The sequence below is a fragment of the Gobius niger genome, assembly GCF_951799975.1.
Source record: "Gobius niger genome assembly, chromosome: 12".
Lineage (NCBI taxonomy): Eukaryota > Metazoa > Chordata > Actinopteri > Gobiiformes > Gobiidae > Gobius > Gobius niger.
Genome location: NC_136863.1, coordinates 24,949,606 through 25,093,784, shown reverse-complemented (window position 1 = coordinate 25,093,784; position 144,179 = coordinate 24,949,606). Strand labels below are relative to the sequence as shown.

The following is a 144,179-nucleotide window of genomic DNA, read 5'->3' as shown; positions in this document are numbered from 1 at the left end:
CTGACTGTTGTTGTAACGTTTGGCTTTACAAAAACAATTCAATTAGGTATTTTTATTGAGCAGCACTTAATTTTGGATTTGCCTAATTTGCACAGTTATCTTGGGTTTCAAGCATGCCTTTGCTGTTGTTTTTGTTCACACCTCATGGTACTAGTACTCCGTATTAGAGGCTACACTGAGCCCAAGTATTGGTATCAGACTGGTAGTCCGTATCAGAAACTACACTGAGCCCAAGTATTGGTATCAGACTGGTACTCCGTATCAGAAACTACACTGAGCCCAAGTATTGGTATCAGACTGGTACTCCGTATCAGAGGCTACACTGAGCCCAAGTATTGGTATCAGACTAGTACTCCGTATCAGAGGCTACACTGAGCCCAAGTATTGGTATCAGACTGGTACTCCGTATCAGAGGCTACACTGAGCCCAAGTATTGGTATCAGACTAGTACTCCGTATCAGAGGCTACACTGAGCCCAATATTGGTATCAGAGGCTACACTGAGCCCAAGTATTGGTATCAGACTAGTACTCCGTATCAGAGGCTACACTGAGCCCAAGTATTGGTATCAGACTGGTACTCCGTATCAGAGGCTACACTGAGCCCAAGTATTGGTATCAGATTGGTACTCCGTATCAGAGGCTACACTGAGCCCAAGTACTGGTATCAGATTGGTAATCTGTATCAGAGGCTACACTGAGCCCAAGTATTTGTATCAGACCGGATTGCAAAAAACACATCAGAATAACCCTATTTAGTTGGTTGCCTTGAGAGAAGGGCTGGGGCGATTGTGCTCACTTGAAATGCAAGTCCTTGAATGTGAAGTGCGTCTCCACAATGCCAGTGGTTTTGACCCGGGTCCTCAACACGTCCTGCTGGGTGGGCACATAGGCTCCATGGGATATCCTGTCCAGGTCATTAAGGTAGCTTTGAACAGAACAAAAGTCAGTCAGACAAAAGGCATTCAGATCTGCTGCCAACACAAATACAAGTAACTGTTTCCTCTCGTGCCAACACTTTTCAGACACTCTTTTATGGTTTGTATACAATGTGAGATAAGGTGAAGGCCTCGAGGCATTTGACCGAACACATAGGAGATTTGGAGGGAAATGGAATTTTTCTAGACAGTTAGGCTAGAAACAGCAGATTTTAGAATCTTCTTAACACATTTGACAATGTGCTAGATTAAGATGACCCAAGTTTGGCTTCTCCTCGCAAACAGTCCTGTCACCTGTGTGTGTCCTACTCACTATGCAGCAGAGTCGTTGAGCTGATACTCCCGGGAGCGGCTGAAGCAGGCCTGGACGCCTCCATCTTTCCACAGTCTCTGGATGACCCCGGCCAGTTCCCCCGTCATGAAACCTTCCTCAGCGGAGCCCGCCAGTACGAACAGCTGCCGAGCGTCGTCCTGCACAAAACACGTTCAACTTCCATCAAACATTCGGGAATGGAACAACACAAAGAAGTTGAAGCTGCATATGACACCAAGATGACTTTGAGCTTATGACCATTCTTTCATGTTCTCCTACGTAATCTAAAGAACAGAGCAAGACATTTGGTTCATAAGTTACAAAGATTTCTTCAGAGGATTAAAACTGTCCATGAGACTTTGCCTTTAAGAGTCCGTATGAGCAAAACCCAAAATTCACGTACGGAGAAAAAAATGGGATTTATAAAACCCTCCGTACCAGCAGCACCACGTAATCTCCTCTTCACTGATTCCACCTGGAGCAGAAATGTGCACACATGACCCCTCCTCAGGCCACGCCAGTGCCGTTCACCAAGCTCAAACTTCCTGAAACTACAGAATAAGCTTGGCGCGCTCTTAACTACTCAGACAGCCTATTGTTCTTTTTAGCTCGCTGTACGTGCAAAACGTGGGTTTTAGGATGAGGCAGCGGTTCGCTTGGAGGGCATGAGTGAGGGGGTATCAGTGTCCGGGAGGTGTGAGTGAGGGAGGTCATGGAGCTGCGTAACTGCGCAGCGTCTCTGAATGGACTGTACCTTGGACCAGCCCTCAGTGCAGCTTCTGGTTAAAAACACAGAGCGGTTCTCCTTAATTGTGACGCCTCCACTGTGCTGTAGGTGTGTGGGGGCTTCTTGGTGGCTCTTCAGTATTTCAGAAGAAGACATCTGTAGGTCTCAAATGTCTTAATAGGCTGCTGTTTGGTTACTTTTAACACATTGCCGCGTTGTTTTGGGGATTTCGCTCTAGAGTGCCAACAATCCAGACCATTTTTCATGATATATTTGTAGCACCAAAGCATATTCTATGTTATAGCTATGGACACATGCTATGGCTCGTTTGAAAGGTGAGACTCTAAGCTCTCAGTAGGTGAAAACCTTTTAATTCTACGCGCCTCGGTACCTAAGCTAAACAGAGGCTAACAGTTTTTTTTCTACACTGCGTTCCAAATTATTATGCAAATAGTATTTTTGTGTCAAAAAGGTAAAAAAAAAAAAAAATGAAACTCATGGATGGTATCGTGCCTCAGGGCTCTATGAATCACTGGCATTAATCTCAGAGACCTGGGGTGATTAGTTTTCAGGTTAAGCCCAGTTAAGGGAAAAACTACTGAAAAAGGGTGTTCCACTTTATTATGCAGATCATCATTTTCAAGCAATATGGTAATGAAAAAGGGTCTCTCTGCTAATGAAAAGCATAAAATAGTTGAATGCCTTGGTCTAGGTATGAAAACCTTTGATATTTCATGAAAGATTAAGCGTAATCATCATACTGAAAAGAGATTTGTGGATGATTCAGACACACTCGGGTTTGTGCAGATAACGGCACAATATGGACGGTTTCTGCCAGATAAACACATCAGATTAAGAGAACAGCTGCTACAAAGCAGCATACAGGTATTTGAAGCTGCTGGTGCCTCTGGAGTCTCCCAAACATCAAGGTGTAGGACCCTCCAGAGGCTGCAGTTGTGCATAAACCTTCTAACCGGGCCTCCCCTAAACGGTTAATTGAATGCTGATGAACAGAAACGGCTGCAGTGGCTCAGGAATACATGAGGACTCATTTTCAAACAGTCTTGTTCACTCATGAGTGCCGTGTAATCCTGGATGGTCAAATCAATGGAGTAGTGGATGGTTGGTGAATGGCCACAATGTCCCAACAAGGCTGTGATGTCAGTAAGGAGAGGGCGGAGTCATGTTTTGGGCCAGAATCATGAGGAGAGAGCTGGTCGGCCCCTTTAGGTCCTTTTAGGATCCCTGAAGGTGTGAAAATTACCTTTGAAAAATATGTGGAGTTTCTGACTGACCACTGTCTTCTATGCTACAAAAAGAAGAGCCGTGCTTTCCCTAACAAAATCCTCTTCATGCATGACAACGTACCATGTCCTGCTGTAAAGAATACCTCTGCGTCAACCTGACCTCAACCCTATTGAGAACATTTGGAGCCTCAACAAAAAAAAACATCTATGAGGGTAGGAGGCAGTTTTCATCCAAACAGCAGCTCTGGGAGGCTATTCTGACATCATGCAAAGAAATCCAAGCAGAAACTGTCCAAAAAGTCACAGGTTTAATGGATTTAAGAATTTTGAAGCTGCCTATGGTAAAATGTAACTTGACCGGTTAATATTTTTTTGATTGAAATAGCTTTTGATTTCAGTAAGTATGACCTCCTAATGCTACAAATTCAACAAATGACCATTTTCAGTTAATTACAAGCTTTAAAATGTATTGAAACGATGAGTTGCATAATAATTTGGAACAGTAGATTTTGAAGTTTTTACTATTTTTATTTTTGAAAAAAATACTGTTGTCACTGGGAGATTTTTTCAACCACATTTAAATGATCCTCTACCAGTGAAAGACTTTAGACTTTAGAAAATCAGCATAATAATTTGGAACGCAGTGTAGAAACAGAAATATCGCACCATTTGAGCCTTTAAATTCGGATAAAGACAAACTGGAGAAAATGTGGTGGGTTCAGGTGGGGGTTAGTATGAACCAAACAGAAAAATAAATCAGATACATCAAAACTGTTTCCATTTTACAGCAATAGAGTAGTTGTTTCATCAGTTAAACAGATCTGTGTGTATCTTCTGTCTCCGCTCAGCGAGGAAAAGTGGGCGGAGCAGACATGCAGGCACAGCGGACAGGTGCTGTAGTTCAGCACTCAGAGACTCCTAAAAGTCCATGTGGAAAAAAAAGCACCAACGCGCACCAATCAACACAACGCACAGAATCAGAATCACGCACAGAATCAACACCGGCCACAATATGTGGCCGGTGTTGATTCTGTGACAAATGAGTGTAAATGCCAGATAAATGGTGGTTTATTTTATAAATGGTGTTTGTCCTGAGCCGCTCCGCCACTGTGGGCCAACCTACTGGAATAACCTAATCATTCAGGAAGTTCAGGTCATCAGCTGATCTCAGTCTTTGGGCAGTTCAGAACAGTAAAATGCAGGGGGGTTAGGCAGTATAATGAAATCTTATTGGAGAATTGTTACAAAATCTGTAAAACAATCTAATTTTGTCTTGTTGGCACAGTGGTGCAGCAGTTGGTGCCTCGTGCTGTGAACGTAGTGCTTCACACTAACTGCTTCAAGGGCTGTTTTCGATATACTGAAATATTGTCATATAGAACCAGCAAATGTTTTTTTATTTATTCCATTAAAAACTATTAATTTTGCTTCATCTATTTGAGGTGAAACAACAAAGTATCTTCCTTTAACGCTGTCCCTGGACCCAACAGGCATCAAAACTTTGATACCAGCAGTACCAATTACCTAACACTTTTTTCCGTTACCAGCCCTACCAACTCTCCCTAACTTGGACAGAAGAAATAATAAAGACAAGACCCTTCAGCAACATTTGGCCAAGGAGTAAAACCAATGTGATTTTTGAATTCAGCACATCAAAACTGTCCTAAAATCAGCTCACAAAACTGAAACACCAAATTTGTTGTAAACCAGTGTAATATTCCACAATGTTCATTAAATGACCAGTCATTCTCCTTAAAGGCCATTACTCTCCAACTGTTTACTGTCGTTATATTCTTTTTTATTCCTTGCCTTGCATATACAGGAACGTTGGCCATGGTGGCAATGTTTTCTTGTACCGTCTCTGCCAAATAAGCTAATGAATCAAAAGAATAACAGTGGGCCAAAGTGAGCAGCAAAAAAAGCTACTGAAGATGCACACTGCTGAAGGGCGGCACGGTAACACAGCGGTTAGCGCTTGTGCTTCACAGCTAGAAGGTCTGGGTTCGATTCCCACCAGGGACGGCCTTTTCTGTGTGGAGTTTGCATGTTCTCCCCGTAGGTTTCCTCCGGATACTCCGGTTTCCCCTACCACTAAAAACATGCACAATAGGTGAATCCTCCAGCCAGGTGTTCCTGACCACCAGCCTGGCTGCTCATCATGGAGATGGGTCCCCGAGCGCCGGCCCACGCTGGCAGCTCACTGCTCCTACAAGTCGCCCCAGCGGCATTGAGGATGGGTCAAATGCAGAGAATGAATTTCCCTATGGGGATTAATAAAGTATACCTTAACCTTAGGAGAGTAGCTTATAGTAGTGAAAATAAAAAATCATTGTAACGCAAAAAGAAAACCAGTTTAGTATTTGGTACAATATATTTTCAACTTACCGCCCTGGCAGGATCAGCAAAGTCGATCTTGAGACGCCCCATGGCTCGGATGATGGCAATAATAGACTGGATGGTGTTGCTATAGACCACAGCCTTGTACTGCTTGCACTCCTCCTCTGAGTATCCGGCCTCGTGAATAATCCTAGCTCACAGATACATTCAGAGTCAGAATATCCTATTCATCCACATGGAAAATTCATCAGCTGCTGCTGCTCCAATAAATACAAAAAACATTAAAACGCAGAACAAAACAACCATCACTAATAAATAATAAAGAGCGACTGGCTACCACAAAATTAGAATTAAAATGTATAATTCTGAGTCAATGTGTGAATAGCTCAGGGTTGGACAGTCTAATAGCTGTTGGGAGGAAAGTGCAGGAGCAGTCTGTCAGTGAAGGTGGTGCTCAGACCGTCCAGTGCCAAAACTGTGGAAAAGTCTGGGATGGTGAAGCATCATACTGTATTAAACAACATAGGACTCTAAAAGGTTATATTGAGTATTGTACAATTTCATTTCTTGCAAATAATTTTGCTATGTTTCCAGCAGAGTAAATGTATAAAAATATGAAAATACTTGGCAAGGGAAAGGTCAAACATCAAGCCAAAACATAATGGTCAACATGTTGAAACAATAAGGCATGAGCTAAAACGTGTTGCAAAATGTGTGCGTTTGACACTTACTTCATCTGTTTCACAATTGTACTTTTTCCAGACTCTCCGGCACCTAACAGAGAGACAACAGATGATCAAACAGAATATCACACATTAACACAATGGCTCAAGTCGTTAGTCTGAAGTCAAACCGTCCAACACAAAGTACAGCAAGTGCTTGTAATTTTCCCTTGGAGTATCCGAGTGCCACCATGTCAGAGTCAGTAGATACACGCCACGTTTACTAAATAGTAAACAGTGAACTTGCCAGCACTGGGTCACAGCGCCATTGGATAATCTGGTAAAGCCTCCTCTCATCAGTGAGATTATACGCATCATACACCTGTACATCCCCGGGTTACAAACTCATGGCTTATCATCAGATAGGCTTATGTCAAATCTGAACGTGTCAAACATTTATTAGTTTTCATTTATTAGAGACTAGGTAGTCCGTTTGCAAATTTCTTATCCAGTTTTGTCTAAGACGCAAAGCAGTACGAGTTCACAACATTTTAATTAGCCCACCTCTGCAGGGACTTCTCTTCTCCCCGGTGTAAACTCATCATGACAAACCGACACACAACACACAAGCTCAGGGTACAACAAACACAAGTCCATTCACTTCCACATGACGGATCAGGAGCAGAAAGAGCATCCATCTTACTCAGCCTATATCACACCCTGAATTACTCTTCTGCTAAAGTCAAAATCACAGTGGCTCACAAACCGGACTGATGCAAAAGCTCATCTGAGGCATTAGTCAATGAACACTGCATTAATTAGGCCTGTCCTTCATGTTATTTAACCATATCGACTTATTGTTTAAGAAATGTAAAACTGTAGATTGTAGGACTCAATATTTTTCATCTGTGCATTTATTTGCATGTTCTCCTATTGTTATACTTTTTATATTTCACCAAAGTAAATTGTGCTTCACCTTCACCCACCTCCCTGTGTCGGGAGCAAAAATCCCATTGAAAATCTCTATGGACTTCAAATATGAACAGTTTAAAAGCACGAGGATAACCAGCCATGTACAAACTACTGACCACAAAGTAGGGATGGGACGATAATGAAATTTGGGGTCTCGATTATCTTGGCCAAAATAAATGCGATTAACGATATTCTCACAATATTTGCCTGAAAACTGAAACTGCAGAAATGATGGGGATTGGGCAATTATGCAATATTCCTCTTCATTGTCTGCTGTAAATGTCATCTTGAGTGGGACATAAAGTAAGTATTTAAAGGAACAGGCCACCGTTTTTACATACTGAAATATGTTCTTACCTGAGCTTAGACGAGTTGATACGTACCTGTCTGGTTTTTGTGCACGCCCTCAGTCACGCAAAACGACCAAAGATGTAGTTAGCACTTGGCCTCTCCCAATGTATTCCTATAGCTCCAAACGGGGGTGAAGTTGGAAGCTACCACGCGCACATACAAAGACCAGACAGGTACGTATCAACTCATCTAACATCAGGTAAGAACATATCACAGTATGGAAGAACTGTGTGCCCTCAGTCACGCAAAACGACCAAAGATGTAGTTAGCATCTAGCCTCTCCCAATGTATTCCTATAGCTCCAAACGGGGGTGAAGTTGGAAGCGACCAAGCTCTTCCACGGGCACGCCCAAAGACCAGACAGGTACGTATCAACTCGTCTAAGCTCAGGCAAGAACATATCTCAATATGGAAAAATGGTGGCCTATTACTTTAAAGGCACACTGTGTAACATTTTGGACTATACTGTTACAAATATGCAGTTAATGAGCCGCTCGACACAGAAAATGCTATTTCTGCAGTGGATAAACAAAGAATGGATTTGGATGAGGAACTACTGACTTTAGTCACATCTCCATGGAGACGTACCTGGTAAAGTGACCGGCACTGGTTGTCTGATGGATTTAGCCATTATCTTCTGGAACAATAATCGCAATAATAAAAAAAAATGTGGCGATCGATTCATCGCGATTAACGATATTATTGTTTATCGTCCCAGCCATCCCTACCTCAAAATTGATATACTGAACGAAAGAAATTCGCAAAATGCTATTAGACTGTTTTAGATTAATCGTTGATTCAAAATTGTGCATTTTATGTCCATGAGCTAACGCAGACTGATTAGCTGCTATCCTTCTGTTTAATGTGAATTTTTTACCCCCGAAAAGTTGACTTCCAGCACCATCAGGCGGGACTGTTGATGAGCTCCAGAGCAGCTAGTGTGATATTTTAAGATATGATTATGTACTTTTAGAACGTAGGCACATTGTCATTTTTATAATTTATGTTTAATCATTCACCCATCACAGGAGCAATGCGTGGTAAGACTAAGGGGCTTGTTTTGTTTATAAATGCCCTGCAGGTGCTTGTGGGAAATCCTGGCAGGAAAGAAAACACACAACTTGTAAATTCAAATGAGCCACCTCTACTCTATTTTCATATTACAGTCAAATACAAAAATTGTATTTCAGGGGCGGTGAGCCCATCATATCAACAGGGAGTTGTGTCTTTCCACAGATGTTTAGAAGTCATCTACTACAGTGGCCACTGGAGGGAAAGGTGAGGAGAGTCTGGTCTAACCAGGCTTTGGAGTTAATTGCATGTTTTCGTCATTTCTAAAGTCAAAGTCTATGGCTTATAACAACATGTGCTCTTCCTTATTGTGTAGCCTGTCATGCCTATAAACATCAACCTGCCATTGTGGCCAAACTCTGGCATATTCACATGTGGACAACAGGACAGTGCACACTATACTATTCCATTCACACAAGCATATTCTGCGTTAATGCAAATTAGTTGCATATAATTAATACATAATGAACATGTGAGTAGTGTTTTTGATCAAATGCGATTGGTGTTCGTTAATCTGTCCGACAATCAGGTTACCATAAATCCCACTCGGTATTTATCTTTGTGGGATTAGTCGACTAATCCCGGCTAGCTTTAGGGAGCTAGCTAAACTGCTAATTGCTAAATTAGCTTACTGGGGCGTCTCTGGCCGCTTTGAGTGACAACATTATTCTCAGACCAATATATGTATAAGGTTCAACTAACTGAACCGAGAAATAACATGTTTTAAAGACCTCAGATGAACTTTACAGCACCAACACGCAATTCGTATCACGCCCTAAAGTGAAGTGTGTAGCGCAGCACCACATTTGTTTCAACAACAATCAATTTGTGTCATCAAAGTTAGGACCGCTGGAAAATAATCGAATATATTACGCTGCAACACTATATAAAGAAATAGTTCAACTCAAAGTTTGTAGAGGGGCCGATCCATCTCCCGCACCCCCCCAGTCCGTCCGTGTGTCTCTCACCCAGAAGCAGCAGCTTCACCTCCCGGGCTGCCTTCTCCCCGTCGTCCCGCAGATTCCTGTCGATCATTTTGCTCCGCTCCTGCGCCGCCTTGTCGTCCGTACTCAGAGTGCACCCCATCTTCTTCAAGCTCAGACTCCGAATAAACTAAAACCCAAACTTTACCTACGAGTACAACCGCAACATGCAAAGGCTACCGAGTTAGCATTCAGCGGCAGCAGCAGCGGGAGGAGGCGTCTCACCAGATTCCAACCCGCCCTGGCCTCGCTATATCAAGCTCCCAAACTGAACAGGCGATCGGTGGAACACACACGCGGAGATGAAGGCATTCACGGTTCGCTGCTGCGCTCGCCTGCCCTCTCCTGCTGAGCTGATCGCGGCTGATGATCGTTCACAGATAGTAGGGAGCAGCAGTAGTTGGCATCATCAACTGTTCGCTTCCTGTTCTGCACGTACCTCGGCTCTGCGCATGCGCCCCAAAGCAACAAGCTTCTTTTAAAACTGAAGGCACATAATGACTGAGGAACTGGACCATTTAAGATATGGTTTAGTCCTGATTTAGTTTAGCAATTAGTTCTGGTTTGTCCTGCTGGACATTTGCACAATCGACTTTTTTGAGCTCTTAACCATGTCGCTCCCACATCAGAGACTAACCAAGAGTAGTATTTCACTAAATATGCAGTTCTGACTAACCAACGGGCAAAGCTGGTACATTTATGTGAATGTAGTGTGTGAGTGAGAGGTTGGTGCACAGACTGGTCGCCCCGCTTCCGTCAGGAGGGCAGCGGTAGTACAGCGGTACAGCTAGAAAGTGCGGATTCGATTCCCACTTGGGACGAGGCCTTCCTGTGTGGAGTTCACATGTTATCCTCGTGTCTGCGTAGGTTTCCTCCTTCCCCTACCACTAAAGACATGTACAATAGGTTAATCCTCTAGGCATGTGTTTCTGGCCATTAGCTTGGCTCCACATCATGGAGATGGGTCTCCTACAGAGAGGGGGTTGTAGCCGAAAGTGTGGTCTGGTCCGTGAATATTAAAAGACCGGTCCGGACCATTACGGACCATGACCTCTTGGGGCGCTGTGCACTGGTCCGAGTGGTCCCTGATGGTCCCTGAGATGGTCTCTAGGTCCCTCGAATGGTCTTTGGGCTGAATTAATGGTCCTGTGTATTATGTGTGGCAGGAGTGGAGTCCTAATAGGTCTATATCAATATTTCTCATTCATTTTGAGGAAAACCAACGATTTGTTTTGGGAAGATTTTTTTATTTGAAAATCATATTCTTTTTCCGGATGGTTTTCGACATCATCTGTTTCAAACATTGCTCTATATTCATTCCAACCAAATGAAATACGCACATTTGCGACATTAATGATCTTTTTTTAGTTGTACTCATTACAACTATAGACTAAATTAACTGAAATTCTGTGATTATTGTAGATATTACGTGGCCCAACGGGTTACGTGTATGACTGCGATATCAAGGGTTCGTGGTTCGAGAATGACTGAAAGTGTTATTTTTGGTTTCAAAACACAGAAGCATTTTACGGTTAATGATAATGATTCTTAGCATCATTGATAACTGTGCAGTTTTTAAAATGTTCAAATAAACTGAATTTACGGATCAGCATTAATGTTTTTCCCAGTGGGTTCCCAGTCAAAAAAAAAAAAGGTGGGGACAGGATCGATCCACCGACCTTATACGCATAAGCCCGGCGCTCTGCCTATGGAGCCCTGCAAGCAGGACTAGTTCAGATTGTTCCGCAGTCCGACAAGACATGGATTAATGTTATGAACCGGAACGGAGTGGTGGCTTTACAAGTTCTTGAATCATTTTATTATTGTTATATGTTATTAGCGCAAATTGGCCTGAGCTTCGCTGAGCAGAGCAGCACCCACGTGATCCACGTGATCAGCAGCACCATGTCAGGGACCGGTCCCTGACTGGTCCGGACCACTCGGACCAGTGATGCCTGTATGAAGCAGAATCCAGTCATAAGTAACATGTAGGCTACCATTCTACCATTGATTCAGACCAAGGACCATCTCAGGGACCGGTCCCTGACTGGTCCGGACCACTCGGACCAGTGGTCCCTTATGCTTGTATGAAGCAGAAACCAGTCATAAGTAACAGGTACCATTGACTCAGACCAAGGACCATCTCAGGGACTGGTCCCTGACTGGTCCGGACCACTTGGACCAGTGGTCCCTGATGCCTGTATGAAGCAGAGACCAGTCACAGGCCACAGGTACCATTGACTCAGACCAAGGACCATCTCAGGGACCGGTCCCTGACTGGTCCGGACCACTTGGACCAGTGGTCCCTTATGCTTGTATGAAGCAGAAACCAGTCATAAATAACAGGTACCATTGACTCAGACCAAGGACCATCTCAGGGACCGGTCCCTGACTGGTCCGAACCACTCGGACCAGTGGTCCCTGATGCCTGTATGAAGCAGAGACCAGTCAGTGGTCCCTTATGCTTGTATGAAGCAGAAACCAGTCATAAGTATGAAGCAGAAACCAGTCATAAGTAACAGGTACCATTGACTCAGACCAAGGACCATCTCAGGGACCGGTCCCTGACTGGTCTGGACCACTCGGACCAGTGGTCCCTGATTCTTGCATGGGCCCAAGGACCACTTCAAGGACCACGGTCTGTTACAAACCACTGGTGGACTAGTGAACAGCATCCCCAAAGGTGACTCCTGTAATTCTCTAGTGCAGAGTCCAGTCCCATGTCCAGAGGTAAGAGAACAGTGAATTAACCTGTTTAATATGATAACTACTGATCTATTAGTAGGGACTTATAAAATGGGAGCAAATACTATTCAGTGTATTAACTTTATATGAGTTTAGGCTCATTACCAAACAGCAAAAAATCATCCAAAGATCACATTAATTGTCACAATAAACAAATAAATTCATAGAGCTACACAGGAAATCAAACCATCGACCATCTGCACTATGTAATTCCAGAAATGTAAAGCAAGATGAAAGGGGAAGTGTATAAAAAGGGGAGTGTAACATTATTTCAATAAATTAATAATGCATTGGTTTTATACAGCGCTTTTCTGGACACTCAAAGACGCTTTACATTGCACTATTCGTTCACTCCATACTCGGTGGTGGCAAGCTACTATTGTAGCCACAGCTGCCCTGGGGTAGACTGACAGAAGCAAGGCAACCAGTTTGCCCCTCCGACCACCCACCCAAAGTTGGTTGGAATGAATATAGAGCAATGTTTGAAACAGATGATGTCGAAAACCATCCGGAAAAAGAATATGATTTTCAAATAAAAAATCTTCCCAAAACAAATCGTTGGTTTTCCTCAAAATGAATGAGAAATATTGATATAGACCTATTAGGACTCCACTCCTGCCACACATAATACACAGGACCATTAATTCAGCCCAAAGACCATTCGAGGGACCTAGAGACCATCTCAGGGACCATCAGGGACCACTCGGACCAGTGCACAGCGCCCCTAGAGGTCATGGTCCGTAATGGTCCGGACCGGTCTTTTAATATTCACGGACCAGACCACACTTTCGGCTACAACCGCTGCTGCTCCTACAGGTCGCCCCAGGGGCATTGAGGATGGGTCAAATGCAGCGAATGAATTTCCCTACCTATAATAAAGTCTAACTTACCTTTAATACAACAACAATTTTATCGGTTCGGAGTTGTTCCGCTTAGAATGTGTTTATCACGCCGTGCTGACGCTGTTAACCACGCTCAAACCTTTTCAATAAGTTATTCACACATCTGCCAACAGGAGGGAGCCCCAATCAAAACTCAGAACTCACTCCCCATCCACATCAGAAACTCAGACTCACTGACCACTTTTTAAAAAACTGCGTAAAACTCGCCTGCTGTTTCTGCTCACATACAATGTACAATATCATTCCATGTTTTTGTTTTGTCTGTTTGGTAAAACAAAAGTACTCTTTGCTTAACATATAAAGAATTCATGGTATATTGTTCTTAGGATACAGAGCCATAAATCAAAAAAATATCTTCATTCTGCCTGGAGAAGTTGTGAGATATGTTATTCTCTTTAGGTGCAAAACAGTTGTTGTTGTTGCCTTTTATCTGTTGTTATTTCAGCCGGAGATTCAGATAAAGTTGTGTTTTTTGCTGTGTTTGTCGATGGAACTCTCAACAGTTTGGACCGAGAAGTAGCTCGGTTATTGTGTGTGATGTCACGCTTAACAGACGTATAACCGTTTTTACTTTTTGAGGTTTTAATTGTGTGGAATTATTGAAATTGAAGTTGAATGTACCATCTCTGGCGATGTGTGCCAATAAAACAACATGTTTGAGGGCCACCAAAGTTTGATCTGAATGCTGCATTTGAGGCACCCTTTGGGCACACCATAACTTTGGCCCTTGTATTGTCCTCACATTCTCAGTAAAATAAACATAGGCGACACACAAAATAATGCAATCCAACCTTAAGAGCCTCCCTGTATGTACTGAAAAAACAAGTATTACTTTTCAAAGTATGAATATGTTGAAATTCATTCTGAGGCCATCACCACCGAGCAGTGAGCTGTTTACATTAAGATTTGATCAGCGAAAGGCTTTTCTGATGGATGTTATAATTCTATCTAGGTTCTATCCTAAAACCACCCAGTGCTTCGTGCGGAAAGCAGTTTAGGCAAATGTGCATTAGTCAGAATAATAGCTAGAGGGTGGTTTGTTTTTATAGTATGTGTGCAAAGACCAAAGCTCATGCAAGCTGTCAGCACAGATTTGCATTGCAGGGCCCTGTCTCTGAGTTTGCTCAGTAGCATTGCTAATACATAAACTCTCCAGTGTCTGATTTATGATTGATCTCTGATCATTGATGATTGGGATATGTTTTGTGTGTCGATTGGAACGATGTTAATGGTAACGTGAGCCCCTCTCCATCTCTCCTGAGAGGATGCAGCCAGTCCGCCTCTCAAATGAGCATCACGCCCTGTGGTCAGTCCTCTCCGATACCACTTCCACGCATTCAAATGACCGGGGAGAACGAGAGTGGCGGCCCGTGCAAAGTGGGGAAGGGGAAGGGAACCTTATTTGTATAGTGATTTTTACATGACACAGGTCATCCAAAGCGCTTCACTCAGGGAAAGGGATTTTTTCATTCACTCCATGCTCTGAGCTACATATGTAGCCACAGTTGCCGTTCGGGTAGGCTCTCTGACCCCCACACACTCCCCTTCAGGCTATGGGTGCTAACCAGGCCCTTCCCTGCTTAGCTTAGATATCTGATGAGATTGGGTAATTGGCACGACCCATTAAAGCAGCAGTTCAAATATAGAAAGTTTTGTTCCCAAATGTTTTAGTTTTGACCACCCCCAGATGCCCTAAGCTTTGTGTCATGCACTCCCTATTGGCCAGTCATTACAAACTCACCCATTCACACACCAGTGTACGCACACACAGGAGGCAAGGAGGTCAAGTGTCTTGCCCATGGACACAACTGCAGTGTGCACCTACAAGGGGCCGGGATTCGAACCCACAACCTTCCAAACACGACACGACCCGCTCTGCTCTCATCCCGTTTGAAACAGACAGCACGTAAAATGTTCAACAGTCATCTGTGACCCAAACTCATTCCTGACTTTGCCAAAGCATTGCTCAATCCTTCACAGGGATCAGTATATTTAAGCACATTTGATCCTGAAGCAACACTGTCACACACATCAACCAGTGGTTTACAGTCATTGAAAAGGAGACAAAGCAAACGGGACTTTTTTTTACTAATGTTTGCTTTTATTTCTTTAATATAGTGAAGGACACACTTGATTTGAATCCTGCAGGAGAAAACAGTTCAACCATTATGACAAATTATTGAGATCAATTTTCAAATGGTATTCAGTGTTGCCTTCTTTTTTGACTTGAAATCTATACCCTTGCTCACATACCCCTGGTTGGGAGTAGATTAGATTAGATTTTTATTTTCACAAACAGCATTTAAAATACAAGCTTACAAATCCAAATGATGACACAAGACCATCTTGTTTGATTTGGCTTTTATCTCATCTACTTCAGCCTGGGAAAACTGGAGACTTGTTTTTAGGTCCTGGATGTCTTTAGTCACACTTTGAATAAGTTTTCGACGCGAACACACATAGTCCACAATCACTTGAACACATGATTTGAAACTCTTCTCTTGTTGATCAAGAGGAGCTTTGAAAAAATGTCTTTTGTTGTTCAAGCATCAAGCATCTTCTGGGCAATGACACGGAGCCATCCTCAACTTTTCTTGGCATTTTGGTGTTTACAGAGCTTGATTTGAAAAACCAGACCAGCTGGAATAGGCCTTGTTTACAATCTTTCAAATATTGCTTTAGTCGTCAACCATCCACTCTTCTCAAATCCACAATAATGTATCTTGAAGTATGTTAGTAAAAACATAGGTATGGTTTTTCAAAAATGACGTCCAACCACAAAATAATAAAATGCAAGTTCATTGAGTCTTGCTAGGGCTCATGCTGCTGCCGCACAGCAACACAGCTCCAGCATTGAAAGTTTTGAAAGAAAATAATGCTATTTTCAAGGTTTATGGGAAGTGTCACTGGGCACTGGGAAGAGATGAGAAGAAGTCAGACTGCAGGTGGCGCTGTCAGCCTGCTACTGCAAGCAGGAAGACAGAGTCAAAAACGGTTTAAATCAGCTGAGCAGACAGTAGTAGCCAAAACTGTCAGGTATGAAGTAACACCCAGGTCTCAATACCAGGACATAGTGTCACAGTCTGGTTGCTTTCTTGTTTACTCTCTATTATTTTGGCAACTTTAAGTCTACAGGACTATATTCATTTATACTGCACATCGGCCTTGGCCTTCTATTGAATAATGTTAACAATTATGAAATGTTTGACTTTCCATCTACCACCAGACCTAGCTCAAGATTAAATCAGGACTAAACTGGGGCATCAAGGGTTTAAAATAGGCCAAAGTTGGACTGAATTGTGCCTAAAAAGGACGTAAACCTTGTCTTAAATTAACCAGGAATACTCCAAACATAAATGCAATACTACCACATCATGGAAGGTGTTTAATCAAAAGAGTAGTTTTAAGATTGCAGATGATCACTGAGTACCACCTTAAGGTGCCAGCTGTGCTTTTGTGCTAACTATGTTCTGGTGAAAACCTGAAACTTGCCATGATGTACACCCAACTTCATCATAGTCAGGGGAAGGTCTGCGGTCATCAGTCATCTGCTGGTGATTTACATGTATTTTCATTGCAGATATGCCCGGCATGCAAACCAGCCTCATATTTTACCAATGCATTAGAGAACCTGGGATATTTTCATAACACAATGTGCCCCATAATGTCCTCTTTACAAAGCCCACATGTGTTTTAGCAGACGACACAGCAGACTTAGATCTTTGTTACTCAGGGAAGTTGCATGTGTGTCCTGGTTGCCGGGACGAACAACTCCCATCACCTCCACGGAGCAGGCGGAGTTTGTGTCAGCACTGTGACACTAATTAAAGCTCCAACCATTCTGTCTCAAGGGACTGCTGTCGACTAGTGTTTGATCATGGCCGCCAAATCAAACACTTCACCATTAAGATCAAATTCAATTATTCAGTAATGTAGCATTTGAGAATGAGTTGTTTCCACCTTTCAATACAATGGGGTGCATGAAGCCAGTTAATCCTGAACTTGATTTTGTTTTGGTTAGCAGCAATGTGTGTGTGTGTGTGTGTATGTATGTGTGTGTGTGTATGTTTGTATGTATGTGTGTGTTATCTTATCAAAATATTTTGCAGAAAAGCAAAATATCTCCATCTGTCCAAGAGGTTGAAGCTCAGAGTAGGATAGGCAAACATCAAAGTGTAAAACATGATGAGCCTGTAAAACAGCAGGTATTTCCTCCATGGGATTTATTCCTCCTGCTGCATTGCTCCTTTTTTATGTCGGTGTGGCCCATATATGTAATATTGTTTCCTTCTATTCCAATAACAAGAGAAAAGAAACCACCAAAACATTGTCCCCACTAGATGGTAGCAGAGTATGAGCCTCCATGATGAGTGTCAAGTCTGCAACTCTGAGATAAAAAAATTAAAAAAACGGAGTTTTTACAGCTATTCATTCCTTCAACTTTTAATTCACACACAGATCTGAAATCAGATATGCAACGTTTGTGGAAAACTCAAGTGAACAAGGTATCGAAAAGACTCGAGGACCGCTGGGGTAGAATGACCGTGGCGAGGCTCTTCCGTCCGATCCCCATTAACCACTGGCTACAGCCATAAAGGTGGTGGCAGAAGTGTCTTGCCCAAGGACATGAGTACAGTCTGCACCTGCTGATGAACGTACTGATAACACCTGAAATGAACCTACTCCAGACCCACCATTTCACTTTAGCTTTAGCTTTCCATTGATTTTTCTATGTGTTTTATACTTATTTATATTTCCGTTTGATTCCATTCATTTGTTTATTTCCAAATTTGTTCATCTAGTACAAAATGTATTTTTGAAAATGAAATTAGAAAAATCTGAAAGAATCCAATCATTCATTCAGTCGATTTCCAAATCGAAAACAAAAACGAAATGACTTATAAACGTCTGCTGTATGAACATTTTATGTGATGAAACCAAATCACTCTAAATTTACAATCGTGTTAGCCTGTGTGCTAACGTGTGTGCTAGCTTGTGTGCTAGCTTGTGTGTTAGCCTGTGTGTTAGCCTGTGTGTTAGCCTGTGTGTTAGCGTGTGTTAGCTTGTGTGTTAGCCTGTGTGTTAGCCTGTGTGTTAGCCTGTATGTTAGCGTGTGTGCTAGCTTGTGTGTCAGCCATTTATGAAGCTGTGTTGCAGGTGTCAACTTCTTATAACTGTATTGTGAAGTAACTTCACTTATTGCTGTGATATGTCTATTTATTTCACTGCTAATAATGCATGGGCAGATCCGCTTGGAGAGAGGGGGCGGAGCTAACTGAATCAAAGCGTCTTGTCTTCCGGGTTTGCAAAATACCCACAGAAAATAATTATATTTCTCACAAAAAATAATGCTCCATAGCGGTAGAGGTACAATATATCATATATATATGCCTATACTTTACTTTGGGATGGCTAACATAGCATGATACAGATCCTTTAATCTGTAAAACAGCTTTTTCATTAATTCTGACGTATGAAATAAATACAAAAATTAATAAAAATGAAAAAAAAATAAAAATAGAAGTGCCTGACGCGTCCGTGCTGCCCCTGCGGAGCGTCTGAACAGAGGTCATGTTTGCACTGAAAGTTGAATAAGGAGCTCTTTCCAACCTACTCTGGAGTCTGGACACCTCTTCTTTTTTCTAACCTAACGATAATATAATGGAGAAAAGCGTTGGGCTGCAAGAGGTACAGGACTTTATTCAACCTTCCTAAAGGAGAGGCCACTCGCCAGAAGTCTCTCCGGGATTCACCGACTATCACCAAAACAGTGTTTGTCTGTGACTGTCTCTGATGGATGTTTGGTGAACCTTCGCCAGAATCAAAGTGGATTAACTTTTATAACCAATGTGAGTCCCACAACAAAAACACCTGATGGACCAGAGCGGTGAGTCAAAACGCATGTTAGCTTGTGTGTGTTAGCGTGTGTGTTAGACAAGTTTGATGCAAGTTTATAAAAAATGGGTCCGCTCACGTGGGGTCCTCTCACATGGTGAGTCAGACCCAGGCGGCTGTAGCTGCTGCTAGCTGGATGATACATTTTGAGTTCAGTAAAGAAGATAGATCTGCAGATGGACCAGGAGTGACGGTAACAAACATGTTTTCTGTTTAACAGCCGTGGGACTCAATGTATTTCAAAAAACATTTTAAATTTAAGACACTTAAGACCTCTGGTGCCTCAGCACGGATATTTGAAGTCTTTTCATTTAAAGTGATGTTTGTGAGGAGAACACGGTAATGACACATGGACCAGCATTGGTTGTTTTATTTATTTCATTGTTTGACAGGAACATTGCACAACAAATGTGTTGCACAGACCAGACCAGACTCATTTTCATCTGTAGTCCCTGGGCAGAGGCAAAGTGACAGCAGGTTTAAACAATTGGAGTTTGGCCTGGAGCTCCCTCTACAGGCAGCTGTGGCAATGGCAGTGAAAACAACCTTTTAGTTTCTCTTCATGACATCCAACCAAATAAATGGACAGTCTGAGTGCAGAACTGAAGGATCGGTGATGGCTTTAAAAATGTGTTCCATCCATGGCACAATATGTTTCAGCAGTTGAAGAAACAACCAAAGTGGATTGATGAATGTTAAAACATGGTTAAAGTTGCAGTCCGGAGTTACTGATTTATGTATACAACTTTAAAAATGCTTAAAATGATAGTATGGTCCTGTACTGTAAAATACTGCTGGTGTTTCATGACATACATTATGCTTTCCCCCCCGTAGCTTGTAAAACTTGTAAAACGCTACTTTGAATGATGTTTGAGCTGCAGTAATCCTCGCTTTTCTAAAAGTTTATCTATCTGTAAAAGAAAGGAGAACGAGGCAGCACTGAGCTAAGTTTGCAGATGCACATAGTTTCCGAGTTCAATGTTTTGCTGTCACGTAGCTTTGAATTAGGTGTGAAAAGGCTGTGAACAAGTCTTACTGATGTTTGAGCCATTCGCTGCACACATATTATTATTATTATGCTAATGTGGTCGTTAACATTGCAGTCAGTAATGTCCAGAAACATGCCACTGCCATATTTTATATAGTTCTTCAAATGTGGCATTTACATCGCAAAAGGACTCTAGTCAATGCCAATCGCTGTGTAATCAGTAAACCAGGCAAGTTTGTGTTTGTTTTTTAAGTAAGTAAGTAAGTGCTTTATTGTCATTCTACAAGTGTATAATGAAATAGTATTCAGGTGCTGAGCCGCCCTGCCGCTGAGCCGCCCTGCCGCTGAGCCGCCCTGCCGCTGAGCCGCCCTGCCGCTGAGCCGCCCTGCCGCTGAGCCGCCCTGCCGCTGAGCCGCCCTGCCGCTGAGCCGCGCTGCCGCTGAGCCGCGCTGCCGCTGAGCCGCGCTGCCGCTGAGCCGCGCTGCCGCTGAGCCGCGCTGCCGCTGAGCCGCGCTGCCGCTGAGCCGCGCTGCCGCTGAGCCGCGCTGCCGCTGAGCCGCGCTGCCGCTGAGCCGCGCTGCCGCTGAGCCGCGCTGCCGCTGTGTGTCACCCTGACCCACATGACCTTGGTGGTCGGGGAAACTGTAGCACTCGGGAGAAACCCAGCTGGCTGCTCTCGGTCTCCTCTGATCCTCTGAAACGGTGAAAGGCTTCCGGGTTTGTCCCTGTTTCAGAGCGTGGTGTCCTGCACTGGTCAGCTCCTGCTCCTCCTTCCTCTTCCTCCTGCAGCTCCGTCCGCTCCACGTCTTTCACCATCTCCTCGTTTGTCCCTTTTTTGTTTCCTGCTGTGATTCTTGACGCCTCCTCTGTGCTGCAGGTGTGGGGGCTCTTGGTGCCTCTTCAGTGTCTCAGAAGAAGAAATGTGTAGGTCTCAAACGGGTTTAGCTGATCAGCTAGCATTTGTTTACTTTTAAAAAGCTGCTTTCTTCAGGACCATTTTTGACTCTCAAAATAAATAAATCCACCAAACCTCCACAAAAACCAAAAAACACAAATGCAGTTAGCAGAAAAAGGAAATGATGTCACATATAATATAATCATTTTGTTTTCAGGTCACGCTATTGACCAGATGGATTGCCACTTTGGCAAGGCATTCTGGAGGAATATTACTGACCCATTGTCTCATATGTTTGATGTACAAATATCACCTTGTCCTCTGAATTTTCATATTTTGACGTATATAAAAAATAACTTTTTAAAAAAGAGCTTTTTACTATTAAAATGTTTTTCCTCATCAAAAACATAGTTGTCGTTGCTCTTGTGGAGTCAAGGTTCAGTGTTACTGGGACATTTTGAGTAGCTGTTTTAGTTTAGCGTGTTGCTATAGGGGTTTAAAATGAACATGCTGTTGGAGCTGGTTTATTTGTGTGAAATCAAATAATGTTTTTGTTTGTTTTATTTAATTTTTGTGGGGCTAACTATGCAGCTCCTCCCTCCTAATCAGTCAGCCTTATCAGCTCAGTGTGAGGAGGAGATACGACTCAATATGATATCAACTCAATATTGAGCCTGCATACTGGTGAGTTACTACCGCCTCTGGCCACCACACATGCACGTTTTAATGATTTACTTTACCCCAGACTATATGGATGGAAACTTTTTATCTCTAATCTGGTGCAGTCTATGAGCGTTATGTCTGTACTTTGTTGCTCTGATTTAAGCAACAAAGTACAGACATAAAGCTCATAGACTGCAGTGAAGTAATAGGTAACATTATGTAACCAACAAAGTCAAAGATAATGATCAATAGGTATGTGTTTCGGATTACAAACAATACCAGGACGGTATTGGAAAAAAAAATTTGGTACTACTGGTACGAAAAAAATGAAAGTATAGAGCAGATGCATATAGCACTGTATAGCATGTTACAACGACACTAGGAAGACCAAAGTGCTTCACAGAAAGATACAAAAAATTCAAAAACACAAAATAATAATAATGCATTGGTTTTATATAGCGCTTTTCTGGACACTCAAAGACGCTTCACATTGCACTATTCATTCACTCCATACTTGGTGGTGGTAAGCAACTATTGTAGCCACAGCTGCCCTGGGGTAGACTGACGGAAGCGAGGCAACCAGTCTGCGCCATCGGCCCCTCCGACCACCACCAACCACTCACTCACTCACTACATTCGCTAGGCTTCCTGGTGTTACTAAACGGTCTCCCATCCAAGTACCGACCAGGCCCTTCCCTGCTTAGCTTCCAAGGTCTGACGGGGTTGGGCATCGCAAAGGCGGTACGGCCACCGAAAAATGATAGTAACTTAGACATAAAACATTAAAACAACATTAAGTAACTCGTTTACCTCAATAAATCCTTTCCGTAGTCCCTCTGGGGGTAATGCAAGTGTTGATGGGATGATTGGGGGGTCTTTCATCTCCCCCTGGTGTCGCTGGCCAGAAAACCCCAATTGCAACTTGACTGCCACCGGACCGGAGCCACCAATACACACTAATGGAATCACAAAGAAGAAGCTAACAGGCTAACGGGCAAAAGATCTCCATTGTGTAATTGGATGTACAATATCCCTCTGTCCCTTTGTCTTTTCTGTCAGTGTAGTATTTACTCTCACGGACAATTAATGAGTAAAAAAACACAACATGCTACGACACCTGCACCAGTTCTGGGGCACCAGTTATTTAGTACTGCTTTAAAGTACTAACCCTCAGCCCTACTTAGGACGGAGACCTGTCAGGCTCTACAGTCTCAAGTGTTACATGTGCATGTCTCCTATTCAAAGAGCTGTCTTGTTGACTCCCAGTCGGTGACCTCCTTCTCCATTTGGCCTCAGGGTTTCTCAACAATAAGTAGACAGGAAAGAGCTTTTTTGTTGCCGTGTCCATCACAAGAAGTGCTAGACGGCAAACCTTACGTAACACTCTTGACACGGGAACGGGATCATATGATTTTTATATGAAAAAGGGCATTTTAAATCACAGTCTCAGCCTGATTTGATTTAGTTTTTTGTTTTATTTGTCTGGGGGCACCCGGACACTGGCTGTGTTCTGCGTAATGTTCCCATCTGTAAACAGGCTGGTTTAAACAGCAAAAAGTTCACAGAGTAATTCACTGTTTCTTCAGTCAACAATCTTCAAGTTCTGTGACTTGGTTCGATTTGTACACGGCCAAGTTTATTTACCAAGTTAAAGGAACAGGCCTTTGTTTTTCCAGACTGAGATATGTTCTTACCTGAGCTTAGACGAGTTGATGCGTAGCTGTCTGGTCTTTGTGTGTGTGCTCAGTCATGCAAAACGACCAAAGATATTGTTAGCATTTGGCCTCTCCTAATGTATTCTTATAGCGCAGACAGGTACGTATCAACTCGTCTAAACTCAAGTAAGAACTTATCACAGTATGGAAAAACGGTGACCTGTTCCTTAAACATAACAAAATCCCTAAATGCTTGTAAAAATGTGTTTACTTCTAATCTCAGAGGAATGTGTATTTTCAATCAACCACTTGTACAAACATTAAGAGAACACTGTTGATCAATGATGGAATAGCTGTGACGATGAGTTAAAACTACGGCTCTTTTCTATTAAAAAGAGAATAATAATGGAAAAATGTTGAATGAAGATATATGGAAAATATTTCACAGAAAAAAAAATTTGGGTGTGGACAATAGTCCTTGAACGTGCTGAATTTATCATGACTTTATTGTTAGTTTTGCATATGTTTTGAATGATTGGTAAATTGACCAAACCGAAATAACGGAAAGAAAAACGAAGGATTTTCTTTTTCAGATCTTTGCACTAGTAAACAGCTTATTTTAAGATATCCAGAAACCCCTCTGAAAAAGTATTTGTAACTAATATACCAACAAATTAATACATATATATCGTTGCTGAAAATATCTGCAATTTTTAAGCATAAAAATCTAAAATGTTTACAGTCCATTATTCTCATTTTATGAGATTTTTAATTTGGGCTTTTTACAAGCTGAGCCAAGATAATCAAAATGATAACAAATAAAGGCTATACATGTCTCACGTCTATATCATATATTAGTTTCACAGTTTAAGTTGAATTACAGAAATGACTGCACTTTTTAACGATATTCTATTTTTTTCTATTTCAGAGAAAGTTTCAAATTGATACTTCTAAATGTAAAAAAAAAAAAAGATTCCTTCTTCACCTGCAGCGTCTGGCCTTAACATGATACATTTAATAAAACCTGTAAAAACTAAAATGAATCGCAAGAAATATTGACTTGTAAAGGATTTGAAGAGGAACATGGTCTGTATTGTGCACTCTGATGCCCCAAAGCAGTTTGTGTTATATATTGTGTTATATATGTCCTCCTTTCACCCCGATCAACCCATTAAGGAGCCCCTTTAAAACATATGGCCATTGTAAAGCACAGAGATGACTTTAATGTGAGCGAGACCTTTTTATGTACACCTTTTATGTACACGCCATATCAGGTCTTATGTAATGTCCCCATGTAAAGCTGTAACCCGCGGCCACAAAGACAGAAGCATATACCAACATGAACGAAGCACAGGAATAAAGATGTAGGAACGCCCAAAGGAAATGTGGAAATGGCAACACAAGGCATGGTGGCAGAGTGGTTAGCTTTGCAGGAAGCAAGCTCAACATCTGGACTATAACCTCCCCTTGAAGAACCTTTACAGGTTTCAACGTGACTCAGTGGTGGAATCAAGTATTCAGAGTTTTACACGAGAAAAAAGTTGGGAAAAGTTTGGTCCTAAAATAGTCATCACATTAGGGAGAGCTAAATCTTCATTGATCCCTGAGTAGCTCATGTACAGTACACAACCATAGGTACTCTACCAAAAGAATCAAACCTGAACATTTTAAGGCAACACTTTATTTTACATTGCCCTTGATATACCAAATTTGGTCCAATATAATTATACGAAACAATGTGTAATAACTTGTTCCTATGCAGTACATACACAACATGTACAATGGAATCATGTCCATGTTGGAGGGTTTGTGACTTGGAGGGAAGATTTTCTCCGTCGCCAAAACATATGTGTCATATTATCAATAACAATGTAGCCTATACTACAAGTGCAGATGACTAACGGAAACCCTGAGTTCTGTATAGCGTGATGACTTAAGGTTAGAGCTTAAGAGTAGGGTTGGAGTTAGGGCCGTATGTCTGTACATTATGTTCCTCCAGACTACAAATCTGTCTGTCTGTCTGTCTGTCTGTCTGTCTGTCTGTCTGTCTGTCTGTCTGTCTGTCTGTCTGTCTGTCTGTCTGTCTGTCTGTCTGTCTGTCTGTCTGTCTGTCTGTCTGTCTGTCTGTCTGTCTGTCTGTCTGTCTGTCTGTGGCCCATGGTGGACAGATGATCTGACGGAGTGTGGAGAAGGTCCTGAGAGGAGGGGCAGAGTGTTCGAGACAGTGTGTAGGGTCTAAGCAGGTCACAGAGATATGATGGAGCAAGGTTATTAAGGGCTTTGAAAGTGAGCAGAAGGACTTTAAACTGGATTCTTTCCTGAACTGGCAGCCAGTGAAGTTGGTGAAGGACTGTGGTGATATGAGCTGAAGATGGGATCCGGGTTGTTGTTCTTCCAGCAGAGTTCTGGACCGTTTGTAGTTTATGTAGGAGTTTGCGAGGTAGTCGATATAGTAATGAATTATAGTAATCTACGCGTGAGGTGACCAGTGAGTGAACCAGTATAGCAGTGCTGTGTGAAGTAAGTGAGGGTCGGAGACGAGCCCTGTAACATTATTGATGTGAGCTTCAAATGCGAGGAAGCGGTGAAAAATGACACCATGGTTTCTTACTTGTTGTGACAGAGTTATTGTGGCGTTGTCAAAGGAGAGAGTAAGTGTGGGAGTCTTGGACAGGGTTGAGGGAGTACCAATGAGAATGACTTCAGTCTTTGTACTGTTAAGCTTATGAAAATTGGATGTGAGCCAGATATTAATTTGTGAAAGGCAGAGATTGAGGTGATCCGGGGGCAAAGTGGAGTTGGGCTATGCAGAGATATACAGCTGCATATCGGTGCAAAGTAGTGGAATTTAATGTTGAATTGTTTGTAGATTTAGCCGAGTGGGAGGAGATATATTAGAAATAGTAAAGGGCCAAGGACAGAGCCTTGTGGGACACCACAGCAGATAGAAGAGGGTCTGGAGCAGAAATGCCTGAGTTGGACAAATTGTGTGCGGTGTGTAAGATAGGATGTGAACCGGGTCAAGGGAATTCCAGAGATACCGATGTCAGTGAGAAGGATGTTGTGAGAGACTGTGTCAAATGTGGCACTAAGATCTAAAAGAACAAGGATGGATAGTTGTCCTTCATCAACAGCACATATGAGGTCATTAGTCACTTTAACCAAAGCAGTCTGTGCTATATTTAGGTATTTAGATCTTGCTTTCTTTTTCTTTCTTTCTTTATTCAGACATTTAAACCTTTAACAGACAAAGACATAAATAAACGTGAAGTCTGAAATGGAATAGGCAGAAGCTAAAGCTTATGTATGCTTATATCTCAAAGCTAAGCAGGGCCTGGTCAGCACCTGGACGACTGACCGCGCGGAGAACCGCAGGACACCACTGTGAGTGGCTCTCCACAGACTGTTTGAAATTTCTGTCTCAAAAATATTGCATTGTAATATCAACCTGGCTCTGGTCGGGCTGACAAGGGCCTATGTAGGAAATGTACTCTTGTAAAAGTGATTTATTCTTTTTGTTTGTATGTGAAAAATTAAATATACCAAACAGCAGCATACACACTATCTTGGAATGGCTTATTTATTTATTTATTGGAATTTGATACAGTATGACAGTTTTAGATGGTAATTGTTAGAATTAGATAAGATAAGATAAGATAAGATAAGATAAGATAAGATAAGATAAGATAAGAAACTTTATTGTCTGTCCCTGAAGGCGACAGAAATTCGTCTTTGACAGGCTCAAAACATGCACATATTTACAATCAACATAACAACAATGAACAACAGGACTATTATTTGTGACCGTTCAAAGTGGAGATTGCCTTTGGAACAAATGATGTGTATGTGAGATGTGAAAATGTCCCATCGTAACATCATGTCTTGTTCGTGACAGGAAACTGTTCAACTTCAAGTTGATTTGGATCAATTCTACAGTTTGTGTTTGAATTGGGTAAATACGTAAAGTAAATGTAGCAGAAAATCAAAATGATTACCGTGTTCCGGAAAAGCAGCATCATTTTTCTCCTGCCACACTTCATTTACTCCAGCTGTCATATTGTAACAGTTTGATTGTGGCTCTTTATTGGAACCCTCACAGCAAGAGGGTGACCCAGGAGACTCGACGGAGGTGGCCTTTATTTTGGATGAGCTGTGAATGTTCCTCCATGGGCACATGTAGCCACTACACTCCTGTGATTTATGCTTTTCCTAGTTTTAATCTGGATCAAACCTTCACTTTGTGTTGTTGAAAACATTTCAGTAGGATCTGGATGACTTTGATCCAAAAAAAAAAACAGGATTTTGCTGATCCCAACAGGGGGGAGGATTTAAAGGTGGACTTCAAAAAGAAAATGTAGCAAAACTTTAAAACTGGTCAAATAATCAATTTGTATGAATTGGTGTATATGCTTTTATTTATATTTTGTGCTTGATTTGATAAACCGTTATAGTTATGAAGTAGATAAAGTAGACTACCATTTAAGCCTTCCAGTGCAGTCAAGTAAAAATACAATAATCTTGTCCCCATGAAATAAACCCCCAAACAGATTTCAATAACAAACAGAAATGATATATTCAATATGTCATTCATCACTGAATATTCATTTCAACAAAACAATCATCAAAGACACTCCTGGCAGAGGAGCAAATGAAGCCAAACTGCAGCAAACCAGTAGCCTGGACTCAGCGCTGTACCAGTGTGTGAGTCTGGTAAGCCTGCTGCCAACAGCAGCTCCTGCCCAGACTCTCCTACTCAGATGAAGAACCCTGAACACTCTTTATTTTGTTAAGTATTTCTTGTATTTATTTATGTTGAAAGAAATCCACAATGTATTTGTTTATGTGTACTTGCTATTTGTTGTGGCTCAGATGAGTGGTCATAAAAGGATGTTTATGTTATTTTTGTATTTCACTTAAAGTGCCTCCAGTTGGCTTTTTTACCTGTTGTTCATTACATTGCTGGGAGACCACATTGTGATCTGTCCCATTTAGAACACTGGAAATCCAGATTCGGTAATCTTGAAACCAGCGATCCAATCCAATGTTGTTTTGAAAAACCGGCATAAAATTAAAGCGGATTACCTGATCCTGGATAGCGAAAAATGGGATTTCCAAACCCGGATCATTTTGATCCAGATTACAACTGGTCCATTGACTTTACTCAGATGCTACAGTCCGTTTCTGAAGCTTCATTACATGCGCCGCAGAAACACGCCTTGTCTGGAGTTTAATCAGGTTTTACTCTAAAACGACGAGAAAATAGACAGAACGCTCTTTCCAAAACGAATGTAAAATGCAGTGTATTCAGCTTGTGCCACCTCTCGGGCTCGGTTCATGTCAGGACAGTGTGAGCGGGTCTGTCGTGTGTTAACACTCTAAGCCTGTGCACTTGGACTTTCTTCATATGAGAGTAAGTCACAGTTGCCATGTTCAAAAATCACCCCCAAATGTCACAGTGTAAGTCCAGGAGCATGTTCCAAACACTGCATGTTCTAAAGCCACAAATGTCCATTCTCAAGATTTTAATTCAACTGTGAACAGTGAAACATGTTCCTGAGCTCTGCCAGGACGTCTTTTCAAATGTTACAGAGGCTGATCGTTTAGAAAATCATCTTGAAATGTTGAAATAAACCGCTATGTGAAACCAATGGCTCAAAACCAGGGGCGCAGATAGGTTTTTGAAACTGGGGGGGACAAAGCTGCTCAGGCATGACAACCTATCAAACTTAATTGCCCATCATTGCAAGACAATAATGCGTATTGGTACGGTTTCTAATCACTCACCAAGCATGCCACATGTAGTATGAAAAAGCAGTCCTGACGTAGGCTACACTGTCTGATAACCAAGTAAACCAACAGCTCGCGTTTCGCATTTTGACACACGCACAGCCCAGTCAACACAAACACATGAGCGCAATACCGTTTCTCGCCGCATATCAAAGTGAATGGTCAAGGGAGGCGCTGTTTCGCACATTGCAAAATGCTTGCAAGATATTTTTCTTCATAAAAGTGAGGGGGACGGATCCAGGTGAATGAAAATCTGGGTACGTCATGTCCCCCCCGTCCCCCCCGCTATCTGCGCCCATGCTCAAAACTGCCACATCCTCATTTCCAAATGAGCCACTCCAGGAATAAGGTGGATTCAGTTGGTAAAACATTAAAATAGATTATCACTTTAATATGATAATCCAGAACAAAGCGTTGCAAAAGTACATTCTTTTGAACAGCTGGTTTCTTTACTTCTACTTTGCTCAGTGTGATAAAACACAATGAAAAGCTTATCAGATCAAAACGCTTTAGCTGATGTATGAGCATCATATAGTGTGACTTGAGATTCTGGTGAGTGCCGAGGCCAGACCAGGAGAGATTTATTTGATGTTTAAAGGAATAGGCCACCGTTTTTACATACTGAGATATGTTCTTACCTTAGCTTTGACGAGTTCTTTAGGACCTGTCTGGTCTTCACCCGTGCCTTCAATCACGTAAACACAGCACAGACGGCGTTAGCATTTAGCCTCTCCCCCTCTCCACTATAGCTCCAAAACAGGTCAAGATAGAAGCTACCAAGCTCTTCCACGTTTTCCCTATTTAAATATAGCTTGCAGGGAAGGAAACAGAACAATACAGAAACTGTAGACACTGATCTGCTATAGAATCAGAGTGCATGCGTTCAGAGCAGTAGGGTAGCAACATGTTATTGAATATAATATTTTTGTAAATCGATTAGCATAATAATCATAGGAATTATAATTTTTATCGTGACATGTATCGGATTGTGACAAAAGTGGATCGTCCCAGCCCTATTTGCAATAAAACAAAAATAAGTCACATTTACATTTTAGATGGGTCTTTGGTGAATGGTGGTTTAAAATTACAATATTTAAAATTAAGCTTGTGAAGTGAACACAGCCTTTGCTATGCTCCAAAACAGATAGAAGATAGAAGCTACCAAGCTCTTCCACGTTTTCCCTATTTAAATATGGTTACGTGAAGTGTTACACAAAGTATAATTACACAAAATTAAACAATGTGGATTTTCAAAGCGGATAATAGGGGGAACTATATTGTAAGGCGTAATAATACGAGGAGTAGTTTGAAATCCGCGCAGTAATATCTTCACTTTACTGTGCGGATGCCAAACTCGTCAAAGCTAAGGTAAGAACATATCCCAGTATGTAAAGACTGTGGCCTATTCCTTTAAGGCTTATGCATTCAATAAAGAAACATACAATCTTCTTCTCTTATTTAGGTCCATAAATATTAGGTTTATGGTTTAGGTATATTAAAGTCAAACTATTCCAGCTTTTTAAAATAGTATATGGCCGTTTTCTATTCATTTTCCATGCATTGTATGAGGAAAATGCTCCATGTGGCAAAAATGATGTGACAAATGACTCATATAAGAAACTCATATTACTTTTGTTCCCCATTTGTGAGAAGGTTCACAAAAAACACACACTTTGCGTGGGGGTGTCTCATACTCTCCGCTGTAAACAGTATCCAAATCCTTCATGACACAGTAGCATCTCCACAACATAATCACTCTCTGTGATACACGTTCATGTGCATCTTCCCTGTGTTTACATGTCCTGACTGTTTGATGGCATGCCTGTAATTCATTTGCATTATTGTCCCCCCGGAGAGCGGCCATTATTCTCCGCGGTAATTCCATCAAAGTAAGGTCATGGTACAGCCGGGGCGGACTGCGTCAGCGTTTGGTTTAAAGGTCACTACAACAGTCTTCAAAGGTTGATGTCCTGCAGCCATCGCCAGACCCTCTCCCTTCCCTTACCCGGAACGTTTTGCGCTGATCCGTTCAAGTCACAGATTCCACATAATGTCCTACAGTAAAGGGTCTCAAGCTGCTTTGTCTTGGTGCACAGAAGTCTTAGCCATGCTTTCATTCTGTGTTAGCAGTGTTAGAGCGAGGATGGAACTGCCACACTTTGGGTGAATGCTTTGCCCCTGAGCCTCTGAGTCCAATTTAGACTTTACCTTAGGACTTGGCTCAGCCTAGACCTGCGTAAGTCCTGGTTTTGTTAACCCTGAGTTATGTAGACCTAGAGCTGGGTACCGTTAAAGGAACAGGCCACCGTTCTTCCATACTGAGATATGTTCTTTCCTGAGCTTAGACGAGTTGATACGTACCTGCCTGGTCTTTGTGCCCGTGGAAGAGCGTGGTAGCTTCTAACTTCACCCCATTTGGAGCTATAGGAATATACTGGGAGAGGCCAAATGCTAACAACATCATTAGTCGTTTTGTGTGACTGAGGTCTTGCTTTCTGTTGTGCTGTTTTATGACATCTGGAACAATACTTTTTTATGCACAGGTTATTTTAATTAAATTACAATTAAATAGGTATAAAGTACTGTTAATGTACCGGTACCAAAAAGTATCATTAAAGTAAAAAAACTAACGGTACTCAGCCCTAGACCTGCCCCTGAATCGTCCTTGAAGAGTTCGGGTGTAGCGTTGCACAGCTGTATTTGGACCAGAGCCAATTTAGCCCAGATTTAGAATGCTTGAGGCTAAGTTCTTATCTGGTCTGTAAAGTAGCCAACACACGTAAACAAGCAGCAACCTCCCTCTCTCCTGCAATAACTGCTTTTTTTTGGCCTTTTTCTGCAAACTGCATTTGTGGTTTGTGTGTTCCACATTGTTTTACTGGTTCAGTGGATTTTTTTTACTGCAGAGAGTCCATAATGATCCTGAAGTAAACTGCTCTTTAAAGTAAACAAACAACATGCTTTTGAGCTAAACACTTCTTCTGCAACACTGACGAGGCACTAAGAGCCCCCACACCGGCCGCACAGTGGAGGAGGCATCACAGGATGCGCTAAGGAAACAAGGAAGGGACAAACAAGGAGGTATCCGGGTAAGATTTACAGCTAAGCTCGGAGACATAGTCCCACCAGCGTGTCCTGGGCCTTTCACGAGGCCTCCACCCACTAGGACATGCCTGGAACACCTCCCACGGGAGGTGACCAGGAGGCATCCGGAACAGATGCCCTAGCCACCTCAGCTGGCACCTTTCGACGTGAAGAAGCAGCGACTCTACTCCGACCTCTTCCTGGGTAACTGAGCTCCTCACCCGATCTCGAAGGGTGCGCCCAGCCACTCTGCGAAGGGAACCCCTGTTTTCTTGAATTGTATTAATTTATTTGACAGGGACAATGCACAATAATCAAACATTTCTGATAATGTGCTAGTATTAGCTATTAACCAGTTACCTGTCGTTCCCTCTGATCAGGGGGCTAGGGTTAGGGTTAGTTTTTTCCTAATCAGGATATGATTAGGGCATAGACATATTGTATTAATAGACCGTCATTACTCAAAATGTGGTGGATTAATAGACTCCCCCTCCCCAGCTCTGACGAAGCATGTCCCTAAAAAGGGCATAAGGGCAGGATCTTCACTGAAGACTCGGCCCTTACGTGACGTGTAGTTCGCACAGCTCCAATGCTAACAGCCCAGCCCTCATTAGTACGAGATTTTGAAAATCTTTCTTACGAAAACCAGCCTGGTTTCTTTAACTGTAACTAACCCAGTGTTATCTCAGGAGGAATATCTAGCTGTAGAAAGTTTAAGAAAATTAGAAACCAGGCTTTTTAACATGTCTAAAGTGCAATGCTTTCCCATGGGAGACTAGCGGCGATATCGAGGTACTACAGCAATGGTGACCCCTAGTGTCGTCGTCACAAAGCAGAGCAGCCAGCGGCCATTGGATTAGGGTTTAGAACGGCAAATGTAATGTAAATTGTGTTTCCCTCACACAGATCTTACACACATTTTCAGAAACTAGAAGGTCTTGGCTTTCAAATCACACTGACACATAGGCTGTAAGTGTCGTCAATACGCTTTGAGATATGGCTATAAATAGTAGTTAACCCTAACCCTAATCCTAACCTTAACCCTAAGGGGCAGTTCACAGGTTAAGCTAGTTTCCAATCGTAGTCCCTGAGCAGGATGTAGATTGCCAACAGCAAACAATAACGACAGCAATCACTAATAGCCTTTAAAAAAATAAAATAAATTATGAACGAATATAGACCCTGTAATGTTGATTAGGTTCCATTTTTTCTCAAATGGAACCTAAGTGATGGGTTGATGATCCCTGCTCCAGTTAAATGAGTAATGAATACATGTCTGATGTACATCGATGAGGATTCAAACACACCTTTGTCCCTGTGCTGACCTAACTTTCGATGCCATCTCCTCCTCTCTCGCACATGAGAATGGCTTTAAGGGATGCAACAGAACAGAGGCTAATGGGGCCCTAGACCCCTCCCTCTGGTGAATGTCAGTCCCTTGGTCTGCTGCCACACTACACACTCTGCTTCTTGTCAGAGGAGGGGCCACATCCATGTAACTGGCTCTCTGATGTTCGGCAATATGGGCAAAACAACCACCGCGCCAATCCACCTCACCCACGCAGAGCCTCCAGCCCAGGTAAGCACTCACATTATCCATATGTGGCAGCAGGATTTTATATTAAGGGGCATTTTCAAAGTTTTTTTTTGCCCGCGGGACAGCTCACGGTTAAAGGCGGCAACCAGTTCATTATTCAGTCTTTAACAGTTGAACAAACTCGTTTCAATCTCAGCCCTTAATCATGCTAAAATACATTTCAAAAGACACTCTGTCGCGCATGTGTCAAGCTAAATGTTTAATCAGATTATAAGAATCAAACCAAAATATTATATTGAGCTTGAATGGATTTAAATGTATATTTTGGATTGCACTTGAGCTGTCATCTCATTAGGTCACTTATTAAAGGCTTTGTTTCGGAATACTCTTTTAGGTGAAAAAAAAAAAAGCTCAGAGCTTATTCTTTTCAATTTCAGCAAAAAACAAAACAAAAAAACATACTTAATGCACATAACCTTATCGTCATCAGTTTTACATAGTGACTTAAGCGTTGTGTGCTGAATGTATCATTTCAACTTCAATGAAGAATCTGCCTTAGGATTCATTTGTCTCCCTGCTCCCAAGGAATCCTTGCTCGCATCCCTTTTGCGATCCATCTGGTGTATAGAATGAATAAATACGAATTTGCCACCCATCGGACTTACGTGAGCTCTGGCCAGGGCCCCGTGCACTGTGGCACATTGACTCTTTGCGCTCTGTTGCACCCCTTTGTGAGGCGAGCGCGCACACTAATGTGAAATTTCCCACTCTCCAATCGGGCCACACTTTGCTCAGATGAAACCTAAAGGTGGCAAAGTGACTCGCAGAAACTGGCAGAGTAAGTGTTGTTTTGTTCTACAATGACCTTGAGGTGAACTTCGCAACTACATCTGACTATCGGACCTGAGTGGATATGGGACCTGAGTGGGTATAGGACCTGAGTGGATATAGGACCTGAGTGGATATAGGACCTGAGTTGATGTAGGACCTGAGTGGGTGTAGGGCCTGAGTGGATATAGGACCTGAGTGGATATAGGACCTGAGTGGATATAGGACCTGAGTTGATGTAGGACCTGAGTGGGTGTAGGGCCTGAGTGGATATAGGACCTGAGTGGATATAGGACCTGAGTGGATATAGGACCTGAGTGGGTGTAGGGCCTGAGTGGATATAGGACCTGAGTGGATATAGGACCTGAGTGGATATAGGACCTGAGTTGATGTAGGACCTGAGTGGGTGTAGGGCCTGAGTGGATATAGGACCTGAGTGGATATAGGACCTGAGTGGATATAGGACCTGAGTGGATATAGGACCTGAGTTGATGTAGGACCTGAGTGGGTGTAGGGCCTGAGTGGATATAGGACCTGAGTGGATATAGGACCTGAGTGGATATAGGACCTGAGTGAATATAGGACCTGAGTGGATATAGGACCTGAGTGGATATAGGACCTGAGTGGATATAGGACCTGAGTTGATGTAGGACCTGAGTGGGTGTAGGGCCTGAGTGGATATAGGACCTGAGTGGATATAGGACCTGAGTGGATATAGGACCTGAGTGGATATAGGACCTGAGTGGATATAGGACCTGAGTTGATGTAGGACCTGAGTGGGTGTAGGGCCTGAGTGGATATAGGACCTGAGTGGATATAGGACCTGAGTGGATATAGGACCTGAGTGGATATAGGACCTGAGTTGATGTAGGACCTGAGTGGGTGTAGGGCCTGAGTGGATATAGGACCTGAGTGGATATAGGACCTGAGTGGATATAGGACCTGAGTGGATATAGGATCTGAGTGAATATAGGACCTGAGTTGATGTAGGACCTGAGTGGGTGTAGGGCCTGAGTGGATATAGGACCTGAGTGGATATAGGACCTGAGTGGATATAGGACCTGAGTGGATATAGGACCTGAGTGGATATAGGACCTGAGTGGTTATATGACCTGAGTGGATATAGGACCTGAGTGGATATATGACCTGAGTTGATATAGGACCTGAGTGGGTGTAGGGCCTGAGTGGATATAGGACCTGAGTGGATATAGGACCTGAGTGGATATAGGACCTGAGTGGATATAGGACCTGAGTGGATATAGGACCTGAGTTGATGTAGGACCTGAGTGGGTGTAGGGCCTGAGTGGATATAGGACCTGAGTGGGTGTAGGGCCTGAGTGGATATAGGACCTGAGTGGATATAGGACCTGAGTGGATATAGGACCTGAGTGGATATGGGACCTGAGTTGATGTAGGACCTGAGTGGGTGTAGGGCCTGAGTGGATATAGGACCTGAGTTGATGTTGGACCTGAGTGGGTGTAGGGACCCACAAAATGAACATTTGTAGTATCAATATCACATCTAAAATTTGGTGTTTGAAGAATGATATTAAACACCTATCAATGTCTTCCTTTTATTTCTACATGTTGTATTTCCTTTGCCGAGGTCGGAGTTATCCTCCCTCACTGCTTTTGGACGTTTTCTATATTTTCCATAGGCTTACAGGCTCGGTTTCAGCCTTCAAATTCCCTCCTCTAACTGGCCTGGCTAACGCCATGCTGCTGTGTGCGTTCGTATCATTTGGAACTGCACAGCAGCCTGGGAACCATGGCCGAAATTTTTGCATGGATTTGGGAACCAATCACAGAACGAGGAGGGACGGCAAGACGATGACGCACTATTTGATATACGGAAGAAAAATAGTTTATTTACGGATCCAACATGACAGCAGCAGACGCGATGGTATTTTTCGATCAAGCTTTAGACCTTGTTCTAAATAGTTTAGCTCAAAAGTTTACAGCGGGTACGTCATACGTCATCTAATACGATGATACGATTGGCTGTGGCTACGTGCGGACGCATGATAGACATTCGTAGCGCCCAATAAATACTATGGACGATCGTAAACCTCACCTCTCCTACGAGAAAATGAATTGGTGGTCCCCAGACTAAATATCACTTGTGATTTTAGTCTGGTGTTAGCCAGGCTATACTCTAACACCAACAGCCTTTTTTTTTAGGTTGTCCAATTCCTCAGCTCACAGGTAGATGGAGCCCTTGTGCCCTTGTTTGTATGTCAGCAGAAGATCAGGTAATACATAAGATTAGGTTACATGCACATTAATCTGCACTGCGACACATTTATCAGGACAGGAGCTGATCGGCAAGTGCAGCTATATGTGGATATATTGCACCCTATTTACCGTTATAATATATCATAACTATATTTCAGTATAAGGTCCCCAACTATGGCATATAGCCTACAGATGAGGAAATACTGCATAACACTTTTGATTTGTTTGGTAAATGACCCCCATGGTTCTGAATCTACTTACCAAATACGGAGATATGATTTTTTTTTTAAACAACAGACAGAATAGTTAAATACAGAGCGATATGAGGGGGAAGGGGAGAGTCCAGCATCCTGACAGCCTAATGGCAGGACGGAAAAGGCTGAGATTGGTGTGGTATCTCCTGACAGGGTAATCTTACTCGGATATATGGAAGCCCGTTTCTGCCAAATAAAAAAAAAAGCCCAACAGGAAGTCGAAATACGAGATTTAAAGTCAGAATTCTTTGATTAAAACACAAAATTTCGAGTTTAAGACACGAAATTATGACTTTAAAACTCTTACTATGATTTTAAATCTCGAAATTACAACTTTTAAAACTTGAAATTGTGAGAAATATGCACGAATAATGTCAATATAACCGCCATCTACGTAAAGCAACCGTTTAACAACAAACGTCACTGTTGCCCCCCCTGTTCCGACGTCTATGATCACAGATCTTGAAAACTCATATTATGAGATTTAAACACACAATTTCAAGATGTTAATTCGTAATCCAGAGATTTAACTCATAATTTTGAGATTTAAACTGGTAACAGGAGTTTTAAAGTCGTAATATCGTGTTTTAAACTCGGAATTTTGTTCTTTAAACAAAGAATTCTGACTTAAATCTGAATGACTGTAATTTTGACTTCCTGTCACACTTTTCTGTCACACCATTGGAGTAGGGATCACATCTGCATAACCCCAGGCACTGTCCCAATACTCACACTTACGTTTGCATGCTCTTTGCTTTGCGCTTTGAGTGAGTGTGGAGCGGTGCAGTCTTCAGTGAAGTATATTCCCCACATTGCATTTCATCATGATGCAAAGAACGCAGCTCTTGTCTCTTAATAAAAAAAATAAAAAAATAATAGGCTACAACCTACAATAATATGAATAAATTAAATCTTCGTGTAAAACTGAGCAGCTTGTCTTTGCAAAGACAGCTCTGACTGTGCGTCTTGGCTGAGGCTGCAAGGTCAAGTTACCTTATTAGCTCTACTTAGCATCGCGCTAACAACAACAACAGCCATCACAAACGACAACAACGCATCTCCTCCTGTCTCCTCTTTAGGACTCAGTCAGTGTGTTTTCGTCTCCTCCTGTCTCGTGTAACTACTACTGTGATCATGTTTGTTCCTGAGAAGTCATGATTTACTGATGTATGAATATATATCATGAAATCATTCATTCATTCATGCGTAAGTTCATGAAAATTATTATTGTTATTGACCTTTATTTAACCAGGATAGTCCCACTGAGATTAAGAATCTCTTTTTCAGGGGAGTCCTGGCCCCAGAGAGGAATCTATTGTACATGTTTTTAGTGGTAGGGGAAACCGGAGTACCCGGAGGAAACCTACGCAGACACGGGGAGAACATGCAAACTTCTAGCTGTGAGGCGTGAGCGCTAACCGCTGCGCCACCGTGCCGCCCATACATGAACTCATGTACCATTATTATGAAGTGTTAACAATAGCTTGATATATTTTACAGAGGAATGGCAATAGCATACAATTTACCCCCAAAAAAGCGACACATTCCATGTAGACATAAGCCTGTATATGTTTTGAATCTAAATAAAGCTGCATGTGCCAAGCCATGTTACTGGTGCTTTTGTTTTGTTTATTTTTTATTCATCAAATGTACCCATAGATTTTATCAGGATACGCAGTTGGTATTTAATGTTTTATAGGAATGAGCCTACAACAATGAGCCTGTAACAGTACACGGTAAAGAAACAGCGAAAAATGATTCCGCCCTAATTTTTTTTGTTTTTTAATATTATATATATATATATTTTTTTAAATGCTGTTGTAGTATAATCTCCTAGTGGGGCAGTGGGCCACACCACAACATCCAAACAGAACAAAAAAACAAAAAACAACAACAACAAACAAAAAAACCCACAAAAAAACCAAAAAAAACCAAAAAAATTTAGACATCGGAATAGTAGAATAATAGCCTGGCTTTAGCCATCCATAGACTCCAGTCAATTATAATTTCCCTACATGTACGTTTGGGTCTGATCTCAATGGCCGCGTTACATCAGTTGAATTTGAACCTACCATTCAGCGAGCGGGGGAGGCGGGGCTTGTAGGTCACGTCAAACATTTGAACTTCATTTGCTGGTTGTTTTCATGGATCTATGGTTGTAGTTTGGCAATGGTAACGGATACCAAAGTAATGGAAGCTTTGTAGGGAGCCGTTCTGACTCGGCTCCCAAATATCCAGAAATTAAAAGCCTTAGGATGTGCAAGGGATGCTCCCAAGAGTTATGATAGAGTCATGATAGAGTTCTGATAGAGTTCTGATAGAGTTATGATAGAGTCATGATAGAGTTATGATAGAGTTATGACAGAGTCATGATAGAATCATGATAGAGTTATGATAGAGCAGGGGTGGCCAACCAGTCAGAGACCAAGAGCCGAAATTTTCAACCTTGATCCTGTGAAGAGCCACAAAGGCACCGACCATTAGTGAGATTACGGGGCGGTCATTTATTGTGATTAAATAGAATGTGACCGTTTTATTTAATCACAATAAACTATAACTTTATGCCTTTTTCTTTTCTTTTTTTTAATAATTGTGTTAGATTTAATGGTTTTACTCCTCAACAAGATTGAAATACATGTATATTAAATGACATTTTGTGTTTCCTGTTCTGACTGAGACAGAATTAGATTATTATTATTTTTTTTATTTTTTTTATGCTGGGGTGTGTTTGTATGTGGGGCCCTGCCCACGGAGCCCCCTTCTCTGATTCGCCCCTGGCCTGTGCGCTCTGTGCCTGCAGCTTCGTCCTGACTGGACTGTGCAGAGAACGCACTCTAGGCTGCACAAAGTTCATGAACTTTAATCAGGAGCCTCTGGAGGATCTGAGAGTCTGTTTTAAGTTGCATCTGCTACAGTTGTAGCACGTGTGAAAGAAAAGTCACGACTTTGCGTATTTCCGCGTTACGATGTCGCGCTTCGCATCATATGCTACATAAAAGCTCCGCTTTTTTCCATTTCCTCATTTTGATCTTTTTCTGTGAATATGTGGCCAAATTACATCAAATAAAGAGTAGCTGATCAGAAATCTCAAAAGCACAGAAGCTGATCCCAGTGCCACGATCTGCCTGCCTGTTGTTTAACCTAGGCCTACATCCCGCTGTGACTGAGGCTGCACGGGCACCTTTTACACGCTGCCTCGAAAAGGAGAGAGATACAGACTCTCATTCATGTAGAGATGGAAACAGCGTCTGTAGGACGATGGTTGGATTTTTGGTCAAAGACTGTTACAGTTTATGGGAAATATTTACCAATTATTTTGCAAAGAGCCGCATTGTATTAAACATATCCAATCATGCAAAGAGCCGCACTCTGATTGGCCAAGAGCCGCATGCGGCTCGAGAGCCGCGGGTTGGCCACCCCTGTGATAGAGTTATGGGGGACACAATAATACAGTGGGGAAAAAACCTATTTGGTCAGTTCCCCACAGACTTTCTATTGGATTACTGAATACTTTTTCATGTATTTCAATACAGAGCCCTCAAGACGATACGCATCCCGATGCACTTTAAGTACAAAAGCCCAAAATAAATAAATAAACAAATAAACAAATATATGTAAAATATGCCTAAAAGCGACATAAAGGCTTTTAGTTTTTAGTTATGACAGAGTCATGATAAAGTTATGACAGAGTCATGATAGAGTTATGACAGAGTCATGATAGAGTCATGATAGAGTTATGATAGAGTTGTGACAGAGTCATGATAGAGTCATAATAGAGTTATGATAGAGTCATGACAGAGTTATGATAAAGTTATGATAGAGTTATGACAGAGTAATGATAGTTAGAGTCATGATAGAGTTATGATAGAGTTATGATAGAGTTATGATAGGGTTATGATAGAGTTATGACAGAGTAATGATAGTTAGAGTCATGATAGAGTTATGATAGAGTTATGATAGAGTTATGATAGAGTTATGACAGAGTTATGATAGAGTTATGACAGAGTCATGATAGAGTTATGATAGAGTTATGATAGAGTTATGACAGAGTCATGATAGAGTTATGATAGAGTTATGATAGTTATGACAGAGTCATGATAGAGTTATGATAGTGTTATGCCAGAGTCATGATAGAGTTATGATAGAGTTATGATAGAGTAATGATAGAGTTATGACAGAGTCATGATAGAATCATGATAGAGTTATGATAGAGTTACGGGGGACACAAAAATACAGTGGGGAAAAAACGCATTTGGTCAGTTCCCCACAGACTTTCTATTGGATTACTGAATACTACTGCCTCTGAATTTGCCCTTATTTCATTCAGTCTGCTTCATTGGAAACATACATTAGTCCTGGTGTTTTTGAAGATAAAGTGGTCTGCTAAGGCACAGGGAGGAGGATCATTTTCTGCAGGCTGCTCTCAGGCTGCTACACGAGGTCGTTCTCTGAAATCAAAGGTATTATTCAATTTGCAAGTCAAATTACTTTATACTATTACTTTGCATTTATTATGATAGTAACAGTATGATAGTTGTTTATTCATTACTTTGTTTAGCTTTAATGAGTAACACATAAACCTTCACCTCTGACGTCATGGTGTTCTCTCCCTTCTGCAGGACACTTTGCATCTCTCACTCCACAGACTTTTTAATGTCTTCTGTGCTGTCAGTGCTACTACTGAAACAATACGTTTTTTTTCATCAGCCACAAGAGGAGGGAGCTGGAGCCTACAGCACATGTTCCTTTGTTTTTTTAGTAATACTGGCTACTTTGGTACCCATCCCCATGGTAACTGGGACATTTTCAACTGCAAAAGCAGTAAACTCTAGGTGCGGCTGTTACACGGCGTTTGTTTTTTGTTTTGTTTTTATAATCAGATCTACTAAACACATTTACCACCACTTGTCAGACTAAATAGAAGCATGTAACCACATCAGCAAATATCCATGGAACAAGCATTACAGACACTCTTATTCCCAGAGCATCAGACCTACAACAAGGCAAAAGTTTACTCTACAGACGGCAGTAATTTATATTTTGTCATTTAAATAGCAGACTACTAAACAGCAGATTACCTAACAGTGCATTTACCCAAAGCATAATGATATGAGAGCATAAAGTAGTCGTTTATGTCCTGCTAAATTCGCTGTTTTTTAGATGGACTCATGGATGACATGCCCCTCAGACCTCACTCCACTTTTGCCATTGAGCGTCATAAAAAGAAACTGCTTGTATCGACTGAGCGGGTCCTCTAGCGTTTATAAGGTCAGATATATTGGCAGTTATTCAAAAATAAGTGCAGACTTGTACAATGTGATAATAAAAACGTTAAAGGAACACAAACTCGATCATCCAACGGACCTGGGCAGACCAGACAGATGATACACATGAACAGAGCCAAGGGAAGGTTGTGATTCTGGAGCAGCAAATGAATAATATTTGATAATAATTGATCGATTATGTCTAGGAGCGGAGGGGAAAGAAGGACAGGGGATCCACAGCTGTAAGCCTCCCCCCTGCCAAGTGAACTGAGAACAACCAAGGGGGGATCTACAGTACCCAGTACTAAGAGGGCGGGGGCCAAGGGTAGTGGATCCACAGCTGAGGCAAAGTGGTTGCTCTTGCATCTGCTGGCTCTGTATCCCCTCCCCGAGGGCAACATGCCATACTCTGAAAATAAAACATGAGGTGGATCAACCAGGATTTTAGAAGCTTGACAACAACCTCCTCATACAACGACTGAAGAGGCCGAGAGTCTGGTTTTCCCACTAGCCTCAGCACTGTTGTTAGCATTCTGTGTGGCTTGGTCTGACTCTGAACTGTCAGGGAGCCGTACCACTCGGTGGTATTTGTAACATAAGCCATGACAACACCGTTTCCAGTATAACTTGAAAATGAATGTGCTTTAAGGCACACAGGTTCGACCCAACCTGTGTGGATCCATCCATCCATCCATCCATCCATCCATCCATTTTCATCCGCTTTGTCCGGGGCCGAGTCGCGGGGGCAGCAGTCTCAGCAGAGATGCCCAAACCTCCCGATCCACGCACACCTCCTCCAGCTGTTCTGGGGGGACCCCGAGGCAACACCAGGCCAGCTCGGAGACATAGTCCCACCAGCGTGTCCTGGGCCTACCACGAGACCTTGTCCCACTAGGACATGCCTGGAACACCTCCCGCAGGAGGCATCCGAAACAGATGCCCTAGCCACCTCAGCTGGCTCCTTTCGACGTGAAGGAGCAGCGACTCTACTCTGAGCTCCTCCCGGGTAACTGAGCTCCTCACCCGATCTCGAAGGGTGCACCCAGTCACTCTGCGAAGGAAACTCATTTCGGCCACTTGTGTTCGCGATCTTGTCCTTTCGGTCATTACCCAAATCTCGTGACAATAGGTGAGAGTGGGAACGTAGATCGATCGGTAAATCGAGAACTTTGCCTCCCGACTCAGCTCCCTCTTCACCACGACAGACCGATACAGCAACCGCATCACTGCTGACGCCGCACCAATCCGTCTATCGATCTCACGCTCCATCCGTCCCTCACTCGTGAACAAGACCCCGAGATACTTGAACTCCTCCACTTGAGGTAAGGACCCTTTTTCCGGTGGAGAACCATGGCCTCGGATTTGGAGGTGCTGATCCTCATCCTGGCCGCTACACACTCGGTTGCAAACCGCCCCAGAGCAGCTGAAGGTCCTGATTTGTTGAAACAGTATAACATTGTCCACAAACAACAGAGATGAGATCCTGAGGCTCCCAAAAAGGACACCCTCCATCCCCTGGCTGCGCCTAGAAATTCTGTCCATAAAGGTAATGAACAGAACTGGTGACAAAGGGCAGCCCTGGTGGAGAGAAAATTAAGACAGATTACAAAGCCAAAATAAAAAGAAGCAATGCAGAAGCAAGACAGCAGCATGGCGACCAGGTCCACCTTTAAGTAGATTAAAATTCACCCGTCATTCAAATAAATCCTATGTTGCCGAACTAATATTAAAGAATAAAGGAATGAATGACAGATACTATCTGGACCCACACAACGCACCCCTTGGGCTCAGCCCAGCGAGGGAGGAAGACGCCAGGGAGGAAGGCAGAGGAAGTGCCATGAAGGAGGGTGGGATATATACTAATTGGGTGCTGGTGCCATCTGACCGTTTCAATGATTAAAATACATAAGTTTAATACAATCAATAAAATACATAAAATAAACTGATAATGCCACACTTGCCCCTCCAGGAACCGCCACCTTAAAGGGATATTTCAGGATTTTTGACATAGGGCCTCATTTTCTTGTTATCCAGAGTTTTGCTGATTTCTGGAGATATTTTTTGTGTAATTCATGCAGTTCTTATGTTTGAAGAGTTTCGTGGCGCTAGGCTAGTGCAAGGCTAGCGCATTTCTACGATATCAGCTAGCCTGCATTAAAAACAGTGTTACCCGCTCCACAGAGCACCTGAGGCAAATCACTTATAACACCAGACTAACCATATAAATGTCTGTGTCGATAGAAATACCTTATATTTGAGCAGCATCAGCTTCGTGGTTTTATTAGCTACGCAGCGGCGGAGTGATCTGCTAGAAAATAGTCCCTCAAAATACGATCCTTCATGTGATGCAAGGTCAGTTATATTCCAAAAATTATTCTGGTCTGGTGTTATAAGTGATTTGCCTCAGGTGCACTGTGGAGTGCGTCAGACTGTTTTTAATGCAGTGTAGCTGATACCATAGAAATACGCTAGCCTAGCACAAGCCTAGCGCCTCAAAACTCTTCAAATATAATTACAAAAATATCTCCAGAAATCAACAACACTCTGGATAACTAGGAAATGAGGCCCTATGTCAAAAATCCTTTAACATGGTGGAGGGGTTTGAGCACCTGAAGGATCCTTGGAGCGCTGTTGTCGGGGGCTTCGCCCCTGGTAGGACCTCCCATGGCATGTCTGACCCGTGACCCCATGGCATGTCTGACCCATGACCCCATGGCATGTCTGACCCGTCACAGGTCCTAGGTAACGGGTCAGACAAAGTGGTCTCATATTATTAATGCATGTTTAATTTCGTTGGTTGTGTGAGGTTTATTGCAAGGATAATGTAAAATAGTTTTTTTCTCAACCACATTGTCGACGCAAAAGTTTATGTAGTCTGTTGTGGTTGTTGTAGCCTCCACCAGCTCTAAGCTGTGTAAGATACTCCAGTCCGTACAGAGGAAACAACCACGCAGTGTCTCCATGCTGTCCAATCCAATACTGTTTTCTGCTGAGGTTTGCTTGACTTCAGAACAGATGTGGGCATGAGATATACTGTTATGAAGAAGAAGATCTTTATTTATATAGCGCCTTTCACAGACATGGTCACAAAGCGCTTTACATGAGACTCGGTGGTGGTAAACTACATTTGTAGCTTCAGTTTCCCCTGGGGAGACTGACAGAAGTGCTGTCGTGACTCCACACGTCTGCGCCAGCGGTCCCTCTGACCACCACCACACAAACACACACATCATTCATCCTGGCCTATTGTACATGTTCTTAGTGGTAGTGGAAACCGGAGTACCCGGAGGAAACCTACGCAAACATGGGGAGAACATGCAAACTCCACACAGAAAGGTCCCGTCCAGGTGGGAATCGAACCCAGACCTTCCAGCTGTGAAGCGAGATCACTACCCCTGGGTCCCTGCCAACCGTTGTTGTGTACATAACTCATGGTTTCACTCATGAATATGAATGCAGACACACACATTTGATTAGGATGCATAAACGTATTACTAACTCATTATACAGACACGGGTATATTTACACATGCAAATGTAGTAGCTCCATAGCAGGCTAGGTCATTTCAGCACTCAAATTTTGGTTTGGTTCCAATGACATGTGGTAGATGGAGTATTTGTGATGGCTGCACGTGTTTTGTCCTGTATATAGAAATTAAGCCATGTGTAACATGTATGATCATTTAAACAACTCTACAATAATACAAACATTCAGCCATCCAAAAAGAAAAACAAGATCTTTACGCACTTGCAGCCACCAGCTTGTACTGGGCAACTAATATAAAATCAATCTAAAAGGATATTTGCAGAAGGAAGACTTTGATGATTCAAGTCTTTCTTTTGATGGTGCAGTCTGTGTAAACAGCTCTGTCTCCGGCCTCTGACTGTTCATCATATCAGGTACAGGCCAAACCAGACTTTTAAAGACCCACTGTGAGATGGGGGTATATCCAAGGAGCATATTACCGGCCCAGCTGTTGCAGACAGCGTCTGCTCCATCTAATGACTCTGTTTCTGTGCCTGTCAAAGAAATGCGGCTTAATTTTCTAATTTTGCAATAAAATGTGCAGTAACACTATTATGACCGCAGACTATTAACACATTTGTAAATACTTAATTGATCATTTCTTAAACATTTATATTTCTTACTCATTTATAAGCAGCTAAATAGTGATTATCGATGAATAAGTTTAGACTATCATAAACATGCCCGAACCATTTCCCCAAACTGAGCCAGACTCACAGATGGTGCACAGTGTCAAGTTTAGTTAAGAGGCTTATTCAACACGTTAACAATGGTGAGTAAACTACGTAGATTTAACAATGTATGCTTGATAGAGTACAGTGACCAATTTTACTACAAAATGAGAGTTCATGATTATTTATTAGATGCAGAACATTATTACGACATGCAGATTTATTGCACAAATAATTTAAGATGAAATTGTATCTTGAATAGTTAATACAAAATGCGGCTTAACATGGCAATGCCATATACTTCTAACATTTGTATATGAATATGTGTAATAGGGATGCAACAATTCTCAGTGTATATCAAATGGTTCAATTCAACACACAAATATGTTCAGTAATGGATGAAATGCTGCTAATAGTGTTTTCCAAGTAAGTGCTAAGCACTTGAATACTTTGGTACAACGGTACAACAGAGAGCTGTCGTGTCAAAGGTGTGTTACAAATGAAATACCTTCACATGGTCACTCAGTCATGCTGATTCACATTCACACATTCATACTGTGTTCTCCTGGAAGAGTTTCACCAAGAACACTGGAGGAGCTGGCAGATCTCCTTCTCCTGAACCACTAAAGAACTTACAACAGAGCGGGTCACCTTACAACCACTACACTGCACACTGCTGTTGTGTCCTTGGGCAAGGCACTTCACTTGACTGCCCTCCAGTGTCTGACACTGCTGTATGTATGAGAGTGTGTCCTTTGGTGGAAATGCGCTGCACAGGTTGAGACCAATTTCTATGAAGCTGTTCTATATAACGCCAATGCATGCTTTTATCACCAGTCGCATCGACTACTGTAATGCCCTGCTTTCTGGTCTTCCCAAAAAGAGGATCTTAGGTTTACAACTTCTACCAAATTCAGCAGCTCGTGTCCTGACGAAGACCAGGAGGCGGGACCACATTACACCGAATCGCTGCATTGGCTCCCCATGTGTTTCAGGATCGATTTTAAAGTTCTTTTAATGTTTTTTAAATGTTTTAATGGTCTTGGTCCTTCTTATCTTTCAGAACTGCTTTTACCTTAGGAACCTTCACGGCCCCTTCGCTCCTCCGGCAGGGGCCTCCTAGTTATTCGTAAAGTCAACAAAAAGACTCATGGTGAGGCGTCTTTCCAATATTACGGCCCTCGCCTCTGGAACGACCTGAGGAGGAGCTCAGGGCTGCAGAGAACAAAAATGTTTTTAAGAGCAGCTCAGGACCCACCTTTTTAGCTTAGCTTTTAACTGACTAATCTATTTATTTAGTCCTAATATATAATATATATGGGAGGGTGTACCAGGCGTATTGTTTTCTTTACGTCTTGTTCATTAATGTACATTGTCCCACTTAAAACTAAATAAATAAATAAATGTTATAATCTGTAAAGCACTTTGTGATACCTTTCGGTATGAAAAGCACTTTATAAATAAAGTTTGATTTGATTTGATTTGAACAGAATACTCATACTATATCATAACTTATTCAGCCAGATGCATTAACACTTTCATTAGTTAAGTGGGACTAACACTAAATAACTACTTAACTACTACAGTTAACACATAACTCATAATGAATAGTTCTTCACAAGTGTTAATTCTTCATTTATTTAAGGTAGTTACTTTATAATAAGGTAGTTATTATAAAGTGTTACCAAATAATAGTTTTAAGGAAGAAATGACAAAAACCTACTTCAATAAACCTGTTACCTTAACCCAGGGGTCACCAACGTGGTGCCCGCGGGCACCCAGGGCCCCTTTGGGGCATATCCAGTAGCCCTTGGGACTTTTTCTAAAGTGTAAAACACTTCATTTTCTTGAATCAAATTCTTAAAATTACAGTTATTTCGGTTCTTGTGACTCAGTATGAGTTTAAAATAAAGCTATTTTAATATAATATGGGGTCAATATCCTATAAGTGAACAGTGTATGTTTAAGTCCTTAGGATTTGTTTTTAACTGGTAGCCCTCGAACAACTTAATGCTCTTAAAGTAGCCCTCAGCTGAAACAAGGTTGGTGACCCCTGCCTTAACCAGTTCAGTTTTACCCAAATCTAAAAGCTTCTCAGCTGGAGCTTACAGACTATAGGATAGTGTGACACTCAATTGAAAGCTAAGACCAACAAAACTGATCTAAACAGATCTTTTTCCTCGCGTTGTTGCCGTCGCTTTTTTCACGGTCTTTTTCATCTCACTTTTCATCTGGTTCTTGTTGCCGTTTTGTTGCATTTTTTAAGGCGTTTTTATCACAAATGTAAATGTGGCACTTTTTTGTTGAGTTTTTACTCTTTTGCTGCACTTTCATCACTTTTATTGCCTTTTTGCCCATTTTTGTTGTACTTTCATTGATTTTTTTTGTTTTCTCTTTTGTGGCTTTTTCTTGTGTTTTCATCATTGTTTTCTTCTTGTTTTTGTCGCTTTTAGATTTGGGTAAAGCCAAACTGGAGAATGTGTGGTTCAGGTGGGGGTTAAGAGGTTAAGAGATTGTATCTAAAGCTTGAGGAGAGTTGTTTTTTGAGAGTCTGTTTTTTGATTAAATAAAAAGTTTTATTAAGATAAGATAAAATAATCCTTTATTGATCTCACAATGGTGAAATTCACTTATTACATTTGGCTCTCAAGAAAAACACTCAACTGTGAGAAAAGTAGACATAGATATGTGCAGCTAAATAGTAACTTAAAAATGGAACAAGCACCTTTGTTCTTAAATGAGTGAAAATGGATTAGAAATACTGTTAAATGTTTCAGATGTGCTTGATTTCTGCTCGTTCTGTTGGCATTTGGATCTTGTCTAAGATTAGTTCAAACAGACTCAAATTCAACAAAAAGAACCTTCCTTCAAGCCGTTTGAAGTCACTTCTCATTTATGATGGTCTTTTTTCCAAGTGAGCCTTCAAACCTGTTCGGATCAAACCTGTAGTGCTGAGTGCTCTTTTTTCCGCAGACAGAATATGGCCCTTATTCCAGCCTCTGATTGCTTTTCCCATCAGAATGACCAGTGTACCTTGGTGTCTCCTACGCTCCACTGTAAGTCCCTCAGAGTTAGCGCCGCCCTAATGAAGTTTGATCTGACTGTAAGAGCAGGAAGGAACCATCTCTCAGGTACAGTCTGATCTTATCATGTGGCCTAATGGAGTCACTTACAGGGATTTGCCAGTGTTCAAAGACCATCACAAGCCCCTCTCAGCATCTTGCCATTGATTTTTTTCCTTTTTTTTTTTTTTCAGAATACATCCGTTGATCATGATGTCATGTCACTGCATGTTATTTGGGGCATAGCAGTAAGAGGCCCTCCCCCTGGCTGGCCGATAATGCAGTGTAATTGTTGCTTTATCTGAAACACTAACTGCTACAGTGGGCGCCCTTGTGTGGGTGGCCATCTAGTACAAAAAACCCAAAACACATCAATATGGTAATCATTTTTGGCATTTTTTTGTCAGTTGTGCAGATAAACCTATTTGAGTGAACATCGTGTTGCATTAAAGCCACTTACTCCTCTGCTACAGCCCACATCTGCCTAACATTAGGTTCCAAATCACATTTCCAGAGCAGCCAGGGCCCATTTGACTGGAGCTCAGCTGTGCAAATGAAATGATTCCTGTAGGTCTGCATGATCAAGATAACAACTTGACTTTTTCACTGACTGAATGACTCAAAGTGTGTTTCAGAGTGACATTAACCCCTGAAGATTATGTTTTGGGGGGGGGGGGGAGCTGACTTAACTTTGCACCGAAGCTACCACTTTATTGGTTCTTGTGTCATCTTTTTGAGCTTGTGGTTGACTTGAGGCACCCATCATCAGTGAAGGTTCTTGAGTCATCTTCTGTACATGTGCGGCACGCTGACAAAGCTTTTTGGATGAGAGGCGAAACGTTCCACACTTTAACTACAGAGTACTGAAAATGACTCACCTACATTAAAGATGGACAAGTCCTGTACGACTGAGAGCCTACACAGACATCTTGAGGCACCTACATTTAAGCAATGGATTTATTTAAGTTTCTGTTGGCACGTAAATAATGTGAATGTGACCCATGTAAGTTCATTAATATGTCCTGTCCCGACTAAATATACACTGGGTTCCAAATTATTGTGAAAATGACATTTTTCTAAGACTCAAAATGAGAGTCAGCATAATTTTCAAGTCTTTAACTGGTAGAGGATCATTTAAATGTGGTTGAAAAAATCTCCTAGTGATTACAATATGGTCAAGTTATATTTTACCATAGGAGCCCTTGTGTGATAGCAGCTTCAAAATTTGATAAATCCATTAAACTTGTGAGTTTTTGGAGAGTTGGTGAGTTTCTGCTTGGATTTCTTTGCAGGATGTTAGAATAGCCTCCCAGAGCTGCTGTTTGGATGAAAACTGCCTCCCACCCTCATAGAAGTTTTGCTTGTTGATGTTCCAAAGGTTCTCAATGGGGTTGAGGTCAGGGGAGGAGGGGGTCCACATCATGAGTTTCTCTCCTTTTATGCCCATAGCAGCCAGTGATGCAGAGGTATTCTTTACAGCAGGACATGGTGCGTTGTCGTGACTGAAGATGATCTTGTTCGGGAAAGCACGGCTCTTCTTTTTGTATCATAGAAGAAAGTAGTCAGTCAGAAACTCCACATATTTTTCAAAGGTAATTTTCACACCTTCGGGGATCCTAAAGGGGTCGACTATCCAGGGTTACACGGCCTCATCAGTGAACAAGACTGTTTGAAAATGAGTCTTCATGTATTTCTGAGCCACTGCAGCCGTTTCTGTTCATGAGCTTCAATGAACAGTTTAGGGGAGGCCGGATAGAAGGTTTATGCAAAGCTGCAGCCTCTGGAGGGTCCTCCACCTTGATGTTCGGGAGACTCCAGAGGCACCAGCAGCTTCAAATACCTGTATGCTGCTTTGTAGCATCTGTTCTCTTAATCTGATGTATTTGTCTGGCTGAAACCGTCCATATTGTGCCTTTATCTCCACAAACCCGTGTGTGTCTGAATCACCCACAAATCTCTTAACAGTATGATGATTATGCTTAATCTTTCATGAAATATCGAAGGTTTTCATACCTAGACCAAGGCATTCAACTATTTCATGCTTTTCATCAGCAGAGAGACACTTTTTCTTTCCCATATTGCTGGAGAATGATGATCTGCTTAATAAAGTGGAACATCCTTTTTCAGCAGTTTTTCCCTTAACTGGGCTAAACCTGAAAACTAATCATCCCAGGTCCCTGAGATTGATGTCAGTGATTTTTTTTTAACCTTTTTGACACAAAAATACAATTTGCATAATAATTTGGAACGTGGTGTACAAACAAACACACAAATAAATAAATAAATACTCTGGCGTTTCGAGTTTTACAACAGAAACAAGCACTTTTAGTGATATGACCATAGAGTAAAAACACCATATTTAATTGCTTTAGTGATTATTGTTTAGCTCTTATTGGTTAATAAGATGTTTGCATGATCCAGTCAGCAGCAAATATCCCCCTTAAAGTCCCTCCTCTTCTTGAAGAGATTCAAACTGAAGCCTTTCTAGATGAAACACTGTACTGTAATTATCAATCTGGCCTTTTCCAGGTTAATGACGCATCACCACTGGCTTAAAAGATTGACTGTCTCATCCAAATCAGCTCACACTGTGTTTTCAGATTGCAGGCTTTGGGGCACGGCTGTCCGTTTGCAAACCCATCTGCTCAAGTCTATATTTACTCACCTGCCTTTTTATCCACACCTGAGCCAAGCCGGGCTCCGAAAGATAAAACACCTGCCCCCCTTTCACACTGATAACCGCAGGCGCTGAAGCTGCCGTTGTCTTGTTTTCACAGGAGTAAGCGGAAGAGGTTTTAAGTGTGTCATGCGAGGGACCAGGGCTGAATGGCGAGTCTAAACTCCTCCCGTGCATCCAACATGAGCCGTGCGGACCCCAGCCCCGGCCTGTTCTCCAAAAGCCCCTACACGGCGCTAGAGATCGGCCTCATCATCCTGGTGGCAGGCTCCCTCAGTCTGGTCACTGTCATCGGGAACATCCTGGTCATGCTCTCCATAAAGGTGAGCGTTTTGTTTTGTAGTATACTCCTGTTACACTGTTTTTTATCAAACAGAAAATGCAAGCAGATGTTTTCACTTGAATATAGTTGACAGTAAAATAAAACTTTTCCTACTTACTATTGGAGTCATTACTTTTACTTAAACATAGTAACACAATAATACGATTATAACATTGTACCCACTTTTCTCTACTTTCCTTCCTTATTGGACACTGACAGGAAGTGACAGAGATAGAGGTAAACAATTTCAAACTGACCATGTTAAGTCAATGGGAAATGAGTCAAACTTATATTTATGTCACTTCCTGTCAGTTGCTTAAAATTAAGAAAAAATCTGCCCAACATTTCGTCAATAATTTGCTGCTTCACTTAAATAAAATTATAATTAACAACAGATATTCTCCATTTAAATAGTTATATTTTCAAATTATGCATTAAAACCGCTCATATGCACTTTAGTGGTGAGTGAATTAATGTGCAAAACTTATATATAATAATAATAATAATAATAATAATAATAATAATAATAATAATAATAATAATAATAATAATAATAATAATAATAATAATAATAATACTATTGTCATTTTTAGAAACTTTATCATTGTATTGAAAAGAATTCTTTGTGTTTGTGAGAGTTTTTGTAGAGATTATAGTGCATATCAGTGAAATTGCACAACAGAAAGTTGTAAAAAACCACATTATTGTCAGATAGGGAATGTTCCATAGAACTGTGACTCACGGATGGCCCTTTGGTACAATATGGTTGCCCTTCATGCCATTTGACCTTTGGCTCAGTTGGATTTTCTTAAATGAATAGATAAAGTCGTGTTGAAAATCATTCTCGTTTCGAATGAATCATTTGAAATCCTACTTCTGAACTAACTTCAGGATCCATTTCCCCCACGTGAGACTGCCAAAGCCAGCAGTGTGCCGTTCCCTTTGGCCGCGTGCTAATCTAATAGAGAAGAGAAAACACAAATCATGTTGCGCTCAAAAAGATTAGCATTTGACAGCCTGCTCATGTTGTTTCTCCAAAGGTAAACAGGAACCTGCAGACTGTCAACAACTACTTCCTGTTCAGTTTGGCCTGTGCAGACCTCATTATCGGCATCTGCTCCATGAACCTCTACACCGTCTACATCGTGATTGGCTACTGGCCGCTGGGCGCCGTGGTGTGCGACTTGTGGCTGGCTGTGGATTACGTGGTCAGCAATGCCTCGGTCATGAACTTGCTTATCATTAGCTTCGACCGTTACTTCTGCGTCACCAAACCGCTCAGCTACCCGGCTCGCCGCAGCACCAAGATGGCCGGCCTGATGATCGCGGCGGCCTGGTTGTTGTCCTTTATCCTCTGGGCCCCTGCCATTTTGTTCTGGCAGTTCATCGCCGGCGGGAGAACGGTGCCCCCAGACGAGTGCTACATTGAGTTCTTCTCCAACCCTGTGGTGACGTTTGGGACGGCCATAGCGGCTTTTTACCTGCCAGTGGCCATCATGATCTACCTGTACTGGCGCATCTCCATGGCCAGTCGCAGCCGAGTGAAGAAGGACTGCAGGAAGACATCCGGCACCAGTCTGGGAGAGGGGCCCTCTCACAGCCAGGACGAGGGCTGTGAGCCCCAGAACAATGGTCACCGCACCAGAAAGCAGCAGAACGAGACCAGGGAGAAAGAGATGCTGCAGCAGCAGAACGGAAGTACACTGTGCAAAGAGGAAGACCCCAAGGACAACGACAACACTCAGGCTTCAACATCTGGAGAGATGGCCTCCAGTAATGGCACCTCCCACAATGAAGCAAATGGGGCCAGAAAACAGCAGCCGCCGTCTCCTGGGAGCTCTGCTGCGGACAGGCAAAGTCTGACCACCAGGACCATGTTTCAGGTAATTCATTTAGCTTTGCTACATGCCGGTAACTCACACAATAAGGCAATGTGCGGAGGCTTTACAGTTTGACAAGGAGAACTCCACAGATCATTCCTAAAACTGTAGACAGTGGGACATTTCCATGGTACTACATTAATATTGTGACTGTCCAGTCTACTCAATTTATAACAAGATTCTACTAGTGAGATTTTTTATTTTATTTGTCATGAACTTATTGTTCAATTCTGCTCATAGAAAGCAGCATTTTTAATAAATGTTTTTTAATAAATGGTTTATCAATAGTGAATGAACACGTACAGATACTGTGTGTATAAATGAGAGACTATACAGATCATATTCATGTTCATATTTCAGTTAAACTATGTTGACATGAGACATTAGACGTTCTTTGACAGACTTTATTGATCCACAAGGAATAATAACAAATACTAATCTGAGAAAGTAAAGATTGGGATATAAAAATGAAGATACTCTTCCACATATGGAAATCTGGGATGTACACATTTCCAAGTATATTTATCATATAAGTAATATTAGAATAGGATGATTTGAATTTGAAATGCACGATTATATATATGAAATAGAATAAAATAAACGAAATAAATCTGCTGCAGAGTAAATGAACACTGGGGAACAGTGAAGTATTGAAATGAATGACACAGTTACTGTATTTGTCACAGAGCAGAGGCTGAGATACAGATCCCACAAGACGAGACACCAGAAGAGAAGAGAAGAGAAGAGTTTGAAACTATTTGCAAAAGAAAAATAAATAAATAATGCAATCCATTGTATTGGAAAATGAAAAAACTTATAGTGATGGGAATTGATAAGATTTACCAATATCATGCAGTGTCAGTGTGTGTACAAGAGGTAGCGTTTACGTGACATCAAAACATTCTAAACAACCTGTAGTTCAAAATTGAGGTGGAGGGCAACTGAAAACCCCATTGTGGTAACCATAGCGACGCTCAAAATGCAGTTTTCTAGTCTTAAATCATTGCTAATATCTCTGTAATTCTTGGGCCAATTCACATGAAACAAAAACAGTCACAAAGTTCAAAGTCCTCTCTTCCAGCACACATGAACATATGTCTAATTATTTACTCACAAAGGCGGCCAAAAGTAGAGACAATATTCAAAAACATGTGCTTGATGTTGGCCAGTAGAAAGTACTTTCAGCCATAAAATTCATGTCAGGTTTGTGAATCCAATCACTGTGAAATAATGATCAGAGAAAACATTTGGACATTTTCTTTCTGGAAATTTCTTTCAAAAACTGTTTCTCTCCCATAGAGTTGTATTGGCATCTGCCCTCCAACTGAAATAGAATTCTATATCGTGAACGCGACCTTTTCCTCTTATTCTTGACCCATTACACTCAGTTACATTATATTACTTTTTACTTGTACTTGAGTAAAGTAATCTCAAAGTAATGTTACTCTACCAACCTCTGCTTACAAGGCAATAGTATCATCTTCCTTTGCTCTGCTTTTGTATGAAAACCATGAGATGTAAACGAAACCACTGAAAGTGTGCACTTCTTTGTCCAGCAAACTGTGCTTTTGAAGAACACAGAGGAGGTTTATCTGTTAGTACTTTAGGGTGACCATGACATGGCCAAGGAGTGCGCTCGCGTCTACTGCCCTTTCACAGAGTCTTTTAAATGTCATTCTCTCTCTAAAGTCACTACAAATGATTTGCTGTTATATGGCTAAAGCTTCCGCAGTCGGTGTTCATACAGGACTGTGACATACAGTATGTCTGCTTAGTCTCCTGTTCATATGAAGCGGAGCAGCTGAGACATGGAACTACCTCCAGAGTTTTCAGTGAAGCCTGGTGTCAGTCAGGTTTCCTCATCCCTGGTGGTGGTGATGTTGATGGGCAAGTCGAGTGGAGATTGTTCTGTGGTGGGTTGTGTATTGTTCGCCTGGGAGGTGTGAGGAGTGGAGGAGTAAGAGACAAGAGGAGATGAGAGGCTAAAGCTCTTCAAATGTAGATTGAAGCGCCCTGCCATGTCGGCGCCACCCTCCTGCTGGCTTTGGTGTAGCAGCCCATGATTGTCTTCATGCCCTCCCATACCTCTCTGGTGTTACTCTGGTCTCCAGCTTCTGCCTCCTTGCTCTCTTTCAGCTGGACTGTGACCTGCCACTGTACGTCCTTCAACCCTTTTGGCTGGTGTGGACTCGCTCATTGCACCCATAGACTGTAGAATGAATGACTGCTTCTGCTCTCTCCTCCCGGTAGAAAGGGAAATCATGGCGGATTTACCATGGCATTAACAGACTCCTACCCTGCTGTGACCGAGCATGTTCCTTAAAAGGTCACAAGGGCGGGATCTTCACTGTAGACTCGGCCCTCGCAGGGCATGTTGTTCGGACGTAGCCATTTGCAAAATGTTCCTTACATAAACCAGCGGGGTCCCTTTAGTCGTAACTACCCAGCGTTATCACAGGAGCTATATTTAGTTGTAGAAAGTTTTAAAAAACTAGGCACCAGACTTTATGGTTGTTTAGAACGTGTCAAAGTGCAATGCTTCACTTTATAAAGACAAGGATGTCATTTTCAAATAAAAGACAAATGCCATTACATTTTTAGAACTATTCTGTATTTTACATCATATATTTGTCATGCTAAATTTGAAAAGTGGAATTGATGGCTCCTCTTCTTTCTCATACAGGTAACAAAGCAAAACGCTTTATCCAAGTGGAAAAAGAAGAGCGTGTCTTCCCGAGAGAAGAAGGTGACCCGCACCATCATGGCCATCCTGGTGGCGTTTGTGGTAACGTGGACTCCGTACAACGTTATGGTCCTAGTCAACACTTTCTGCTCCGTGTGCATCCCAAGCTCCCTGTGGATGATCGGATACTGGCTCTGCTACATCAACAGCACCATCAACCCGGCCTGCTACGCCCTGTGCAACGCCACCTTCAAGAACACCTTCAAACAGCTGCTCATGTGCCAGTACAAGAACATACGGAACACGCGCTAAGCATCGACGCATCATCACTAAGAAAGAGAAGGATTAGGGCTGGCTTTCTCCCTGGGTCTGTGTTGGTTTCCTCTGGGAGCTCTAGTTTCCCCTGTTACTCAAAACATGTTAAATAGGCTACCCTCTAGAGCCAGGGCTCATCTGAAATCTGAAATAAAGGTCAGGTAAACTGGCCTATTGTGCCCATTTTCAGCTAATCAATGATAATTGGTAGGGATGCACCGATACCACTTTTTCTAAAACCGATACGAGTACGAGTACTTGGATTTAAGTACTCGCCGATACCGAATACCGATACGAGTACAAGGCATTTTCTTCAACATTCTTACTTTTTTCACAGCAGATTGGTTTGTAATTAGTAAATTTACTCATTTACATTACAAGTAGGCTACACATTTAAGAGCAGTTATATTAGAATTGTGCTGATGCCATTTATTTTTATTTTCATTCAATATAATTTTTATTTTTATTGCACTGTCCATCATAGACAGAAAAGCCCATGTCCAAAAGCTCCCAATGCCTGTGCTTTATTCATTTATGTATTTTTATTTAACAATAGTATTGAGATGTTACTTAAATGGTCTCTTTTCGCCTTTACTGCAGCTCCGTGTGGATTTTCTCGTGTGTTTTGTAGCAACTTAGCGAGTAGCTACAGCGTTTTCATTGTTCTGCTGCAGCTCATTTTCGCTCTATATGGACATGCTGTATGTCTTTACGTTGGATTTTCTGGGGACTTTTTAGTCGCTGGGTTAGTTTTTCAGAAGAATGAACCCCTGGTCATAAAACGGCGTCAGAATGGCCAAAACTGCGCTAGCCGCGAGTTAGCAACGTTAGCCTGTATCTTGTAAACAATGCAGACGCTGCAGCACGAACAACATATAGCTCTGGCTAAATCCAGCACAGACTCTGATTTAGAGAGCGCAGTCTGTAATAAAGTCAGCTCTATGTGGATTATTGTATTTCCACTAAAGAATTCTCCAGTTTGTTGCTATTTTCTCTCCTCAGCTGAGAGGTGCGCCTCGTAGGTGCGCTGCCCGCCACGTCAAATGGTATCGGTTCCTGGTATCGGGACCTCATGAATGAGTACGAGTATGAGTACAAGCATGTGGTATCGGCCCGATACCCGATACTGGTATCGGTATCGGTGCATCCCTAATAATTGGTGAAATGGCTGTGTAAAATAGTGTGCAATATACAACATTCATGTCACATTAACAAACAGAAGCAGTGACCTCAAACGCCTGAAAAACAAACAGTGGTTCCCAACCTGGGGGGCTCATAGAATCAGGGCCAGCCCTGGGCATAGGCGACCCAGGCGGCCGCCCAGGGCACCATCTGCTGAAGGGGGCATCGAATTGTGCCCTCCCCGATCCTTCTACGCCTCTGGGGAGCCGTGTAACATCGCAGTGAAAACTCATACACGTCTGAAGAAGAGGTTCTCCCTCCAATGTAACGGTGCACTTGTTTCATGAATGCACACAAATATAATCATAATATAACAATGATCAAATAAAACTAGCCTTTTGCATATCCAACAAATAAATAAACAAAACAAAAAACAAAACAAAACAATAGCATGCTATTTGGGTCCACAGGTGGGATTTAATAGATCTATAGCAGGGATCTCTCCAGTCATCTCATGGGCGCTTGCCTTCCTACATTTCTACATCCGTTTTAGAGGAATTTTCTGTTTGTTTTGAACATAGAGCCAGGCTCTGTTTAAGACTAGGTGTCACGACTGGACCTGCGTTCAAACCGTGTATGACTAAACCTCAATAAGGGAATCAAACACTGAATTGTAAGCCCGATGTTGGATGCACAGGAGAAGCGTGGGGGATTTTACCATCCCAAAAGTCACGCACAGAAAGCCTATCACCTAAAGTTCTCATGAACCACCTTATCTACATTACAACCACAAACAGAGTTCAGCGGCACTTATTAAATCTACTGAAATATGTCTTGCTGTTGAGTCGCCCACATTTATCTCCATTTGCCAGAACTGAAAACAAGTTGAAGGCTCGTAGCCTGAGGCACTGAACTGTGTTTGTGCTGACAGTGATCACATGACACTGTGATCACTGTCAGAAGCATATCTTTGCTGACTGGGGTCAGTTTTTCTTCTCTAAAGAGAGAAATTAAACAGGTGGTGTAGTGAGTCGCTCTTACGACTCTCAGTCTCATGTGTGACTCCCCAGTCGTTCTGTAATCGCACTCAATCTAGTCGTGGACTGTGGGCGCCCCGTTCTTCACAAAATCTTTTAAGACTGAAAAAAATTGTGTAGTCTGTGCTCAACTTAAATAGGAGGCATGTTTGTACTCTGTTTGTTGCTGGACCGGAAGCCAGTGGAGCTGTTGGTGAACATGAATCTGTTGCATGAGAGAAACCAGTCGGAGTTACAATAGTCAAGGCGTGATGTAACCAGTGCATGGATGAGAGTGCCCAAAGATATTGCCAAGTGGTAGGATGTAAATAATGAAAAAAAATAAAAAATCATATAACATGACTGGGAAAGTACACAATCTAATAATGCTTATTGGCCATTATTCAGATGTTGTGAAACACCCCTGACTACAGCTGGGCATGGGGGGCTTCTGTGGACAAAGGTTGGGAACCACTGGTCGAGAGTGAGTGGAGCGTCCTGGATCTCACTGAAAATATTTTGTTGTCTTTCTTTTCTTAAGATCCCTGTCACACAAACGTTTCAAATGTCTATCTGTAAATTTGGGCATGTGTAAAGATGTGTGTAACATGTATTAAAAACATTAACAGCTGTGATCCATCAAAACAATCTCACCTGTGACATGTTTGTTTAGTGTGAGAGAATAGCTTCATACATTGCTCTTAAACTTTCATGATTTATACTTTTTTAATGAACACTGAACATTGTACGTAAAGGTTAATGTTATACTGCAAATGTCTTTTGTATTGAGAGTGTTGAATGTCAAACAGTAACCTACTATTTGTATGTGTACATGCATGCAGTTTTCAGTGTGGAATGTTTCATTCACACCATACCATGTCCTCCTGTCATAATCCTGTATGGAAATAAACCATAATAACCATAATGAAGCAGAATCAGGGTCATCTTTGGATTGTTTTTTCTAATGAATACAATGCTACTTATAGACCTTTCTTCTTCTAACTGGGCTCAACACCAGGTAACGGCCATCTTTTGAACCAAGGTTCACGTTTTACACCTTCCCACAGGGCAGTGGACAGACTTGATGGGGCCCGCGGCAAGAAAATGTCATATGGGCCCCCCACCTGGGTCTATGCTACCCTGCCATCCATCCAGTCATAAATTCAAACAATCGTACACACTTCACAAATATTCTAAATGGGAAAAAAAAGAAAAACAATAACAACAAAAGCTTCACAAGCAATGACAATGTTAATGTCGACAAATAGGCCTAATTATAAAGACATCAATCAATCTGGTAATGCCCTTTGACAACATTCAGCATCATAGCATGCTAACAGCTAACCCTTTTTTATAATATTTTATGTTACGGCTTAACTATGGAGGGACCCAACAGTTGGACACAGGCAGGTAAGTCCAGGTAGGCAACGGCAGTGAGGAGCTGAGGTACAGGAGACAGGGGTAAGTTGAAATGTACAACAGTAAGCAAGACTTCCCACTGTGGAACCAGGTAAGTGTGTCAGTGGGCGCTGGGCCCAACCATTCTTCACAAGAATAAGGAAAAACATTTATATTCACAAAAATAAATCATTTTCAGTTGTTGTGTATTTAATTCATTTAAAAGTAAAATTCAGTGGTTTGCAGACATATTTTTTGGGTAAGCAGGCCTGTTGACGGGCCTGCTTAGCCATAGCGTTTTTTGGACAGTGTCCAGGAGCTAAACTGTGGAGCTCCTCGTCTCCTGAGCTCAAACAGGACTTAGATCTGTGGGCTGTTCAAAATCAACTAAAGCATGTTTTTAAACATGTGCAATCATTTTCAGATTGCATTGAAATGCACTACCTTTGTGTAATGTCACAGTCTGTTATTATAAATGTATTTTCATATATTGTGTTTTCAATGGCTATGAATATAGATGTACATGTTTATTGTACATACTTGTCCCTGTCAAAAAAATGAAACAAATAAATAACATAGGGGCCACATGAGGAACCTGAAGTGAGTATGAGGGCCGCATCAACGATGACTTGATTGAATTCTGCTAAGCTTTCTTCCGTTGTAAAATTCTCTGAATTATGTATTTTGAATAGCTGGTATAGGAAATGTGGAATGATTGTAATATGTAATTATTTAGCCATATCTAAACCCCATGTAAACCGGAAGGTCTAATACAGACCTAAACAAGACAAAGGCCACAGGAGGAATGGCCTGAAGCTGGTAGAAAAGTAGAAAAGTAGAAAAAGGTGCTGTCCACTGCCAGGGCCGAGAGGAGTCCTGCTACAGAGGGAGCTGATCCTCCAAGCTGACTCTATAAACATGAGGCACATGGTGCTTCTGATATATGGTATCCATCATTAGGTCCAACGATAGACCTCGTACATTGTTTGACAGAGGCATAACCATGTTTATGTGACAGTCACGGCGCCACCACGCCACTATTTAATGTGGCGTCATGCTATTGCGCCGTGTCAGAAACACGGCAGAGTTAGCCTCCATTCAGTCTGTGTTTCTGGACTGACAGTCAAAGTCTGGTCACTGACACGTTTTTCTACTTTAGTCCCGTTACGTCTGAAGAATTAACTCATCTATTCTGTAGATCATAAATCCATGAATGAGTTTTTTTCACTGTTTACAATCCACAAAAGTTCACTGCTCATGCACTATCTACATCTTATTATCTGTAGTAGCGTCACAGCGCCACACACAGGTGTGGCAGATAAATTGCAGTGGTTTTACACACATGAATGGCTTAATGTGGACAAATTTACTGAGCTGGCCTTGAACCAGTGAAACTTAAACATGTGTTCTCCAGGCATGGTGAAACACTTTAACATCGTATACTCCTCGCTCGGACATCCTCATGGATGAGAACATCGCTCCCTCTCTCTCTTTATATCACTTGACCTTGCCGGTTATTTCCTGTGCAGGTCATTCTGGGAGATACGTGACGCTGACAGTTCCATGTTGTTGTAGTCTGTCTGGCCAGAGGAGTCACTGATGTTGGTGATGTAAACGGTGCTGCCCCAGTGTTTGCATTGCACTCAGGTCATGTGTGATCTGCCTCTGTTATTAAAGACAACACTGAACCACTCAGGTCGAAAGTCCGAGAACACTGTTTGAATAAGTCTGTTTCCATGCAACAGAAGCAGTAGTTTTAGCAGTAGTTATCCTATAACATTATGAACTACTATGTAACAAGAAGGCAAAAAAGGAAAAAAAAAATTCAATTGAACAAATGCAATTTTGAGCAATAATCTGCCTGTGGACTATGTAGTTTTGCACTATAAACATATCTGTAACACTTTATTTTACAGCATCCTTGATACAATGTACCAAACTAAATTTAGTACAATGTAATGAGCTCTGTAACAATGTGTAAGAACTTGTACCTATTAGTTAGATACACAATGGAACAATATGTAGTTTGTAGGTACATAATGAAATAAGACATAACTAACCCTAACCTTAAGCCCTAACACTAAGGGTCTCGTGTCCTATTACATCATCTACTTACACTGTAGCTTCCACAACACTGAAGCTAAAACTTTTGTCAGGACTCGTATGACTTTCTGTTTCAGTGGCTTTTATTTTGAACAAAATGCTGTTATTGATGCGTGTTGAACCCAATGCCTCCCCTCCCCGGTGAGCGTCATGTGCACATTAGACAGCATTTTCACATTTGTGAGGTTCATTTTTTACTGCAGAGAATCTATAATGTTCCTGAAGAAAGCAGCTTTTTAACAGTAAACAAACAGCTAGCTACTGAGACCCACACATTTCTTCTTCTATTTCGTTGTTAAGTTTGTACAATGACAAAACGACCCTCACGGGCCACAGCAGCGCTTCAGAGGCGGCTGCTGCTGCTCTCATCTTCACATGTCCAGGCCAGGCAAAAATCTTGCTTCCATGGTTAAAACATAAAGAAGTCAATTGTCCAAGAAGAGATCCAAAAACAAATACTGTTCTATCCGAAGTGAAAGTTAACTGCAGAGGAGCTGATTTCACTTTCATTTTTGTGAGAGACGGATAGGTAAATAAATAAATTATGGAAACGTCATAAGTAACCAAACCTGTTACAGATACAAACATTTAATTAATTCATTAACTTGAGGATAAACATTTACATATAACAATAGAGTGTAATCTAATTCACCGCTTCATCCATGAGATCATCCCATTTTTAAACAGAGCCGCATTTTGAGCATCTCTCCTTTAGAGCTGTGGTGTTTATTTCTTTATTCTGTGGGACATATGGGACTCATACATGGCAGAAATCCCACACATACTAGCTGTTTAGCTTAACACAATACAATACAATACAATTATGAGCTCTATAGAAGGTTTCTTCTGGTCAGATGAGCCCACATGTGCTGCTGTTTAGTCAACACAGTTGACCGAACCCTCAGACAAACCCAGGCCATCCTTCTGAGGCTCTACCACATGACTCCGATCACCTGTGTGCGATGGAGAGGGAACAGGACAGTGGGGACGCACTGGAGCTGAGGCAGACTGAGGAGGAGCAGAGCTCACCCAAAAGCAGCCCCAACCTGCTGCAGATGCTGCAGGCCTTAGAGAGCAGGCGCCTGACCCACGGCAATGGGGAGACCACCACAGGGGAGGTCACTGAGGAGGTCACAGGGGAGGTCACTGAGGAGGTCACTGAGGCCATGAAGACTGACATGGTAGGTCTAAAGTCACTTCTGTGGCGTGAGTCTGCATATACTTAACCTGTTAATCTTTGAGTGGCATCACGTACTCGTCTGTCGATGTTTGACGGGACACAGTCACACACAGGCTGTATGACATTGTGTGGCTAATATTTCTTTCGTTTTATAGGATGTCACACATGCACAAGTAGTTAGGAAAAGTGTATTTCTTTATTCACTTTGAAATACTTTTAATTATGTTTAAAAATATCCAACATTCAACATGTGAGATACAGCTGTTGCACAACCTGGGTTTAATAACTGTTGCCTGTTATACAGAAAGTAATAGCAATATACTGTGCAGTAAAACACGTCTGACATGCTTAGAATATTGCATGTTAGCATGTGATCCTCCCACATATACGGACAATAGTCCTCCCTCATGATGCACAGGCAGACCCCAGTGTTCTTGACTGCACATCAGTGCCTCTTGTACATTTCTTTTCTCTGCTGCTCATGCATGCGTGTCTGCTGCATAGGCCCATACGCCACTTTAACTGGTCAGGCCATTTTCTCAGCTGTTTGTCCTCAAAGACTTCATTGATCCCACGGTTCTCACTGCTGTCCATTGTTCCACCTGTGACTGTGGAGGCGTGACATGGGTCAGTGACTGTCAGTCTGCAGGAGACGGTGTGTGGGGCAGAATGAAGAAAGTGTACAGTCTGGTGAGCATTAGGAGAGCCACGGAGCAGGAGCCTGTGCAGCCCATCTGTATCAAGGTACCACGGGTTATATTCACTTTATTTCCATCACGGAGCTATGCCAGTCTGTGCCGTGGTGTTTCGAGTCTGTGCTAGGGACAGTCTGAGTAACAGGCAATATAGCACAGCAAAAAGGAATCTAAAGATAAGCCAAATGATCGATGGAAACAACTATTTATGTATAGTAATGTTTAATACAAACAATCTGAGAATCATTTTCATTTTACTTGAAATACTTTTTTCACTAGAAATGAGTCAAATGTTGTTCACTTTAACGTCAATCAGCATTTCACCGTGCTGTGTCAGCACATTGTACGATGTTGTAATTGCCTCACTTTTGCTGGACTTGTTCTCTGTGAAGGAGCACATGCATGTTGTGCCCTGTGAAAAAAAAAAACCAATGTGTTCAAAATGAGTGGCAGGACCTTCCAATGTGTGATCATTAAACACAGACTCAAATGACACGCTTAAAAACGGTGTGATGCATCAGGGACTCAGATTGTAGAGCGGTTTAAGTCCCCGCTCCCGCAGGTGCTCGCTGTGGCTGTGTCCTTGGGCAAGACACCTCACCCACCCTGCCTCCTCGGTGTAAAGTGCTTTGTGCCGCTGAACACAGAACATTGACCTTGTATTAAACAAATGATTGTAATATTTTTAACTGGCATTATTACATTTCTTTGATTAAATGGTCTTTCAGAGAGACCTAACTTTGTGATTGTGCACTGAGTTTACCATTAAATAAAGTCCTAACCACCAGAGGCAAGAGTTTAGGGCAATGCTTTGAAATGCAGTAAATAAATACCCATGTGTATATTCATTCTGTTTGCTGCCCATGAAAGCGTTGACAGCGTTGGGTTGTCAACGCTGATGTTATTGAGTTGCCTGGATCCACTGCTGTACGACCCAAATGATCTACTATCAGAAACTTGACTCTGTGAGCCGATGTCACAACAAATCAAGATCTGAATGGTCATCAGTCAGAGCAATTATAGATCCATGGGTTTCAGATAATATATTGTATAAGACATAATGAAAGTCAGATTTGTTTCATAAGTAACACTTCCATTGAACATTTAACAGCGGTTAAGTTCTTGGGCGTCTGGACAAGAAATTGGGTTGGTCAAGAAATACAGAATTTTTATAAAAGAAAATTTGGGAAAGGCTGCAGTCTGAACCTGCTGATATGCCAAAGCTTGTTGTCAGAATTTTGATCATTTCTCAGTTGGACTATTGTCCGACCAAAACATGTAGAGAGACTGCATTTGATGCAGAATGAAGCTGCCCACATGGCTCTTAACTGCGCCAATAGAACCATAAAAACTGTGCGCGACACTCTGGGTCCGGATTAAGCATTAGTGTCTCTGTTATTCTATAATTGGAAAATTGGAAAAAGTTTTTATTTTGTTCATTTCGAAACAATATGCCACTTGACACGCAAACGAATTTGAATTACCTACATTTACATTTGTCAAAAGCTCTTTTGTCTCCAGAACAGACAGCGGTCAATGAATACAAGTGAGAAGACACATTGGAGTTGACTATCTGTCAATGTAGACGATGATATAAGATAAGATAAGATAAACCTTTATTGATCTCACAAAGGAGAAATTCACTTGTTACAGTCGGCGTTACTTCACAGTCTTATTGTACAGTCTGACAGCAGTGGGGATGAAGGCTTTGCGGTAGCGCTCCGTCCTGCACTGAGGATGTCTCAGTCTGCCACTGAGAGAGCTGCACAGCTCTTCTACAGTCCCGTGCAGTGGGTGGGAGGTGTTGTCCATGATGGAGGTGAGCTTGGCTAACACCCTCCTGTCCCTCACCTCCTCCACAGAGTCCAGGGGGCAGCCCAGGACGGAGCTGGCCCTCCTGACCAGCTTGTTCAGTCTGTTCTTGTCCCGCTCTGTGCTGCCCGGGGCCCAGCACACGGCAGCGTAGTGGAGAGCAGAGGCCACCACAGAGTCATAAAAAGTCCTGAGCAGAGGCCTGCTCACTCCGAACGACCTCAGTCTCCTCAGAAGGTGAAGGCGACTTTGGCCCTTCTTGTACAGGGCGTTGGTGTTGTGGGACCAGTCCAGTTTATTGTTGAGGTGAACACCCAGGTACTTGAAACTGTCCACCTCCTCAATGTCCTCCCCCTGGATGTTCAGCGGTGTGTGCGGTAGTGGCTTCCTCGTGAAGTCGATCACCATCTCCTTCGTCTGACTGATGTTCAAGCACAGGTGGTTGCGCTCACACCAGTCCACAAAGTCTAGGATGACTGACCGGTACTCGAGGTCGTTCCCCTTAGACACACAGCCCACGATGGCGGAGTCGTCGGAGAACTTCTGGAGATGACAGCTGTCCGTGTTGTATGTGAAGTCTGATGTGTAGATGGTGAAGAGAAACGGTGAGAGGACGGTGCCCTGAGGGGCCCCGCTGCTGCAGACGACCACCTCAGACTCACAGCTGCGCAGCCACACATACTGTGGTCGGTCCGTGAGGTAGTCGATGGTCCATGCGGTGAGATGTTCATCCACTCCCGCGTCCTCCAGCTTCCCCCGCAGCAGCGCCGGCCTGATGGGGTTGAAGGCACTGGAGAAGTCAAAGAACATGACCCTCACAGCGTTCCCGGCGTGCTCCAGGTGCGTGAGCGCCCGCTCCGACAGGTAGATGACAGCATCCTCCACTCCGATGTTGGGTCTATAGGCAAACTGCAGCGGGTCAAGGGTGGGGCTTACCACAGAGCGGAGGTGGGTGAGGATGAGCCGCTCCATCGTCTTCATCAGGTGGGAGGTCAGGGCGACTGGTCTGTAGTGGGCTGGTTCCCTGGCGTGCGCTGTTTTAGGAACCGGGATCAGACAGGAGGTCTTCCACAGGACGGGGACCTTCTCCAGGCTGAGGCTCAGGTTGTAGATGCGGCAGAGGACCTCGGAGAGCTGGTCTGCGCAGGTCCTCAGCAGCCTGGGACTGATGCCATCTGGTCCTGCAGCTTTCCCCCGCTTCAGTCGCCTCAGCTCTCTCCTCACCTGGTCTGGTGTGATGGAGAGGGGGGAGTGAGGGGGGGACTGGTGTGGGGGTGGACTGCCGGGGGTGGGGCAGGTGCTAGAGGAAGTCTGGATGGTGGGGGCTGGAGACGTGGGTGCAGGGGGGCTGGAGGCAGGTGAAGGTGGTCGGGGGAGGGGGGCAGTGTCCACTGTGCTGGAGACGTGTGAAGAGGAGGGAGTGGGGGGAGAATTAAACCGGTTGAAATGTTCGTTGAATTCATCCGCCCCGCGCTGGTCTCCATCAGCTGTCCCTCTGGCTCTCTGTCCATATGGCTAATGGGGATCCTAACAATCAACGCACCTCCATCATAGCATCTCTGCTTCATGGGTTAATGTTAACTCATAATGTGCTGCTGACCATACCTTACGTTTTTCTTTAAACATAACTTACTTGAAAAAAGAATATTGATTGAAACAGACTCTTGATAGTGTAATTTCTTGTCTTCCCAGCAAATACAGGTCACTAACCAGATCCATGAGTTTGACAAACATCACACCAAGACGCTGCATCGCTCCCTGTCCCACTCCTCCAATGACACCAGCAGCTCAGGTAAACCGCCACTCTAATGTCTTACCTCTCTAGTGTTGGAGAGCTTGACTTAAAAGTAAAAGTAACTGGTTAAGTCAGCTCCTTTCTCCTCTGGAAAAGTTACGTTACTGCGTTACCTTATTATGAGGATAATGCGTTAGCGTACTCATGTGTTACCAATAATAAACATCTACAGTGTATATAGCCTTCATTTGTCCGATGAGGAATGCTCCATTCCACAAACTGAGTCTTCAAAAAACCTAACTCACGCAAACAACCAAATACCAGTACATTTATTCAATAATGTTTTGTATGTGGACACATTACAGCTAAATAATGACAATAATAATAAGAATAATATATTTTTATTCATAATGCGCTTTACATTTGGTGCTTCAATAAAATGGCAGTAAAAGCAGTGAGTATAAAAATGAAAAAAGCAGCCTATGGTTAAAAAGTCAGCAGTAACATTGACTAAATATAAAACGTTTTAAGTTGTTTTGTAAGAGTCTACACACTCTGTGTGGTGCCCTAAGATGTTCTGGAAGGGCATTCCAGACCTAAAGGCAACAATAATGAGCATGAACTCCAGGCATGAACTACTTCTTCATGGTCAGTCCATGAGGAACTACACATGACCACATCATCTAAATAAGCCTCACAACCACGAACACCCTTCAAAACTCTATTAACAACGCGACTAAATGTGCCTGGGGCGTTCCTCATGCCAAATGCCATGACATTACACTGACCAAAATCATCAGGAGTGACAAAGGCTGAGATCTCCCGGGCCCTCGGAGTCAAGGGGACCTGCCAATAGGAGGAGGTCTAGTTTGGAAACAAACACGTGTTTGTCGTGGAGGCCCAGAGCTGCTGATTCAGCTGAAAGCAGCACATAGCAAGGACCACGCCACAACAAAGTGCAAATAAGGTTTTATTCACAAAGGTATAGTGTGGAGTGAAACTGGGCGAGACTGTGGGTGGGGGTCTCGGATGAACCCAGCTCTTCTAAGCAGGAGAATCATTGCTGAAATGGAACAGACTTAAAGGGAGGGAGGGTGGGGTCGACAGTTTCAAACAAACTGAGATGACGAGTAAACTTTGTAACGTTCATTGTGTCTACTTGTGTTCTAGTATCACTTTTTAGGTTCGTTTTGTCAGACACTAAGGTTAGAGATGTTAAAGATCTTTTACCTTTACATGTTTCAGCCGCCATCTGCAGGCCGTCATCAGAAGTATCACCTGGTAACATCTCTAACCTTAGTGTCTGACAAAACAAACCTAAAAAGTGAGATGACGAGGCTGGGCTTGATATACTGTATAATGGCTGGTGAGTAATTCGAGGCGTGGTCAGGTGAAAGCAAGAGCGGTTGGTGTGCAAAGTGTGATAGGTTGAGGCGTAGTCCTGCTCCTGAACCTAGTCGATAAATATTGACTCCATAATTAAACCGATTATATATAGCATGGGTCACATTATGGGGTGTGATGCATAGGCTACAGCTGGTGTCTAAACAGCAGTAAAGTACTGAAAACATTCTGGGAGAGGAATCCTTCTCAAACGGTGCAAAGAGTGAGTCTAACTTTTGCTTTGCTTTTGTGCCAAACAGTGAACAGTGACAATACCAAAGATCGCACAAGTGCCAGACAGGTTGTCCAACAAACGTCCAGAGGCCTGACTGACTTTAGCATAAAAAATATTCAGCATGCCGAATCTGGGCGAAGAGACATACGGCTGGCAGAACAAGGTCAGCATCAAAGTGTTCACCTCTGGGGGGGATATGCCTGTGCCACCTCAGACCTCTTTGTCTTTGTGCCATTCTTAGAAATGCCTGCGTTGATGGAGTTGAGGAGAAAAACAGGAGGAGAGCGCCCCCTAGCTGGAGCCAAAATAGTGGGCTGTACTCACATCACTGCACAGACGGCGGTAAAAATAACAAAACAATGAATATTTATAACATTCATGGTATTTAATATATCATTTAATCATGTTTGTTTTCCACATGAACAAAGCACAGATCTGTTCCTTTGACAGTGAATTTAAATGATCTGAAGCTCTTTCAAACTGTCAGTGGAAGTTTGGATGATTTTAGTCTCTTCTTTTATTTATCAGATTTTAGTAGAAAAAAAATATCTGGCCATTTCAGTCACAGTTTTTGTCTCACAAACAACTTTTGATTTAGTTTTAGTCTAATCCTAGTTCGCATTAACAAAAACTCTCTTTGAAATTATGACGACATATTTTAGTCGATGAAACAATGGATGTGATGTCAACTAAAACCCAGTGATATGTTTTGTGTGCAGGTGTTGCAATAGCTACATCTAGTGGTGTAAGAATATACTGCAGTTAGGACCCTCACACAAATGTAAATGCGTATAGCCCCTATGCCCTGGTCCTAGAGCTTCAGCAGCATTTGCCCAATCTGACCGTCTTTACCATGGATCTATCATCTTTACCCACGACTGAAAACACAGGAAGTGACATCACCAACAGCTGTTTGTTTTTTAAAGTTATTGGCGGACTGCGCCGGGACGCGCGGAGTGGATGGCTGCCACGAGTGTTTGGCGTGTGTGCTGAAACCAACATGTGCTTAACTTCAGCTAAATAGCCAGCTTTTTTTTCCACCTCCTAACCTACATTGAGACGAGCGACCAAATATCATATGAACTTTTCAAACACCGTCCTAAAGGACTCCTTGGATTTCCAACTACAGCTACTTAACTGCAAACAACTAACCATCAAGCGGCCCTGCTCACGTGAGGAAATAGACTGTGTTTTGAGGCGTCATCGCAGACGTCTCCACATGAGAGAGAAAAGGAGGAGAAGCAGCCGAGGCAAAGGCAAGCGTACGAACCAGCAGCCTCAAAACCCAGGTGAGAGCCCGGAGATGGAAGGCCAGGGTGCGGAGGAGGTATTCCACTCCTACGCTGCTTCGGCAGCGAGTGCAGAGGAAACCCCTCTCAACGTATCCCTGACCTCTACACCTGAAGCCAAAAAAGGCAAAATGGCTCTCTCACTAGACGAGGTTCATGCAGACATAATAAAGACTCTTAATGCCTGTACAGACAGTTTGCTCTCTAAAATTGAAAACAACGCAAAATCTATCAGAGATGTTGACGAGAAAATAAAATGTCTGTTCACTGATATGGAGGATATGAAAGAAACTGTCCAAGCTGTGAAACAGGACTCCACTGAGCAGGAGAAGCGGATCAAAGCCTTGGAAGAAAAAAACAACGAGCTAGAGGCCTACCAAAGACGCTGGAACCTGCGCCTCTACGGAGTGAAAGAGGATGAAGGAGAGAACCGGAGAACTCTCAAGCGAAAAGTTACTGATATCTGCGGCATGGTGGCACCTGAGGTAGCCGACAGACTACACATCCACCTGGACGTCTGTCACAGGGTCGGGATCCGACAGGACGGGAGGACCCGGCCTCTAATCATCAGATTCACATCCAGGGACGTGAAGGAGACCATATGGAGCGCCGCTAAAGATTCTGCTCTTCTGAAGACCCAGAAGCTCCGATTTGCCCTCGACTTGACCACACAGGACAAAGAGACGCGCATGATCCTCTGGCCCCGGGTCGACGCGGCGAGGAAGGCTGGGAAGAGGGCCTTCTTTGTCGGGGCCAAAGCCATTATCGACGGCAAAGTTGTGACACGGTAACGGTTTTGATATGATTTCTAAGGGACGACAGACTGAGTTATGACGCGGAATGGTATCGGACAAAGTCATTTCCCCCTATGTGTTTAATTCCTTCAATAGAAGAAAAGTGAGAGGGAGAAAAAAAGTTAGGAGGAAGAGAAAAAAAAAAAAAAGAAAAAAAAAAAAAAAGGGAAATGGGAGAAAAGGAAAAAAAATAAAAAAATAAACAATGACGCTTTTGTGCATTGGTTCTGTACTCTTTCAGTTGATGATTTATCATGGGTGGACACGCCCCTCTTTGGGTTATAATGCATGGAAAAATGTAATTAAATTGATAAACTTTTTATTTTAGTTTTTTTTTTTTACCCGCAACGGCTACGAAAGGTTAATTCCTATAAGCAACTTAATGCTGGCTAAAAGTCAATCAAACTCTGATCAGCACCTCTTTTAGTTATATTCTTCTCGAGACATACATTTCGATTGTTTTGTTCCCAACTACCTATTTTGTTTTGTTTTTGTTTGTTTTTTAATCTATGATCAAGGACTGCATTTTTAGTTCCTTAACAATTACTTCCTTAAATGTAAGAGGCATCCGTGATAACATTAAAAGAAAAGCCATTTTTTTGTTTTGTAGACAGCAAAATTCTGACATTGTCTTTCTACAAGAAACTCACTCTACTGGTAACGACGTTAAAATCTGGAAGTCTCAATGGGGCGACCAATGTTTTTTCAGCCATGCATCTTCACAGTCAGCAGGGGTCGCCATTCTTCTCAACAAATTCAAAGGTGACATAATAGAATCATTTACCTCGGATGATGGAAGATGGATTATACTCACGGTCAAATTGGATAATACTCTATTTTGTCTGTGTAATGTATATAATCATAATAATGTAACACTTTCCAAAACTATGTTTACTCAGCTATGTTCCAAAGTCAAGGAAACTCAAATGAAATATAAAGATGCTCTTCTCGTTATGGGTGGGGACTACAACGATGCCCCCGACGACACTGTGGATAGAATACCACCAAGACTTATCCAAAATTCCAGATTCAAAAGTACAACATATATCTCCAACGAGCTCTCTGTGATAGATGCATGGCGTTTTCTGAACCCACATATAAAGGAATACACCTGGAGTAATGCTAACAGATCCCTTCAGTCCAGAATCGATCTGTGGTTTACATCCCCACAATCCCTCCAATTTATACATGATATTCAACACAAGTACGCCCCGTTAACGGACCATAAAATAATTACCATTTCCTTGAAAGGGAAAAGCCAGATGAATAATAAAGGAATGCGGGGGTATTGGAAATTTAACAACTCTTTGCTTGATGATACTGTATTCTGTGAAGATGTAAAAAAGTTAATTATGGATACGTTTGATGGCAGAGCTGCGAACCAAATACAAAAATGGGAATATCTTAAATTTCAAATAAGAAGCGAAGCAATTAAAAGAAGTAAGGAAATTAAGAAACAGAAATTGAAAAAAGAAACAAAATTGATGGATGATTTAAATAAACTATTAACAAAAGATACTCTTGTAGAAGACGATGAAATTGAAATAAAACGTATACAAGAGGAAATAAACAATATGTATATCCAACTTGCTAAAGGCGCATACGTTAGATCAAGGACCAAATGGCTCGAGGAAGGGGAGAGGAACTCAAGCTATTTTTTCTCTCTAGAAAAACGCAATTATAAAAGAAACAATGTTTCTGCCTTGAAAATAAATGATCAACTTAACTCAAATATTAAAGATATCTCCAGTCATGTGTATACGTTCTACAGTAACATATATAAGTCAGGAATTGAGAAGACTAAATGCGAGCAATTCATATCACTAGTTGGAAACAGCGTACCGAAAATTTCTAAACAAGTTAAACAAAATTGTGAAAAGCAAATAACGAGAATAGAAATGGCCGAAGCAGTAAAATCAATGAAAAAAGGGAAATCCCCAGGCAGTGACGGGCTTACATTGGAATTTTATTTACACTTTTGGGGCTTGATAGAAAACCCCCTTTTTGAAGTATTTAATTGTTGTATCGAATATGAAGAAATGTCGACTAGCATGAAACAGGGCACGATCTGCCTCATCCCAAAACCAGGTAAAGATCCGATGTATATTGAAAATTGGAGACCGATAACTTTGTTGAATATAGACTATAAAATTTTAGCTCACATATTTGCAACTAGACTGAAAAAAGGATTAAATGAAATTATTAATGAAACTCAAACGGGTTTTATGGCCAAAAGACATATAAGTTCCAATGTAAGACTGATCCTGGACCTTATTGACTATTCTGAATACATTTACGCAGAGTCTCTTATGGTGTTTCTTGATTTTTACAAAGCCTTTGATACGGTAGAACATCACTTTCTCTTTAAAACCTTGGAATGCTTTGATTTTGGTTCCAATTTTATTTCCGCTATTAATATGTTTTACAAGAATATTGACAGTTGCGTCATGCTGTATCCAAATACAACCCCAAGGTTTCCCGTCCTCCGATCAGTGAGGCAAGGCTGTCCTTTAGCGCCATTTCTCTTCTTGTTGACTGTTGAAACATTATCTTTGTATATTCGGAATAGCTCTGCCATCGAGGGTATTCAAATTTTTGATCGTGAAATAAGAATTACACAACTAGCTGATGATACGGTTTTATTCCTGAAAGATAAAGAACAGGTAAACGCGGCTATATCACTGGTTGAACAATTCTCAGAAGCTTCTGGATTAACTTTAAATAAAACAAAATGTGAAATATTATGTCTTTATAAAACTGTAGACCAGTCAATTTGTAATATTCCTGTGAAAAGTAGTGTGAAATACTTGGGGGTCCACATATGTTTGGATTTTGAGGACAGACAACAACAAAATTTTAGACCTAAGCTGAAGAAAACCCAACAAATATTAAACATGTGGTTACAGCGAGACATTTCAATATATGGTAGAGTTTTGCTGATTAAAGCAGAGGGTATCTCGAGGCTTGTATACCCAGCTCTCTCGTTATGTGTGGGAGACTCTACAATCAAAGAAATAAATAAATTATTCTTCAACTTTATTTGGAAAAATAAACGACACCACTTAAAAAGGAACTTGCTCATTGGACCCAAGGACGCAGGAGGAATAGAAATGTTGGACTTCAGCGATTTAAACCAAACATTTAAAGTGAAATGGTTACAAGAATGCATTAAAAAACCCAAATCCATATGGTATTTCATCCCAAATAGTATATATGGCAAAGTGGGTGGTCTACAGTTTTTATTGAAGTGCAACTTCAGCGCTTCTAAACTTCCATTGAAATTATCCAACTTTTACAAACAAGCATTAGATTCATGGAAAATATGTTACAAACATAATTTCTCCCCTCATAAGGTCACCTTGTGGAATAATGAGTGTATTGTAAACAGCAACCGGTCCTTATTCTTTCAATCGTGGATGAACAGGAATATAATCTATGTAAAAGATGTGGTGGACAACAACGGAGAGATATTGAAGTACGAAGTCTTCATAAATAAGCATCAGTTTCCTATAACCTACAAAGAATACCACTCAGTCACTAGAGGAATCCCAAACGGGCTCCGTTTTTTAATGAAAGACCGTCAAGAGGGTGTACAACTCCCAAGTGAAGACAAACTATACATAAACGGAATAGAACTGCTTAGCTGGAAATGTAACAATAAACATATTAGAAGGTGTATCCAAAAAACAAAAATTATACAACCTAAATGTAAGTACTTTTGGAACGCTATATTTGACAAAATTATGTGGAATAAGGCGTGGGCTCTGCCCTTTCAGTTCTGTATTATTAACAAAATAAGAGAAGTACATTACAAAATATTACAAAGATATTATCCTACCAATGAACTTGTCTCCAAATTTACAGATATAGACTCAAAATGTTGCTTCTGTCAGACGCTCACCGAAAATGTCACCCACCTCTTCTATTCCTGTTCATCAAGCTCCAAATTCTGGAAAGATGCCGAAATCTATTTATCCCAAAAATTGTCAATTACGATCTCATTCAAGTTGGCAAACATAATAACCTATTTCATGCACCAAAACAAAAAAATTGAAACAATAGTCAACTTATTTATTCTACTAGGGAAATATCACATACACAAAGCCAAATTCTCACAATCCAAACCCATATTCAAAGTTCTCCTGATTGAGATTAAAAACCACATGGACGTTACCAAACGTATAACAAACAAAAAATCAATAAACCTAATCAACATATATGAAGAATTGATCCGTTAATGCTGTCATTCTCATTTCTGTTCATTTGGTGTTCTTTTATTTCTTTTTATTTCTTTTTGTTTTGCTTTCTTTTATTATTTTGGGATGTTTTGTCCTCTCATGTCTCTGACATAGAGCTACAAAAATGGAACATGTAAAATGCTATTTAAGTAATGTAAGGATAAACGAATCGAATATGAATGTCTATGAATATAAGATGTAAATAATGTGTATATATATATATGTATATATGATTTAATGTAAATAAATACATTTAAAAAAAAAAAAAAAAAAAAAAAAAAAGTTATTGGCGGACTGTGCGCATGCCGCTGTACGATTAACTTTGCTAACGCCAGACTGCTGTGTGCGCTCGAATCATTTGGAACTGCACTTGTGATTTTAGTCTGGCGTTAGCCAGGCTACTGTATCGAAACAGACGGCAGAATAGTGTTACTACGCCTGCGCAGATTCGGCACATTTTCCAATTTGCATTTTTCATTTAAAACTCTTCATTATCAAAGTACCTTAAGGTTAGGATTAGGCTTAAATCCTGTAAAATTATGTCATACAAAGTTTAAAAGCATTTAACACACACAACTAGCACTGGGAGCATGCGCAGGAGAACTTCGACAAAGTAGTGCATCTCGACATTACAGCGCCACCTACTGTATTGCGTATGCAACAACATAGTGTCAAAATAAAGACATTCAGGGAGAAAAAAAAGAAAAATCCAAATGGGCCATCACATTTCCCTTTATCATTATTGCTTCTCCATAGCTGTTTCATAAAGCTTCATCACCCATAGTATTAGACTACAAAATATACTGAATGACTCAAACATGAACCACAATAACCATGTGAAGCCACACAGAAAACAGGCACAGACAAGATAAAAAAGCTGTTTCAGATTTACCTTCCACACCTACAGCTTCATCACAGAAATAAATAATTACAAGTTTCTTCTAAATGAAAGCAAAAGCATAAAAGCAGAAACTGCCTTCATTTAGGCCATTAACATGTATTTAGTCACTTTTAAGTTTTTGCAAAATCTTTTTTAAATTATTATCATTATTAATAATTGTGAGCCTGTCAGTCAGCAGTGGTTGTGCATGAATCACTGGAGGGTGGGGCGAGGGTTTGGCGGCGCAGTGGCTAATGGGATGGCAGATAGCTCCTAATCGGTAAGGAACCACCAGAGTGGCTTTGATTGTTAGCATGCAGGTTCCTTTCATTAACTCCTTCCTAAGTGACACACATCCGGTTTGGCCTTAGACCTGTTACCAATTTAAGGCTTTCGGGTTGTGTTTACATTCCAGAACTTGATGATGCCATGTTTGTAGATGTGCAGCGTACAATGCAAATCAATGGGATCATTATTTGTGAGGGATTAGGTCTCCAAACCTGTTATAATAATATATGTTTTCCTGAAAATCATTTTGATGATAATAATGATGATATGAGCCATAAACTCAGACAATAAAGTTCTGCATTTTGACAGTTGCCACCATAGAATTTTCAGCTGCCCACCACCTCTTTAGGAGGCAGCCTACGGTAGAAAAAGCACACTTTGTTCAGGTCTGAGAGTGAGACTTTGTGATCCCTGTGAGCAGGTGCTGATAGAGACTCTGTGTGTGCTGGGGGCACAGTGCCGCTGGGCTGCCTGTAACATCTTCTCCACACAGAACAGTGTGGCTGCAGCGCTCGCCGAAGCAGGTCAGAACCTTTCTCCTTCTGTACTTTGACACGTGACACTTTGACGCCAGTGTGATGCTGACCCAGGTGTAGCTGTGTTTGCCTGGAGAGGACAGTCTGAGGACGACTTCTGGTGGTGCATCGACAAATGTATCTGTGGAGCAAGCTGGCAGCCCAACCTGGTATGAACTCAACTAAAGAGCAAGACTTTATAGTAAAGCAGTATAAGTATGAATAACAGGTGAGGGCTTGAGAGGGTGAACATGGGGACATGGCTGACTGTGTACAGGAGAGAGTGGTGCGTCGCTGTCGGTTGGGGACAGAGGATTCTGTATAAGTATATTGTACTTTTTGTATGCACACTTTTAATAAATCCAAGGTCCCTAAAATAAATACAAATACAAATAAAGGTTTGCAAACAAATATTTAATAATATACACTTACACTGTGCCATTTGAAATAATAATGCATTAGTTTTATATACTGACTTTTTAAGAATTGGTAATATTTTTATATATATATATATATATATATATATATATATATATATATATATATATATATATATCCATTTACTCACGGAGTATACATTTACTCACGGAGATATTCGCTAAAGTCTGCAAGGCGAGCGACCATGTCGGCCCTGACATGGTAGACCTGGAAGGGTTTTAACCTCTCTGTTATCTAAGCATATTAGCAATTAGCATATTTAGATTATAATGAAATTATTACCAGATTTACAAATAGTCATCGTCACACTCCTCCTCCTGTAAAGGGAGGTGACGAGTGTGACGATGACTATTTGTAGTCATCGTCACACATCAACAATGTGGATTGTCACAATTTTCCACTTGACATGGTCCACAAGCAGGCGCGCATGGTCCATGGTTTATGAAACATCCATATCCTCTACAACTACACTGCGGTGTTCGGCAGGCCGTTGTTTAATTACAGTGGACCATCTGCAGAACTGGCACGAACCCATTGTCCTCCAGTTTCCATCCCCAATCCACCGTATTCATGTCACTCCACTTTACAATGCACACCATAATCTGGAGTCCATGGAGGAGTAATGGGCATTTTAAGGATGTGGCCACCCTCTTGGACACCATCTTGAAAATGAGCCTTTTCCAGTGGTCAGATTGTGGTAGACTTTTGGTATGTTACTAAGCACACATGATACAGATAACCGTTTGTAGCAATTTCTGTTGGGGTCGAACCATATGTTCAGCCGACTACCTCCCCAGATGTTCATCATAGGTCTTGTTGACAACAAGGCCTATGATGAAAAGTGCAGGGTAAACGAGACAGTCTGCCAATAGAAAGCAACACAAGTGATCGTTTGTCTTATCCCTGAGTTACGGCCATATAAGACGTCCTCATTGAGGACAGCGATGGAAGTGGACAGATGAGCTATGGAGTTGGCAATGTCGCATATGGAGGAGAAGGACTCACAAAGACATCAATGGTGAGTTGTGCTTTGGTGTCGCTGTTGTTGTGAGTAAAATGGTGATAACCGAGCCTACCCATATGATATAATATGAGAGTGGTGAATTGTGACTGCGGTTGGTGAGGTGTGATGCGTAATAGTGCAGAGCGCGCTTGGAGAGCCTTTGGCACAGCTGGACGTTCAGTTCCTCCACAGGTGTGGCAGGGCTGAACATCTGGGGCTGCTTTCTACTCTCACATATTGCAAATGGGGCTAATTTTGCAAGCTTGCGATTTATTTCTTTGCGTTTGAGTTTTGGAATCGTCATCACAGTTGGTCAGATACACTACGTACAATAAAGTCATTTCTGAATCGGGTTAAATGTAATGTACATACCCTCAATGGGAGCTTGGGGGCGCTGTTTTAGTAGATGTCTTATATTGTCGTAATTCAGGGATAAGACAAACAACCACTTGTGTCGTATGGATTTGGAGGACTTGTTGGAGAAAACGTATTGGCACAAAAGTATCTATATTCAGGGCTCAAAAGTGTGACCATTTTGGTCACACATGCACCTAAAAATTTCACTTCAGCGATTAACCCCTTGACGCCTGAATTTATTTTTAATTGTATAAAAAAATACATTATCAGCGTTTTTAGGTTTAGGTTTATTAAACACTGCCAGAACAAAGAACACAATGTTCAACCTGAAATGTGTCAATTACAATAGAATAAAAACAGATTCATAAAACAACGTTAAAGCTCGTGGGATAGAAGATATTTCATGTTTTTCTGTGTTGCTCTTCTTGGCTGCATATGGTGCCTGAGCTGGTCTCCAATGGAGGGGGTCTGAGTCATGAAACTGTCCTCTATTCGATATTCTGGAGGGTCTGCAGTGTGGCCATGTCCTGCCTCTCACTCAGAGATTGGATGAATTTTTGCTTTCAAGCTGACGCTAAATTCTTGCAGGAAGTGCTATGTCGTGAATTAGCGACACACGGCATTAAGGGGTTAAATATTTTACCTGGCCCTGACCCTCCCCACTCCCCCCCCCTCACATCAGACAACGCTTATCACTGTAAAGAGACGAAGTTTTAAAAAGTTGTTCAACCCTCATCATTGGACATGTTTCAGTATAATCCTGCATATTCAGTCCTCTTGCTCGTCTGCACTCAAAACGACCACTCCAATAAACATCAAAGGCAGATACAATGTACCTCTGTGTTTTATTGGAGACAAATTCACCAAAAAACCTGTCCTGGTCCTGTCTGTGGCCAAACTGTCTTCTGCGCTGACTGCTAATTAGAACAGCCATTCTTAAAGTCCAGCTTTTCGTGAGACTCATATAGATCCAAAGGGCCCCCCAACAGTAGGAATATTCTCCTTTTAAAGAGTACTAACACTAGATTAAATTATTAGTGGTATAGGAGAGCAATTGTGTAACCAAATAAGAAAAAAAAAGGAACATGTTCCAAAAAGATTGAATAGGACTAGAAAAGTTCCAATAGAGCACTATAGACGATGGATCCATCCACAACTAAGGGCAGTTTCACACTGCATGCGTTCTCTGAAGTGAATTGAAGAGCGAAGCACTCAATAAATTTGATGTTATTTGTAATTTGATCATTTTTGATGGCAGTATACTATAGCAGTTTTGCGGAATCACGGCAAATATCAAAACCATTTTTTAGTTTAGTTCATTTGAGCAATACCAAGTTCCAAGTTATTAGACCAAAAAGAAAGATACACAATAATGTTCAAAAAGGAGTACGTTGAAGCAAACATTGCTTATTTATGCCTACCTCCATCCAACTTTACAACTGCCATTTGTTTACATTCCGGTTTGTTGTGAAACTAAGTCAATAATAATAAAATAGATTTGAAAAGTTGTGCACCGAGAGATTTTACAGTGTGGGGGCCCAAGTTGTGCGTCTGGGTCGTGGCCCGCAAAGTTTGGAAACCCCTGGGATTAATAACTTCTGGTTGTGTAAATATAATAAATAGCTTTTTAAGGAGGTAGATAAACCAACTGAATTGAAGATGGAATTCACACATGCCAATTTGATTTTGACTCTACTGTTTGATTCATTTGACAGATTTTGGATGATGGAGGAGACCTAACACACTGGATTCAGAAGAAATATCCCAGCGTCTTCAAGCAGCTCAAAGGCATTGTGGAGGAGAGCGTGACGGGAGTTTATCGGTGCGTATCTACTTTTTATTGATGCTTTATTTACTCTGTAATAACAGTTCAAAATGTAATCAAATGCTCACACACATTTTTTTTACTTAATAAGCTTAAAAAACATGTTTATTTTGTCACTTCCTTATTGGACACTGGCAGGAAGTGACATATGTAGAGATAAACTATTTTAACCGTTTCCACGCCGACCATGTTATACCAATGAGAAATGAAAGAGTCAGTTTTCTATGGAACTTTCCCTGTATCTTAAATCATTCAAACAAAAAGGAAAAGTGGACAGCGGGAAACCTTTCAGAGTCTGTTATCATTAGCCTGCTCAATATACACTGCTCACAAAAACTTAGGGCACACTCAAAAAACACAATGTAACTCCAAGTCAGTCAAATTTCTGGGATATCAGACTGTCCAGTTAGGAAGCCACGCTTATTGTGAATCAATTTCACTTGGTGTTGTGGAAATTAAACAGACAACAGGTGGAAATGAGAGGCAATTAGCAAGATCACTCCAAAAGAGGAATGGTTTTGCAGGTGGTGACCACAGACCATTTCCCTGTCTTCATCCTTTGTACCGTATTTTTGGAACACTTTTGCATTTGTCCAGTGTTCTCACCACTAGAGGTATCATGAGGAGCATCTACAACCCACAGAAGCTGCTCAGGGAGTGATGCTCATCCAAAATGGCACGTCCATTTGTGCTGTCGCAAGAAGGTTTGCTGTGTCTCCCAGTGTAGTGTCCAGAGCATGGAGGAGATACCAGGAGACAGGCCAGTACATCAGGAGACCTGGGGGGGGCCGACCGAGGTCAACAACACAGCAGCAGGACCGCTATCTGCTCATTTGTGCACGAAGAAACAGGAGAAGCACTGCCCGAGCCCTACAAAATGACCTCCAGAGGGCCACAAATGTGCATGTTGGTACTCAAACGGTCAGAAACCGACTCCATGAGGGTGGTATGAGGGCCCGACGTCCACAAGTTGGGCCGGTGCTTACTGCCCAACACCGTGCAGCCCGATTGGCATTTGCCCGAGAACACAGCGATTGGCAGATTGGCCAATGGTGCCCTGTGCTCTTCACGGATGAGAGCAGGTTCACCCTGAGCACATGTGACAGACGTGACAGAGTCTGGAGACACCCTGGAGAACGTTCTACTGCTGCAACATCATCCAGCATGACCGGTTTGGTGGTGGGTCAGTGATGGTCGGAGGAGGCATTTCATTGGAGGGCCGCACAGCCCCCCATGTGCGAGCCAGAGGTTCCCTGACTGGCATTGGGAACCGGGATGAGATCCTCAGACCTATTGTAAGACCATATGCTGGTGCTGTGGGCCCTGGGTTCCTTCTGATGCCTGATAATGCCAGGCCACATGTGGCAAGAGTGTGTCAGCAGTTCCTGCATGATGAAGGTATTGATGTTATGGACTGGCCTGCCCGTTCCCCAGACTTAAATCCAATAGAGCACATCTGGGACATCATGTCTCGGTCCATCCATCAACGCCACGTCGCACCACAGACTGTCCAGGAGCTGACTGATGCTCTTATCCAGGTCTGGGAGGTCAGGAGGACATCCGTGGTCTCATCAGGAGCATGCCCAGGCGTTGTAGGGAGTGCATTCAGGCACGTGGAGGCCACACACACTACTGAGGATGAGGATTTGTCACTTTGATTTTGACTATAATTTTGGATCCAGACCTCCAGGGGCTGAGAATTTGATTTCCATTTCTCATTCTTATGTTATTTTGTTCTCAACACATTGCCCTACACTATGAATAAAGATTTTCATCCGGAAAATCGAATTGATTGACATCTAGGATGTGTTTTTTGAGTGTGCCCTAAGTTTTTGTGAGCAGTGTATTTTTCCTATAGGTAAAGGTAAAGGTGCTTTATTTGTCATTATACAACAACTGTACAACGAAAGATGTCTGAATTTGGACGACCGTAAGGAGCAGTGGGCAGTGGCAGTGATGCACCCATGGAGTCATCTCCAGATGTGGAGCCAGGCTGGTGGTCGGAGAAAAGTCCCATCCAGGTGGGAATCCAACTCTGGACTTTCTTGCTGTAAAGCACGAGTGCTAACCGCCTCATTAGAAATCAATAGAATGCACAGACCTTTGGAGATTTTACTTTGGAAATCAGAGTATAAAAGTGAGCTAAATGCTGACTCAAATCAGTCCAATTTCTGCTTTTCTTGGGTCAGAAAAGCCACTAAACATCCTCTTATAAGGTGTTGATGAAAGAGAAACCACAGAAGGAGGAGGTGGAGGAGCTGACCAGTGCAGGACACCACGTTCTGAAACAGGGTAGTGCACCGTTCAGAGGCTCAGAGGAGACTGAAGGCAGCCAGGTTTCCTCCGGGTGCTACGGTTTCCCCGACCTCCAAATACATGCAGGTCATGTTGGCTCACAGCAGCTCAGGACTAACACCTGAACACAATTTCTTTGTACACGGCGTTCCAAATTATTATGCAAATTTCATTTTTCAGTGTCAAAAAGCTGAAAAAAAGTTTTTCAATGAAACTCGTGGATGGTATTGTGTCTCAGGGCTCTTTGAATCACTGACATCAATCTCAGAGACCTGTGATGATTAGTTTTTAGGTTAAGCCCAGTTAAGGGAAAAACTACTGAAAAAGTACGTTCCACTTTATTGAGCAGACCAACATTTTCAAGCAATATGGGAAAGAAAAAGGATTTCTCTGCTGATGAAAAGCATGAAATAGTTGAATGCCTTGGTCTAGGTATGAAAACCTTTGATATTTCTGAAAGATTAATCATCGTACTGTGAAGAGATTTCTGACTGATTCAGAGCACACTCGGGTTTGTGCAGATAAAGGCACAATGAGGACGATTTCAGCCAGACAAATACATCAGATGAATAGAACAGCTGCTACAAAGCAGCAAACAGGTATTTGAAGCTGCTGGTGCCTCTAGAGTCTCCCGAACATCAAGGTGAAGGACCCTCCAGAGGCTGCAGTTGTGCATAAACCTTCTATCCGGCCTCCCCTAAACTGTTCATTGAAGCTCATGAACAGAAACGGCTGCAGTGACTCAGAAATACATGAAGACTCATTTTCAAACAGTCTTGTTCACTGATGAGGCCGTGTAACCATGGATGGTCAAATCAATGGAGTAGTGCAGGGGTGGCCAACCAGTCAGAGACCAAGAGCCGAAATTTTCAACCTTGATCCTGTGAAGAGCCACAAAGGCACCGACCATTAGTGAGATTACGGGGCGGTCATTTATTGTGATTAAATAGAATGTGACCGTTTTATTTAATCACAATAAACTATAACTTTATGCCTTTTTCTTTTCTTTTTTTTAATAATTGTGTTAGATTTAATGGTTTTACTCCTCAACAAGATTGAAATACATGTATATTAAATGACATTTTGTGTTTCCTGTTCTGACTGAGACAGAATTAGATTATTATTATTTTTTTTATTTTTTTTATGCTGGGGTGTGTTTGTATGTGGGGCCCTGCCCACGGAGCCCCCTTCTCTGATTCGCCCCTGGCCTGTGCGCTCTGTGCCTGCAGCTTCGTCCTGACTGGACTGTGCAGAGAACGCACTCTAGGCTGCACAAAGTTCATGAACTTTAATCAGGAGCCTCTGGAGGATCTGAGAGTCTGTTTTAAGTTGCATCTGCTACAGTTGTAGCACGTGTGAAAGAAAAGTCACGACTTTGCGTATTTCCGCGTTACGATGTCGCGCTTCGCATCATATGCTACATAAAAGCTCCGCTTTTTTCCATTTCCTCATTTTGATCTTTTTCTGAGAATATGTGGCCAAATTACATCAAATAAAGAGTAGCTGATCAGAAATCTCAAAAGCACAGAAGCTGATCCCAGTGCCACGATCTGCCTGCCTGTTGTTTAACCTAGGCCTACATCCCGCTGTGACTGAGGCTGCACGGGCACCTTTTACACGCTGCCTCGAAAAGGAGAGAGATACAGACTCTCATTCATGTAGAGATGGAAACAGCGTCTGTAGGACGATGGTTGGATTTTTGGTCAAAGGCTGTTACAGTTTATGGGAAATATTTACCAATTATTTTGCAAAGAGCCGCATTGTATTAAACATATCCAATCATGCAAAGAGCCGCACTCTGATTGGCCAAGAGCCGCATGCGGCTCGAGAGCCGCGGGTTGGCCACCCCTGGAGTAGTGGATAGTATGGCCACCATGTCCCAACAAGGCTGTGATGTCAGTAAGGAGGGGGCGGAGTCATGTTTTGGGCCAGAATCATGGGGAGAGAGCTGGTCGACCCCTGGAAAATGACCTTTGAAAAATATGTGGAGTTTCTGACTGACCACTTTCTTCTATGGTACAAAAAGAAGAGCCGTGCTTTCCCTAACAAGATCATCTTCATCATGACAACGCACCATGTCCTGCTGTAAAGAATACCTCTGCATCACTGGCTGCTATGGACAAAAAAGGAGAGAAACTCATGATGTGGACCCCCTCCTCCCCTGACCTCAACCCCATTGAGAACCTTTGGAACATCAACAAGCAAAACTTCTATGAGGGTGGGAGGCAGTTTTCATCCAAACAGCAGCTCTGGGAGGCTATTCTAACATCCTGCAAAGAAATCCAAGCAGAAACTGTCTAAAAACTCACAAGTTTAATGGATTTAAGAATTTTGAAGCTGCTCAAAGAAGGCCCTATGTTAAAATATAACTTTACCTGTTACGATGTTTTTGATTGAAATAGCTTTTGATTTCAGTAAATATGACCTCCTAATGCTACAAATTCAACAAATGACCATTTTCAGTTAATTAAAAGCTTTAAAATGTATTGAAACGATGAGTTGCATAATAATTTGGAACAGTAGATTTTGGGTTTTTATTACTATATTTATTTTTGAAAAAAACACATTTAAATGATCCTCTACCAGTTAAAGACTTGAAAATTATGCTGACTCTCATTTGAATTGACAGTTTAGAAAATCAGAGAAAAATGTCATTTGCATAATAATTTGGAACGATGTACTGTACGCAGTGCGGTGTACTGTTGTTGTACATTAACAAATAAAACACTTACTTATAAAGCACTTACGTCATTTTTCATTTGTGTTGCTGAAAAGGCATCTAATCTGACTTTTGTCATTTCTGGATTTTTTTTTTTCATTTTTTGTTTAATATATAAATGCCTTTTACGTTGAATTAAAAATGCATTTCTGCTTCCGTTGGGACAGACAATAAAGTTATTATCTTGTTAGAAACTGTGAAACAGTCGGAGTAGCCTGATTTATTACAAAATGTGTGGTGAGATGCAGCACATCATTTATTAAGACACATTTTGTAATTACACATGTAGTAACAGGGGAAAATGTAAGAAAACGTTCACTTCTTTAACTAACCTCTTATGCTTATGTTCTCAGACTGTACCAGCTGTCCAAGGCCGGCCAGCTCATCGTCCCAGCTATTAATGTCAATGACTCAGTGATCAAGCAGAAGTTTGACAACTTGTACTGCTGTAGGGAGTCCATATTGGATGGGTAATAAAATACTCTGTACATAGAGCTACTAAAACATGCATCATTTGTCAGCATGTCTGTGTTCCTCCAACTTTCTCCAACTGAACTCAGACAAAACTGAGATCATTGTTTTTACCCGTGCATATGACAACTGAAAGTATTTTATCTACACTCTTGCTTTTTACTGTAATTAATTAAAATACATTTTCGTGTTGATGTTTTATTGATTGATTTTATCTGCTTTCTTTTATTTTCATGCAACTGTGAAGCACTATGAATTGCCTCGTGTATGAATTGTGCTCTATAAAAAGACTTGCTTTGCCTTGCCTTGTTGCAGATTAAAAAGAGCCATAGATGTGATGCTGGGGGGCAAACAGGTGGTGGTGTGTGGATATGGGGAGGTCAGTGCTTTGCAATGAGGATTCAGTAATGAAAATATGTTCTCTAATACCGGTATGTTAAATTCACTATGCTGTCTCTTGGTCCTTGCAGGTTGGGAAAGGCTGCTGCGCTGCTCTTAAAGCACTTGGAGCCGTGGTGTATGTGACTGAGGTGGACCCTATCTGTGCGCTGCAGGCTGCGTAAGAACCATTAGCTTTTGTATTATGTGTGTGGACCTGGTTAGGACTGCGATAGAGCATTAAAAAAAAGCATGTAAATGCTACTTCTTACATGACTGTCTCTAAAAGGGGTGTTCCCCAATACACAGGAGCTAAATCAGGAAATATGGGCCATGGTAATTCAAAGGTTGGTGGTTCGTAACCTAATATGGTCATATCATCTCAGTGTGCCACCAGTTGGGCCTTTTCCGAAACCGTTTCCTCCTTGTTCTTCCTAAGCACTAAAACTTGAAATCCGCGGAAAGGTCTGTCCTCAACAGACCATCTAATAAACAAATATAAATTTTGAAATTTTGAAAATCCAAAATGTTTTAAAATGAATTACCTTGTTTATAGAGTGCTACATGACCAGGCCCCGCCTCCTCTTTGGGAATTTATAAAAAAAAAGGAATTGTGAGACCAGCACTCGATCAACAGTTAGGGGGGACTGTGAGGTACAGTTCCGGAGGCACACGTTTTCTCAAAACGTGCTTTCCATTAAGGCTTGTTCTAGTTGGAACACTACCTATGACAGTTAGAGAAAGCAGCACCTACGTCTCATTTAAGAGACAACTGAAAGAACGGCTTTACTGCCAACAAAGGTGTGACCATTAAGAGGCATTAGACAGGAACATATTTTTAAATATTTGCAGGTACAGGTGTGTGAGTGGGAGGGAGGAGGGGAGTGGCGTATGAAAGAGATGCACTTTATGTATTGTGTAGTTGGTGTCCTTGCCTGTTTTGTCTGTAATGTACTGCTGTGTGTTGTGGCTTATATGTTTTATATTTTGTATATTCTTGTCTTTTTTTTTATGGGGCTGCGGATGGAAATTAGCCTTGAGCTAAATCCGGCATATTTACAGCACTAGTTGTCTGTTCATTAATATGCACTGTCCCATTCAAATAAATTAATAAATGAAAATGAAATGCAGCAGACGAAAGTGGCTGATAAACAAGCTCCTCCACAGCGACTAAACAGGTGTGTGTTACGGCGAAAGCAGCCCCACAAGCAACACCACCAAACAACTTCATGTTTATTGAGAAGCAACAACATTGTAATTGTAAATGTAATATACTCATGTAAACTGGAAAAAAGTGGAAATTTAACCTGCCTTTATTGGCTGTGGAAAAGCACTTACTTGCAAGTTTGATAGACTGTGTTTGGGTTATATTTGATAGGCTTTACATTAAATAGTAACAAAAAGCTTTCTGCACTCTCTCCAAATAAAATACATAAAGTGGGTTGCATAAGTATCTGCCCCCCTTTAACTTTTTGACATTTTGCCATACTATGGACCATAAACATAAATATATTTAATTTAAATGTTATGTGAAAAACACACGCTAGGTGACACACAATCAAGTGAAATGAAATTGATACATGATTTTTAATTTTTTTTTTGAACTGAAAAGTGTGATGTGCAAACAATAGCCTTCAGAAGTCGCCTGATGATTTCTGAATGACCCTACCTGTGTGTAATCTAATGTCAGTTCAAATACAGCTGCTCTGTGATGGTCTCCGAGGTCTGTTAGAGACTATTGTGGAGCAGAAGCATCATGAAGTCCACATGGAGGCTTCTGGCAAACAGAAAACGAGACTTCTAATGGTTTTCTTTAAAGAATGGCTTCTTCTAGCCACTCTGCCATAAGGCCAGATTTGTGCTGTGAACGACAGCACAAATCTGGTGAAACCCGGGTACATCAGCCAAGACATGAGACTCGGCATCAGACACGGGGCGGAATAAGCACAGGCTACCCCGTAAAGTCAGACCCAACCCCCGGTTTTTCTGTTTCTGTTCCTTAGTGATGAATTACTTTGGGATATTGAGATGCTTTCTGTTCGTCGTGTCGCGATCAGCTCCACACAACACAGGTGTGAGAACATTTTTTTCACAACAATCTCAATGATCCGTGACACAAACAATTAGACCCTTGAAACACAAGATGGTGCCATATGGAACTGTGCGAGAAGTGTGACATCAATGGAAATCTATCTATAGGAGGAGTGTGTAAATCCACCATGATTTCCCCCTTGAACGTGGTTATTATAGCAAATGGGGAGAAGTGAGGAGACGTAGTCTATAAATATTATGTCTATGTTCTTAACTCAGGAATGAGTGCAAGTGGGTAGGTGAAGGAAGGAGGAAGCGGTTTGGGAAAGGGCCTTGGTCTGACATAAAATCAAATAAAATTCTGTTTAAGAAAAAAACAATAGCCTTTTTGCAGATACTGACTGTTAGGGCGTACTTTACCTGAAGAGACTCTATGTGATTGAAGTCACCTATGTATTTCCACAGCATGGACGGCTTCCGGGCGATCAGACTGGGAGAAATGGTCCAGCAGGTGGACCTGGTCATCACATGCACAGGTTAAGTTTTGTTTAGGCATGCAGCTGATTGAAGAATTTAGCTGATGCACATTCCTTCTTTCTTGTCAACAGGAAACAAAAATGTGGTGACACGTAAACACCTGGACAGAATGAAGAACTGCTGCATTGTTTGTAACATGGGCCACTCCAACACTGAGATCGAGCTGGTAACAGTCACATGATGGTCCTCTGTGAGTGTGAGTGAAACAGTATCTGACTGCTGTGTGTCACTGTCAGGCCAGTCTGCACACGGCAGAACTCAAGTGGGTGCGAGTGCGCCCCCATGTGGATCATGTCATCTGGCCAGATGGGAAGAGGATTATTCTACTGGCTGAGGTCGGTGCATTTCATTGTTAATATGTTTCTGATGGAGCCAGGCAATTCACCACCAAGAGGGTTATTGGTTCAAGGCTTTCCTAAAGCACATTAATGCTCCTGACATTGTGTCTCAGACTTCACCCGCACTAGCCTACTTTGGTCACATAATGTTGATGACTGCAACACATTGTTATAGTTGTGAAGACCTAAAGGTACAGATGCACTGATTTAGTCACATGAAAAGAATCAACTATACTGTATGTGCCACTATGTGACTCACTTTGGTCTGGAAGTGCATTTGCAGTTCATTGAGTTTGAACAATAGTAATAGCATTACTACAGAAATGTTTCCATTCATCAGTTGTTGTTTGTTTAATAATGAAGCCGAATGTCCCTGCTTTCCTCAGGGAAGACTGTTGAACCTGAGCTGCTCCACAGTGCCCCATTTTGTTCACTCCATCACTGCAACAACACAGGTGGGCTTCCACACTTCCACCACACACTGTGTCAGGTAATGCAAAATGTCCTGTGTTTCAGGCACTTGCCCTTTTGGAGCTGTACAACTCCAGAGATGGACGCTACAAACAGGAGGTCTACCTGCTGCCCAAGAAGATGGGTGAGCCTCTTCAAAGCTTCTACTCATGTATGTAGAATAGTTGGATATATATTTGTATGCTGCCATGTTTTTCAGATGAGTATGTGGCCAGCCTGCATCTGCGCTGCTTTGATGCTCACCTGACAGAGCTGACAGATGGACAAGCCAAGTATCTGGGGGTTAGCAAACTGGGGCCCTTCAAACCACACTACTACAGGTAATACTCCATATGCACTGCACACAAGAACAATCCCACAACACCAGGGACGTATTTCTGCCTGAGCAACAGGCCTTTTTTACCCTCCCAGAGAGAACACCATCGTTGTTTAACCAAGGATGGGCCTGGAGCCAGGAGGGGCACTGTAACCATGTGACACTATGTGCTGTAACCATGTGACACTACACACTGTAACACTACACACTTACCATGTGACACTACACACTAACCATATGACACTACGTGCTGTAACCATGTGACACTACACAGTAACCATGTGACACTACACACTGTAACCATGTGACACTACACACTAACCATCTGACACTACACACTAACCATGTGACATTACACACTAACCATCTGACACTACACACTAACCATCTGACACTACACACTGTAACCATGTGACACTACAGACTAACCATCTGACACTACACACTAACCATATGACACTACACACTAACCATGTGACACTGCACACTAACCATGTGACACTACACACTAACCATGTGACACTACATGATGTAACCATGTGACACTACACACTAACCATGTGACACTGCACACTGTAACCATGTGACACTACACACTAACCATCTGACACTACACACTAACCATGTGACACTGCACACTGTAACCATGTGACACTACACACTAACCATCTGACACTACACACTAACCATGTGACACTACACACTAACCATCTGACACTAAACACTAACCATCTGACACTACACACTAACCATGTGACACTGCACACTGTAACCATGTGACACTACACACTAACCATCTGACACTACACACTAACCATGTGACACTACACACTAACCATGTGACACTACACACTAACCATGTGACACTGCACACTGTAACCATGTGACACTACAGACTAACCATCTGACACTACACACTAACCATATGACACTACACACTAACCATGTGACACTGCACACTAACCATGTGACACTACACACTAACCATGTGACACTACACACTAACCATCTGACACTACACACTAACCATGTGACACTACACACTAACCATGTGACACTGCACACTAACCATGTGACACTACACACTAACCATGTGATACTACGTGATGTTACCATGTGACACTACACACTGTAACCATGTGACACTACCTGCTGTAACCATGTGACACTACACGCTGTAACCATGTGACACTACCTGCTGTAACCATGTGACATTACACGTTGTAACCATGTGACACTACACGCTGTAACCATGTGACACTACACGCTGTAACCATGTGACACTACACGCTGTACCATGTGACACTACACACTGTAACCATGTGACACTACACGCTGTAACCATGTGACACTACACGTTGTAACCATGTGACACTACACGCTGTAACCATGTGACACTACACGCTGTGACCATGTGACACTACACGCTGTAACCATGGGACACTACACGTTGTAACCATGTGACACTACACGCTGTAACCATGTGACACTACACGCTGTAACCATGTGACACTACACGTTGTAACCATGTGACACTACACGCTGTAACCATGTGAGAGAAATGTTCTGGTGTAACTCACTGCAGTTGTCTCCTAACAGATACTGACTGGTGCTGCCGTTGAAGTACTTCAGTTTTGCAGACGCAGCATGACGCCCTCTGGAAATATAATATAATAAATATTCTTCTTCAGTTGAGTGATAATAGCAACACATTATTTCAAGACTCCAAAAGACACTATAGATAGAATCAAACCTGTAGTTTGAAACAGAGCATTACTTTTCAGTGATTAGGATTTCAACAATTTGTGTTATTAGACAGGAGCATAGAATGTTTCATCACAATAGCAAAGCTTTTGCTGGTATTTTTCTCAAAGTGACCGTCTGGAATAAAGCTCTAGCAAAACACGTTAGAAAGTTTGGATTTCTCTGAACCGTAGAGGTATTTTATTTGTTTCTTATTTCGTTAATGTTTTGCATTTTACAGGTAATATAATAATACAATACACAATGTCACTTTTGGCTCATTGTTTATATTATCAGGGCTTCCCCAATGAAATCAAATGTAATTGCACCCATTGTTCACAATGAGACTATATCACATTAATATGTCAGTCCACTAGAGGGCACAATTATGTTGTACTATTTTAGTTTCACACACCTCATGTGTATGAATGATAATAAATACATGTTTATTGATATATTTGTGTCTGTCGGAGGTGGGTCTAAGGCAAAATTAGCCTTTTGTTCCTTTTATTTTTTAGCCTACCTATTTAATTCATGAATTAATTTTAATGAATGTAATAAAAGGGCCTATTTGAAGTCAGGGTCCCCCTTTTCATAACTTCAAACAATATTCAAAGTTTTTTTCCCCAAGATTCTTCAGGTCATTTTTATGTGGAAAGAAAACAAAACAAAAGGCTCACCCACTTCAGTGCAGCACTAAAGTTTCCTCATCTTTTGGAACATGATATAAATCAGTCTAGGTTGAAGAGCTTAAACTTGTGATCAAATGTATGTCTTGTACAAACCGGGAGAATTTTGAAATAAAAATGAAATGTGAATATTCTTATTTAATTCAATCAAATTAGCTTTATTATCAATTCTACTACATGTAGAGAACATGCAGAGAATCCACATTTAGTTTCACTGAGGAAAGGAACTTGGGAGGGCCAAATACCGAGGTCTATAGCCTTGTATTCAACAAGTCCTCCAAATCCATACGACACAAGTGGTCGTTTGTCTTATCCCTTAATTACGACCATTGTACTGTTAATCACATGTCTCCCAATGCTAAATGCCGTAATATTATATAGTTGTTTGCTGCCCCCTAGTGGACGGATTTAATTTAGGTTTTGTTTTTTGCTACGTGCAGTCAGTAACAGCATGGCCAGTCTACGGTGCGGTTCAGGTGTCAGTGTCTCTTCGGCAGTTTTCAGCCTTGGAGTATCTTAGTCCGTAAGTCACAAAATATGCATGTTGCAATATTTTGCTTTCTAAAATGTGTAAATTGTTGTCGATTAGCAAAGTGTTCTGTTAGCTACTGTTTAGCTCCTGTGTAATAAGCTACTTCATGCTAACTATACCACATTTTTACCACATAATTAATTCATATTGTGTGCAATTTGTGCGTTATTTTCTTTATAATGGTACACTGTCTGTACAATTTATTCATACACAATTTTATGTGTTTTACAGTTTTACAAAAAATATTACTGCCTGATGCCAGTAAAGACACAGCAACTCTACATGGCCTCCGGAGTCTTTTTTGTTCGCTATCTGTCTAGCCCTGGTAGTGACACCATCGTGAGGACAGAATAACCATATAAGACGTTTACTAAAACAGCGCCCCCAAGCTCCCATTGAGGGTATGTACATTACATTACATATAACCCAATTCAGAAACGACTTTATTTTACGTAGTGTTTTGCGATGACGATTCCAAAACTCAAACGCAAAGAAATAAATCACAAACTTGCAAAATGAGCCCCACATGCAATAAGTAAAGCCGTCCCAGGTCTTCTGCCCCGCCACACCTGTGGAGGAGCTGAACGTCCAGAGGTGCCAAAGGCTCTCCAAGCGCGCTCTGCGCTATTACGCATCACACCTCCCCAACCGCAGCAGCGGCGACTATTCACCATCCTCATCATTTATTACATTATATGTGTAGGTTATAGGTTATCGCCATTTTACTCACAACAACAGCGACACCAAAGCACAACTCACCATTGACGCCTTCGTTTCTTCTCCTCCATATGCGTCACTGCCAACTCCATAAACTCTCCTGTCCGCTTCCATCTCTGTCCTCAAACGTCCTCGAGTCTCAGACTCCGTGTCTCCCGTACGTCCGGTTGTCCGGTGACCGCGGCGATCCACGGATCCGCCCCGGGTTCCAGTGCGCATGATGCAGGGAAACACCGCTGTCACCCGACAAAGTCGGGCCTCGGCTCCGCTGCTGTTCTCCACAAAGTCCTGCGTCTCTGTCAGAGTTCCTCTGGAGAACGTGCAGCCAAATGTCCTGATCAAACTGATGTGGTTCATTTCTCCGCAGTTTCGTCATTTAAGGATAAAAATATAAAACATCACAGCTGTGTTTAGCTCGCGGGTTTTTCCAACTAGATTTGACGGACACTCGCTCTGTCCAATGAAAACACGTGTATCAGCTCGAGGGCGTTTGGGCAGGTGAGCCTGCGCTCTGATTGGCTGAAGAGTCAGCTACGTCATATCCAGTAATATTTGTTAATAATTATCATCATTATATTATAAACAATCTGAAATAAACTGTTATAGAGCAATTCCTCTGATGTCTGTGATTTATATGAACAATGTTACACATTTTATTATTTTTCTATTCAAAATAAATGTCTTGGTCATAGTAATCATTCTACCCATATGTGTTTCTATGCATGACATAATGAGCTAAACACATGAGTGCAGATAAAGGTTAAGATCATTTATGTGTCATTACAAAATGTGTCTCTGCATGTGGCCCCTCCTTCGACTCAGGCGAGCCGTCAGGAGCAGTGGGCAGGAGCGTGTAGCATCTGGGGACCATCTCCAGATGTGGAGCCAGGCTGATGGTCAGAATCACCTGCAGGAGGATTCACCTAATGCACATGTTTTATGTTTAAAGCAAATGTAATAGAGACACTGCAGATGTGAATGTTTTGTCATGTCTGATTGTGTGTGCGCAGATGAGCGGCACTGTCGCCAAGAAAAAAGACAAATCCCCCTCTGGGGCTAAAGACGTTTATCTTATCTTATCTTTTGTTGGGGTGCAGGTGAACTCCACACTGAAAGGGAATTGAACCCAGGACCCTCTTGCTGTGAGGCCAGAGCACAAACCACTCAGCCACATGTGTCGCCATCATGTAAATCATACAGACGACTGTCACGTGTGTTTTAATAAAATATAGAAATGTAAACATGACTTTATCAAATAGCAGCAGCATATGAGGAGGTTGCATTATTTCTGATCTGTTTTGTGCAGAGGAACATCATCATCATTCCCTATGATGTAAACATCTAATGAACAGCTGCAGGGACAGATGTGCTTCATGGAGTTCTGGACAGTCCAATTGCGTCCAGTTCTTTAGGTTCCTTTGTGAGCCAGTGTACGACACTGAGATGGTCAAATGTACACACTAACTTTTATGTTACATGACTTAACACTGATGATTCACATGTGGCTGTGGCTCCTCCTGTGGCTCCACCGACATCACATATGATCAACCAACACACACATGCACCACATGGATGTGCGAACCCTCACGGTCCAGATGAAACGTGACATGATGAAAACTATAAGAATTATGTTTTTGTTTCTTAATTTTATCATAACCCCTGAGTAAATGTTTGTCTAATTAAGGTTTAGTGTTGATAAAGCAGAGAAGAAACATAAAACAATGTTGAAAATTCTGATATGTGTAAAAAATACCCCAGAAAAAAATAAATCACAATTATTTTGATAAGACACAAGAAAACAGGTTTAGATTCATTGTGCTTTGATTCATTTTCATATTTTCTTCAGTTTGCCGCTTGCAGATTTACTCAGTAAAAAGAGAACTACACTCGAGTACAGATACTACTTCAAAATAATATTACTTGAGTAAAAGTAAAAAACTCAAATAACAATTAAAAATATAAATAAATGGATCCCAGAAAGAATAGTTATTGCTGCGGTAAATACATAAATGCATAAATAGTAGATAATAAGAAATGTACAAATAAATAAATCAAATCAAATACATAAACCCCTTTCTTTTTTCTTCCCTCCTGTGCACCTTTTGCTATAGGGTTAAATCCTGCTTTAGTCCATATAAATCACAGACATCAGAGGAAATGCTTTACAACAGTTTATTTCAGATTATTTATAATATAATGATGATAATTATTAACAAATATTACTGGATATGACGTAGCTGACTCTTCAGCCAATCAGAGCGCAGGCTCACCTGCCCAAACGCCCTCGAGCTGATTCACGTGTTTTCATTGGACAGAGCGAGTGTCCGTCAAATCTAGTTGGAAAAACCCGCGAGCTAAACACAGCTGTGATGTTTTATATTTTTATCCTTAAATGACGAAACTGCGGAGAAATGAACCACATCAGTTTGATCAGGACATTTGGCTGCACGTTCTCCAGAGGAACTCTGACAGAGACGCAGGACTTTGTGGAGAACAGCAGCGGAGCCGAGGCCCGACTTTGTCGGGGTGACAGCGGTGTTTCCCTGCATCATGCGCACTGGAACCCGGGGCGGATCCGAGGATCGCCGCGGTCACCGGACAACCGGACGTACGGGAGACACGGAGTCTGAGACACGAGGACGTTTGAGGACAGAGATGGAAGCGGACAGGAGAGTTTATGGAGTTGGCAGTGACGCATATGGAGGAGAAGAAACGAAGGCGTCAATGGTGAGTTGTGCTTTGGTGTCGCTGTTGTTGTGAGTAAAATGGCGATAACCTATAACCTACACATATAATGAAATAAATGATGAGAGTGGTGACCTGTAGCCGCTGCTGCGGTGTGATGCGTAATAGCGCAGAGCGCGCTTGGAGAGCCTTTGGCACCGCTGGACGTTCAGTTCCTCCACAGGTGTGGCGGGGCAGAAGACCTGGGACTGCTTTACTTATTGCATGTGGGGCTCATTTTGCAAGTTTGTGATTTATTTCTTTGCGTTTGAGTTTTGGAATCGTCATCGCAAAACACTACGTAAAATAAAGTCGTTTCTGAATCGGGTTAAATGTAATGTAAATGTACATACCCTCAATGGGAGCTTGGGGGCGCTGTTTTAGTAAACGTCTTATATGGTCGTAATTAAGGGATAAGACAAACGACCACTTGTGTCGTTTTCTGTTGGAGGACAGTCTCGGTCAGTCTGGTGTCATAAGTGATTTGCCTCAGGTGCACTGTGGAGTGGGTAAGACTGTTTTTAATGCAGGCTAGCTGACATCGTAGAAATGTGCTAGCCTTGCATTAGACTAGTGCCACAAAACTCTTCAAACATAAGAACTGCATGAATTACAAAAAAAATATCTCCAGGTACCAGCAACACTCTGGATAACTAGGAAATGGGGCCCTATGTCAAAAATCCTGAAATATCCCTTTAAGCTTGTTTCTGCGATGTACCAGGGGGCAACACACCTTGGCCAAACAACTCTCTGTTTCAGTGGAGCCGCTACATCAAGTGTGAGCATAATGCTATCGGCAAACTCATCACTTTCATTGAAGTCAATAAGCGAGCTAATCTCTGTTTGTCACATGACATAGTAGTAAGGACTGGCTGGATAACTTTGTTAAACTTTAACGCAGATTTTTCAAATAGTATCCATTTTAATAAAATGTTATCCTGTGGGTTAATCTTCGATTATGAACTTGAATGTAATTATTAGATTGTCAGAAAGCACAGGGTTCTAAGTGAGAAAGTTTAGTCGCTAATTTCAATCCCATATGTTAAAACCAGATCAAGGGTGTGTTTATGACTGTGTGTGGGTTTATTCACATTTTGTGCAAAGCCAACCCCGTCCAGTAGGGACTAAATGCCTTGCTCAGGCAATCACTGTTATTATTGACATGAATGTTAAAATCACCTATTATTATAATTTTATTCTAATCCAACACAATACTGGCTAAAAAATCAGAAAACTCTTCAGAAGTCAGAATAGGTGCCAGGAGGTCGATAAATAATTGCAAGTAAAGGAAGTTATGTAGAGTGTTCAGAAACCCTTGAATCAAATGCTGTTCAAAAGAGCAGATTCAGTCATGCAAGTCATGTCGCTATATACACTGCATTCACAGTTATTACGCAAATGATATTTATATTCTAAATGATCAACTCAAATGACTGTCAGCATCATTTTCAAGTCTTTAACTGTTAGAGGATCATTTGAATGTGATCGAAAAAACCTCCCAAGGTCCGAAGTTTTCATACCTAGTCCAAGACATTCAACTGTTTTACGTTTTCATCAGCAGAGAGATGCTTTTTCTTTCCCATATTGCTTGAAAATGGTGGTCTGCTTAATAATGTGGAACGTTCTTTTTCAGTAGTTTTTTCTAATTATCACAGCTGTCTGAGATTGATGTCAGTGATTCAAAGAGTCCTGAGACACAATACCATCCATGAGTTTCATCTTTTTACCTTTTTGACTCTAAAATATCATTTGCAATGTGAACGCAGTATAGTTATTTATCCTGCGCCACAGCGGACATTTACTGGTAACAGAAAAGAACAGAGGTGAAATATTTTCTAGGACATTTTTATCCCCATTTTATGTTACTTTTCATTTTCCATGCGTTTCCCATGGCTAGAAAAGGCTTGCATGGGAACCCTGTAAGTGATAGAAAGAGGCCTGTATTCGCACTTTTCCACCATTACAATTTGAAATAAACTCACGACGCAATTCACTTGTCCCAATGCCATGTTTAATAGTGAGTGCCCATAGACTCGTTCTGTGAGCTACTCTACTGCATGGAATTCATTTGTAGGGAAATCCATATACTCTTATAACGCTCCTCAATTGTCCCTCCTCTGACAAGAATGGACCCACTCTTTTGTTAGACATTTTTAATGGAATATCAACATACAGGATACAGTTCAGTTCTTTGAATATACCAGGCCAAAAAGCACACAGACGGAGGGAGAGAGTTGAACCGACAACCTCGGTGCTGCAGAACAAGAATGTCAGTCATGTTGCTTAGTAATATAGTAGTAGCTGTGGCAAGTCTTCAAATGTTAGTAGAGCCACTTCGTAAACTTCATAAGTTAAGATGCTTTGCTTCATTACAATCCCATTGATGGATAAAGTGTCACACTAATCTGATCAAACATAGCCAACATAGAAATCTAGTGTTGGGCTGTTTGGTTTGTGTTAATGCATCTGGCATTAAGAAATAAAACTTTATTTAATCTGTTCAGTGCCAATTGTCTCTGATCAGGTTCATTATTCATAAACAGATGCTAAGTGTGTGACGAGAAAAATCCTGATCTACATATGTCTCACAAAACAAAACAAAACAAAACAAAACAAAACAAAACAAAACAAAACAAAACAAAACAAAACAAAAAAACAAAAACAAAATACAGTTCACCAAAACGTGTGGTATATATATATATATATATATATATATATATATATATATATATATATATATATATATATATATATATATATATATATATATACAGGGACGTGCACAGATTTAGCCCAGGTGGTGCTCAAGCACCTGCCCCCTCTGCCCTGTGCCCTTTAAGTGCCCTTCTCGAGACCTGTTTTTTTTTCTCCCCCAATATTAAGTATTATTTATTTTATTGTTCTTAGATATTTGCCCTATTAAGCCAACATGTGCTGAAAATACAGTTTTAATGTTCAGCAACTTCAAATCGCGCTTCATCCTCTGCCTCTGAGCCGCGGCGGCGCTGACGCTCCTGATCAATAAAGGGCAGCTGCGCTGTCCCCGTGTTTCCCCTGTTTTAGAAGATGGTACAGCCCATCTCTGTGAGACGCGGAGTAAAGTAAACTGAGTGAATTGGGTAAGTTTATGAACGAGCCAGCGCGACATGACGGGATTATTAAGGGGAAAGGAAACAAAAGGGCCCTCGGGGCGAGACTGTCAGCGCTGCGCGTGTTGAGACCGTCTGGATAAAGTCCGCGGTAACAAGTCAGTAACTTTAGCGGTTCTGTTTGTCGCGCTATAAAATGTTCTGAAAATGAGCTGTATTACTCAGACTAAGTCAGGGCTGAGCGTAGACCAGGGCCAGAGCAGAGTGAGCTGAGCTGAGGAGACAGAAGCGAGAGGAGGAGAGAGAAGGTGAGGAGGTGCCTGGGTTCTGGACACTGGAGGAGCACAGGAACATGAACAGCCCAGGATTATTGTTATATAACATGTTTTTTGACATGGACAAAAACATCCATGTCATGATATTGACAAAGCAGATGTTTTAAGTGTAGGCTATAGTACCTTTGCATCATTTATTTGTGCTAGACTTAAAGCCACACCGTGTAGAATTTTACCCAATAAATAAAATTGAAATACAAGCATTTATTTAATGACCATTATTTTCATCATTGAAAAATACCTCAGAATTGTTCAAACAAACATCTATGAGGCTCACCCCGCCTAAGATATGGTTGTAAACTTTAATGGGAGTGGGGACGTCTCCAGCTCGTCTCCATGGAGATGTGACTAAAGGCAGTAGAATTTGAGATTTAGACAGGTTAGTTTCACATCCAAATCCATTCTTTTACTACACACTGCAGCAACAGCACTTTCTGTGTTCGAGCTGGTCATTAGGAGCATGTTTTGTTTTGCCACAACAATATAGTCCAAAATGTTACAAAGTGTGCCTTTAAGTGCAGAGCCTTGTGATAGTCCTACATTGTCCTTTAAAGTCTATGTAGTTTACTATTAGGTCCACATAGTTGGACATTTTATGTTGCTGTGTTAATCAATGGTGTGTTAGTGTCACTAATTACAGAAAAATCACTTTTTTGTCTTTTTTTTGGGGGGGGTGTGCCCTTTTGTCTTGGTTGAGCACCTGCCCCTCAAAATGTCTGTGCACGCCACTGTATATATATATATATATAGTGTGAGAGTGTTTCATAATAAGTGGTCCTGAATCAGTGTAGAAATGGAACATTGTGAAGAATGCTCCAGTAGCTTATATGTTACTGGAGCAACCGTAGGAATAAGTAGATCCATGGATAGATACATTCATTGAGTTTTGCCTTCTGTTCAATCAGGAAATAAAATAAGCAAGAGAACCAGGCAAAACGTACCAGATCCCGATTGCGCCGAGTTAGCCGTACCGTATCACAGACTGAGCTTGGGCTCGGGTTTCTCTGTGTTGGGAGAGGGGCCAGATGGCCTGTGTGGTAAGTGTCCGGCACAGACAGGCGTAGTAGAGTATGTATCTCCTCCCTCTGACAGGATTGTTCCTAAAGAGCTTTGGGCTCTTCCCCTCACTCGTAGGCCATAATCACTGGTACCAGCTGTCTGAGGAACCACTTAACCTCACACTGTCTACACTGTGCCAAAATGCACTCTCATGCTGTCACTGTGGAAAAATGATGAACACATTAGACTATCAAGAGTGCACGGCACAAATAGAATCGGGAGATAGATCCATTTCATGAATGCAGCAGAGTTTAGGGACATAGGTTTGGCTCCATTATTACAAGTCAGCAAAAACATTTGGTTTTTACTTCAATTCGCAATCGATTGTAATGGTATTACAAGTGATTTTTAGGACTCTTAAAGGCACACTGCGTAACATTTTGAACTATACTGTTGCCATCAGCACAAAACATGCTCCTAATGAGCAGCTCGACACAGAAAATGCCATTTCTGGAGTTGGTAATCAAAGAATCGATTCAGATGAGGACCTAGCCAATTTAAATCTCAACTTCTGCTGACTTTAGTCAACATCCCCATGGAGACGAGCTGGAGACGCCCCCACTCCAGGTAAAGTTACATTCATGTCTTTGAAGAGTTGAGCCGCTCACAGCAAATGTTTGTTTGTACATTTATGATGAAAATATCAGTCATAAAATAAATGTATTTCATTTTTTTTTATTGGGTAAAAATCTACGTGGTGTGGCTTTAAATACTAACAACTATATTTATACAGACGAGAATTCTGTCCCTCCATCTTCTCACGTGTTCCAAACCAAATTGATGATGTAATGATGTTCTGAAGCTGCAAGAAGTCATAGGAGGGAATTCAACATTTGACCCTACGCCTGTCCTCTTGCAGCCTCTTACAGAGTTGTTGCTGGTCCAATTCCTCGACTTGGTGGCTTCTACAGTATGTTCATACTTATTTGGAGGACTGTCTTCAAGGTTGTGCACTATAGGATGGGTCAAATATAGCAGTGTTACAGCGACCTTCATTGGATGAAAAATGAAGTACAACAATAACTGGTTCAGAAAAATGGTGGCTTCTTCTCTCAGTCAGTTGTTGGCAAGTCTAGAACCACCGGATCCTCTCAGCCCACCGAAGTGAGTTCTACCATTGCCAAAGACCAATGGAGAGATCACTACATTAGCTTCTCTTACCAAGTATTCTGCTTTCATGGAAGCCGCTCGACATCTGAGACCGACCGGTAACAGAGATAGATCACATTTCAGTTTCACAATACCGATGTGTATAGATCTGCGCTGCATCCTCTCCCATATTGGCACTACACATGATTGCTCAAAGTGGAGAACAACAAAGCAAAAATGTGCTAGTGCCAAACTGGGCAAAGACAATGACATCAATGGAGGAGGTCGGGTGGCAAAGACAGAGGTGTGTTAGTCTCTACTCTGTTTATGGCCCTTTGGTAATTCACTGAGAGAGTGCTGCCACAGTGAATTCTACCAGTGCCATACACAGAAGAGGAGGAGTACGTTAGAAACACAGTCAATACAATTATATAAACATAATGTTACTCTGAACTATAAGGCTGGGCACCGTTACATCTTTGTTCAATACCGGTACTTTACGATAACGATACTTGGTTTTCGATACGTATGCTAAAATATTTGTCATAAACAACCATGAAACAGATTCATTTATTTTTTATTTGCACCATTAGTTTGTGGTGAAACAACCAAGAAACTTACTTTTTTCCGAATGAATATAAGGATTCAATATTTCTTTTGGTACCTGCATTTTTTTTTTTACCATTTAACGGTACCCAGCCCTACTCTCAACTAATTAGACAACAGCATGTGGTAAAACAAACACCTTCACAATGCACACTTATAAAATAGTTTTATGTTTTACTTATAAAAAGGTCAGGTCCAAGAGATTTAGCCGCCCACTTCTTTTCCACAGTGTAGAGAAAAAGTGGCCTGTCTGGATGGTTCAAAAAGAACCTCCCCCTTTGATTCCAAAAGTCTGGTTTCGTCTATATTCACATCTTCAATATGTGCCTTTCTGAAGTCAAGCTTAGAACTTCAATTACACATACAAAAAATCAGACCAGACACATGTAACTTGCCTTAAAAGAATCAATCAATCAATCAATCAATCAATCAATCAATCAATCAATCAATCAATCAATCAATCAATCAATCAATCAATCAATCAATCAATCAATCTTACTGCTTTACTGCTTTACTTCATTCTCTTTGAATATCGTGCTGAAGAAAGGGATAGAAACCCTGCTGTCTCCAAACATGGGCTGGTGGTTCTAATGGTTCTGGTTACTATCATTGTACCATTGGTAAAAACTTACCCTGTTTTGTCCCCTGGGTGGTTTGTGTCTGACTAAGGTAGGAAGGGTATCCACTCTAAAATAAAACCAGCTGATTCAATAAAAAATCACTGACAAGTTCAAATGAATGAGTCTTTTTCCACAGTGCCAGTCTTCACAACAGGACTGCTAATCCAACTTCTCTGGGAAAGCACTATCTGGATCTTGCCCCCTCGATGCTGGAGTTGGATTTCTCGCAGAGTTTTGGGAAGGCGTGACGTGACGCCTTCCATTCTTTAACCCCGGCCTGGTGGAGAAGCAGTCCTTGTGCATAGATTGATTCTGGTTGGTGGGGAATGATGCGCTAAGTGATTTTTGAGATGCTCCAAATGGCTCCCAAAGCAGAGCTCATCTTCCCTGTTTCCGGGAGGGATCGATACCGGTAAAAAGCTCAGGAGAGGAAGAGGCGGAGAGGCTGGCAATATACAGGCACAAAGCTACATTTTGAACATACAGTTTATCATATAGTGACTGCAAATGGAAAAGAAGATCTAGAACAAATATATAGTTCAAAATGGACGGATGTATGAGTCTATATAAAGAAGATCTGTGTTCTTCTTTAATGAGTCTATATAAAGAAGAACACAGATTTTGCCTTAGAGCAGAAACAAAACATAATTTACTAGATGACATAACAATGCTACAGTTCATTCTAAAAGTGAAACACAGACAACTAAATAAATAGCCTAAACAAATGAGTATCAACGTTAAGTCTCACTGTCTGCATTTGCTTCTCCTCACCGTGTCTGCTCTTTTCTGGTTTTGCGTGAAGTGAACAGCAGAGGATTTTCGGTTGGACAGGTAATTAGTTGGTAAGCATCTTAACCCACTGGCTGCATAGTAATCCATCGCACCCCTCCCTCCCCTCCTTACACTTTTCCAGGCCGTCCCGGGGCAACGCACACAGCATAGTGGCCGCTGAGCGTTCACGCACTAAAGCGTTCTGTCCCTGACAACTAAAAGTGTAGTCTATAAATGATGGAAACAACATAAACAGTGTCTTCAGAGCCCGTCCAAAAAGATACAAAAACCCCCCAATAACACTCGATGTAGCCTGTAATGTTGCCTTAAAGTCTTATGGCAACAAAACTTACCGGCATCCCGTGTTCCAGGTATGGTTCTCCTCTTGCTCCTTTGCTCGGGGCAAACCTTCCTAGTGCTGCAACACTTCTCAATCCCGGTTTTTATAGCCCCATGAGCGCAGCTCCTTCCGTGGCTCTCGTTTACCTGCTGCCGGTCTCTATTAGACAGATTGCAGGTGGAAAAAGACGCATCATCCCCTTTTCAGCAGATGGAAGTTTGCCGGAGTGGGAAGGAAGGGTTTGGGGTTACAAGAGTTACCCGTTAACCCATTGTCCAGAGCATGCATTATGCAGGAGGCGCAGCCGGTCCGTGGCCTTTCCTCTCCTCCACTTACTGTCAAATAACTCCAGTCCTCACCTGGCGCTTCATGAGGCTCATTATGTGGCTCTCATTAAGAGCCCTATGACGCATCTCAATAATCCATAAAAGTTACAACTGCGACGCTATTTATACTCTTCTAGAATCAGAAGTCTATGCGCTTCTGTCCAACCTCGGGTCATATTATTGAAACTAGAAACCGGAAGGCTCACACACGTGAATAATTGATGAGATGATCATACTGTCTGTTAAAGGGCGTCATCGTTTCATGTGACCATGCAGGCCCTTGACTGGCTTTGCGACTTTGTTCATTAGCAAGATGTGTGTTGGAGCCTAGACTTTAGGCTTTAGGGCTATTTCACTATACAGTATGAACAAATAACATGTAGTGGTGAGGTTGATCCCCTTAAACTCTTTAGAGCATTAATAGCTTTCAGCAAAGTTCTCGCATCTAAGAGCGGCACAAACTGCCCTCTGGTGGACACAAGAGCAACATGCAGCTCTGAGATGAAGATCAGAGTCATCATACATTCAACAGTCACTGTGGGGACAGAAACTCATGAAATGAAATAAAACATCTTCTGCTTTGTTTGTTCACTTCAATAAGATCAAGGCTCATTCAGATTATTTTACTTGTTTCAAAAATATTCCACCATGAGAAATCCAACCAGGATATTGCCACACTAAATCCAAGACCTGTATTCACATACTAAATCATTGAAAGACATGCATATAAGCAGATTCTTTTACATTTCTACCGCTGTGGTATAGAAAGCCTTCTTACTTCTGCGATCACGATGTGGTTTGGAAACGCTACGGCGAAGAAAGAAAAGAAAGATTTAAATGGTGTTGTCCGCTCTGCCAGTTAGACCATCGGTGTGGAAAGACATTTACAAACAAAGACTTATGTCGGGCATTGACCATCATTTCGGACCCGCTGCATCCTGCCAAGGACCTGTTTGAACTTCTCCCTTTCTGGGAGCCGCTATCGTGCTATTGAATGTGATAAATGCCGCCACAGTAAAAGCTTCTTTCCACAAGCGATGATGTCTTTGAATGGTACACTTTGATCAGGCTTATTACTTTTTACCTTCACAAATTCAATTTTTTTGTATTGTATTGTAACCTCTTTTAACTTTTTTTTTTTTTTTTTTAACTATGTGACATGTTTGACAGTGCACTTTGTGCTACTACTGTAAATGACAAATAAACTGAATCTGAATCTAGAAATGTCTACTCTTTTTTCGAAAAATATTGTACTTGTTTTAAGATGTTTTTTGGTTTATCAACGAAAATATAGACCATATTTTTTAACTGCATAGGCTACACTTGTTAAAGCTGGGGTACCTTATTTTTCCTGTTCAAACAGTGACATTTTTTTGACCCAAACTTGTTTCTAGCTCTCACATTCCCTCCTGTGTATTCAAATAAAAATGTTGTTAGTATACATTTTGTTACAAAGTAATAATTATTGTTTCCTGAGGTAACGCCACCATGATATAACATTTGTATAATAATCCTTGAACAAAGTAACAGTGAAGTTGAATGTATTAATCTCTGAATGGGGAACTGGTACCCCAGCTTTAAGTTTGTGACATTAAAAACACCCATTCTACTACATGTAAAGTAGTTTCACTGATGTTTAAATTAGAGCCAAATATATGTACCTTACTGAGGCCTTTATAGCCTTATCATTATCATTATATCTTTACAGGCAATGTTCATGGGCTCATTTGGCTGAGAAGGACCCATTAAATAAATAATAAAACAATAATATAGCTTTGGCTCACAGTCTGATGAGACGTGTTTACATGCATTAGTCCTAATGTCACTGTAACTGACTCAGCTCCTGTAAAGTGAGTCTTTAGTCTGGTTTGTGCACATGTATTATTGTTATTTTGAGTGATGAGATGTAATGCCCTTTACAGGGAGATCTGTTCATTTGAAAGAGCCGTTCAAAAGATTGGATAATTGTTATTGCAATTTGTTTCATGACCCAAGCAAGAGGACTCATATTATAAGACCTGATCGGTGACAAGCACACGCTTTAATCTAATCATCTTTAAGTTTTTTTTTCTTTCACTTTCACCGATTCTTCAATTCATTCAGGTCAGTCAGTGTAAAACTCAATGAAACACTCACAATCAAGATCAAGATCCTGGTTGAACCTTAAAGAACAAAAGCCGTACTTGACTTTATTAACACTTCAAACCAGAGCTCTTTCCCAGGAGCTCCAAGGACAGATGTTGGAGAATATCCCTGGCCAGCTTTAATCAACCATCTGACCATAAAATTATTTATCCAGCCTTGTTATTTATATTCCAGAATTAGGGAAACTGGCAACATTGACATATTTTTATTTACTTCAAGTTACAAGGGAAGCACATTTATTTATTTCTTGCCATAAAAACTCATGGATGTTTTTCTGAATCCACGACAGATGATTGAAGATTAAAATATATAAACATTCAAACAAACTATAGTCAAAAGTTCATTTGACTCAAATTGTTACAGACAAATGGATTTGACCAAAGTTCAATGGGATGTCCCATTGTCCAAAGAATATTTGGTTAATTGTTAAAAAAAAAAGAAAAAGCCCTGCCCTTATAAGATTTTTTTAATGAATCACAAATTGTATTTAATTGTCAGCATGAATGATATTATTAGTAATTGTAAAAGAAGTAGGTTTATTTTTAATTTTCTTTTTGACTCGCAAAACAATCAGAAGCTTTCAGTATTATAAACCAAAGCTTGTGTACTTTGTTAAAGACACCAAATTGAAATCAAAGTGTATTAATACAATAAATGTATGCCCATTGCTTTAAAACCAAAAGAAACCCTGCTAATTATCAGGCCTGACCAAACTGTAAAGACAAGTCACTTTTTCCAGTGTGGGACAAATCCACAAACTGCCACACAGTTATAAGAAAACTAGTTAGTCCTAGCTCTTAGCTGTATTTTCAAAAAACAAAACAAAATAAAAAGCTTTATATTATACAGATTCTAACCTATTGTTAGGTTTTGTCAAAACAGTTCAGTGTTTGGTCCCACTATTTGGAAAGCAACGGGCTACAAACAAAGAGCACTTCTATCAGACTAATGATGAAGATGATCCATGTTTTTGCATATCAGGGGTATGAACGACATGTTCTTTGGACGGATTGAATCAACAATGTCCGTCCACAAAGGACCTTTTGTTTCTCAAGTTAGAATGACATGTAAGTGTCAAACTGAAGGTGTTGACAGTTGACCTTAACTGTCCACAAGTTAAAACACTATTATACTTCTCTACTGGCAATAGGCAAAGGTTCAAAGTTGAAAAATTGAACAAGGCCCTACTCATGTGTCACCCCCATGTTCACTTCACTTCTGGTTCATGCCACAATACAAGAGGGCAAGGGGAGGAGATTGGTGTTGAAGGTCTGAGTGATGCATCAGATCAACAATTGACATGATTCTCCCTGAATTTCATTGGTGTCCCACACCGTCTGCACAGAGGGCAGCGCTGGCAGAAAAACAAACATGGGTTCCACTCCTTTGCTTCTCGGAGGCAATGAGGCTTCCAAAATTATTTTCCGGGGAAATGTGGCAAAAAATAACAATGACTGTAAAAATAGAAATCCATGGTTATTTTACAACAGGCAGCACTGAAGAAAACATAAGATTGTCATCCTGCTCCTCTGCAGGACAGGAGAAGTCTACTGTAGTACGCAGTCAAATGAATGCACATGTTGAAACAGAAGAGGCAGTAAACCAAATACATGTAAACAGTCCCGTTGTCAGTGGCACAGTTCCTGGGACACCTCTGGTCCCATTGCTGGTGCAGATTGAAAGCCAAGGCTCAAAGCCAGAAAAGTGTGAAAATGAATGGCTCCATTCTAGTCCAAGCACGCTCTCAAAGGAAAGAGGGGCTGGGAAGAGGGTGGCCATGAGTTCCGAAACAGTATTTTGCAATCACACTGCAAATCCTTATGAAGGCATAAATATCCTTGTATTGGTGTAAAAATAGTCTTAAATATGAATATAGTAGTGAGTCTGTTGTCGTGTGTTCTCTCTCCATTCACTACAACTCCATATCCTGTGCCTCGTCCTCAGAAAAGTCTGACATGGAGCTCTCCGATGACGAGTCGCCGCCCTCCTCCTCCTGCTCCTTTAGGGCTTCCTCAGTGGCGTACTTTTGGATGTACTCTGAAACACACAGCAATGACACCAAACTCATGTCGCAGTAAAGTTAATACTGCCTCTCCACCAGCTCTACCTTTGATTTTGTGCTTGTAGTTTTCTGGCTGATGCAGGTACAAGGCAGCTGCGTCTCCGTTTAGCGGGTCAATGGGGTTGGGATAAGCCAGCAGCTGAGGCAGGAACATGTCAAAGATGTTGGTCAGATCTGTCAAAAAACAAGAATCAAGATATAACACAGTCCACTATGGCAGTCCTGGTATGGTTCAAGTAGGTCCCAGACTGTCCACTAGAGGTCTCTACTCTTTGAAGGCGACACAAAACCTTTCCAAAATTCAAATATCGAGAGTTTAAGAGCATGATGCAGGCTAATCAGCAGTGTGCTAGTCAGGGTTTATACAGGCTGAAGCAAGTCAAACTGAATGCTTTTTAATACCGTTTTTTTAATGCTCAAATACTATATTTTAATGCCACAAAAGCACTTTACATGAGACAATTTTTACATTCACCCCACACTTGGTGGGGTTGAGTTCCCCCTGGCACTGACAGAAGCGCTGTCGTGCCTGCACACCATCTGCGCCAACGGTCCCTCTGACCACCACCATACATTCTCACACACACACACACACACACACAAACAAACACATCATACATCCTGGCCTATTGTACATGTTTTTAGTGGTAGGGGAAACCGGAGTACCTGGGAGGAAACCTACGAAGACATGGGGAGGAGAACATGCAAACTCCACACAGAAAGGCCCCGCCCAGGTGGGAATCGAACCCGGGACCTTCTAGCTGTGAACTAGCACTAACTGCTGTGCTACCATGCAGTTCTGGACCTAAATGCCCTTCACTCCTACACCGAACCTCAAGAGGTGAACTTTACACCCGAGTGTGGAAACTCTGTGGAGACTGGGAGCGCCCGCTATGGCAGGCTGTGGCTTCAACATGGACAGCACCACAGTTTGATCTTTACAATCAGTCATAAAGAGAGAGGAGCCTGTCCGCATGCCGCCAGACCAGAGTCTTCCATTTGCAACACGAGTTTCCCACTCATTCTGATCCGACGAGTGAGTGGATGGTGAAAGAGAAGATTGCAATGTCCTGCATATAAATGATCTTTGCATAAACGAGAGCTTAAATCAGTGCATTTGGATCTGTATCGGGAAGTCTGGCCTTCTCTGCCAAGACTGCTGCCTCCGCGACCCGGCCCCGGATAAAGTGGAACAAAATTGATGGATTGGTTATAAAGGGTTTGACAGTGAGAGAGACGCAGAGGAGTGGATCTGGTGTTCAGAATGAGCTTGTCCACTGGGACAAAGCATTGAATATTTTTGTATTTCAGTAGGACAACACATTCTTAACAGCCCATCAGCCAGACGAGCAAAACATGTTTAAATGTGGAATGTGATAATGGATAAAATAGATATTTTATTGTATGTGCTATATTCACAGTGTTTCCAATCTCGTCAAAGTAGGGGGTATGCGCCTGGTCACCTAAAGCTTTAAAGGGTACATGGCTCCAAAAAGTTTGGGAACGACTGTTTTAGACCTATATTTTGGTATTTTTGATTAACTAATACAGAAAAAAATTGTTGAGCAATGTCATAATTTTCCAATTTTAAGATTTAATGCCAGTTTGAATCCAATTGAATGCTTTATAGAACAGTAAAAGAGTTATTGTTCACATGAACACTTGGACACTACTGGTAAATCCATGTAACTCACTGTAGAGACTCAGGTCCACGGCTTTTTTCTCCACTTTTTTATATTCTTTTTAGCTAACATTTATTTATGGATTACGTTTGCAAGTACCCACAAACATGGCAGATCTCGATGGTAACAGTGAATTAATAACATTCCAACCCGAACTATATAGCTGCAGCTTGATGCTACATGAGCCTATCTGAGCCTGTTCCTTTCAAATGCGCAGATTTCGTTTGCTGCTGAATACAGACCTGATATAAATGTTCTATCCTCATACAGATGAATAGGGAAGCCAGCGCAATATTTAAGTATGGTGAGGTATGTTATGTCCTTTTCATGGCATTTATAACATCTCTGTGGTTTCTTTGTCATTAACATCTTACAAGATGAGGTTTAGGGGCCACTAGATGTGATTCTGACCCCACTGATTTTGAGCTCAGGACACTTTTAGACACTAAAATAACATTATTTTCTAACTTTATGTCTTCCTTATCACATGATTATTTCATTATTTCTCTAATTACTTTTTTGGTCATATCTAACAATGACCTTTGTTCTAAAGAAAATGTGCTGTCCTCATTATAAAATCAGGTTACAGCAACAGTGAATGGCAAATCTATAATATATGTCCACAATTAAATAAACATAGGACAGTGATTAACAGTAAAACACAGCAAAAAAAAACAACAACACACAATTTATCTCTGATGCAGGTAACAATAGATTGCACAGTATCTTCAAGTCAAATTATTGTTATCGCAATATAATACATCATGTTCTTAATTTAGTCCCATTTTAGCCATGTTCAGGTTATTCTTATATTGAAATTGAATGTAATGTAATGTACAGCGTCGAAATAGTAAAATATGTGCTATGTTGTTTTATTGTGCTATTCATGATCAAATGATGGAAAGTTACACATGTGTGTTAGTAACTTAGACTGTGACCTACCATAGAGAGCAGTCCATGTCTGGTTTATGACATCTAAACACACAGTTCCTGATCTGAAAAGGGATACAAATAAAAAACAAGTACACTCAATACTTTGTGGACACGAAGAGTAGCAAATATAAAGACTTTGAAAAACATCAATAAGCAAAACAAAGCAAAAACACTTACGCTTCATCGATGTTGGGGTGAAATATCTTGTTCATGAACCCTAGGATTACAAAGAGTTATTTGAAATGTTCAAAAGTATGAGATCATATTATTTACATATAAGAAAGTACCTATAGATGGTGACTTGAAGGGGTATTTATCTGGAAGGTCGACCCGCACCTTCCACACACCACCTTCATATGGCGCTGAAACAAGTGGAACTTGGGTCAGATTCAATTGAAATATTAGAACAAATTCAGGGTTAACATAAATTAGAGCCATACAATAAGTAAAAGCACTTGGGGTGTCATTATTGGTAAATGCAACATGTGCCTTTACTATGAACATTCTCACCTCTCCTCAGACCTGTTAACTTTTCAGGGAGGGTGAGATTATCAACCTGTCTCCTGGAGATGTTGCTTCAACCAAATTCACCCATGGGTCCTCAGCAGGACATTCTCCGGATAATGTCCTGGAGAATAACTTTATCCTGACATTGTACTGAGGAGGGCATGTGTGAATTCCTGTGGCTTAGAGCTGTACAATTAATTGACATTGAATTAATGTTGAGGTTTTATTTACTATAATAATCTAGCCTCACATGCTTGGTTGGCCTACTGGTCAATCAAAGGTGCTTACAGGAAACAAGTTTGCATGTGCTGCAGTGCAAACAGGCAGGCTGTACAAACTGCAATTAGGTTCCACGTGATTGCATCGAATGGCTAAAAGCTAAACGCACTCTGGTAATAGTTGTTTGGACATATTTTGTTTTGAGAAAAGCCACATGGAACTAAAAATGCAAAGTCAGTTGTGGTAAAGCCCATTCAGCCTGAGCAAAGACTCGCACTGAAAGAAGTTTGTTAGATCTAGACAAACTGTGACATGTTGCTTTGCCAGCTTATTAGCTCAGTGCTAACAACAAACAGCATTCATTCTGAACTCTAGTGAAAACAAAGCAAACCGGTAAGATTACAGCACTAATGCTCTCTATCTTGTTTGTTGGGCTATTGAACAGACTGGAGTCTTAAATCTTTCTCCTTAATGTTGTGCAGCATAGAGCCTTTAACTTTAATGAACCACGATGTATAGCATCAGTTTTAGAAGTATGTATTTAAGGGTAAAACTCAATTGCATGAAAATATACAACATAAATGGCCTTTGAAAAATGGCTTCTTCTTTTAGTCGAAATCGTGCAGCCCAAAATGACCTATAGGTAGGCTTTTTAAAATGGTTCCCTCTAAAAATGATTCTCTTCCTAATGCCTCATTTTGATAATAACTTGAATAAGTTTAGTTGCTCTTGCATCATGCAACCTCAAATGTTCCACATTCATCTGTAATTTTACTCACTTCCTTTCGGTCCATGGAACTTCACCACAAACTCGTTGAGTCCACTGAGAATGGTTACCTCATGTTGGCTCTCAATGCTGCAGGGTTAGATGGTCAAGGAGAAACAGACTGTTGGCAGCAAGAGCACTATTAAATAAACTCCCACTATACTCATACTAATGGATTCATGACCATCTCAGATTTGCATCAAACTTGGCCTGATTGTTGTTGATATACCAAACGGTGAATGTGGGACGTTGGAGTTAGATCTGGCAAAAGCCAGATTAAAATGACAGTACAAATATGATAAACACAGTAATATCAAGTTATCAAGCTATAAAGGGTCCAGTTTAAATCGTTTGGGAAGTGGTGGGACTTACAGGGCTATTATCTGTTGATTGGATCAAGTGCACCTTGTTTTAGCCAATCACAGCTAAGTCTCAAAAAGCAGCTACAAGCTCTAAAATATACCACTTCTATACTAATACTATATACTTTTCATGTAATGTAAAGTTCAAGTTGCTTCATCAAACTTAAATTGCCATGGTACCATTTTCAACAAAAACAAAATTACTACAGGAAAAAAACACAATTGACATTGATTATGCAGGATGTGATACCTATAGCCCAATTTCATTTCCTTACAATTTCTATCATTGTGATTTGATCAGGTGAGATTGTTGAAGTGTCAACAGATAAATATTTACCTTTGATGTCAAACAATTAACAATTAACTAAAGTGTCCGTAAAAGCAACAGACTTTTAATCCTGTCTAAAAAAAAAAACACTAAAGCCCTGATGGTTGGCCACAGGTGTAATCAAGCTGCAGCAGATGACTTGGGTGGAGAGAACTAGTCATAACCAATATTGTGTGTTGTTAGGAAGCACAAGACTAACTTGACTCTGACAGAGACTGCACAGATGGTAAAAACGTAAGCAAAAAATTAAACAACATTTTTGACTGCCTGTTTCATCACCATTCACAATTCCTCATGTCATCTGTTTTTGAAAAGGTTTTCAAACCAGCAAGGTAAAAACAATTCCAGACAAAAACAAATCATCTTGCTTTTATGCCATTAGAACAACTCAAGGCAAAATATCATTTGGAAACCACCACAGGTTATCCGGGGGCATCCCCGGATAAATCAGCTGTAGTATTAAAGTTAAATTTACGTTTAAAGTTCAAATAAAGAGCAAGAAAAGAAAAAAAATTCCCAACTAAGCTACCATTGCAAATAAGCATTTTAATGAAGGAATAGAGGACACATGATACATGTGGTGTAGTTATACGTATGTACTATACTATGCTATGCTATGCTATGCTATGCTATGCTATGCTATGCTATGCTATGCTATGCTATACTGCAGCATGATCCACTTTATAAATAATTTATTCGCACATAGATGATTACACTTAACGGAATAGGCCACCGTTTTTACATACTAAGATATGTTCTTACCCTAGCCTAGACGAGTTGATGTGTAACTGTCTGGTCTTTGTGCGTGCGCTCAGTCACGCAAATAGACCAAAGACGTTGTTAGCATTTAGCCTCTCCGTGCATATTCCTATAGCTCCAAACTAGGGTGAAGTTAGAAGCAACCAATCTCCTCCAAGTTTTCCCTATTTAAATAAAGTTACAAGCCAATCCAAGTCTAGTTATATAAAATGATACATGTCGATTTTCTAAGCCGGCGGGACAGGCTAAATGCTAACAATGTCTTGGGTCTATTTGCGTGACTGAGTGCATGCACAAAGACCAGTTATGCATCAACTTGTCTAAGCTAAGGTAAGAACATATCTCAGTATGTAAAAACGATGGCCTATTTAAGTGTAATCATCTATGTTCGAATAAATCATCATCATGAAAGTATGAAATTGAAGCTTGCTTTCTTCATGATGAAAAGTATGTTGATTTTACATGTCACGAACCATGTGATGTCCTTGTCTCCCTGTGCTAAACTGTGGAGTGCCTTTGCCTGAAATAAACAAGGATGCTCATATGAATGGACATAACATGAAACCTCAAACTGAGGGATAAATCAAATAATAACATGGACGCACATTTTCTCCAGTTTGGCTTTATCCAAATCTAAAAACCTCTTGAAAAAGTGTCAAAATAATGACGAACATGTAGATGGAAGCGCACGAAAAGGGTGACAAAAACTGTTTGAAAAAAAGTGTTTAAAAGTGTTTAAAAAAAAAGAAGTGCCAGCAAAGCAACAAAATGCAATATGGAGATAACTCAACAAAACTGTGGCAAAAACATGGTGAAAACACAACAAAAACGCTTCAAAAATGTGATATAAACGACGACGAGACAAAAAGTTATAATCACTATTGTAGGTCTTCACTTTCAAATGAGGCATTACACTGTTGTTCTGCAATGGAGAAGCTTTTAGATTTGGGTAAAGTCAAACTGGAGAAAATGCACTCGGTTCAGTCGGAGGGTAACAGGTAAAAGTCTATAGTTTCTAATGCTATTGGTGTGGGGGAAACATGTTAGACCAGCCTCTGTCCCTGCCCCCATCGCTGCATGTGTTTGTCTTGCCTTGTTGTTCGGATCAGCTGTGTAAAAGCTCCGCCCTGCGCCCTGTTCTGGATGGTAACAACCTGACCAATCAGAGCACAGGTTCAGGCTGCAGGACAAAAACAAAACAATTCCCTTCACGCTGGAGGAAAAAAAAATAAAATCCTTTCCTTAACTTCCACAAGCACAGTTGAAAATAAACCTACCCATCAATAAAAATAACTGTTGAGGCAAACTGTTTGGTTTTATATCCAACGATATGTAAGGGTTAAGAGAAAGTCTTGTAGTGAAAAATAAGGAACGGGCAGTCAAATTCGAACCAAAAATCTATAAAGAACATAGTGTATTGAAAAAAGATCTTGCAGACAGAATTGTGAGATAATAATAAAGTCGACATTGGAAGATCATTCAATAATGTTAACACTGAATAAGAGTCTAATACAAATACAAGTGTGTTTATCAATATGGTAGATGCACTGCAACTGTAACTCAAACTAAGCAACAAATTACTCCGAGATGAATTATAATAAAATAACTTCGATCGAGGCAGTGTTGCCGTTGAATAGAATCTTGCAGTCCTCGGGACAAACAGCTTTCCAAGTCTAAGCTGTATTTTGTCGTCTGCTTGCGTTAGCGTGCTAAAGCAGCTAGCCTATAATGTTAATCCGTAAGCAATCCACATTCTGTAAGAGAAATGTCGATAAATATGGCAAGACAGCTCATGACCACTGTCTTTTATGAACTGTCAGACCATTACCAAGACAAAAACAAGCTATTAAGCTGAGCAACTATCTCTCAGGGCTAAGGCTAACAATGTTCAATGCTAACAGAGTTATTAGCCACTGTTAAGAACGTTACAGCGAGTTGGCCAATTCTGCCCTGACAAACAAATAACAAGTGTGGACACCGAGCCCATATAAATCCGAAAACAGCGTTAGTTAATGTAGCTTCATCTTAACACTCGACCGAAGCAAGCTAATATCTGACAATCCGAATGCTCAATAACACACACACATATATATATATATACATACACATATATACATATACATATATATATGTATATATATATATATATTTTTTTTTTAACAGCTACCATTAGTCAAATGGTAGCTGTTAATGTTACCAACAAAGGACAGCTGACAAACATTACAAAGGACTAGTCGATTTCGCTGATTACTTCTGCTTGTTTATGTTCAGCAAAGGATACAGTTTCACCACGTCGGTATCCATTCGTCTTTTGCCCGGACTTGGAGACGACATTTTTGTTTTCCTTTCAAAGTGATCTAAAAAAAAAACACTACGGCGAATCGACTTCCTCTAGCTGACCAAAACTACAGTTCGTACAGACTGTATCCGCAGTCTGCCCACACTGTCCGAGGACAAGACTCTGGCTCGAACATTTGTCCCCCCCGATCACCTCCACCGAGAGCTGTCTTGAAGACCGTGCTAGTGGCAGTAGCTCAGCAGCAGCGACCAGCCTGAGCAGACCATAGGACCAGACTGAGCACTGAGCAGAGGAGGGGCTGCGAACCTTACAATACAGCCACTACATTCTTCTTCTTTCAGGTTTACGAGCCACGGTTAGATGCCACCTACTGTATAGAGTGTTACATGCCTTGAAGAAGGCGCGCAATCCAAAGGGACATAAACAAAAAAACAACAACTAAAAAGACAATTTTCTGATTTCCCTACAGGGCTTTACCACTCCAGTCTCTTCCTACATGTGTGACTATAAGGCTCTCTCTCCACATTGCACAATGGCGCATGCTCAACCCTCTCACTCACATCACGTAGGCCTATAGGCTACTGCATGTACCGGATTCCAAACTTTTGCACATTTAACAACATCAGCATATTAACATCAATAGCTAAGGCAAATCATTGTAAAGATACCACACTGGACACTGTCCATGGCAGCTGTGGGAGTCTGAACAAACTACCACTCACAGGGTTTCACTTTTTCAAGTTGACAATTACTACAATTTCATCAGATTTGAGATAGGCTACAAATTTCTCTCCTACCGCCCGTAACAGGATGATTTATTAGTGCTCCAAGGAACATTGAACTGACACCAGCAAATCTGAAAATCCAACAATTTGAGAATGAACATTTCGATAAATCGTTACTGACTTTTTGACTTGAGTATTTCTTAATACAACTATTGATTCTAGTCATTTCTCTAAATGCAAAACCCTCCAAACTAAATACATTTTGGACAGCATGGTGGCTGAGTGGTGTCCTCACTGGACCTTACAGCAGGAGGCCCTGGGTCTGAATCGTTGCCCGGACATTAAGATCAGGGATTATGTTATGTTCTCCCTGTTTCTTCGAGGTATGATCTGGGTGCACTGGTTTGCCCTACTGCCTGTGTGGCGGCGCTAGTTATGCTACTTACGTAGGCTAGGTCTCGCGCAAATATTTACATTGCTCTGAAGAGCGTGTTACTAGCATAGACTGTAAAATAAAGAATGGACTTATTGTGTCCGACTTCTTCCTGTGATCATAAGGAAATGCCGGCTGGCTCCGGAAGTTCCTGGCTCCTATGGACTTTACATTGTAACATTTTGGCCTCTCTTTAAGTCGTTATTGAAAACAGGCTTATCATTCTGACATCCACATGTTTGTCTGAACATGCGCAACAGCGTCCTATATTTTTACTTTTGTTATTTTTTTCATACCCCTTCAAATTGCTTACATGGCTGAGCTTCGTTAGCCTGTAATCAACGCTATGGGGCACCCTCTGTCCATCACTATTTAACTGTCTATGGTAGTGAGGAATAATGTTGTGTTTGAACTGTGTGCTGTTTAGTTGTTCAGCTTAGCAGCTGAGTGGTTTAGATAGGCTACATTTTTGTCTCTTTCTTCATCTTCATCGTCCACAATGGGGTAATTTCATTAGTTGATTATGCAGACTGTGGCCTTACATCAGGCACAGGAACAAAACCCAGTTCTCCAACTGTTACAGATCTCAGACCCACCATCACCCTAAAATGTCAAGTCAAACTAAAAAAAACTTAACCAAACTAAATCATGATCTAAGCCAGTGTTTTTCAACCATATTTGAGCCAAGGCACATTTATTTCATCGAAAAAATCACGTGGCACACCACCAGCAGAAAATGTTAAAAAATTTAACTCTGTAGCCTATATTTAGTTCATCAAAGTGTCTTGAATAGGAACACCGTATAGTCTCACTAGCCACAATACCTCAATGCATCACTAATTCTCTTGCCACAAAGAAATTAACTACCTGATATGGAAGAGTATAATATGGTCTGCTGATCAGACGGCACAGACACTCGAAAACGGTACATTATGTGTGGCTAATAATGCATTTGTTTTGAAAAACCAACTAGGTGAAATTGGATAATTTCCCAAGGCACACCAGACAATATCTCACGGCACACTAGTGTGCCACGGCACAGTGGTTGAAAAACACTGATCTAAGCAACAGTTTTTAGTTTTTCAGTCAATCAGGAAAAGCTTGCGATACGCGACCCGCAGAAAATCCGCCTTATGTCTACATTCCTTTTCAAACATTTCACAAGGAAGACACTCTCAAACGTCATGTTAGGTCATTTGATGTAGCCTACAATATCTGACCTAACAGGAGGAAGAAGATGAAGTGCAACACTTGCAGAACTTGTTGAAGTGTTATTTTGTTATTTTGGGCCACAGTTTGGCGGTTTGGCCCTTGGTCTTTTGGTAAGGGAGAAAACTGGCACACCACAATGCATACCCTCAGAAAACCTGCCTACATGAACTGAGTTTTGGACAAAAGAAGCCAAGAATAGTCTGTTTGGTGTTGTGGTACTGTAATGCTACATCAATAGTTGTTTTCCCTGTACAACTGTGAAAGAACAGCCCAGCATAAGCTGCTGTATTCATTTGTATTTCCACTATAATAGTTGATTTATTTTAAATGACATAATTGATGCATGTAGATAAAAAATGTGTGATTGGTTTACAGATTTCCCTGAACGTAGCAGAGCCATGCTGACTCCTGATTGGCCAGGCGTGTGTACTTCAGATGTTGGTACCTCAGTGGGAGCTTTGGCTTGTGTCTGATACATGGATCTAATATAAAGTACCGTTCCGTTTCAGAAGTCCTCTGTCAGACACAAGTTGGTTTGAGCTGTTACTGTTTCTTCTCCGGGCCATTTACGGAAATGTCTTCGTCTGAATACAGTTCTACATCTAGTTTATTAAGTACGTTCGAAAAACTGTCATGGAGGCCCTCCATCCGAGACTCAGGTTTGTAAACAAAAGCGCGTTTGTACAAATGCATGTAACATGACGGGGTGTATTTTATTCGATGCCCACACTATCCACAGCAGTGTTTTATTCTGTTCACAAACGTGCATCAGTTAGCTTTGATGATATTCGCTTAATGTCTTGCCAGAGGACGCACTAAGAGGCTAGCTAACGCAGCTAAGGAAGCTCACTGCCATAATAAAGTGATTATTTTTGAGTGTTTTTAATGTATTACTGAAGGCTTTGTTTAAATGTAAGGATTCCTGCAAAGAGCAAGAGCTGGTCGTTTTCTATGTGGCAACATGGACTGAAACATGTCTTGCTGTTAGCACTGTCCTCTCAACATCGCCAGTGATCAGGATTTTTCCTTCTCCCATCATTGACAGGATCCAAAAAGCGTGCACGATGGCTCCAGGCTCGACGGCTTTTCTCCCCTTCATGTCCCAACCTGAGGATCCCCAACAGATTTTTAAGAGAAGGTGCTAATCTGTTATTATTGTGTTTGTGAAGCTTAAAAGGGTGAGCCAAATTGTGACTTTTGTTTTGAACAGGAAAACTGTCAAAGTCTAATTAATTGGGCTAATCAATATTGAAGTTATAGACTTTTGACATTTCTAATGTTCCATGTAGCAGTGGGAAAATCCACAGGGACATGGGACCTGGAGCTCATAAGTGGGATGTCTCACCCTAAGCTTGAAGTTAACCAGTTGAACCTCCATTTTCTATCCTACAGGGCAGTTTGTACCTCCTGCCAGGAGTGGACATCGCTGTGTGGCAGACAACACTAACCTGTATGTGTTTGGAGGCTACAACCCAGACTTTGAGGAGGCTGGAGGGTCCGAAAATGAAGATTACCCTCTCTTCAGAGAGCTTTGGCGGTTTCACTTTGCGACAGGCACCTGGCAGCAAGTCCGCACAGAAGGTTACATGCCGACAGAGCTCGCATCTATGTCAGGTATGAGTGCTACTACAAGGTTTGTTGCTTGAAACACGTGTAATCAGTCGCTTAAGTCATATGTGTTCACTCCAGGAGGAGCTTCTGCTGTCAGACTCTATGTAACCTTGTTTTTTTTTACCCACACTCTGTTCCTGAGCACAAAGTTGTGAAGGAAAAATTGTTTAGGAAAAATTGGCTTTGGATTCCGTCATTGTGCTTTGGTGACAGTGGAATAGTTTTACTATCTTCCTCCGACACTTACCGCCCCACTTTCATCCCTCCTTCCTCCTCCAGACAAAATAATTCCTCAACTAAGAGTAAAGTGCTAGTTGAGTATTGTGACTACTTGGTTACTGTTTGACTGTAAGTCTGATTTATGATTCAGTACTAGTGACATATATTATGAGAAACAAAACATGAAATTCTGAAGAATAAAGTACAAACTACATCTATTTTAAATGGCAAAAGCTTATGTTGACACATAAAGATGTACTCGATGTAATGTCAATTTTTTTTACTCAAGAGTTGTTCTCCTTTAAAGGAGCTATATTGGAGGTTAAAAATGTTAAAACCAAGTATTTTCCTCTCCCTACATGTTCCAGTCATGTCCTAATGTGTAGAATGGGCCCTAGTGAGCCTAAAATGACCAATTTGCATCTAGTCTCTAGAAGTACAATTACTTAGTGACGTGAGAAAATGTAACTCTCCTCTGGTGACGGGTGAATATACATATAGTCCACTCACTGTGACTAAATCATCAAAGATCACAAGATTTTTGTTATTTTTATTTATTTGTTCATGTGAAATGTAGATTGCCATTTTGCCCCATTCATGGACCGGCTGTTTTTAAAATATATTTGCAGTGAGCAGTTATTCTGTTTAAAAAAAAAAAAAAAAAATGGAGATGAGGATGAAACTCCTCCAATTGTATTAAAGACTTTTATATAGAGTGCAGTCGTTGATGCATGTGAACCTCACAATGAAACATACTGTGAAATCTGTGGACCCTAAGCTTTACAGAGGTTCAATTCAATCCCAAAAATGGGTGTAAGTAAAAAATACTGTTGCCTTTTTCAGCTGTCATGCATGGTAACAACCTCCTTGTGTTTGGTGGGACTGGCATTCCCTTCGGTGAAAATAACGGCAATGATGTCCATGTTTGCAACGTTCACTACAAAAGGTGGAATCTTCTTAACTGCAAAGGAAAGAAGCCCAACAAGATCTATGGACAGGTATATTTCACTTTCTTGTGTCCATGAAGACCGTACACAGAACTGATGCTGTGCTTGTTCAGGCCATGATCATTGTCAACGGATACCTCTATGTGTTTGGAGGAACTACGGGCTACCTTTATAGCACAGATCTGCACAGACTGGACCTGTCCACGAGAGAGTGGTCCCACCTCAAACCAAACAACACACCCACAGATCTTCCTGAAGAAAGGTTCATCAAAGGAGATCTCTTTAACATGACACGAGTGCGATGGATATGAACATGCACATTTGTTACAGGTACAGACATGAACTGGCGCACGACGGACAAAGGATATACGTCTTGGGTGGAGGGACTTCATGGACCTCATATCCTCTAGAAAAGGTATCTTGGATCTGCGTGCCAGAGTTTGTCATAATTGTTTAAGATGCATTGTAAGACATTTTGGCTATTTGATCTTTTAGTGACCTGCATGGTGCCTTTACTTTCCATAACAGTGGTCTCTATGATGCTCCATTGTTTTTTGTTTTTAATTCAGGGTTTCTGTTCCGTTTTCTCTGCACAGGGTGTCGCGGGGTCTTTTAAAAGTATTAAAAGTTGATATAAGAAAAATGTCCAAATTATGACCCCTAATAAGTATTAAGCCTTAAAGGGATTATCTGAGGTATGAATTTTTGTTTTTGAGTTGACTTTTTTTACTTTTATCCATAAAATGTATTGAAATTATCCAAATGTTCTAGTTACTTTTCCCCCCTCAGTATTCTCTTTTGCCGCGTGCAGTGAGACGTAGCCTGCTTAAAGTTGCTCCTCAGTGGCTGCTGACCATCATTCCGTGACACTACTATGAAAAAAGTCGGTCAAAATTGGGAAAGTAAGTTTTGCCGGTTCCTGACTAGAAGTTGAAGAATTTTAAACTTTGGTGAAGCCGTGAGGCCTTAGCGTTTTTAAACAAGGTCTTTAAAAAAGTAAGGTATAGACTTTGGGGTTCCTGCAGAGACCCTGCTGCAGATGGAATGTATGCATAAGCATGGAGCTGGTTCATTAGCAGAGAAAACCTAAAACAATTGACCCTACAGCGTCATTGTGATGGAAAGTAAAAGCGCCACACTAACCACACAATCAGTTGCTGGGTCACTAAAAGGTCAAATGCATACTATTATTTATCAGAGTTTTATCTTTTTTTTCCACCTTTTTAACTTTGCATTGTATTTAGATTTATGCATACAACTTGGAGACAAATTACTGGGAGGAGATTGTAACCAAACCCCATGGAAAGCTTGGTAAGTGCCATTACTGTTTGTTAAGTAGGCCTTAAAATAAAGGAAATAATAATAAAAACTAGTGGATCTCTATATATACTATACAACAGGGTATCCTGCTGCTCGCCGCTGTCACAGCTGTGTTCAGGTTCAAAAAGGTAAATTGCGCTGATCCTTACAATGAAAGAAAAGCATGTATTTGTTTACCAGCTTTCTTCACTGTTTTCCCAGAGGTTTTTATTTGTGGAGGTTTTAATGGAGAGATGATCCTGTCTGACCTCTGGAAGATCAGCCTGTTAACGTTTGAGTGGACCAAGCTTCCCGCGGTCATGCCCGAGCCAGCGTACTTTCATTGTGCTGCAGTAACTCCAGTAAGTCTTGTTTATTCTTTACTGTATGACTGTACAAGTGTGGTCATTGTTATCACTAAGGGTGAAAAAGACATACTTATCATAGCTGAAAATTCCTGCCAACATATTCTCCCTCCATTAACAATCAACCTGCTTTATTTTGAATTTCTAATCCCCTGATTAAACTCCCTGTATGGGTATGTATATGTATTTATTTTATTTTAATTTTTAATTTAAATTTTTAAATTTTTAAATTTTTTAAATTTTATTTATTTGTATTTTATTTATTTTTTAATTTTTAATTTTTAAATTTTTAAATTTTAATTATTTTTTTAATTTTTAATTTAATTTAATTTTTTTAATTTTTTTATTTTATTTTGCGCTACTACATTTGAAATAGTTCCTTGTAATGCTTGGTTATTTTTTTGTTTTTGTCCCCCATGCTTTTATCCCTAAAAATGATTGCACAGGGTTAAATAGATTGAAGAGCCAGGGGAGACATTTGGCAAACTGTCCGAGAATCGGAGATGGGACGAAGAACACAGCCTAACAGGGAGGCAAGGATAAACATTTTAGAAGTAAGATTGCATACAACAACATGGTCTTACCATCTGCTTAACCTCTTGACCCAGCGCACACAAGACGCTTTGACGCGCGACAAAAGAGCTGCCTGTGGAGGTTGCTGTGATGTGATGTGATGTGATGCGGAGGAAAACACAGGATTTTAACCACCCGGCAGAGGCACAGATGCGGTTCTGGCTGGTGACGGGAGACCACCGTAAAGTTTGTTGTGAGGGACGAGAGAAGCCATCACCAGGGCTCATGCTTCAAGCATATTAAACTCGTGTCTGTCACCCACTCGCTATTAACCTGCAAAAAAGAGCTACGTTTGCTCTCTCTGTTGCAACACGGACATTCGTGTTTTCTTTTATTTATGATAAATGTTTAGAGCCCTGCACGGTTAGAGAAAAAGCCTCTGAAGTGCCGTGACACCCCACGCTCCAGTGTGTGTGTGTTGAAATCCCACATGGATGCGCGCTTGCATTCTGGTGTGCATTGGGCTTTACACTGTTGCTCTCCAGTTGAGAAGCTTTTAGTTTTGGGGAAAGGCAAACTGTAGAAAATGCACTCAGTTAAGAAGTCCCAAGACCATCCTGCTCTGTTTGAGGACAAATCCTACTATTTATACAAAGTGATGATGGAGTTTTGAGCCACCATGGGAAGGCTTGGCCTCCATCTGTTGATCAGGGAAATAATTGGATCGCCACCACTCAACTGAATACTAAAAAGCCTCTTTATTTTCCAGGCTGGCTGTATGTACGTCCATGGTGGGGTCATCAACATGTCTGGGAACCGAAGGACTAGCTCTTTGTACAAACTGTGGTTGGTTGTGCCGAGCCTCTTGGAACTAAGCTGGGAGAAAGTGCTGAAAACCTTCCCTCACTTGGCCCAGCTGTCCACTCTGCAGCTGCTGAGCCTGGGACTCACACACTCTCTCATCCAGCGGCTCAAATAGATGCACACAGACTGGAAATGGACCTGAACTTTATCTGAAAAATGTCAAACAATGTGAATATTTGAAGAGAAAAAAAAAAATTGTTGTCTCATTTTAATGTGTACTGTATTTAAGTTGATGCTTTTGGTCCCTTTTTTTTTATTCATGAAAACAATTGGTCATTATGGACAGATGTTTTTTTTTTTTTTTTAATTATTATTATTATTATTATTATTATTATTATTATTGAAGGATAAGGAAGGACAAAACCTGTCTGATAAATTGTGTCAGGCCTAGTGAGGTAGCAAAGACTAGCTTGGACTGACAATGTGTTTTCTTGAGGACATGGACCAATGTGGGATTGTAAAGACAGGCATCACTGTGATCTCTTCAGTGCCTCATGATGATGCTTGGAATATTTTATTCCCCTTTTTTATGCAGGGGTTTTTATTTTGTCATTTGGTGCCTTTTCAATTGATAAAAAGTCCAAAAGGCAAAAAAGTCTTAACAGATGTTTTCTTTCATATACCTTGTGATGTTTTTACCTGGTGCTCCAAGAGCCTTTTTAAAGGAATAGGTTTTTAATTAAATAGACGTGCGTTATTTATCTTTTTTTTTTTTTTTTATGTACTATTTTTTTTTTTTTCCAAAGCTGTGAATGGCTTTTTGTTATATTTTATACTACCTTTGTTTTATTTTGGTACGTTTGTGGAAATGTCTTGGCTGTTTTAAAGGTATGGTTTGTTTTAGTTGAATCAGGCACGGTTTCCTCACCAATTTATTGACTGAATACTGTCAAACTGAAGCTGCACAGCACCACCTCTGCTGCCTTGGAATTATTTTGAAACTGCATTATCCATCCCACCAGCAGTTTTGTCCTTAGACAGGACAAAGACCACTGTCTTTTTGCATCACTCATGATGTTAAAGAAATAAATTTGCATGTCCCTGTACCTGGGCAAATGACCTGAATTTTGTGTTCTCTTATTTTTCCATTTCATTTCCATTCCAATAAGATAAACTACTTTTATTTACACTGGTAGTTGATATAGAAAGACCATTTTCAGCAGCCTTTAGAAAAAGTAGTCATACTAATAAGCAAGATGATGTACACTACAACTAAAGCTGTACCTGCGGGGAAAAAAAGAGTAAACACTTGCTATGATTTAATAAGTAGCCCCCTGTGAAAGCTTTGGGAGCTTAAAATGAAAATAAAACCAGCATTTTGGCCAGGTTTTACAGTGTCTTGGATTTTAGAATTCCATTATTTTTTTACATTTATTTTCTTTTTACTAAGAACATATCTTTTAATTTCTTTTAAGTTCTCCTGTTTCTGGGGAAACCTCCATCCTCTACTACTAAAAACATGTACAATAGGTTCACTTCTGGGGCCAGGACTCCCCTGAAAGACATTCTTAATCTCAGTGGGATTGAGATAAAATGAAGATGGTCCAGCACCACAGTCAGTGTCTGAACTATGACTCTATTTGCCGTCATCTAGTTCAGTAATGTAATGTTGCTGTTTTGGGGCATTCATCCTCACTGACATAAAGATGGAAGGAAAGAAAAGTATTGAAGTAAAGATGGGAGGGAGAGGCAAATAAACATTGCAAACAATGTGTTCTCCATAATCCACTTCAATAGTAGAAGCCTTTATGCAAACTTTGACCACATTAATAGTTTCTTAAACCAGTTTTCAAATCCATTCAGTGTGATTCTAAGAACAGAAACATGGATTTATGGACTTTAGTATCGAAGGTTATGAGTTTACCAGTCAGAAGAAAAGAAATAAGCATGGTGGGGGCGCAGCTAAAATAAAATAAGATCCTTTATTGATCTCACACCGGAGAAATTCACTTGTTGCAATCGGCATTCCATAAGATCACTCAGAGTGTGCAAAAACAGACCGGAAATGTGCAAACAGTTAAATAGTTAAAAAAGAGGTATCTTTTGTACAATAAATAATAACAATAAAGAAATAAGAATAATAAAAATAGGATAAAAATTAGAACAGATTATAAAAAGTAGAATATCGAGGTGCAAAGTTTACAGTCCTAGTGCAGGTTGTCAATAAGTGATGCCGGTACAGGGAATAAAGTGGCGCTGATACAGAGATTATTGTACGTAGTTTTTCAAAGGGGGGTTATTACACATGTTACTTCACAGTCTTATTGTACAGCCTGACAGCAGTGGGGATGAAGGCCCTGTGGTTGCACTCCTTCTTGCACTGAGGGTGTCTCAGTCACTGAAAGAGCTGCTCAGCTCCTCTACAGTCCCGTGCAGTGGGTGGGAGGTGTTGTCCATGATAGACTGCACACGGCAATGTAGTGGAGAGCAGAGGCTACCACAGAGTCATAAAAAGTCCTGAGCAGAGGCCTGCTCACTCTAAAGGACCTCGGTCTCCTCAGAAGGTGGAGGCAACTTTGGCCCTTCTTGTTGGTGTTGTGGGACCAGTCCAGTTTATCATTGAGATGAACACCCAGGTACTTGAAACTGTCCACCTCCTCAATGTCTACCCCTGGATGTTCAGCGGTGTGAGCGGTAGTGCCTTCCTCGTGAAGTCGATCACCATCTCCTTCATCTTACTGGTGTTCAAGCACAGGTGGTTGCGCTCACACCAGTCCACAAAGTCTATGATGACTGACCGGTACTTCAGTGTCGTTCCCCTCAGACACGCTGCCCACGTTGGCGGAGTTGAGAACTTCTGCAGATGACAGCTGTCCGTGTTGTGTGTGAAGTCCGACGTGTAGATGATGAAGAGAAACGGTGAGAGGACGGTGCCCTGTGGGACCCTAGTGCTGCAGACAACTACCGCAGACTCACAGCTGCGCAGCCGCACATACTGTGGTCGGTCCGTGAGGTAGTCGATGGTCCATGCAGTGCAATGTTCATCCACTCCCGCGTCCTCCAGCTTCCCCCGCAGCAGCGCCGGTCTGATGGTGTTGAAAGCGCTGGAGAAGTCAAAGAACATGACCCTCGAAGCGTTCCCGGCGAGCTCCAGGTGCGTGAGCGCCCGCTCCAGCAGGTAGATGACTGCGTCCTCTACTCCGATGTTAGGCCTGTAAGCAAACTGCAGCGGGTCCAGGGTGGAGCTCACCACAGAGCGGAGGTGGGTGAGGATGAGCTGCTTCATGGTCTTCATCAGGTGGGAGGTCAGGGAGACAGGTCTGTAGTGGGCTGGTTCCCTGGTGTGAAATGTTAATTGAATTCATCCACCCCGGGCTGGTCTCCATCAGCTGTCCCTCTGGCCAAATCCGGAGATGTTCTTCAGTCCCCTCCACACGCACCTCAGTTTCAGCCCGACAGTCAATGGGGTACAATTGTGGAATAAATTCATGATGGAGATGAAACGATGTTCAAACATCAACTTGTTCATATATAAAAACAAACACAATATTTTTTGGAAAGTATAGAGAAGAAGAACCAGTTGCCACTAAAGGGAGCAGTAGGATCAAATTGCATTTTATTAATTAAGGAAGAGTGTTGTTGCTCTCAACGGTTGTCATTCTATAGCTCAAAATAACGAATTGAGAATTAGGGTAGGCGAGCTATGAATCTGTTGAGAGGACCCTCCCAACGGACTCATAAACCTCATCTTTTAATGCATCACACAGCAAAAGAACATCATCTACAAAATCAGCTAGTTAGGGCAGCTGGGTGGGGGTTTGTTGATGAGGAGCCACTGCACCACTTGAACTAGCCCGCTTTACACCTGGCTTTTTAACGCACTACACTGTGTAGGGCTTACATAATACATGTACTTAAAATAAATAAATAAATACATTATTGTACACAAATTAATATTTATACTGAGGATGGTAATGACAACTGGGAAGTAGCGAGATCACGGAGTGTAATATAGACATAGACACTAATGTGTCTTTGTAACATATAACTAGTGACTTTTGGTAATGCTAACAATGTTGGCATAGTAACCATCTGAAAGAAATGTATCAATTATCTCCTTTTGTAACTTGCTTTATACTTGACTCCATACATGAGACGAGACCGTGGTTGTAATTGTGCTTCTTTTCTGTTGATGTATGAACATTTCAAACAGTGTTTTGTAAGTTATAGTACTTTGTAAATAGTTTGTAAGTATGTGGCTTTATCATAGTTGTTTCGTAGTCAGTAGTGCTCCCTTTTGGGGATTGTATACAGTGCATAAGTTTCTGTCATGTAAAGCCACAATGTAAATACCATTTTGTGGCATAAATGGTCATTTCTGCTATGCTCAGATGCTGTGGGTGTGTATGGTCTATTTTGTTTTGCTCTTGTTTCCTTCTTGTTGTTTTGTTCCTTTGTTTTTCCACTATGTTCTTGTGAAATGATCATTTTGATTTTATTGATTTTGGGGGTTGGGCACTTTTAAGCTCTTCCTTCAGCCCACTCCTTTTGAGCAGAATGTTTGCTGCTCAAATAAATAAACTAAACATGAACATTGAGGTGTTTATAGGACAGAGGCCCGAAAGGGCGGACGTGAGTTGTGGTCCTGCCCTCGATTTGAAGATAAACTACTTTTATTTACACTGGTAGTTGATATAGAAAGACCATTTTCAGCAGCCTTTAGAAAAAGTAGTCATACTAATAAGCAAGATGATGTACACTACAACTAAAGCTGTACCTGCGGGGAAAAAAAGAGTAAACACTTGCTATGATTTAATAAGTAGCCCCCTGTGAAAGCTTTGGGAGCTTAAAATGAAAATAAAACCAGCATTTTGGCCAGGTTTTACAGTGTCTTGGATTTTAGAAAATAATTTGTGATTCAAATAATATTGATGAACTAGAAATGCAATGGCTGCGCCATTGCGATTGACTGCGGAATTGCGGGAAGCGAATGCAGAAATTGCATAAACTGTTCAAATAGCATAAATTGCTTAATTTGCATAATCTAATTTGCATAAAGTGGTAAAATGCATGAATGGGGTAATTTGCATAAATTATGTAAATTGCATAAACTCTTTAAAATTCATAAATCCTAAATGGCATAAACTCTTAAGTTGCATAAACGCTTTAAAATGCATTAACTGGTTAAATCCCATAAAGTGGTTACTTTGCATAAATTATTAATATTGCATAAACTTTTATATTCCATAAACTGGTCAAACTGTTGAAATGGCCCCAGTGCTTGATTGGCAGAAGCTGCACAAATGGCTGAAAGGCCTGGAGTCTCCCCCATTGGCTGGATTCCCCCATACACACTAATGTTACAGGTCCACATACACACTAATGCAAAAAATTTCAAACTCCCGTATAAAAAAACTGGAAAACTGCAGAAGGCCAATTTTTTCTCAAAACCCACCAGTTGCAGAAGCTGAACATGCACAAAGTGCAGAAATTGCAGAAAATGCAGAAAAAAGTGCAGAAAAGCATGGATTTGCGGAAGCCCCATTATAAGTCAATGGGAAAAATCTCCGACATTTTGGCCGATTGCGGAAAAACCGTAAGTTGCAGAAGTCCCAAAAGTAATAGCACCCTTCTCCTCAACATGCGGAACATTTTGATGCATAACTTGCATGAATTGCACAAAGCATGAAGGTGCTGAAAGCTGGAGAAAATCGGGAAAAAGATGGAAGAGGAATAATAATAAAGAACATGAAAACCAATAATTGACTGCGGAAGAATTCCGCAGTCAATCAATAATGCCTTTTGTGTTTTAAAATTAATATTCAGGCATGTACAGTTCCAGCTATGTTAAAGTTAGTGTAAATGCACTCTCTATTGTGAGATCAGTAAAATCTATCTTATCTGTGTGCGTCTTTGTGTCCTGATGTATTACAGTGATGTGTTTATATCAATATGATGTTGGTCACCTGACTTTTCTTAACTTCTTAAACCGAGCACGCACAAACCAGTGCAGCACTTCCTTTCACTAGTACTGCGTACAGTTTTCACTGCTGAATGTGTGTGCAACCACGGAGATAGTGAAAACCTACGATTAAAGACACTACAGGTAAAAGTCACTTTTTCAATTTTGGGGCAAATTGGTCAATTAACATAGAAGCGTTCACTTGTAATAAAAAAAAAAAAAACACCTTTCTTGACAATAATATGTTTAATTATTGCACTGATCCAATGTTTCGCTATAGATTTATTTATATTATATTATATTTATTTTCTAGCTCTTACAGGCTTCACACTTTCCAGTCTTTGACTTAACGATGTTTGTAATTTTGTTTTCCATATGTATTGCCTAGCCTGATTTATTGAGTTTTAAATATCAAAAAACAAGTAAAAATGTGAAATCTTACATAATATATAAATAATGAAAGGCTTATTTTAGAACTAAACAAGATATAAAATCCCTGAAAAAGTCTTTGTAACTAATGTGTCACAAAATGAAAACGCAAATTTAAACCTCTGCTCACTATCGAGATTTCGCACAAAAATATGGTAAATTTTGAGCATTTTTTGGCTATTATTCAATGAAAACAGAAAATGACAGAAAACGTCCAACCCATTTTTTGTCATATTTATGCCAGTAATCTGCAGCTAGTTTCAAATTGATATATCTACATTTCAAAAAGTTTCCATTTACCTGCAGCATTGATCCTGGAGTGTTATAGAGGACACGCAAATACGTATCAACAACTTTTATTCCGTGTTATTCTTTAACCGAGCACATATTCTTCAGTTTGGCTTTACCCAAATCTAAAAAAAAGAGAAACAAAAACACAATTAAGAAGTGATGAAAAAGCAGAATAAGAGCCACCAAAAAGTGACAAAAAATGTGCCAGAAAAGCAACACTACTATAAAAAACAAGATTAAAAAACGACAAAAATGTAATGAAAATATGACAAACAAAACAAGACAAAAACACGACAAAAAAACAACACCGCGCCGACAACGCATCTAAAAAGTCACAATCCGTTTTGTAGGTCTTAGCCTATAAGCCAGAGTAATGGCTCATTTGAAACTGTCAGCTCCAGTGCAGAAGCTTTTAGACTTGGGTAAAGCTGAACTGGAGAAAATGCGGGTAAGAGGTTAAAGGCCCTATACCTGATTTCTTTCATTACAAGTGAATGTTACATTTTCTGAACATGTTTCTAACATCCCAGTTCTTCAAAGTGATGAATTTAAATGGCTGTTTCCCGACTTGCACTTTTCAGGATCACCATCACAGAAATAGCCTAACAGATTACTAACCTGAAAGTTCATGAATCTGAAACAAATGCTTTATAATTAGATGCACAGAATTATTTCTGTAAATTCTTGTTCTTACAAAGTAATCAAAGTAACATATCTATTCTACATAATGTCATTCACCAAAAAGTACAAAATACCAGTTAAACCAGTAAAGATATATTTATTTAAACAACACCTGGATAGATTGAAACATTTTACAACACTGTTTTGAAAGCTTCGAAACTCGGTTAAGCACAGGACAGTTTTCAATGTTAAAAGACATTTAAAAATCTGTAATATAACCAAATCTATTCATGTAGTTTATTTATCATGAAATAAAAGGATACCAAAAGCCCTAACGTATGCATTTGTAACAGATTCAGATGTTCTTTCGAAAGAACATCTAGTGTCAGCAAGGCAGAGGGATCTCACGAAATGTCTATGTCTTTTTGTAAAGTTCACGTAAATTACATCAAAATCATTTATTAAACTGTAAAAATAGCTCACCTCATCAAAAATATTGTTGTATTTCAAATATACAAGTGTATATAAAGGGGGTGATGTATATACATAAAATTACCAGCGTTGACGTGAACAAAATAAAAAATCAAAAACTTGTGAGAAGCAGAAAATCTAATACTGAGCTCACCCAAAACGGAAGTGGACAGATCTCGGATTGTCTCGCAAAATGGAAATAAAAATGCATTAAATCTAAGAACTTAAGCAAAAAACAAATAAACAAAAGAATTATAAAGGTTGTGTATTGTGTTTACACAGAAACCGTTTAAATGGACTTTCTTTTGACAGCAGGAGTTTGTGTTTTTTGCTCTTTATGACCTTACATCAAGGACACAAAAAACCCTGCATTATTAACCCCGCACCAAACTTTCACTCAAATAGTGAGCCGTCTTGATCGCAAAATGAGCCATTCATCTGTTTTGTCTATTGCCCATCAGTCAGACTTGTCCTTCTTTTTGCCTCCTCCTCCAATGGGAACTTTGCTTGCCACTGTGGAACCTATGGCCGTCACTCCTCCTGCTACAGCGCACACTCCGCCTTTCACCAGCCCCACTCCCATGGCTGGCACAGCACAAACAGAGGTCACTGCGGTCTTCGTCAGGTCCAAACCCTTCCCTCCAACCCAGGCCACACTGCCCACTGTGGCTCCGACTGCACTTTTGGTGACGCCGTACAGTCCTCCTGCCAACCTGCCAAACAAGCCCGGCTGGGGTTGCGGATGGTCCTTGTTAAGATCTACAACACAAAAGAGTCGAAAATCAGGAGCTTTTAACAAGTGAAAATGGACATAATCTGGCCTTGGCAACCTTAGAGGTTTTCATTAGTTGGATTCTTTCTGTAGGGCTGAAAATAATAATTCATGTTTTTTTCTGACGTGAAGTAATGAAACCAACGTTCTGTACTGAATGGCCAAATCAAACCAAAACAATGTAGTGTGGTGTTGTAGCTATTGCTATGACATCACACATACTGTTTACCTATTAAGGCAAGGCGGCTCCACCGCGGAGCTCTGCCTTTACAAAAGTCAGTCCTTTGAACAACAAACAGAATGTGTTATTGAGACAATATTATAATATTGTATAATATGACTATAAATGAATATTTCCTGCTGCTGTTTTGCAGTACTGTCTTGTACTTGGTGGCGACAGGAGGGAGAGGCACAATCACTACAGCACTTTTCGTACTTAAAGCACCTTATTTTATACTGTTATTCATCACATTGTTGTCAAATAACAACTCTAATAACATCTAAATAACTCTAGTATGTGGGCTTCTTGAAGCGGTTCTCAAGCTCTAGCCTTGAATACAGTTCAGGAATGTTTAGTCCAATGTTCAATCTGATTCAAGCATGTTCAGTGCAGTTATAGACCAGTATTAGATCTAGTGCTACTTCAAAAGGTCAATATTTTGTTTGAGAAGCACTGTTCCATTACTTCTGCACATGCTTTATATAATCGTTGTTTAGTACTTATAAATTAAATGACCTGTATAATGAAAATATCCTCATCGGTAGTGGTATATGTTGTGTTCAGTAATATTATTACCATTTTTATTTTTTTTAATTAAAATTTTTGAAAAAGATAATGCACATGCTTTGGTCTAGGGATGCACCGATACCACTTTTTTCACAGCAGATTGGTTTGTAATTAGTTAATTTACTCATGTACATTTCCTTAAGTAAAGTAGGCTACACATTTAAGAGCAGTTATATTAGAATTCAGCTGATGCCATTTATTTATTTATTCTATTTTCATTCAATATATTTTTTATTTTTATTGCACTGTCCATCATAGACAGAAAAGCCCATGTCCAAAAGCTCCCTAATGCCTGTGCTTTATTCATTTATGTATTTTTATTTAACAATAGTATTGAGATGGTCTCTTTTCGTCTTTACTTCAGCTCCGTGTAGATTTTCTAGTGTGTTTGTAGCAACTTAGCGAGTAGCTACAGCGTTTTCATTGTTCTGCTGCAGCTCATTTTCGCTCAATATGGACATGCTGTATCTCTTTTATTTGGATTTTCTGAGAACTTTTTAGTCGCTGGGTTAGTTTTTCAGATGAATAAACCCCTGGGCATAAAACGGCGTCAGAATGGCCAAAACTGCTAGCCGCGAGTTAGCAACATTAGCCTGTATCTTGTATACACTGCAGACTCCACGCTGCAGCACTAACAACATTAAGCTCTGGTTAAATCCAGCACAGACTCTTATTTAGAGAGCACAGTCTGTAATAAAGTCAGCTCTATGTGGATTATTGTATTTCCACTAAAGAATTCTCCAGTTTGTTGCCATTTTCTCTCCTCAGCTGAGAGTTGCGCCTCGTAGGTGCGCTGGCCGCACATCAAATGGTATCGGTTTCTGGTATCGGGACCCCATGAATGAGTACGAGTATGAGTACAAGCATGTGGTATCGGCCCGATACCCGATAATGGTATCGGTGCATCCCTACTTTGGTCTATAAAAGCTACCTGCAACATCACGTAGTTCTTTGGTTCTAAACTGAAAAAAATCACTAACTTTAGATTTTTGGTGCAGGGAAGCAGTGACTCATATCTGTTCAGTTTTGGATGTTTGTAGCAAAACCCTATATTGTATTTTTCCAGCATCAGCATCAGCGCCAATATCCAATACCAGTATTGGATCTGTGCATCCCTATTGATTAAAGGGGCTAGATGCAAGTTGGCCATTTTACACTCACTACTGCCACCTCAGGTCATACGTGTAACTGCAGCTTCTATATTAAGCTCGTGCATGAGGGCACTTCAGACCCAAAGTAACAGCTTTTTGAGTGACAGTGCAGGATTTTAGAGATCTGGGCTCATTCTACACCTTAGGACATTGTTGGAACATGTAGGGGGAGGAAAATACTTAATTTTATAATTTTTAAACTCTGAATGGTCCCTTTAAATATTAATAATATGCATATTTTTAAAAGTCAATGATAATCTGAGGGAAAATGGATAATTTAAAACCATCCACCACACATGTCATCAATCAATCTTTTTTTAAAGCCCAATATCACAACAGGAGTTGCCTCACAGGGCAGGCATGCAATAAGATGATTTACATATACACCATGGAGATGGGGTATTTTATTTGTAAAGGAGATTGTGCTGCAAAATAAACTGCGGTCTGCAATTTGAAACTATACTGCACATAGAAATAGCTCTCGCTCACCAGAGTTGTTGCTTTACCTGTTGCTGCTGGTTCATCTTTGAGGTATGCAGGCACGTCCTCAGGCACCTCCTCTGCCTCACTCATGTCTCTAAGAAAAACACAAGGAAACAGGTTTGAGAATCTTGCATGCATTTGTTTTCTATGCTATAATGGTAAATGGTCACATGTACCATTCTACACTCTTGTAACACAATATTAATTACAAGTCAGTCAGTCAGTCAGTCACACACACAATGAGTGGACAACACAATTTAGTGCTGCAAAATTTCATAAGCGCAACCCCCAAATTGTGTATAAAATGTGTATGCCATTCCCTTCAGCTCTGTGCATCAAAAGGCCATTGACGCACTCGCCAGAAATGTTGTGTATGGTTTCTCAGACCTACAACTGCTTCTCAAACTCCACACAGCGTCTACAAAAATACCCTGAGCTGCACAAAACTATTAATGTTGAATGGAGAAACACCCCAGACAATTTTACAACTGTCTGACACTAGATGGCTATTAGTGAGTGTGTCCTTGCACAGTATGTTGATCTTGAGTTGCATTTTCAGACAGTGAGAGAAGCTAGGGAGCAGAATTATTGTATAAAGTTTCAACCTGATCTACTGGAAATTCCTGCAATCGACTGTGTCAGAGTTAAACAGGCTCAACAAAATGTTTCAAATCGAAAAACCAAATCCTACAAAACTGTTGACCAAACTACTGGCCTTCTACAGATCACTCCTTGAGCACGTACGAAAGCCAAAAGGTGCATTCACACCAAACGCGACCAAGCGTCAGGTTTACATGTAAAATACATGGAGGACGCAGCGAGTCATGCTGCGGGATATTTTGACGCTCCGCGAAGCTTTTCGCACATGGTAAGCTTTTGACGCGCCTCCAGGGCATCCAGCGTGGCCGACGCTAGAGTTGGGAAATGTTGAACTTTTTGGAGAAATTCGTAAGCGTCGACCAATCACGAGCTTTCCCCAACAGTGACAAACGTTGTAGCTGAGCCACCAGGGCAGAAGCTGTGGCGGCCCGCAGATGTCAACAAGTACGGAGGATTAGCTTTATTGTGAACTGGAGCTACAGCAGCTCTGGGACTTGTGTTTCTTTATCTAACACCCAGGATTAAAAGCGGCGACGAGAAAACTAATATCAATCCCTCACCTCGCAGCACACCCCCAACCACACGCCTCATTCCCACATGCCCCCCATGTAAACACAAACACATGTTTAGTAAATAAATGCAAGTCTCAAAATGTTTACTTTGCTACATATCTCTGTGTTTCACACAAGCTTAATCAGATTTCCGTATCTCATTGAATGCAATCAGAATAGCATGTGGCCTACGGTGTAGGGGAGTGAGGGGCGTGGGTGACGGAGGAAAGCCAGGTGAGGGGAGGGGGATTGTGGTGGAGCAGAGCAGGGTTCACTACTCCACTTACTGATGAAGATTTTTTTTTAAAAGACATCACTTGGGGCAGCTTTAAGTGTAATAAATATAAAACTATTTTTTTCAACAGTTGTCAGCTGTACCAGAGCTTCGGACAGCTCTGTCAGATAGTTAGTTAGATATAGAAAAAGGCCCTTCCTGCTGCTATAGCATTATCAAGTAATAAACGGCCTAATTTATTATCTCTGATTAACTGTTTTTGCACATAATCAAATGCTTATACTGTATTTGACGATATAGCCTACAATTTAAAGTGCTTACTGACTGGATTTGGCCCTGGCCCATGAGCATCAGGTTAAACACTGTCTGTTTCTGCCCTCATGAACAACAGTCACTGCTGTCACATTTTGGAGCAGAACAGTGCATTCATTCAAAGCACAATGTTCAAACTGGCTCTAACTCTAAATATAATATATAGCCAATGCTAACTGGTACATGCAAACCAATGGACGCCGCTAAGCTAACATTAGCCACAACAGCAAATTCTACAGTATAAAAACGCCTGCTCCTTTCAACCTGGTACTGCACCAGTAATCAGATTCTACACTTCGACAATGGATGCATTTAGTTTTACAATTTTATTCAGGGTTCAAGTGAGAACTTTTTAGCTCTAATTTAAGTTTTGATGGTAGCACAGCAGGTTCCTTCCGGCACTCTGGGAATGAGCTGGAGGAGGAGTGGAATGGAATACGAGAGATCGCGATGTCGTCACATCCGGGGGCTGTGGTAGGCATTTTATGAGAGAGGGCAAGCACTATAGGGGTTACGCGCTAACGACTTCCGCACTCCGCTAAGTGAGTAAACCACTTCCGGTCACCGTGTTAATTAATAGGAGCAAGAACTTTTTAACAGCTAAAAACACTGTCACATGTTTTACACATTGTAAAACTGGTCAAAATAGCTTTGCTACATAGAGTTACAAATTCTTCGCTGCTCAAACGAGAGATTCCAGGAGGAAAAGTCGTGTATATATTGAATGCTAACGCTTGTGGAGTCATAGCTATCATTAAGCTAGCTTTAGCCGCCTCGCCCGACGCACTTTATTTAAATTAATGTACTGCTCACGGACGTGTATTTGCATAGTGCGCATCTGGGCTGTGCGCCACAGAGCGCACGGAGCCCCAAGTCAAAGGGCGGTTTTGATTGGGGGCCGAGTTAAAGCGAGATGTTGACCACACTGGTTTAGATTGTTGACGGTTAGTCAAGAGACTGATCTACTGAAGGACATTATCGTTGAGAGACTGTAGTTCTCCTATAGCTATCCAAAACATATTTTTTGTGTCTCTCCAGCACTTTTCATTAGAACTTTGCTAATAGGCCATTGACCAGGCGCTCTTCGGTTCACACCAGTGCCTCACTGTGCACAAAGGAGACCCCAGACTCCTCGTATAAAGATTTTTTTTTTTATTGCCATCATTCCTATTAGTATCTATAGTGTTTGCTTGCCACTAACCAAAGGAATGGCCTAAATGTGCCAATACAGCAGCACACTTCAGGCTGCAGACTGCCAATCACAAGGTGGATGTTTTTGCGCAAACTGCACCTTCATATAAGGGGCGTTTATATTTAGCACTCTTGGCGCACAAATATGACAACTTCCGGTTACATAAAATGAAAATTGGGTTGTTCGTTAATCGTCTTAATTTGTTTTTGTTTCTTAAATATACAATGCAAACATGCAGATCAGCATTATTTTTAAAAACGTTTCATTGACTTGAAAAATTGCTGCGTATTTTTTTTTTTTTCATTTTTCGATTTGCAAACCAAAATTGAAAAACAACTTGTTTTTCCATTTAATATTTTCATTCCAATGAAGAAAATCCAAATACCCATAAGTACACTCACCTGCAAATATGTTACAAAAGTTAAGTTTGGACCACAACTAACATTTGAATTTCGTGGCATCCTCGTTCACTCGTTTGTCAAGTATTTAAATCAAAGTAATAAATCAGCCCTTGAAGGAAGTTGTTTAAATATACTGACCTGATTTTCTTTTACATGTTTATTTTAGATGAATATTGACACTACCTCTTGCATTAACATTGTGAAAACGCCAGGAAGACTTCAATGCTTTAGAAAAAAGTTTGCTCTTTATTTGTATTGGTTCTAGCTTGAGCTGTATATTGTGGGTGTGTTGTACCGCTGATCCCAAAACAAGGCGGACCTGTTCAAGGCAATGGCTAGAAGGACAAAACTGTAATTTAATTTGTAACTTACGCTTCTCATAATCACTCAATGTGCCAAATGTTAACTGTGCCGGCAAGGCCATCTTTGAAATGGCGAAAAATAATGCTACTGAATTGCTTTTTAAATTAGTTACATGTTTTGGAGTGCATTTTATCTGCCCGCTCAAGTAGCTAGGCCTCCACTGTGTATTGTTTACATGGCATAAACACCGTAGTTAGCCCTTCACCCTTCTCCAAATTATGTATACATTTCTATTTAGTCATGCAGCAGAGGGTAACTGGTACATTCCGGTCACCTTATGTCCATGAGCACATTTTAGAGATAGGCCTATGTTAAACCCACACACGCTTAGCTTAGCCATTGTGATGCTAGGTAAATGCTAGGTACAACTACACCGATGCCGGACGAGCGAGCAAGCCCCATCATCGTTTTACGCTTAATTTAGGTGTTGACTTACTAGAAATGTTTCATGACATCTACGTTTCTTTCACTCAGGAACAGCTGAACTGGGAAAGTGATGAAATGCGGTCGCCTTCGTCTGGTTCGGTCTCACTTACGCAGCGCGTGCGTACAATGGATGGAGCATCAAGACACGTCACTCCCCGAATACTAAACCTGCTTCAAACCCTTTTACCTAAAACCAGCTAGAAGTCTGTCGATCAGGGAGCTTATACTTTGTGCACAAAAGCCGAGAGGTTTTGGCGTTCATTTTACGAGACTGGACTTTGTCGTCCTTGTTGTGTTGCTTGTACAGAAAAAAAAAGTTGTCGTGTCCTCTGACACTTACCTTGAAATACACGAACCACAGATCGATGTTTACTACACTTTTCCTCTATGGAAACTCCGACAAATCGCGTTTTATTTGTGGTTTTCAGCAGATTCCCGTGTTGAGGCTGCCGATGAAGATGACTTTGTTTGCTTTTTTTTGGGGGGGGGGTAGACAACCTTTAGTCCCCACCCATAAAGGATATAGATGTGCTGACAGTTATGCTATACGTGTATGGCAGGCCGTTTTAACATTAGCCTAATCAAAATTCTGGATATGTAATACAGATATCTCTAATTCACTTTTCACTAGCAACAGCTATTATTTCAGATATCAATAATAATATTTCTCCTATACTCAACATCCTTTTGGATATCCGTGATATTTCTACTAGTGCAAATGACATCATATTTCACATTCATTTCTATGGGTGACATCATTTTGGATATTTGTGATGTCATTTTGACTTGTCGTAATTCAGTTAAGTTATACTTAGTAGAGAAATTGCTACTCTACATAGACACAGGGAGAACATGCAAACTCCTGGTGTAACAGGACAAATTAACCCCCGCCCAGAATAAACCCCTAGTTTTCCCGGGGGTATAAAATAGCCTAGGCTAGACTACACCCCCCTGGGCCAGAATATACCTGTCTAACTTTTCACAATCTGAACAAAAATATATATAAAAAAACAAATAAGATATAGCAAGCAAAACTGAATTTGCTAAATATTTGTTGTTATAATTATTTGTTGCAAGTATATAGGCCAACAATAGCAGACACAGCTAGGTCTAATCTCATCTAAATGATCATCTAAATGATAATATTATATATATTATAATATTATATATATATATATATATATATATATATATATATATATATATATATATACATATATATATATATATATATATATATATACTATAATATATTTTTTCTGTTTGAATTGAATTGCTTTATACAGGAAATCAAAATTTTAATTTAATATTTTTTATCACAAGTTTTACCCAATGATAGTGAACCTAAATCAAACAATTAATCATTGACAAATGTGATGCACTGGTTAGTGCTTTTTTGGACACTGAAAGACACTTTACATTGCATTATTCATCTACTCCATACCTGATGGAGCTACTATGGTCACAGCTGCGGAAGAGGCTGCTGCAAACCCACCCACCCACCCAAAACCCATCCCTCGACCCACCCACTCACCCACTCACTCACTCACTCACTCACTCACTCACTCACTCACTCACTCACTCACTCACTCACTCACTCACTCACTCACTCACTCACTCACTCACTCACTCACTCACGGATTTGAACTGTCAACCTCTGGTTAAAGGACAACCCACTCTATCACCCTAAGCCTCTGTATACTTCTTGCTATATCACTTAACATAACTGTTATCATTGGGGGTGTAATCTGGCCTTGGGGGGATATGAAATAGCCTGGGCCATAATATATCCCAAGGTATAAAATGGCCTAGGCCCCTTTAACCCCGAGTATAGTCCAGATCGGGGGTATACACTGGGACTAATTTTTACTAGACATAATTCTAATTAGAGCTACCTAAAACTCCATTCATTTAAGATATGTTTTAGGTATGAGATCGGTGGCCTTCTGCGTTGTGTTGTGTATGCAGTTTGTAGTGCAATAAAGAGCCACGAGCCACAGCGGAAACTTTTGGAGGCGGTTTCCGTTTACTCTGGCAAATAGACAAAAAGGTGTCCTTTTCCCTCCATACCTTTTATTTATTTTTATTATAGTTTGTTGATCCAAAGCATCGTTGGTTTTGTCCCAATAAGCCTTATCAGCTTAAATTACCTAATAAATCAAAGAAGAAATGAACATGCCGTGTGAACATGTTAGTTCATCGTGTGTTATCAACGCTCCGCCCACCGGCCCTGCCCCTGATCGCTTTTTTTCTTTTATCAGTCGGGCTCATAATCACGGACCAATGAGGTCAACAAGCCGACAGTTTTGTACAATCTATGAAATAAACCTTGTGTCAGACGCGAGCGCGTTTAGTGCGGCTCAGCCAACAAGTCCTCCAAATCCATACGACACAAGTGGTCGTTTGTCTTATCCCTTAATTACGACCATATAAGACGTTTACTAAAACAGCGCCCCCAAGCTCCCATTGAGGGTATGTCCATTACATTTAACCCAATTCAGAAACGACTTTATTTTACGTAGTGTTTTGCGATGACGATTCCAAAACTCAAACGCAAAGAAATAAATCACAAACTTGCAAAATGAGCCCCACATGCAATAAGTAAAGCAGCCCCAGATCTTCAGCCCCGCCACACCTGTGGAGGAACAAAACGTCCAGCTGTGCCAAAGGCTCTCCAAGCGCGCTCTGCGCTATTACGCATCACACCTCCCCAACCGCAGCAGCGGCTACCATTCACCACTCTCATCATTTATTATATTATATGTGTGGGCTATAGGTTATCGCCATTTTACTCACAACAACAGCGACACCAAAGCACAACTCACCATTGACGCCTTCGTGTCTTCTCCTCCATATGCGTCACTGCCAACTCCATAAACTCTCCTGTCACTTCCATCTCTGTCCTCAAACGTCCTCGTGTCTCAGACTCCGTGTCTCCCGTACGTCCGGTTGTTCGGTGACCGCGGCGAGCCT

At 41.2% G+C, this 144,179-nt stretch overlaps 6 protein-coding genes across 7 annotated transcripts in view; 3 read left to right on the top strand and 3 right to left on the bottom strand.

Moving 5' to 3' along the window:
• The window catches only part of LOC306972089 (guanine nucleotide-binding protein G(i) subunit alpha-1), a 20,121-nt gene extending 10,228 nt beyond the window's left edge, over positions 1-9,893 (bottom strand). Inside the window, exons 1-5 of the mRNA XM_079568566.1 lie at positions 9,585-9,893; positions 6,292-6,334; positions 5,609-5,750; positions 1,250-1,407; positions 798-926 (exon numbers count right to left, since the gene is read on the bottom strand). Of these exons, the coding sequence (XP_079424692.1) occupies positions 798-926; positions 1,250-1,407; positions 5,609-5,750; positions 6,292-6,334; positions 9,585-9,702 (590 nt within the window). The 5' untranslated portion in view covers positions 9,703-9,893. The remainder of the gene's footprint in view (positions 1-797; positions 927-1,249; positions 1,408-5,608; positions 5,751-6,291; positions 6,335-9,584) is intronic.
• Positions 9,894-33,686: 23,793 nt separating this feature from the next.
• Positions 33,687-57,608, top strand: LOC306972088 (muscarinic acetylcholine receptor M2-like). Its single transcript, XM_079568565.1, has 4 exons — positions 33,687-33,793; positions 52,368-52,590; positions 53,630-54,472; positions 57,153-57,608. The coding sequence occupies exons 2-4, from the start codon at positions 52,417-52,419 to the stop codon at positions 57,462-57,464; spliced, it is 1,329 nt and encodes a 442-aa protein (XP_079424691.1). The 5' UTR covers positions 33,687-33,793; positions 52,368-52,416; the 3' UTR covers positions 57,465-57,608.
• Positions 57,609-64,062: 6,454 nt separating this feature from the next.
• Positions 64,063-91,337, top strand: LOC306972093 (S-adenosylhomocysteine hydrolase-like protein 1; the record flags this gene model as incomplete). The annotated part of the gene is made up of 16 exons (XM_079568570.1): positions 64,063-64,287; positions 68,486-68,585; positions 70,172-70,309; positions 70,388-70,488; positions 78,057-78,159; positions 78,226-78,320; positions 81,664-81,770; positions 87,141-87,257; positions 87,574-87,637; positions 87,729-87,817; positions 90,133-90,203; positions 90,276-90,370; positions 90,441-90,539; positions 90,929-90,997; positions 91,059-91,137; positions 91,213-91,337. Exons 1-16 carry the CDS (start codon positions 64,069-64,071, stop codon positions 91,335-91,337), a joined length of 1,671 nt encoding a protein of 556 aa, XP_079424696.1. The 5' UTR covers positions 64,063-64,068.
• Positions 91,338-108,197: 16,860 nt separating this feature from the next.
• LOC306972092 (ubiquitin-conjugating enzyme E2 H-like) lies at positions 108,198-118,075 on the bottom strand. The gene is made up of 7 exons (XM_079568569.1): positions 118,014-118,075; positions 114,297-114,373; positions 113,079-113,153; positions 112,969-113,008; positions 112,801-112,853; positions 110,222-110,350; positions 108,198-110,151 (listed from the first exon to the last, which is right to left on the bottom strand). Exons 1-7 carry the CDS (start codon positions 118,064-118,066, stop codon positions 110,027-110,029), a joined length of 552 nt encoding a protein of 183 aa, XP_079424695.1. The 5' UTR covers positions 118,067-118,075; the 3' UTR covers positions 108,198-110,026.
• A 2,777-nt stretch (positions 118,076-120,852) lies between these two features.
• Positions 120,853-126,533, top strand: LOC306971567 (kelch domain-containing protein 10-like). The gene is made up of 10 exons (XM_079567883.1): positions 120,853-121,060; positions 121,447-121,539; positions 121,794-122,015; positions 123,075-123,229; positions 123,292-123,440; positions 123,509-123,593; positions 124,423-124,489; positions 124,579-124,626; positions 124,700-124,839; positions 126,125-126,533. The coding sequence occupies exons 1-10, from the start codon at positions 120,976-120,978 to the stop codon at positions 126,332-126,334; spliced, it is 1,254 nt and encodes a 417-aa protein (XP_079424009.1). The 5' UTR covers positions 120,853-120,975; the 3' UTR covers positions 126,335-126,533.
• A 7,118-nt stretch (positions 126,534-133,651) lies between these two features.
• On the bottom strand, positions 133,652-141,678 carry tmem263 (transmembrane protein 263). Of its 2 annotated transcripts, none has more exons than XM_079567768.1 (3): positions 141,547-141,678; positions 137,150-137,220; positions 133,652-134,692 (listed from the first exon to the last, which is right to left on the bottom strand). In XM_079567768.1, exons 2-3 carry the CDS (start codon positions 137,214-137,216, stop codon positions 134,391-134,393), a joined length of 369 nt encoding a protein of 122 aa, XP_079423894.1. In that variant the 5' UTR covers positions 137,217-137,220; positions 141,547-141,678; the 3' UTR covers positions 133,652-134,390. The 2 variants fall into 2 exon arrangements, with proteins under 2 accessions (XP_079423894.1, XP_079423893.1); XM_079567767.1 differs by lacking the exon at positions 141,547-141,678 and adding an exon at positions 141,217-141,420 and having other exon boundaries at positions 133,653-134,692.
• Positions 141,679-144,179: the final 2,501 nt, after the last annotated feature.

What these genes read in the sequence shown, in the direction of transcription:
- LOC306972088 (XM_079568565.1), top strand. Translation starts at nt 52,417, where the DNA reads ATGGCGAGTCTAAACTCCTCCCGTGCATCCAACATGAGCCGTGCGGAC. An exon ending in TGGTCATGCTCTCCATAAAG is followed by an intron (nt 52,591 to 53,629) that starts GTGAGCGTTTTG and finishes GTTTCTCCAAAG; the next exon opens with GTAAACAGGAACCTGCAGAC. An exon ending in CCACCAGGACCATGTTTCAG is followed by an intron (nt 54,473 to 57,152) that starts GTAATTCATTTA and finishes TTTCTCATACAG; the next exon opens with GTAACAAAGCAAAACGCTTT.
- tmem263 (XM_079567768.1), bottom strand. Translation starts at nt 137,216, where the DNA reads ATGAGTGAGGCAGAGGAGGTGCCTGAGGACGTGCCTGCATACCTCAAA. An exon ending in AGATGAACCAGCAGCAACAG is followed by an intron (nt 134,693 to 137,149) that starts GTAAAGCAACAA and finishes TTTGTGTTGTAG; the next exon opens with ATCTTAACAAGGACCATCCG.
- LOC306971567 (XM_079567883.1), top strand. Translation starts at nt 120,976, where the DNA reads ATGTCTTCGTCTGAATACAGTTCTACATCTAGTTTATTAAGTACGTTC. An exon ending in CAACAGATTTTTAAGAGAAG is followed by an intron (nt 121,540 to 121,793) that starts GTGCTAATCTGT and finishes TCTATCCTACAG; the next exon opens with GGCAGTTTGTACCTCCTGCC. An exon ending in CTGTGTTCAGGTTCAAAAAG is followed by an intron (nt 124,627 to 124,699) that starts GTAAATTGCGCT and finishes CTGTTTTCCCAG; the next exon opens with AGGTTTTTATTTGTGGAGGT.
- LOC306972092 (XM_079568569.1), bottom strand. Translation starts at nt 118,066, where the DNA reads ATGTCGTCTCCAAGTCCGGGCAAAAGACGAATGGATACCGACGTGGTG. An exon ending in GTTCCATGGACCGAAAGGAA is followed by an intron (nt 113,154 to 114,296) that starts GTGAGTAAAATT and finishes CACTTGTTTCAG; the next exon opens with CGCCATATGAAGGTGGTGTG. An exon ending in CTTCAAGTCACCATCTATAG is followed by an intron (nt 113,009 to 113,078) that starts GTACTTTCTTAT and finishes TTGTAATCCTAG; the next exon opens with GGTTCATGAACAAGATATTT.